The following is a 144,179-nucleotide window of genomic DNA, read 5'->3' on the forward strand; positions in this document are numbered from 1 at the left end:
ATAGCCTTAAATGTCTTCAGACGCCTCTCTCCACCTGCGAATGCAGAATCTTTTGCCGGCAGGAAACACACGCCTTTAAATAGCGCTTTACCCAGCTCCCAGCCGACTGCAAACAGTCCCCCTCTACCTGTCGTTTCTAGCGCCAGGCGCTGAGGCAGGGGACGAGAATTAATTTCCAATCTGGGGCACTACCAGGGTGATGTGCGCTTCGATGATGTCATGATTTCTGAGAGAAGGAGATCATGGCGGTAGTGTTTAGTCCTACCGCAAAATGCCAGGTGAATTTCACGGGCAGCGTTAAAATCGCTGCGCTCGGGCGGTAAGTCGTTAGCATCCCCGGAGGTGTTAACGGGAGGCGCTAACCAACCAAATTTTTACCCCATAGTTTATAGTCTGAGAGATATGGTCTGTCAGTTTCATTTGGTTATAAAAGAGATGCAGAGAGTACAAGATGACTGCTATATTCGGTGAGCTTACCAGCAATATAAGGGGTTTATTAATGCTCCTGTGAAGCGTCTTGGGATGTTTTACTACATTAAAGGCGCTATATAAATGCAAGTTGTTGTTACCACCCTGGCAAGATACCTCCCAGATTATTTCACAATAATATCATGTCTGAGTTCAGAGGAAGCATGGCCTTGTGTGTGGAAGTGGTCCTTTGTACCAGGCAAGGGAAAAATATCTGGGGAGAGCCCAAATCATAACATTTGATTGGTTAAGTCTAAGATTGAAGTACAATTTAAGTTTATTTTCTTGTTGATTTCTTTGTCTTTATCTGATGTATGCAAATCACAAACAGTATTTCCCATTCACTGATTGGCATTACCTTTATTCTTGTGTCAGAAATACATACGCAAATGATTAAATTTGATAGTCAAGTGAGAGGTTATTTTTATTTTTCTTCTATATCACAGTAAAGTGAAGGGGACAATCACAAATACCCTTCACTTTGCCATTAAGAATTTAGAAAACACAAGACCTAGTTGAATGCAAAACACATTCATAAAGCAGTACAATCATGGGAAGCAATGGGCTGCTGAGAAACTAAAGCTAATAGCTCTGCTGTAACAAGATTTAGAAACAAATTGCAGCAAAGGTAACAATGTTGAATCTGTCTGAAACTGGCTTTAAGACTTACAAAGTAGAAAAAATAAAATAGTTGCAATTAATTAAACGAACAGTAAACTTTGCAGTTTGCAATTGAGCTCAAAGGCAATAGTTACAGTATATTAACAAACAAATACTGGCAGGGGTTCAGTTCTGCATATCAAACAGTGTCATCATAAAAAGTCTTTGCCATTGCCTGTGCCACCTTCAAAGTCTTTTTCTCTTTGGCATTCTGGCCCATATTATCCTTGGCCAGTTTAATCCAGTATGACTCTGTGCGTGACATATATTCTGAATAAGGTTCTTCTGGTTGGACCGGAGGATGTTCATCTCCTGACAAAGCAAAACAAACAGTTAACAACTTCAGATCCTCTTAGAACTTCAAAAGCCACAACGACTTCTGCTTTACCGGATCCCCATATATATCCCCATTATTATTATGTTCCAGTATCAGAAATATTTTTGATGGTAATCAAAATGAAAGCTAACCAACACAAAAAGTGGAATTCTTTACATTCAGTAATGATTTTGTGCACTCCTAGGTCAATTATGGCACTTATAAGCAATATAACTCTATTTATTTTTATTTTTTTATTTTTTTTTTAACTTGCCCAGAATTTAAGATTAACCACAAAAGAACACTGACAAAATACCTAAAGCTGAACGACATCACAAGTGTTGTTTCTTTTTCAAATTCAGAAGCTCTCATTAAATAATTACTGACCAAAATTGTTAATTAAATTGAATTGAATTTAACAGTAACTCTTAAGAGTCTTCAAAAAGTAGGCAATGAAAGCAACTGTATAGTGTTAATTTCATCCTTTGGATCATACAAAGAAATTATCCCATTTTTAAGAATTTTTTTGTAGCTTAAATTGATCTAACCTGGCCCAGAAAAAAATTACCATAACAATTCATGTTACCCATGGAAAAATGCAAACTCTATTTTATTGCAGAAAAACAATCAAATATATTATTTCAATTAACAATATTTTAATTGTTGCAGGTGGCGGTATAGAACTTGATAAACCTCTCTCACCTAAATATTAAGATATGGGTAAAATCTCTGATAAAATTACACATGCATTGGTTTGGCTTCTTACTTGGTGAACTGCGAAATGTTATATTGTGCTTATTTGATTTTCAGTATGTTGTGATGGAGAAAACCAATATAGCTTGATGCACAAGTAAATAAATAACACTGGTTACCTAATTATGTCTTGAGACATGCTCATTAGTAACAGTTACCTAGAAGTTCAATTTTAGAAATCAAAATCATCGTCATCAGTTGCCTTGAAACACAGCTGGTCATTTTTATGAGAAGCAGAAGTATGATAAAATGCAATAAAATCATTATTAAAGAGCAGGATGGATTTGCGGAGTCCAAAAACTCAAGTCTTCTGGAGGGATTCATTAATAAGGAATGAAGAGATCCTTTCCCACTGCATCTTAGGACTGTCCCTGAATTAAGGTTCAGTATATGCAAGGATACCTGCCTGACTAGCAATGAACTAAGCCCAAGATGTCATTGATGCAAAAATCTGAAAAACATACACTCAGGGGTTTCCAGCCAGGGAGCTTTAGAAATTCTGTCAGTCTGACACAACTGAAAATATTCCTCGAACGTTATGGCCTAAACTTCTCTTTTATTCCCTGCCATTTAAGTGTATGGACCTAACCAATATTGGGAAAGTGTGAAACCAGAGTACTAGCATCAATGAAGGCTGTCTCTGACAGCGAGTGTCTTTTCAGTGATGAATTCCACACAGCTGAGAGCCCCAGGATCTCAAAGACACTTATGTAATCATTCTTGGCATTAAGGGGTTTGGTGCCTGCAAATATCAGCACGCATTTAATGCGAAACATTTAAAGGCTAACCCAAAATATTAACATTAAACAACATTGAAGGAAATTCCTTGCAAAGAGGACTTCAAATAGTCAAGAATGTTCTGCATCTCTCCCCCACACAGACAAAACTGACAGAAAAATAAGAACGTCCCAATACTTGCTAGGACACCGTTGCTAGGGAGTTAGCTCACACCATATGATCAGTCTTTCGCACGTCACTCAAAGACAACAGTAATTAAAAATGTCTATGGGAAGGATTCAATCTGAATAATAAAGTTCTGGCAATAGAAAAATATTATATTGCAAGTTCAATTTTTCCACAATACAGTAATACATGGTTTGGAACACCTGCCAGCCGATTCTGCTGGTGAGTATACAATAGAAACTGATCAATTTTCAATAGTCTGACTAATCCTTCAACAGAAAAAGAAAAAAGTTGTTAACAAACAAGCAACTGGCATTTATATAGGAAAGAGAAAGAGCTTGAATTTTTATAGTGCCTTCCACGTTCTCAGGATGTTCCAAAGTGCTTCACAGTCAACAAAGAGCAGTCGCTCTTGTTTTTTGGCAAAGTGGCAGTCAATTTACACAAAGCACAGCACCACAAACAACAAAGTAAATTAATGACTGGCTAATCTGTTTTGGTAATGTTGGTTGAGGGATGAATGTTGGTCAGGACACTAGAACTGTTTGCTTTTCCTTGAAAAAGTGCTATCTGCTTGAACAGTCAGACAGGGCACTGGCTTAAAGACAACAATTCCAACAATGTTGTATTCCCTCAGTACTGCATTGAAGTGTCAGCTGTAATTATGTGGTCAACTCTTGGAATGGGGTTTGAACCTACGGCCCTATGATACAAAGGCAACAGTGCTACCACTGAGGCATGCTGGCTCTCATTACAAGAAGCTTGCGCCTGACCTTTCAAAAGAACCCATAGACAACACAGACTAGTTACCCATATACTTAAGAATAAGATTTAGTAATTACCATCTTCTTCACTGCTGTCATCGTCCTCTTCTTCCTCCTCATCTTCTCCTCCTGCAGCTCCTTCACACTCTTCTTCATCCTCTGACTCTTCTTCATCCAGCCACTCTTGGGTCTCTGCAGAAAGGCAAAAGCAAGTGAAACAAACACAACATTTAAAAAAAAAACTTCATAAGCATATCCAAGTCATACTTTAGACCAAAGAAACCTTTGTAATATCATTATACAGAGCAGATATGATTTTCTTCCCCATCCTGAAGTATATTCCACCTGACATGACCTGATCGCGCCTGCATTTCTGAATTCAAGTAATTTAAATAGGCCAGGTATTACCCTGGCACAGGGCCTTGTGCATTAAGTGGAAGAGGAAGTCAGCAGGCCCACAGCAATGGCAATCGGCGTTGCCTGTGGAGTCTTCTGGCTGCTATTTTTGGGCAATGGTCAGAAAAGCTCTCTGCCTATTCCTTCACTTGCTGCACCTGTACATTTTGCCTGGTTCCAAGAGTTGGTTGAACAGGACTGGGCACAAGGACTATGGCCCAGTATCAGTGGGTGCAACTCCCAATGGATGTAATTCTGACATACACAATGGACAATGAGATGAAAGACATAATTTGTATGGGTTTCTAGGTTTGTGCATGCTGTGGGCATAACCACTCCACATCCCCTCGGGGATCCCAGGAAACATCTGGACAATGCAGTGGGGACAGAGATCTGGCGTAACAAATTTCAGCTTCTTTTCCTCTGCTTTGCACCCAGCTACTGAGCATTGCTTAGACATGAAGCAGAAGAAAATTGGTCCCAATATAAAAATATAAATCCACAAAACGCATATTGTATTCTCTCCATAAAGATTGCCTGTTGGAACAGCATTTTTAATTAGGCAAACATCATTTAAGATTTTATTTCTACGGTTACTTCTTCAGGAAAGAATTTCTTTTCCCTGTCTATGTCCTCCTTCACTGGGAGGATGGACAGCCTAGCTTGCAAAAGTTCAATAAAGCCCAAGAGGTGCTCTTGAGTGATGCAAGATGGGGTCCATGTCGTAAAAATCTGCAGACAGTAGCTGGTGGAGGCAGCGTTGATAGTGCCTATGAGGTTGTTAAAACTATTGACATTTCATAAGCTTTTAATACTTCACATTTTATTGAATTACTTATACTAAGAAGCTCTCAGACATATTCCAAGAAGTATTTCCGGTCATGGTTGAAGACACCATGGCTGAGTTGGAATTCAGATGTCTCAAATTAGAAAATGTAAGCATGCTTTTGGAATTGAAAAATGGTGCCACATTTGGCAGCCAGATATAAATGGGAAGGACTTTCTTCTAAGAATCAACTCAGATTAATTTTGGCAATTATTTTGCTCCATGCAGTCACAAACTTAAAACAGAATATCTCTGCCAATTTTCTTGAGGTACCCAACAAATTGTTCGGGATCTGTAATTTTTTACAAATCACTTCTGGAAATAACACAGGTTATATTGCACAGTAAGGCAAACAGATGTGCAGATACCTAATGATGTCTTCTGAGAACAAAAAAAGTATCTAGCACCTAGAGATATCTGAAAGAATTCTGAGCTGGCTCTCTTGCAGAGAATTACTCCACAGAGATTGAAGCATAAAACTCAACAATGAGCATCACGGCTGAATCTGAGGCTATCCTTCCCAACATCCACATTTCAGCATTTCCAGCAGAAATTAAATACTGACCAAAAGCAGATATTCTGGCTGATTTTCCTCTTCTAACCCAAGGATACCCTTAGCTCCACCCCAGCTGAGATCAGCTAAGTCACTGGAGTCATCAGGGAAGTCCCAACATCTCAAGTCAATTGAACTATGTGTTTTTGAAGGTTTTTGTATTTCAGCATTCTCAGATATGCTAGTGTAGGATATAGAATTTTTGGAATTCGCAGCTTGGTCACTTAACTTTGGACATGTTATTAGTGGAAAGGACACTCAGCTTGTCCTGATAACCGCATACCATAGACTTTTGTCTGGTGATAAAAAAAACAGGAAACCAAAATCGATTGCCATCAGCAAATGACAGAAGGAACCTTTTTATTGTAGTCTGGGGCCACAAGGCTCATACAAGAGAATTTCTTTATTTAGTATTGATCCGGCTACCTCAAAACTGTATAAAAAAAACCCAAACTGATCTATTCTCAGGATAGGAGAGGTAACATGAAGAGGTACAAGACAAAGACGAGGAAGAATCACATCAGTGGACATTCCAATGCTCCCACCTCCAGAACAAAATGGTATGGTCAACCTGCATTCTGAACTGTATTTCATTTGTGAGTATTGTCTAAATCTGTTGCTTATTGTCATTTGGCAACTGTATAAAATGCTTAGTAATTTTAGTACCAGTTTCTACACTCAAGGTTAGAACTTGTAATAGGGTTATTTCCCTAAACTTAGTGACAAACAAAAATAATAATCCTACAATAGGTTTAAACATTCACTGAACCCAAGTGCTTTTTGACATTAAAAAAAAAGTAATCATATTCTTTAAAAATGATTTGTGACCCTGTGGCATTCCAACTGTTGCTAGTCCTGGACCAGTAATCCTGAAATGTAATCTGAATCTCATGGTGTCACCTGACTGGTAGAATAAATATTACCACAACACTTAAAACAAGGAACCAGCTGCTCCAAACTTCCATTATGTGCAATGAGCTATCCTGTCACTACCTACATTCTCTTAAACCACTTTGCAGTATTGAACTCAAATAAGGTCCATATCTATGTTCCTGTATCAAGGTAAAATTACATCCTCATGAAGCATAAAGCAATCTTGCATTTAAAAATCATTCAAATGCTTACGAGGATAGAATAAAAATGCTATTTTGTGGAAGTCTGTCAATAATTAATCAGAAGAGATTGATTCTTTATTCTGGGCTTTAAATCCAATTAATTTCATATTACTTCAATGAAAAAACTGCAACAAATATTCCAGTGTGCTTTATAGTCATTTGTTTTAAATGAGGCGTATAACTTTCACTCAGGCTTACCATCTGTTTTATTTCCCTGTAACTTCTGAAAATAAATCAAAAGGAGAAAGAGAGAAAAAATGTTCTGTAAAATCTGACGTATTTGCTGCATCAGTGCAAATGTTGTACCAGTGATGTGAGAAAGACCAATGTTCCAGTGCGTGAATCAACTCCTTACTAATAGATTATAAATAACTACATTCAGTAGTACCTTATGGACCAGAACTTATAGTTTTAAACAGTACTGGGGCATCCTTGTTATTCATTCACCCAGCTTTATTATCTGTGTATCTTGCTATATTGTGACGACAGTTCCTCAGCTCATTATAGTCCAGTGGGATGAACCACCTGGAAAGTCACAATAAATAGCTACACAAGTTATTTTATTCTACTTGTTGCCGACACATGGTGCATCAATGTCAAATTAATTAAGTTTAAATGAAAACATATGGGTTTTGCCTAGTACTAGTAGAAATCACAAACTTACTTGGGTCAGTTTCCACCAGAACCTTCCATTCATCCATCTTGTGCAGGTCAATGCAGTAAAGGTCATTTAAAGTAAATTGTCTGTCTCCCACCTCAAACATTCCACCATAGATGTAAAGCACACCATGTTTAATAGCTGCCATGGCACTGGACCGGGGACATGGCTCAATGATGGGGCCAGTTTCAGAATCCTCCTCCTCCTCCTCTTCACTTTCTGTGTCTGGTTTGGCCTCTGGGCTGGTTATGACCTGCTTTATAGTCATGACAGTGCCATCTTCAGTAACAACTTCTTTCACTATTTCTATTGAACTTTGGGATTCTTGCTGTTCATTTTTCACTTCTGCTCCTTCTCCCTCTTTTTTTCGTCTTCGTTTTTTTTTCTCTCCTTTGTGTCCTTTTAACGTTCCAGCAAACCAGCGATTCTTTACCATATCATATATATAAATGTCATTAAAAAATTCTCCTTGGATGTCTTCCTCCTCTTCTTCATCATACACACCGCCAAAAAGAACAACACGATTGTTGGAGGCAACAGCCAGAGAGAATCCTGATCGTGGTGATGGTTTCACTCCTGTAGGGTTCATGCGAACCCAGGCCCATTTGTCTGAGGAAAAACAAGTGATAAATACATTGAGGTTTTGAGATCAACAAAGGAATTTCATATCAAATGCTATTACATACCTGAATTATAAAGGATAAATATATCATTTATCTAAATCAAACAAAACTTTTATTCAAAGTGACAAATGTTTTAACTGTCTAAAAATCCCAAAGAAGCAATGTTCTGAGTTTCAGTTGTCTGGTTTTAATATCTCCAGTATACTGCCATTACCCTTCTTCTCTTGAAGACAGTGGGTTCTGCTGTTGCCATGAGCAACCGCATCGGAAAATGCACTGATACCTCACCCTTGTTGCTATTCTTTACATGCAAACCTAAACAGAAAGCATCAGCAAGCAAAGTGAACATAGGGCCATCATGACCCTATCTGTCTTCCTGAGGCCCACACAATTCCAACAGAGGTCAGTGGAACCCAATTAGTTTTCCTCCTCCCTGGCCTGGAAAAACTGTTGGGCTGTGGGAATCGATGCCCTCTAAATTGAAGATCACAATTAAAGTAAATCCAACTAGTACCAAGTTAAATCCAGCACATGTCTTCAGCAATATTTTCTTTATTTTTTTGTAATGATGTTCTACTTAAATGTTTTGGTATTTAATATATTAAGTTAATGTAGTGATATCATCACTAGAATACCCATATTGCCCAAGTATTTTAACAATCACAGACACACCAAAGACAGTTTCTCACTCAGTTTAGATGGGGAGGAGCTTGAGAGTTCCAGTGGCAAAATGATCAAGTAGCAACAGGCTTTTTATCCGACCCAATCTTGCTTTCTGAAAAAGCTATCGACACGAGTATCAGATCTACAAATGCACATTAAACTATTGTTTAAGAACATAAGTAGGAACAGGAGTAGGCCATACGGCCCCTCGGGCCTGCTCCGCCATTCAATAGGATCATGGCTGATCCGAACCTAGACTCACGTCCACTTCCCTGCCTGCTCCCCGTAACCCCTAATTCCCTTATCAGCTAGTAAACGTCTATCTCCGTTTTAAATTTATTTAATGTCGCAGCTTCCACAGCTCTCTGAGGTAGCAAATTCCATAGATTTACTACCCTCTGAGTGAAGAAGTTTCTCCTCATCTCAGTTTTGAAAGGGCAGCCCCTTATTCCAAGATTATGCCCCCTAGTTCGAGTCTCACCCATCAGTGGAAACATCCTCACCGCATCCACCCGATCAAGCCCCTTCACAATCTTATATGTTTCGATAAGATCGCCTCTCATTCTTCTGAATTCCAATTAGAGGCCCAACCTATTCAACCTTTCCTCATAAGTCAACCCCCTCATCTCCGGAATCAACCGAGTGAACCTTCTCTGAACTGCCTCGAGAGCAAGTATATCTTTTCTTAAATATGGAAACCAAAACTGTACGCAGTATTCCAGGTGTGGCCTCACCGGTACCCTGTATAACTGAAGCAAGACTTCCCTGCTTTTATACTCCATCCCCCTTGCAATAAAAGCCAAGATTCCATTGGCCTTCCTGATCACCTGCTGTACCTGCATACTAACCTTCTGTGTTGCATGCACCAGGACCCCCAGATCCCTTTGTACTGTAGCACTTTGCAGTTTCTTTCCATTTAGATAATAACTTGCTCTTGGATTTTTTCTGTCAAAGTGCATAACCTCACACTTTCCAACATTATATTCCATCTGCCAAATTTCTGCCCACTCACTTAGCCTGTCTATGTCCTTTTGCAGGTTTTTTATGTCCTCCTCACTCACTGCTTTCCCTTCCATCTTTGTATCGTCGGCAAACTTGGATACGTTGCACTCGGTCCCTTCCTCCAAATCGTTAATATAGATTGTAAAGAGTTGGGGTCCCAGCACTGACCCCTGCGGAACACCACTAGTCACTGATTGCCAACCCGAGAATGAACCATTTATCCCAACTCTCTGTTTTGTTAGATAGCCAATCTTCCACCCATGCTAGTATATTGCCCACAATCCCGTGATTTTTTATCTTGTGCAGTAATCTTTTGTGTGGCACCTTGTCAAATGCCTTTTGGAAGTCTAAATACACCACATCCACTGGTTCCCCTTTATCCACCCTGTTTGTTACGTCCTCAAAGAATTCGAGCAAATTTGTCAAACATGACTTCCCCTTCATAAAACCATGCTGACTCTGTCCGATTAAATTATGCTTATCCAAATGTCCTGTTACTGCTTCCTTAATAATGGACTCCAACATTTTACCAACCACAGATGTTAGGCTAACTGGTCTATAGTTTCCAGCCTTTTGTCTACTTCCCTTTTTAAATAAGGGCGTTACATTAGCAGTTTTCCAATCTGCTGGGACCTTTCCTGAATCCAGGGAGTTTTGGAAAATTACCACTAATGCATCCGCAATCCCTACCGCTACTTCTCTCAAGACCCTAGGATGTAAGTCATCAGGTCCAGGGGATTTATCCGCCTTTAGTCCCATTATCTTACCGAGTACCACCTCCTTAGTGATTTTAATCGTGTTTAACTCCTCCCCTCCCATAGCCCCCTGTTTGTCCAGTGTTGGGATTTTTTAGTGTCCTCTACTGTAAAGACTGATATAAAATATTTGTTCAGCGTTTTTGCCATCTCCATGTTCCCCACCACTAGTTTCCCGGTCTCGTCCTCTAAGGGACCAACATTCACTTTAGCCACCCTTTTTCTTTTTATATAACTGTAGAAACTCTTGCTATCTGTTTTTATATTTTTTGCTAGTTTACTTTCATAATCTATCTTCCCTTTCTTAATTAATCTTTTAGTTATTCTTTGCTGGCTTTTAAATGCTTCCCAATCTTCTATCCTCCCACTAGATTTGGCTACTTTATATGCCCTTGTTTTCAGTCGGATACTATCCTTTATTACTTTACTTAGCCATGGCTGGCTGTCTTTTCTTTTACGCCCCTTTTTCCTCAGTGGAATATATTTTTCTTGAAAGTTGTGAAATATCTCCTTGAATGTACACCGCTGCTCATGTACCGTCTTACACTTTAATCTATTTTCCCAGTCATCTTTAGTCAACTCTGCTCTCATACCTTCATAGTCTCCTTTATTTAAGCTTAGTACGCTGGTTTGAGATCCAACTCTCTCACACTCCAACTGAATTTGGAATTCAACCATGTTATGGTCACTCATTCCAAGGGGATCCTTTACTAGGACATTTTTTATTAACCCTGTCTCATTACACAGGACCAGATCTAAGATTGCCTGCCCCCTGGTTGGTTCAGTAACACACTGCTCAAGGAACCCGTCCCTAATGCACTCTATGAACTCTTTCTCAAAGCTGCCCTGCCCAATTTGATTTGTCCAGTCAATATGAAAGTTAAAATCCCCCATGATTATAGCTGTTCCCTTATTACAAGCCCCAACTATTTCCTGATTTATACTCCGACCAACAGAGTTGCAACTGTTAGGAGGCCTATAGACTACGCCCACTAGTGACTTTTTCCCCTTATTATTCCTTATCTCCACCCAAACTATTTCACTATCCTGATCCTTTGACCCAATATCATTTCTCACTATTGCAGTGATTCCATCCTTTATTAACACAGCCACCCCACCTCCCTTTCCTTTCTGTCTGTCCTTCCTAATTGTCAAATACCCCTGGATGTTTAGTTCCCAGTCATGGTCACCTTGCAGCCATGTTTCTGTACTGGGCACCAGATCATACCCATGTGTAATTATTTGTACCGTCAACTCGTCTATTTTGTTACGAATGCTGCGTGCATTCAGATAAAGAATTTTTAAATATGTTTTGTGACAATTTAGTCCTGCTTTTACCCCCTTTACTACTTTATCTTTATACATTCTGTCCCTTCCTGACACGCTCTGGTTTTTAATTCCCCCACTGCTACCTTGCTCTATTGCCTTCTCCGCTGACATTTTTATTTTTTGCTCTCTTGAAACCTCCCCCCCACTAATTAGTATAAAGCTCTCTCTACAGCCCTAGTTATTCGATTCACCAGGATTCTAGTCCCAGCACTGGCCAAGTGAAGCCCGTCCCAACGGAACAGCTCTCTCCTGTCCCAGGACTGGTGCCAGTGTCCCCAGAAGCAAAACCCATTTCTCCCACACCAGTCTTTGAGCCACGCATTTAACTCTGATTTTATTTACCCTAGCCAAATTTGCTCGTGGCTCAGGTAATAATCCAGAGATTATTACCCTAGTGGTTCTGTTTTTTAATTTGGCCCCAAGCTGCTCATACTCCCTCAGCAGAACCTCTTTCCTTGTCCTATCTATGTCGTTGGTACCAACATGGACCACGACAACTGGATCCTCCCTCTCCCACTCCAAGTTTTCTCCAGCCCAGAGGTGATGTCCTTAACCCTGGCACCGGGCAGGCAACACAGCCTTCGGGACTCTCGCTCTCGGCTGCAAAGAACCCTATCTATCCCCCTAATGATACTATCCCCTGCCACTACAACATTTCTTTTTACTCCCCCCACTTGAATGGCCCCTCGTTCCACGGTGCTGTGGCCAGGTTGCTCATCCTCCCTGCAGTCCCCGTTCCCGTCCCCACAGGGAGTAAGAGCCTCGAACCTGTTGGACAAGAGCAAGGGCTGCGGCTCCTCCAACACTACCTCCTGGATCCCCGTACCTGCCTCACTCATAGTCACACCCTCCTGTCCCTGACCACGGACTACATTTGAATTAGTTAATCTAATTGGTGTGACTACTTCCTGGAACACAGAGTCCAGGTAACTCTCCCCCTCCCTGATGTGTCGCAGTGTTTGAAGCTCGGACTCCAGCTCATCAACACGGAGCCGGAGTTCCTCGAGCAGCCAACACTTACTGCAAATGTAATCACTGTGAACATCAATGGTGTCCACTAGCTCCCACATATTGCAGCAGTAACACATCACCTGCTCTGCCATTCTATGTAATTAATTAAATTTATTATTATTTTTAAATGATATATTTAAGGGCCCTGGTTTACAAACTGTCCTGCTACACCAGAGACCGTAAAAACTATAAACCACAGAGTTAAAGTTTTTAAAAAAGAGAGAAATACTCCCAACCAATCACTTACCTGCTTTGTGGTGACGTCACACCTCGATTACTTTTTACTTCTCTCCCTCTGAGATTGGAGATTGGTAAACCTACCCACGCTCGGGCTCACCTTTTATACTCACCACCGCTCGAGTTCCCGCCGCTGCGAGGCCTACCCACGCTCGGGCTCACCTTTTATACTCACCACCGCGCGAGTTCCCGCCGCTGCCGCTCTGAGGCCTACCCGCGCTCGGGCTCACCTTTTATACTCACCACCGCTCGAGTTCCCGCCGCTGCCGCTCTGAGGCCTACCCGCGCTCGGGCTCACCTTTTATACTCACCACCGCTCGAGTTCTCGCCGCTGCCGCTCTGAGGCCTACCCGCGCTCGGGCTCACCTTTTATACTCACCACCGCTCGAGTTCTCGCCGCTGCCGCTCTGAGGCCTACCCGCGCTCGGGCTCACCTTTTATACTCACCACCACTCGAGTTCCCGCCGCTGCCGCTCTGAGGCCTACCCGCGCTCGGGCTCACCTTTTATACTCACCACCGCTCGAGTTCCCGCCGCTGCCGCTCTGAGGCCTACCCGTGCTCGGGCTCACCTTTTATACTCACTACCGCTCGAGTTCCCGCCGCTGCCGCTCTGAGGCCTACCCGCACTCGGGCTCACCTTTTATACTCACCACCGCTCGAGTTCCCGCTGCTGCCGCTCTGAGGCCTACCCGTGCTCGGGCTCACCTTTTATACTCACCACCGCTCGAGTTCCCGCCGCTGCCGCTCTGAGGCCTACCCGCGCTCGGGCTCACCTTTTATACACACCACCGCTCGAGTTCCCGCCGCTGCCGCTAGTAAGCATGTCTTTTTTTTTAATGGGCAAGACACACAAGCAGTCCACATGGTGAATCTAACTTAATTCAGTTCAGCCAAGACTCACTCTTCCAGAAACAACACTTCAGCCACATTGAATTTTTTGCAGGTGACTGCACAAGCATAAATAACTATATGGAGCCAGCGATCTAATTCAGAATGCTTTGGTAGATTACAATTACGTATCTTTACAGTGCCAATTTTGGCTCTTGCTATGCAATGGTATTTGTCCTTTCAAACCTTGAACTTAAAATTGCACACTAGTTAGAATGGAAATCCTAGTAGACTCATGACTAAGGTCAGAACATGTGGCGTCATGGGACAAGTAGCAAAAAGGACACTAAACTGGCTACAAAACATAAAACAGAGAATAGGGGTTAAAGGTAGCTACTTAAATTGGCAAATGGTGGGAAGTGGTGTTCCACAAGGATCGGTGTTGGGACCACTGTTGTTGACCATTTACATAAACGATTTAGACTCGGGAATCAGAAGTACAATTTCAAAATTTGCGGATGACACCAGATTGGGGGGGGGATGTAGTTAATACAGAGAAGGACAGCGACAAGATACTGGAAGACATTAATAAACTTGCAGAATTGGCATGCAATTGGTAAATGAACTTCAATATAGATAAGTACGAGGTAATACATTTTGGTAGGCAGAACAAGGAGGCCACATACTCCTTGGAAAATAAGTGTCTAAATGGGGTTGAAGAACAGAGGGATCTGGTGATATAGATACACAGATCACTAAAAGTAGCGATGCAGGTTAATAAGGCCATAAAAATAGCAAACAAAGCACTAGGGGGATTAAGTAGATTGGGCCTATACTCTCTGGAGTTTAGAATGATGAGAGGTAATCTCATTGAAACATGTAAGATTCTGAAGGGGATTGACAGGACAGATGCTGAGAGATTGTTTCCCCTGGCTGAAGTGTCTAGAACTAAGTGGCATAGTCTCGGGATAAGGGGTTGGCCTTTTTGAGACTAAGGTAAGGAAGAATTTCTTCACTCAGAGGGTTTTGAATCTTTGGAATTCTTGCCCCAAAGGGCTGTGAATGCTCAGTTATTGAGTATATTCAAGGCCGAGATAGATAGATTTTTGGACTCATGGGGAATCAAGGGATATGGAGATCGGGCGGGAAAGTGGAGTTGCGGTCGAAGATCAGCCATGATCTTATTGAACGGCAGAGCAGGCTCGAGGGGCCATATGGCCTACTCCTGCTCCTAATTCTTCTGGGTTCATTTCTAGAGGGATAGAATTGAAAAGCACAGAAGTTATGTTAAACTTGTATAGAAGCTTGGTTAGACCACACTTGGAGTACTGTGAACAGTTCTGGTCTCCATATTATAAAAATGATATAGAAGCACTGGAGAAGGTGCAAAAAAGATTTACGAGAATGATACCAGAACTGAGAGTTTATACCCATCAGGAAAGATTGAACAGGTTGGGGCTCTTTTCTCAAGAAAAGACAAGACTGAGGGGTGACTGGATAGAGGTCTTTAAGATTATGAAAGGGTTTGATAGGGTAGAGAAGATGCTTCCATTTGCGAGCAAGACCAGAACAAGGGATCATCATAAATATAAGGCAGTCACTAATAAATCCAATCGGGAATTCAGGAGAAATGTCTTTACCCAGGCAGTGGTTAGAATGTGGAACTCGCTACTACAAGGAGTAGTTGAGGCGAATAGCATAGATGCATTTAAGGGGAAGCTAGATAAGCGCATGAGAGAGAAAGGAATAGAAGGATATGTTGATGGGGTTAGATGAAGAAGGGTGGGAGGAGGCTCGTGTGGAGCATAAACACCAGCATGGACCTGTTGGGCCAAATGGCCCGTTTCTGTGCAGCAAACACTTTGTATTTCTGATCCTAGAACTATAGACTATATAGTACAAATCCAGCAGTTAACAGTTGGTATGCTATGGCAACAAACACATACTAGTAGTCCACATGCACATACCTTCACCTTCTTTCCCCTCATTTTTCAGGAGGAACATATCAGTGTATACAATGCCCTTTTCTACATCTTTCTTTACTCGCTGCATGAAGAAAAGGAAAAAAATATACAATACAAATCATTTACAAACAAATATTTTAAAAATGCCAAACTCGATGTAACTTTTTAAACATACGTACAAGTGCTGCTTTGTTAAGGGGCAACATATCCTTGCTCCAAATGGGAAAAACAGATAAGTGTACGAATTAGTCGGCAAGTACTTTGACAGAGATATTTTTAGGTACCTTTTTAACATCTTCACATGTGTAGCTGTGAGCACATGCCCTAAGATTATAAAATGTCTCCTTGTAAAAGTTCTGCATACTTTAAAAGCAAAAGAATGTTTATTAGGCTGAATATGCTCTATTCCCAATCAGTTCACTAGTTCAAGTCCACGGATTACCTGCTATTTCAACTCTACTGCATCAGTTGGTTAAGTAATAGCAGTTCTTAGGCAGTGCGACATGGAAACAAGTAACACCAGCAACGTCTGTTTTGCCCCTGTTGAATTAGGCTTCCAAGCGGAATGACTTCAGCAGCAGATCTGCCAAAGTCTGTAGTAAAGACTGTCCTTCCTTCTTTAATACAGAAGGGCACAGATGTAACAAGCAAGAGGAGAAAGCAGGTAGAATGTGCTGGCTTTATTTTTAACTTCTAATTTATATACTGGTGCTGACTTCTAAAATGTCACAGCCACTATTAGTAATGATCTTTAAATTGCCAATTTCAGGAAAGTTAAATTGTGAGGAAATTGATTAGACTGCCTCAATTTACTGTACTTTCTGCTAGAATCCCCAAGATGAAAAGTGCACCTTATAATAGTATTCTGGAATTGAAGAATACTGAGAATATTCACAATGCTCAAAAATCCTTAAATGATCAGTGAATTTTCCAATAAATTGAACTTGTACAGTGGAATGGTTATAAAGTTATCAGAATTCTATGTAACTGCTGTGGCACTGACAACTATATTATGCTAGAATTTTGAATTACTATCATTCCTTAATGCTATGTACCATTCCATTCCAATTAGATGTTTCTTCATTTGAATGCTTTATCATAAAGCAATTCTTCCTCCTTTTCTTAGGCTCTCACCTCAACTGACAAAGAGCTGACTGTAATCACAGATTCCTGCACAACTCCAATGCTGCTATGACATCAGTAAGCCAATGGAAATTCAGTTCTCCATTTAATTGATACAGGTGTTCTGAATTAATTCTGTCCTTTGATTCTGATGGCTGTTACTTCCTGTACCATCCCCAATTAATTTCCCAGCAACCAAACATGAAATTGAAAATGCTAGTCAGCTAATCATGAGACAGTCAGCATCTTGCATGCCACATGTTGCTCTTTTGTGATTAAAATGTGTTATTTCCAACTATTCGCTGAATGCTTGTATCAGAAATACAGGTTAGCTATAATAAATCAGACACCCTTTCTTAGATTCTGACCTGGCTAAATTATATTATTGAATTTATCACAATATCTCAAAAGGTGCCATCATATTTGTTGACGGGGCTTGTATTGCATATTTAGCTTTTAAAAATTAACTGCAGGGAAACATGGAAGAGCATTCCTACTGCCACAGTGGAAACTTGTAGTGGAAAGGAAGCAGATGTTGTTATCTGCTCTGTAGCTATAGAACGATGGGGATGTTTGCTGATGACTGCACAGTGTTCAGCACCATTCACAACTCCTCAGATAATGAAGCAGTCCATGCCTGCATTCAACAAGACCTGGACGACGTTCAGGATTGGGCTGATAAGTGGCAGGTAACATTCGTGCCACACAAGTGCCGGGCAATGACTATCTCCAAAAAGCAAGAGTCTAACCACCTCCCCTTGATATTCAACGGTATTACCATTGCCGAATCCCCCACCATCAACATCCTGGGGGTCACCATTGACCCGTCTAGGACAAAGCAGCCCGCTTGATTGGCATCCCATCCACCACCGGCGTTACATGGCTGCAGTGTGTACCATCTACAAGATGCACTGCAGCAACTCGCCAAGGCTTCTTCGGCAGCACCTCCCAAACCCGTGACCTCTTCCACCTAGAAGGACAAGGGCAGCAGGCGCATGGGAACACCACCACCTCCAAGTTCCCCCCCAAGTCACACACCATCCTGACTTAGAAGTATATCGCTGATCCTTCATCGTCATTGGGTCAAAATCTTGGAACTCCCTACCTAACAGCACTGTGGGAGTGCCTTCACCACACGGACTGCGGTGGTTCAAGAAGGCGACTCACCACCATCTTCTCAAGGGCACTTACGGATGGGCAATAAATGCTGGCCTTGCCAGCGATGCCTACATCCCATAAACGAATAAAAAAAGCCACGGGCAATAACTGCATGACAGAGTGGGGTGGGGGGGGAATGAGACACGGAATCAGAGAAAGGAGAGTGAGAGGTGGGAATGGGGGTAATTGGAAACAGGGAAAAGGACAAAGAATGAGAATGCCAAACAGCAGGAGATGGGAGTATGAGACACAGTTAAGAAAATAAGGACATGAGAGACAGCAGGGAAAAGAGGGAATGAGAGTCAAGGAGATAGAGGGAATATTAGACGGAAGGAATGCAAGAGAAAGATACACACAGAGGAAGTGAATGATAGAAAGACAAGAGACAGTTGGGGAAAGTGGCAATGGAAAAGGAGAATATTAGAAAGAGGGTAATGAGAGAGAGAGTAGAAGGGAAGGGAAAAGAGACAGGAGAAGGGAATGAGAGAGAAAAAATGTGCAAGAAAAGATCATCAGGGCCATCAAGCTTACAGGAGAACCTTACATGCTGTTCATCAAATCCCAAGCAAAGCTGCCTCCCGGGAACTCGAAAATTCTCTTGCCAAATCAGGAAAAACTCTGGGAAGCTCCAGGAGACTGGTTGCGCACGACTCACCATAACTGTATCTAATTAGCAACTTACCACCTATAACTGTAGATGTCCTTCCCCCCACCACGCCCGCCCTCAGGATTTATCAAGTTCTCTCTTAAAGGACACTGACCATATCTCTGCAGTTTGTTCTAGAGGGTGACGATGCTCCACGAAAATAAATAGTTCCTGGAATCTAACCTAACTCTTCACCTACAGATATTTATACGCATGGCCTCTAGTCCTACCATCCCTATCCATTTCAAATAACATATCCAACGGGGAGGAGATTGGGAGGGGGGCTCGTGGTGGCCGTCAGCGGCCTGTAGTTTTAATGTGGCGCACTCCTGCTCCTCCTGGCTCCACATTCAGACAAGTAGAAAATATTTTACTTACCATTTTGCTGGCAGCTTCCAGCAGTCCCGTTAAAGACTGGTTTGGCTACTTTTCGTCTGAGCAAACTGACCAGGCATGCTGCAGTCAGGTGGGGACCAATTTCATAATGGAGCCTGAAATAGGAGTTCGGTGTCCGATTTGCAAACGCAATGGACCCAACGTCATTTTCAGGCAGATGCCCTGTGCAACTACAGGCTTTTGGCACATACCCAGTTGAAGAATTTTATCCGAGGGAGAGGGGTTGATGGGATGCGCGTTTGATAATTAGCATTGCTGCTCTGGGAGAGCCAGCAGTGGTGCGGTTGTGTGCACAGCTGAGGCTATCTAGTTTGGATCAGAGAGAAGATATGGGCCCATTCAGGAGGGACAAAATATTAGAGTAGATTGGCAGGGGTTCTGCACAAGTGGCTACGAGGAACCAAGAGGGCCATGTTGAGGTAATGGGAACTTAGGGGGAGGGAAATATTACTGACTGAAACGAGGAGAGTCGAAGACAGATCACAAGCTAACAATTTTTAAGCCACAAAGGTGCCATACCAATATTAATAAAGAAAGCTTATGCAGCACGCCCATTTTCAAAAGGAACCTAAGGGAGCGATTTCGCCAATGGGGGTGCGTTGGAGGCGGGACTGCTGCTTGTCGGGTAGATGTCCCGCCTCATCGATTTGTGGCCAACCCACACTATTTTCCCTTGATTGACCTTGTTAAGCCCGCCCAGCGGGCTTAGCAGGCCAATCAAGGGAAAGCCGGTTATAGAGAACGTCAGCGTATGACGTTTCATCTGTCAAAATTTTTTGACAGATGAATTGTCATCGTTTGACAGCTCTGTGAAGCTCTCAAACACTGACATTCGCTGGAGTTTGATGAGTTCTTGAATTCAAGACTCATCAAACCTCTTTCTTTAGCAGAAATTAGATGGTTGTTGCACTGGAGAATGCAACAGCCATCTGTCATCTCTGCCGCGGAGGTGTGTGACTCTCCACATACCCAACTCTTGAAGCCTGCAGGAAGAAACAAAGGTAAGTAAACTTTTTCTAACACTTTCACTTACCTCACATACTCACCTCTCCACACTTGCACCCATCACTTACCTTCACAGTGCACCTTTGCACCCCTCCGACCCACTACTCGCCTCGGTGACCCTGGCGGGGTTCGCAGCCTTCGGGAAGCCCGCACTTGTGTGGGTAAAATGGGGATAATCCTCTTATCTGCCTGTTAACTACCTGTTAACAGGCAGTTAAGTGGCTATAATCCCCTTCCTGCCTCCAAGGAGACGGGACCCGGTGCGGGTCGGCTACCCGCCTCCTGGGAAGATGGCACGGAGGCGGGTTGGGCACCCACCCCCAAATTCTGCCATTTTCCCGGTAGTCCTGCCTCCATACCCACCTCCCCAGGGCTGGCAAGATCGTGCCCATAGTGTCTGATAACAGCTAGTTGCTTATAAGGATAAGTACAAACTAATTAAAGCTATAGAAACACGTCATAGTGAAAATACTTTACACAGTGTCTCTAATATAACAGGAGTTATAAACAGTCTGCATTACTTCAAAGGCTACAGTATCTCCACGAGTATTATAATTAACTAATTTATTAAGCTGACAATTCAAGGTTTGCAACTATACAGATGACATTGAGCAAACTGATCCTCAAAACGAACTTACAGTGCATTAGTTATTGATGCACCAATTTAGTATTTATGGACAGAATGATTATAAATGCACGATAAGGTGCACATCAAGCCCATTTTAAGACCAGAGCAAATCAATGTTCAGATGTTTTAAAATTAATTCGGTAATCAGTTAACTTTACACAAGGGAACAATATCAGATCATAAACTCCAGCTGTGTTTTGCAGCCACAGCAGAAAGGAAAAGCAGTAATAAAGGTAATTTAATTTTTTTTTAAATACATGTCAATGGCTAGAGGTCAACTATACAGATCGAAAGAGTTACTAATCCACAAAAAATAAAAGGTGTGATGATTAAGAGGCTTCTTGCAATAGGCAGTAGGAAACATCTGTTAAGGTACTGCCTTGCTGGTAACTTTTCTTCCCAACCCAAAGAAGTAACAATTGGTTAGAAAGCGTTCTCCATCACGTACAAGCCTGTCAAGCACGGTAGACCTGGTATTGGTGCCACTTACTCCTCCAGGTTCATTCCTATGAAGTAAACCGTTTATGATGGAAATATGTAAATAAAACTCATTCCAGTAAAAAAAAAATTAAATCTTATTACCAAATTAAAATAAAGCAATTCTTTGTACTGCCACATTGCTCCAATGAATAAATCATGTGACTGACAGTTCCCAGTTACGCACCAGTCTTTTGCTAGACTAATGTTGCCCTCAGTTTCACCTGCCATCCTCTATCTTAGCAATCACCTGTCCAGGCCTCCAGTTGCCTAGCAACAGCACTCTCCAATCCACTGGGGTGTCTATGCTTTAATTTCTACAGTTTCCTGCTGTTTCTGATGAATCACAGCACCGAGGAGGAGATCTGCATGAACATTTAGTATATTAACCAGCAGAATTTGACAATCAGTCGCTCCATGGCACACACACAGGATTCTCATTCTTGCTCGATGTTAAATGTGAATATAACAGACAAAATATCTCTGGCCTGGCAGGTTAGCAGTCAAGACATTGTCGCACACAAGTAGAATCTTACTGCAAGAGGGAGGGGTGAGTGGTGAAGGATTATACATCATGTGTCTAATTTAACAGGAAGCCTTTATGTTAGCTTAGCACTGATTATTATGGACAATGGCAATATTAGAAAAGTTTGCAAACAATTTGGTAAACTCCCAATGACAGAGAATTGATGCAAAAAACTATTGAGGTGACCAACATTCCAAAGAATCTATCATAAAAACAATATTAGCAGAACAGGTTGTGGAAATCTTTCAAAAAGTAGAATCACAAAAAGTACACAGATGCTATAAATCTATGCGTTAAAAATACTTTCCTTCTGTGTGATTAATAAAATGCAAACTGAATGCAAAAAGTTGTGGATATATGGTCTTTGCAAGTGTGCAATAACCAAATCAAAAATAATATAAGTTCAACTTATGGTCCACAAATACCATCCCTCGCAGAGATGGTGAATGCCACAAGATCTAACCTAAAGGGGAAGAGTATTCTACAGAATTATCACATGATTTCTAATAATTTGTATGTAGGCTAACTCCAGTTACCAGCGCCTCTCAATCATTTTCTTTACTGGTAGCATTAAAATAATACAAACGGAAAGTCTAGGTTCATGGAAAGCTCTTTCTTACCTCACTAGTGCCAATTACTTTATATTTATATTCCTTGCATCACAAGAACTTTGTGATCAATAAAAGATAATCTACCATTAAACAAAAGCAAAATACTGCGGATGCTGGAAATCTGAAATAAAAACAGAAAATGCTGGAAATACTCAGCAGGTCAGGCAGCATCTGTGGAGAGAGAAACAGAGTTAATGTTTCAGGTCGATGAATCTTCGTCAGAACTGGAAAAAGTTGGAGATGTAACAGGTTTTTAAGCAAGTGTAGGGGCAGGGAGAGGGGGGAGTGGAGGAAAGAACAAAAGGGAAGGTCTGTGATAGGATGGAAGGCAGGAGAGAGTAAGAGACAAAAGGGATGACGGTGCAAGGCAAAAGGAGATGGTAATGGGACAAGTTAAGAAACAAAAAATGACTAGATGAAGTGTAAATGGCAATGGCAGGATGATCAAAAGCTGCCACGTGAGAGAGAGAAAAAAAAGATAGGAGCAGAGGTTATGGTCTGAAATTGTTGAACTCGATGTTGAGTCCAGAAGGCTGTAAAGTGCCTAATCGAAAGATGAGGTGCTGTTCCTCGAGCTTACGTTGAGCTTCATTGGAACAGTGTAAGAGACCGAGGACCAAGAGGTCAGAGTGGGAGTGGAGCGGAGAATTAAAGTGACAGGCGACCGGAAGCTCGGGGTCACCCTTACGGACTGAACAGAGGTGTTCCGCAAAGCGGTCACTCAATCTGCGTTTGGTCTCCCCGGTGTAGAGGAGGCCACATCGTGAGCAGCGAATACAGTACACTAAATTGCAAGAAGTACAAGTAAATCGCTGTTTCACCTGGAAGGAGTGTTTGGGGGTCCTGGACAGTGGGAAGGGAGGAGGTAAAAGGGCAGGTGTTGCATCTCCTGCGCTTGCACGGGAAGGTTCCGGGCGAAGGGGAAGAGGTGTTGGGGGTGATAGAGGAGTGGACCAGGGTGTCGCGGAGGGAATGCTGAAAGGGGAGGTGAGGGGAAGATGTGTTTGGTGGTGGGATCACGCTGGAGGTGGCGGAAATGGCAGAGGATGATCCGTTGAATGTGGAGGCTGGTGGGGTGAAAGGTGAGGACAAGGGGAAACCTATCGTGGTTCCGGGAGGGAGGGGAAGGGGTGAGGGCAGAAGTGTGGGACATAGAACGGACACAGTCAAGGGCCGTGTCAACCACAGTAGAGGGGAATCCTCGGTTGAGGAAAAAGGAAGACATGTCGGAAGCACTGGTATGGAAGGCGGCATCGTAAGAGCAGATGTGGCGGAGACGGAGAAACTGGGAGAATGGAATAGAGTCCTTACAGGAAGCGGGGTGGGAGGAAGTGTAGTCCAGGTAGCTGTGGGAGTCAGTGGGCTTATAGTGAATGTTTGTCAATAGCCTATCCCCAGAGATGGAGACAGAGAAGTCGCGGAAGGGAAGGGAAGAGTCAGAGATGGACCATGTGAAGGTGAGGGAAGGTTGGAAATTGGAAGCAAAGTGAATGAAATTTTCTAGTTCAGGGCAAGAGCATGAAACGGCACCGATACAGTCGTCAATGTACCAGAAAAAGAGGTGAGGGAGGGGACCTGAGTAGGACTGGAACAAAGAATGTTCCACATATCCCACGAAAAGGCAGGTATAGCTAGGACCCATGCGGGTTCCCATAGCAACACCTTTAATTTGGAGGAAGTGAGTGGAGTCAAAGGTGAAGCTGTTCAATGTGAGAACAAGTTCAGCTAGGTGGAAGAGGGTGGTGGTCGAAGGGGACTGGTTGGATCACTGTTCAAGGACGAAGCGGAGCACCCTCAAGCCATCCTGGTGGGGGATGGACGTGTAGATGGATTGGATGTCTGTAGTGAAAAGGAGATGGTTGGGGCCAGGAAACTGGAAAAGTGGCGGAGGGTGTCGGAAGAGTCGCGGATGTAGGTGGGAAGAGACTGGACAATGGGAGAAAAATAAGAGTCGAGATAGGAAGAAATAAGTTCCGTGGGACAAGAACAGGCTGAAACAATGGGTCTACCAGGGCAGTCCTGTTTGTGAATCTTGGGAAGGAGGTAGAAGCGGGCTGTGCGGGGTTGGGGAACTATGAGGTTGGCGGTCGTGGAGGAAAGATCTCCAGAGGAGATGAGGTCAGTGACAGTCTTGGAAATGATGGCTTGGTGTTCGGTAGTGGGGTCATGGTCCAGGGGGAGGTAGGAGGAGGTGTCGGAGAGTTGGCATTCAGCCTCCGCTAGGTAGAGATCGGTTCGCCAAACAACAACAGCACCACCCTTGTCAGCAGGTTTAATGACCATGTTGGGATTGGACCTGAGAGAGTGGAGTGCTGCAAGTTTAGAGGGAGGTAGGTTGGAGTGGGTAAGGGGAACAGAGAAATTGAGACGGCCGAAGCCACGCCGGCAGTTTGCAATAAGATCTAGAGAGGGTAAGAGGCCAAAGGGAAGGGTCCAGGGAGAACAAGAATTCTGAAAACGGGAGAAAGGGTCAGCTGTGCAGGGCGAAGAATCCTGGCCAAGAAGTGGGCACAGAGACGAAGGCAACGGAAAAAGAGCTCGGCGTCGTGCCGAGTTCAAAATTCATTGAGGTGGGGGCGAGGGGATGAAGCTCAGGCCTTTGCTGAGGTCTACCGTCAAGTCTGATCCTCCAATTACTACTACTTGTGAAACAAGCGGCAAAGTATTTCCAAAAAGGCTTTACTGTACAGCGGCAAGCAAAGGCTCAATACTCAAACATCCCTAAACAAATTGATTTATATCGTAGAATCATAGAATAATACAGCACAGGAGGAGGCCATTCGACCCATCATGCCTGTGCCGGCTCTTTGAAAGCTATCCAATTAGTCCCACTCCCCTGCTCTTTCCCGATAGCCCTGCAAGTATTTCCACTTAAGTATTTATCCAACTGCATTTTGAAAGTTATTATTGAATCTGCTTCCACCCAGTTTCTATAGTCTCTCTACATATCTGAAGTCTTTGATTCCTGGTACCATTCTAGTAAATCTCCTCTGCACCTAAGGCCTTGGCATCATTCCTAATGTGTGGTGCCCAGAATTGGACAATACTCCAGCTGAGGCCTAACCAGAGTTTTATAAAGGTTTAGCATAACTGCCTTCCTTTTGTACTCTATGCCTCTATTTATAAAACCAAGGAATCCATATGCCTTTTTAATCGCCTTTTCAACTTGTCCTGCTAAATCAAAGACTTGTGTACGTACACCCCCAGGTCTCTCTGTTCCTGCACCCCCTTTAAAATTTTGTTTGTGTACAGAAATATGACACAATCTATGATATACAACAAATAAGCAATTCTGAAATACTATTAGACTGAATTCAATCTAAATTTAAAAGGCAATAAAAATAATTCAGTTTAAATATGAAAATGCTTGGTGTCGTCATGATACAGTTAAATAATCCATTATATATGAATATATATCTGGACAATAAATATGACGATTTGTTTTATTTAATTCCTCTTCAATTATTAGGCACTAGAGGTGCTAAAGCTTTAAAGCAGGTTTCAAACACAGGATATCCAGCACTATCTATGCACACGTTTTAAACAAAGAAATCTTTGGTTTGTCTTTTTTTTTAAATAAGAAAAAAAAGTGGCTGTCATGCAAGTTAACAGGTGACATAGAAATCTGCCAAACTACAAAGATGTCATGCAGCAGTAATATGTTTCAGTCCTCAAGACTGACATTCCTGTTTTGATATTCACAAAATGTCCCATTTTTTCAAACAGTAAATTAGATTAACTGTCCTACAAGCACAAAACGTACAGAACCACAAGTCGCCAGGCAGGTAGGCATGCACCCATATACATTTATACAATCTATTTTTAAAACAACAGCATTTAAAGCTGCATATGGTCACAACGAATACTTAGAAGTGCTGCAGAGAGTGGGAAATATTCCAAACAGAACGCAACACAAGAGAGAAGATCAATGGTGGTTTGCTTTATGAGACAGACGGAGTGTCATGCATGAGGTTCACTAATGGATGGGTTTGCTCAGGTTATTATATCATCTGCAATTGTTCTGTTAAATTAAAAAACCTGCCTGGTACATATATAAAAACTTGTCTAAATATGTTTATTAAGATGTGATTAAATTCTCACTTCTATCTTCCAGTATTTTCAGTCTTTTTAAAACATCTTAACCCCTCCCCACTCATGTTCACGTTGCATTAAAAATCAGAATAGTTCCCATAATTTTTTACAGAATGGAGAAAAGTGATTAAATTTGTTTCATAGTTATTTTAAATAGACTGGCACTAAATATCATGATTCATGGCAACTCTGAAAATAAACTGTGGTGCACAACAAGTGGTTAAAATATTAAAATAAGTTTTAAGTGGGAATAGGATGCACTACTGAACACTTAAAATATTGTATTTATATTTCTTTAATAACTACATTAAAGGTGCATTTATATAGCACCTTTAATGTAGTAAAACACCCCAAGGCGCTTCACAGAAGGGTTATCAAACAAAATTTAACACCAAGCCACATAAGGAGATATTAGGACAGTTGGCCAAAAAGGTGGGTTTTAAGGAGCGTCTTAGAGGAGAGAGATGCAAAGAGGTTTAGGGAGGGAATTCCAGAGCTTAGGTCCTCAGAAGCTGAAGGCATGGCCGCCAATGGTGGAGTGATTGAAATCGAGGAAACGCACGAGGCCAGAACTGGAGAAGTGCAGAGATATCGGAGGGTTGTAGGGCTGGAGGAGGTTAGAGAGATAAGGAGGGGCGAGCCCATGGAGGGATTTGAAAACAAGGATAACTATTTTAAAACTGAGGCGTTGCCAGGCCGGGAGCCAATGTCGGTCAGCGAGCACAGGGGTGATGGGTGAATGGGACTAGGATACAGGCAAGTAGATTTTTGGATGAGCTCAAGTTTATGTCGGGTGAAAGGCAGGAGGACGGCCAGGAGAACATTGGAAGAGTCAAGTCGAGAGGTAACAACGGCAGGCATCAGGGTTTCAGCAGCCGATGAGCTGAGGCAGGGGCGGAGTGGAAGTAGGTGGTCTTGGTGATGGAGCGGATCTATAGTCGGAAGCTCACCTCGGGGTCAAATGCAACACCAAGGTTGCGAACAATCTGGTTCAGCCTCAGACGGTTGCCAGGGAGAGGGACGAAGTCGATGGCTAGGGAACGATATGTGTGGCGGGGACCAAAGACAATGGCTTTGGTCTTCCCAAAATTTAATTGGAGGAGCTGTCTGCTCATCCCACAAGGGATGTCGGACAAGCAGTGTGACAAATCAGAGACAGTGGCAGGGTCAAGAGAGGTGGTGGTGAGGTAGAGCTGGATGTCATCAGCGTACATGTGGAACCGAGCATGTTTTCGGATGATGTCGCCAAGGGTCAGCATGTAAATGAGAAATAGGAGGGGGCCAAGGATAGATCCTTGGGGGAGTCCAGAGGTTATGGTGCGGGAGTGGGAAGAGAAGCCATTGCAGGTGATTCTCTGGCTACGAATGGATAGTTAAGAATGGAACTAGGCGAGGACAGTCCCACCCAGCTGGGCGACGGAGGAGCGGTGTTGGAAGAGGGTTGTGTGGTCAACCGTGCCAAAGGCTACAAACAGGACGAGAAGAAAGAGGAGGGACAGTTTATCATGGTCACAGTCACATAAGATGTCATTAATGACTTTGATAAGGGTCGTTTTAGTACAATGGCAGGGGCGGAAACCCGATTGGAGGGATTCAAACATGGAGCTGCGGAAAAGATAGGCATGGATTTCAAGAACTTTGGAAAGGGAAGGGAGATTGGAGATGGGGAGGTAGTTTGCAAGGACAATGGGGTCAAGGGTGGCTTTTTTGAGGCGAGTGGTGATGACGGCAAATTTGAAGGGGAGGGTGACAATACCTGAGGAGAGGGAATCATTAATAATATCAGCTAACATGGGGGCCAGAAGGGAAGTTGGGTTTTCAGCAGTTTGGTGGGAATAGGGTCAAGGTAGCAGGAGGTGGGTCTCATGGGCAAGATGAGCTCAGATAGGGCATGAGGGGAGATAGGGGAGAAACTGGAGAAAGATGCAAATTCACAGCTAGGGCGGGGGGAACCTTGGGGGAAGTTTGGCCCGGGGGGCTAGGGAAAGGGAGGGAAGCGGCAGAGGCAGCTGAACGGATGGTTTCAATCTTAGTGACAGAAAAGTCCATGAGCTCCTCATACTTGTTGAATTTAGAAGATTCAGGGGTGATTTGATCAAAGTTTTCAAGGTATTAAGGGGAACTGATAGGGTAGATAGAGAGAAACTATTTCCACTGGTTGGGGATTCTCGGACTAGGGAGCATAGTCTAAAAATTAGAGCCAGACCTTTCAGGAGTGAAATTAGGAAACATTTCTACATGCAAAGGGTGGCAGAAGTTTGGAACTCTCTTTTGAAAATGGCAATTGATGCTGGGTCAACTGTTAATTTTAAATCTGAGATTGATATTTTGTTAACCAAAGGTATTAAGGCATATGGGGCATAGGCAGGTATATCGAGTTAGTTTACAGATCAGCCATGATCTCACTGAATGGCGGAAGTGGCCTACTCCTGTTCCTATGGAGGTGAGGGTGGAGGAGACAGGGGAAAGCAATTTAAGACGACGGATTGTAGTGAAGAGAAGCCGGGGGTTATCTTTGCATTCCAGGTTGATCCTGGAATAGTGAGCAGTTTTGGCCGAGGAGAGCAGGATCCAGCCAGATTTGGCGATGAATGGCTGAACCAGTTTTCCGCTATAAATGTTCCAAGTCCGCGTCCCTTGGACTTAAGAGAGTGGAGATGAGGGCCCTACCGAGGGAATGACCAGGGTGAGTGAGAGTAATGGTTTTAATGAGGACCAGGGCATCAAAGGTGAAGGTGAGGGTCTGATTGAGCAGATCTGTACCTGCAGAAATGTCATGGTGAATGGAGGTCCAAATGCAAGACATTTGGGAATTTGTACGTGCAGCTGTAAGTGACTTGGGGGAGAGTTTTTCCAGGGGCAGACACAGATGGAAGTGAGGTTGGGGGGGAATGGAGTGTGGGTGCAGAGCGATACAAGGAAGTGATCAGAGATAGCCTTATCTGTGATTGACACGGTGGGAGTAGAGGCCATGTGAGATGGCAAGACTGAGGGGGTGGCCATGAATATGGATTGGGGAGGTAATAGGGAGGGATAGATTAAGGGAGGATAGGAGGGCAGTGAACTCAAAGGAGAGAGAGCATGATGAGTTGAGATGGAGGTTGAAATCAACGAAGATGAGAAGTCGCTCGGTGCAGATGGTGAGGAAAGAAAGCAGTGAAGATATCTTGGCGTGGTACTTGGGTGGGCAGTAGAGTACAAGGATTTTAAATGAGAGGCGAGAGGGAGGGAACAAGTTGAGATGCTCAAAGAAGGTGCTAAAGGAGTAGGGGGACAAACCAAGGTGTGATTTGGTGATAAGAGCTACACTGCCACCGCGGCGGTTCAGGAAGGGCAAGTGGTGAAAGGTAATGCCAGGAGGGGAGGCTTCATTAAGGGGGAAGGTGTCATCATCTGTCAGCTAAGTCATGGCGATGATGTCAAAGCAATCATCTACAATAAGCTCATGGATGGCAAGGGCCTTGTTCACAAGTGAACGGACATTCTGGAGGGAGATGTGGAGAGGGGCGCTGATAGCCGATCCGCTGGCAGAGTCCACAGGGTCAGCATTGGGAGGGGTGAGTGGGACGGGAAGGAGATTGGCAAGATTCACCCCCAGCGGGCGCACTGGATGGGAAGGTCGGCTAGTGAGTAGTTGGTGTTGATGCTCGTAAGGAGGCAGGGACGAGTGCCTCGATGGGCTCTTCAGAGGAAGCCAAGAGAGGCAAAGAAAGAAGCTGTAGGCTTATCAAAGAGGGAGTCATGCCTGGGACGGCGGCAGCAATGTAGAAAATCTATGGAGTTTGCTACCCCAGAGAGCTGTGGAAGCTGCAACATTAAATAAATTTAAAATGGAGATAGACATTTCCCTAGCAGATAAGGGAATTAGGGGTTACGGGGAGAGGGCAGGGAAGTGGACATGAGTCTAGATTCAGATCAGCCATGATCCTATTGAATGGCGGAGCAGGCCCGAGGGGCCATATGGCCTACTCCTGCTCCTATTTCTTATGTTCTTATGAGTTGTGAAGGGTTGGGGTAGGTATTTGGGAGGACAGAGTACCCAAGAGGGAAGAAATGGATAGAGGCAGGAGAGAGGAGCCTAGGAGGAGTAAAGAGAAAAGAAGAAAAAAAAGAGATAATAAAAATGATGGGTTCGGGTCCGGAGCGGCAGTCAAAACGCACACCCGAATGGATACGGGGAAACTCAAGTTAGGATAGATATGTCCTGGTAATAAGTGGGGAACAGAGAGGAGACAGTAGAAGGGAGTCCAGAGCTAAAGTCAGAGGTCCTGTGGTGATATAAAGTTGACGTGGGTAGGGTGGAGTCAGTTTGGAGCATCGACAAACTGATGTCCAGGTTCGGAGACAGGTGTGGCGGGTGAGTGAGTCCAGAAGTTATTGATTATATGAGTATGAAGGCCAAGATCAATAATTTAAATTAAGACTCAAGTAACTTCTTTAATGGTAAGTAAAAATCCAGCCTCCAAAATCAAACAATTAAAACTTTGCTTCTGGACCCACATACAGGACCGCAATATTTGCGGAATATGCTGGTTTGTAAAAGCTGCTGTATTTTGCCATACAACCTTGTTTAATTAAAACTTCCTCTCTCCTCCGTGCCTCAGTAAAGGGAAAATATTAAAGTTGATGTTTATTTTGACACCAATAAAAGACTGAAATCAAGAGAAAAAAAATGTCACATCAACTCAGCTAAAAATGGCTAAAATAAATGAAAATCTTCAAAAATGTAGTATCAAAATCTAGAAACCTTAATTCTGAACTCATTAATACTCTTTATGGATTCATGACTCATTAATGTAGTGTCATCTCACACAGACGGCCTTTGTCATAATTCTTTACAGAGCATATGTGAATTTTCACAGCACTAATGGAACTTAAATACTTTGTGCTGGCGACTCGAGTTCATCTCTCTTTCACTTGTGACCTTCAAAATATTCAGTAAGAGGACATATTTCCCACTATGCTAGAGTTGCATTCATGTTCTTCAGCTGCTTCATCAATGACCTTCCCTCCAACATAAGGTCAGAAATGGGGATGTTCACTGATGACTGCACAGTGTTCAGCGCCATTCACAATTCCTCAGATAATGAAGCAGCCCATGCCCGCATGCAACATGACCTGGACGACGTTCAGGCTTGGGCTGATAAGTGGCAGGTAACATTCGTGCCACAGAAGTGCCAGGCAATGACTATCTCCAACAAGCGAGAATCTAATCACCGCCCTTTGACATTCAATGGCATTACCATCGCCAAATCCCCCGCCATCAACATCCTGGGGGGTCACCATTGACTAGAAACTTAACTGGACCAGCCACATAAATACTGTGGCAACAAGAGCAGGCCAGAGGCTGGATATTCTGCGGCGAGTGTCTCACCTCCTGACTCCCCAAAGCCTTTTCACCATCTACAAGGCACAAGTAAGGAGTGTGATGGAATACTCTCCACTTGCCTGGATGAGTACAGCTCCAACAACACTCAAGAAGCTCGACATCATCCAGGACAAAGCAGCCTGCTTGATTGGCACCCCATCCACCACCTTAAACATTCACTCCCTCCACCACTGGCGTACCGTGGCTGCAGTGTGTACCATCTACAAGATGCACTGCAGCAACTCGCCAAGGCTTCTTTGGCCGCACCTCCCAAACCCGCGACCTCTTCCACCTAGAAGGACAAGGGCTGCAGGTGCATGGGAACACCATCACCTCCAAGTTCCACACCATCCTGACTTAGAAGTATATCACCAATCCTTCATCGTCGCTGGGTCAAAATCCTGGAACTCCTACTTAACAGTACTGTGGTAGTACCTTCACCACACGGACTGCAGCGGTTCAAGAAGGCGGCTCACCACCACCTTCTCAAGGGCAATTAGGGATGGGCAATAAATGCTGGCCTTGCCAGCGACACCCACATCCCATAGACGAATATATAAAAAAATGTTCTGCCTTATCCTACTATCATGCTAATTTTGTTCACCAATGTAGAGCAGCTAATTGGAAAACAAAGATATTAAGGCTAAAATACGTAAATATATACAATGTTAAAAGGTTAATGAGCAAGTACTTGAGCCCAATTGGAAATGGCAGGAGGTTCTGCAACTGTGTCATCATTAAGATGTACAATGACTAACACCTGCTGTTACCTTCTGTCAGTTCTATCACATGTAAAGCTGATAACTGTAACTGGGATTTCACCTGTGGTTTCTAAGGTCTTGCGTATGAAACCGCGGCCTACAGAGAGGGACCATCAGTATGACGATCTAAATAAACTAAGCTCTTGGGGATGTTTTTTCATATACTCAGAATTAACCCTTTCCTATCGTGGGCTGATCAAAACAATAAGCTCAAGACGAGCAGACATAGGTTCATTTTGTTTAGATGGCTGGATCAGAGGTTGCTTTTAAAGGTAGAACGACAACGTCTGAGATTTGTGCAAGATTGTGAATAAGGTAGCAAATAATAGTATTATTTCACTCATAATCAAATACTTTTGTTCTAATATTTTGACCAAAGATGGTAAACAAACCCGAAGACATACATTAGTATGTGACAATGTATTTTGCTCTATCATCTTGTACAAATAAAACAATAATGTGTTCACAATTTTCAAAGATATATTGTGCAATAAATTTCAATAATAGTGGGGCCCTTTTAAAATCATTTCTTGACACACGTATGGTCATATAATAGCATAAAATCCTTTGAAATGCATTAAGTCACTTGCAGATTTAATTATGACAAAGATGCCAACTATCTCTCTAGCTATTTTTAGTCCCCAAAGAATGGTTTTCACAAGAACAATTCCCCTTTTAAGTATGACTGGATATCAACATATCTTCCTAGATTTTTTGAGGTTATTTTCCCTAAATATTGTTGACTTGCTCAAAACACACCACTGCAGAGACAGATATGGGCTAAAGCCATCTAGTGGCAGCCAAAACTTATAGTAGATTTTTTTTTTAAATGTAAAATCATTACGAGTGCATCAAATGAGTTTGGTTTTGCTAGGGCCTCTCTTGGTGCCATAATCAGTTGAATTTTGCCTTAAGGTTTCCCCCTCTGGCATTCAGCTCTATGTCCATGTCTGGATCAAGGATGTGATTCTTGCAGAACCAAACTGAGATTTGTAAGCAGGTTATCACAGAATCGGCCCATTGTGCCAGTGCTGGCTCTTTGAAAGAGCTATCCAATTAGTCCGACTCCAATGCTCTTTCCCCATAGCCTTGATTTTTTTTCCTTTCAAGTATATATCCAATTCTCTTTTGAAAGTTTGAAAATCTGCTTCTACCACCCTTTCAGGCAGTGCATTCCAGATCATACTAACTCACTGCGTAAAAAAATTCTCATCTACCCCCTGGTTCTTCTGCCAATTATCTGAAATCTGTGTCCACTGGTTATCGATCCCCCTGTCAGGAGAAACAGTTTCTCCCTAACTACTCTATCAAACTCCTTCATAATCTTGAACACCTCTATTAAATCTTCCCTTAACCTTGTCTGCTCTAAGATCAATCCCAGCTTCTCCAGTCTCTCCACATAACTGTAGTCCCTGGTAACTCTCCTCTGTTCCTTCTACAATGCCTTGACATCCTTGTTATAATGCGGTGCCCAGAATTGGACACTATGGCCGTGATTTCGCCAATCGAGGCGGGTCCGGGGCAGACAGGGTCAGTGTCACGGTCCCAGCCCGCAGTCCACACTCTCCAAGTGGTTTTACATTGATTGGTTTTGTTAAGCCCACCCTGCGAGGTTCCCGGCCAACTAAAAGGAAGCAGGTCTGATGACGTCATTTGGTGACGCATCATCAGCTGGTTTCCTTAAAGGGGCCATGTCTAAATTGATTTTGACAGTTCTGCTTTCAGTGCTCTACAGCATTGAGGTGCTGCAAACACTGACAAGCACTGCTCAAAGGTGCACGGTTGCACCCAGGCTCTCCCATGACTCTCTCCATATGGAGTCACAGTGCACAGGGAGGTTCTCTTTCCTTCCCATGGGCGGAGGAGACCTCCTCAAGAGACCAACGCAGCCTGGTTGCACATTGCACAGGAGGGCACAAGCAGGGATGTCATCAGGAGGACCAGGCTGCAGTGGCGCAAACCTTTCAATGATTCCAGTAGATCATGAAGCGTTACTGCCAAGCCACACTCAACCTCATCCTGCAGTGCCACTCATCACATCCACATCACTCTGCCTTCCCTACCCTACTCCTGCACATCTTTACTCACACCAACTCACCTGGCACCTCCACCCATCCCTCTCTATCTACATTATCACTTCCCCATTTCACTAGCCACCCCTCACACTCACCCTCATCCTACTGCAAGCATACCAACTAACAACACACAAGTGTAGGCACTTGGGTGGTTTAGCCAATGTTCATGTGAAGTTTCTGGTAATGTGCTGTCAAAACATTGAAACCTTTATTATCAGCATTTTGCGTTCTTGGACAGATTTGTGTGCACCTTTGGAAGTGGCTTAGTGAGTTGCAGTGAATGGGGAGACATAAGGGTAGCCCCCCACCCCCGCAATGGCGATGAGTGTGAAAGGAATGGCTTGGCCATTGTAGCGATGCTTAAAGGTGTTGGTGTGGGGTGGTGCCAACCTGGCGCATCATTGGCATCCAGGGTGTGCAGTGTCAAGTGAAGTAAATCTGGCCATGGTGAGGCCATCCCTGGTGTCCTGGGCAGCAATGTGGTCGGGTGCTGATGCCCTGTGCAGCATCAGCTGATTGCGGAGAAGGCTGGTGTTGTTGTTGCTGCTGGTGTGCGCGGTGATGCTAGCGTTGGGGCTGATCTAGGTGGGATTTTGAGGACCAAGGTGAAATATTTTCAAGGGCACCAATGCTGATGGAATAGATGGCAGGTGAGGTTCAGATGACAGAAGCAATCTGTCAATGATGAGAGAGGTTGTTCCAATAGACATAGAAACATAGAAGATAGGAGCAGGAGTAGGCCATTCGGCCCCTCGAGCCTGCTCCGCCATTCGATGAGATCATGGCTGATCATCCAAACTCAGTACCCCGTACCTGCCTTCTCCCCATATCCCTTGATACCTTTAGCTCTAAGAAATATATCTAACTCCTTCTTGAATATATTTAAAGACTTGGCCTCAACCGCCTTCTGTGGTAGAGAATTCCACAGGTTCACCACTCTCTGGGTGAAGAAATTCTTCCTCATCTCTGTCCTAAATGGCTTACCCCTTATCCTTAGACTATGACCCCTGGTTCTGGACTCTCCGACCATCGGGAACATTCTACCTGCATCTAGTTTGTCCAGACCTGTCAGAATTTTATAAGTTTCGATGAGATCCCCTCTCATTCTTCTAAACTCCAGTGAGTATAAGCCCAATCGATCCAATCTCTCCTCATACGTCATTCCTGCCATCCCAGGGATCAGCCTTGTGAATCTTCGCTGAACTCCTTCCATGGCAAGAACATCCTTCCTCAGGTAAGGCGACCAAAACTGCACACAGTACTCAAGGTGTGGTCTCACCAAGGCCCTATACAACTGCAGCAGGACATCCTTACTCCTGTACTCAAACCCTTTCGCTATGAAGGCCAACATACCATTTGCCTTCTTCACCGCCTGCTGCACCTGCATGCTTACCTTCAGCGACTGGTGCACAAGGACACCCAGGTCTCGTTGCACTTCCCCTTCTCCCAATCTACTGCCATTCAGATAATAGTCTGCCTTTCTGTTTTTGGCACCAAAGTGGATAACCTCGCATTTATCCACGTTATATTGCATCTGCCACGCTTCTGCCCAATCACCCAACCTGTCCAAATCATCCTGGAGTTTCTCGGTATCCTCCTCGCAGCACACACGCCCACCCAGCTTTGTGTCGTCTGCAAACTTGGAGATATTACATCTAGTTCCCTTATCTAGATCATTAATGTATATTGTGAATAGCTGGGGTCCAAGGACCGATCCCTGCGGTACCCCACTAGTCACTGCCTGCCACTCGGAAAAAGACCCGTTAATTCCTACTCTCTGCTTTCTGTCCGCCAACCAGTTCTCTATCCAAGTCAATACCTTTCCCCCAATCCCATGTGCCTTAACTTTACACGCTAATCTCTTATGCAGGACCTTATCGAAAGCCTTTTGAAAGTCCAAATACACCACATCTACTGGTTCTCCCTTACCTATTTTCCCAGTTACATCCTCAAAAAATTCCAGTAGATTAGTCAAGCACGATTTACCTTTTGTAAATCCATGTTGACTTTGTCCGATCCTGTCACTGTTTTCCAAGTGCTCAGCTATTACATCCTTTATAATGGACTCTAGCATTTTCCCCACTACCGATGTCAGGCTTACCAGTCTGTAATTCCCCGCTTTCTCTCTACCACCCTTTTTGAATAGTGGGGTAACATTAGCTACCCCCCAATCCATGGGTACCGTTCCAGATTCCAGCGAATTTTGGAAGATGATCAGCAATGCATCTACTATTTCTAGGGCCACCTCCTTAAGTACCTTAGGATGTAGATTATCAGGCCCTGGGGATTTATCGGCCTTCAATCCCGTCAATTTCCCTAACACCATTTCCCGACAAATACTGATTTCTTTCAGTTCCTCCCTCTCATCAGACCCTATGTTCTCCAACGTTCCTCCCTCTCATCAGACCCTATGTTCTCCAACATCTCTGGGAGGTTATTTGTGTGGCACTGGATAGAGAGTTGGCTCCAAACACTTGCAAGCTGTAGAACGTTCAATAAGTCTTCCAAATGCAGTAGCCAACAGTTTCTGAGCTTTGAAAGTGAACAGCTGTAACATGGGATCTTTTATACAACTTTGGCAGCTGTCAGGTCATGAGATAATTCAATTCTGAATCCACTCACGACATGTTGACCTGATGTGTTCCCTGAGCAGCGGGTAATCCGTGGAGGAGCACGTAAAATTGAAATGTAGGCTTAAAATAACAGTTAATTGGATGTTAACAACCCATTTACTGATGTGAATTGCCTATCCCGCTGCTTGGTGTCAGGTCAGTTCAGCGCCGACAGACCTGACAACTGGGAGACTTGCGTGGAGGTGGGTTGACAGCGGGTTCCCTACCCGCTGTCAATCTTTGCTATTTTGACAGCTGACCCGCCTCTGAACCCACCCTCCGAGCACTGGCAAAATTCAGCCCAATACTCCAGCTGAGGTCTAACCAGTGATTTATAAAGGTTGAGCATAATCATAGAATCTTACAGCAGAGGAGGCCGCCACTTGGCCCATCATGCCTGCACTGGCTCTTTGAAAGAGGTATCCAATTAGTCCCACTCCCCTGCTCCTTGCCCATAGCCTTGTAATTTTCTCCCCTTCAAGTATTTATCCAATTCCTTTTGAAAGCTACTACTGTAACTTCTTCCGCCACACTGTTAAGTAGTGCATTCCAGATCATCATAACTCACTGTGTAAAATAATTTCTCCAGTCATTCCATGCAACTGAAGTCCTTCATTCCTGGTATCATTCTAGTAAATCTCCTCTGCACCCTCTCTAAGGCCTTGACATCTTTCCTAAAATGTGGTGCCCAGAATTGGACACAATACTCCAGCTGAGGCCTAACTAGTGATTTATAAAGGTTCAGCATAACTCCCTTACTTTTGTACTCTATTCCTATATTTTTAAAGCCATGGATCCCCTATGCTTTTTTAGCAGGATTATCTACTTCTCCTGCCACCTTCAAAGATTTCTGTACATAAACCCCCAGGTCTCTCGGTTCCTGCACCCCCTTTAAAATTGTGCCATTTAGTTTATATTGCCTCTCCTCATTCTTCCTTCCAATATGCAACACTTCACACTTCTCTGTGTTAAATTTCATCTGCCATGTCTCTGCCCATTTCAACAGTCTATGTCCTCCTGAATTCTGCTATTATTCGCCTCAATGTTTACTACATTTCCGACTTTCATATCATCTGCAAACTTTGAAATTATGCCCTGTATACCCAAGTCCAGATCATTAATATATATCAAAAAGCAGTGGTCCTTTTTAAAATTTGTTTATGGGATGTGGGCGTTGCTGGCAAGGCCAGCATTTATTGCCTATCCCTAATTGCCTTCGAGAAGGTGGTGGAGCTGCCTTCTTGAACCGCTGCAGTCCGTACTCCCACAGTGCTGTTAGGTAGGGAGTTCCAGGATTTTGACCCAGCGACAATGAAGGATCGGCGATATATTTCTAAGTCAGGATGGTGTGTGACTTGGAGGGGAACTTGGAGGTGGTCGTGTTCCCATGCGCCTGCTGCCCATGTCCTTCTAGGTGGAAGAGGTCGCGGGTTTGGCAGGTGCTGCTGAAGAAGCCTTGGCGAGTTGCTGCAGTGCATCTTGTAGATGGTACACACTGCAGCCACAGTACGCCAGTGGTGGAGGAAGTGAATGTTTAAGGTAGTGGATGGGGTGCCAATCAAGCAGGCTGCTTTGTCCTGGATGGTGTCGAGCTTCTTGAGTGTTGTTGGAGCTGCACTCATCCAGGCAAGTGGAGAGTGTTCCATCACACTCCTTACTTGTGTCTTGTAGATGGTGGAAAGGCTTTGGGGAGTCAGGAGGTGAGGCACTTGCTGCAGAATACCTAGCCTCTGACCTGCTCTTGTTGCCACAGTATTTGTGTGGCTGGTCCAGTTACGTTTCTGGTCAATGGTGACCCCCAGGATGTTGATGGTGGGGGATTCAGCGATGGTAATACCGTTGAATGTCAAGGGGAGGTGGTTAGACTCTCGTTTGTTGGGGATAGTCATTGCCTGGCACTTCTGTGGCACGAATGTTACCTGCCACTTATCAGCCCAAGCCTGAACATCATCCAGGTCTTGTTGCATGCGGGCATGGACTGCTTCATTATCTGAGGAGTTGTGAATGGTGCTGAACACTGTGCAGTCATCAGCGAACATCCCCATTTCTGACCTTATGTTGGAGGGAAGGTCATTGATGAAGCAGCTGAAGATGGTTGGGCCTAGGATACAGCCCTGAGGAACTCCTGCCGCGATGTCCCGGGGCTGTGATGAGTGACTTTCAACCACCACAACCATCTTCCTTTGTGCGAGGTATGACTCCAGCCAATGGAGCATTTTCCCCCTCCCCCCCGCCCCGATTCCCATTGACTTCAGTTTTACTAGGGCTCCCTGATGCCACACTCGGTCAAATGCTGCCTTGATGTCAAGGGCAACAGTCTATGTCCTCCTGAAATCTGCTATTATTCGCCTCATTGTTTACTACATTTCCAAGTTTCATATCATCTGCAAACTTTGAAATTATGCCTTGTATACCCAAGTCCAGATCATTAATATATATCAAAAAGCAGTGGTCCTTATACCAACCCCTGGGGAACACCACTATATACTTCCCTCCAGTCTGAAAAACAACAGTTCACTACTACTCTCTGCTTTCTGTCCCTTAGCTAATTTTGTATCCACACTGCCGCTTTCATCCCAAGGGCTTCAATTTTGCTAACAAGTTTATTATGTGGCACTTTATCAAATGTCTTTTTAACGTCCATATATACATCATCAACTGTACTACCCTCATCGACCCTCTCCATTACTTCAAACAACTCAATCAAGTTAGCCAATCCCAATTTGCCTTTAACAAAGCTGTCACTGATTAACCCATGTTTTTCCAAGTGAGAATTAATTTGGTCCCAAGTTATTGTCTCTAAAAGTTTCCCACCACTGACGTTAGGCTGATTGGCTTGTAGCTACCTGGTTTATCCCGCTCCCCTTTTTTGAACAGGGATGTAACATTTGCAATCCTCCAGTCGCCTAGCACCACTCCCATATCTAAGGGGGGATTGGAAGATTGTGATCAGAGCCTTCACTATGTCCACCATTACTTCTCTCAGCAACCTAGGATGCATCCCATCCGGACCGGGTGACCTTTCCATTTTGAGCGCTGCCTCCTCTTTATTTATTTTTATGCTATCTAATTTCTCTACAACCTCCTCCTTTGTCCATATACACTTCAACTGCACTACCTTCATCAACCATCTCCATTATTTCAAATTATTGGTGAGTAGGTATCGCTGAATGGCACAATGGATAACTCCTTCCATCATTTTACTGTTGATGGGGAGGGCAACAACAGGATTACATTTATCTTGTCTTCCGCAATGTCAAGTAGATTGTAGCATCATAGCTGTACCGGAAAGCTTGGTTAGGGGAGCGGCTAGCTCTGGTGCACAGGTCTTCAGTGCTACAGTAGCGATGTTGTCAGGGCCCATATCCTTTGTTGTGTCCTTGCCTAACTCGGGAACACTGAAGCCAAGTGTAGACCTCCTACCACTAACCCAGCTGAGATTTGCTGGGACTTTACATCATGTCTGTATCGCACAAGTGCTCGATGCTTTAATTAAGTTAACTATGGGGTGAGCCTAACAATACTGCTGCACAAAGAATGACTCAAATGCTACCAATAACTAAAATAAACAACTAATTCTAACCAGGAAAGCCTATTATTTTCTGAAAGCATCAATCGATTCCTAACCCAAGGTGACTGCTGCTTTCCCCAAGCTTACTATATTTCCCTTCCCTAATGGCCTTATCAGATTTCCCAAGGCTATTAACTACCTACCAGTACATTCAAAATGTTGGTGAAAATATCAAAAATCATCAGTGACGACTGTGAAATTTGATTCTTTTTGAGATATCTAGAATCCCAACTGTGACACAATAAATATTTATGTCCTAATCAAACATTTCTAAGCAAATCAGTCAAAAGAAAATTACTTTAGATATCTATAAATTCTTCAAGACAGTTGTTACTGTTATATAACCATCTCTTATGTTATTTTATGCTAAACTGAACAAACATAAGAGCCCTTAAAGTGAATAAATTACCTGTTTTGAATAACCTCCATAAATTACTATGTTGCCATCTGGAGTGGAAGCCATTTGACAGCCTGAACGAGGGCATGGACCGGTCCCGGATGGAAATAACTTTGACCATGTGAATGTATCCAGGTTAAAGGAGTAAACGTCACCATAATAAACAAAATCCCTGAAACAAAAAATTGTTATTAAACCTTTTCTGTCTAAATGGTGAGCAGTTAACCCTTTTAATTAGTGTAATATTTTCCATTACTTTTGTATTTATAATTACATTTGTGAATTCTTTGTTGAAAAGAAAAAGTTTTGTAAATTTCAAGATTAAACAATACAAATGTAATGAGAATGAAAATAGAAAATGGCACTGTAAATAGAAAAATACTTAGAAATGACCTGCATAGAGTTTCATAAAAGTCAAAGCTGTCACAAGGTTCACTGAGTATCAATGTCAACATGGCCCCATATACCTTAACAATAGTGTGATATTCCTATTACTACAAAGATTGAAAAACATTCAATCTAATACTACTGGAAGTAGAACGCCTCCATACTTTTGTGAAACTGAAATCATTCTATAACTTAGGGATTTCACGCTTGCTAAGGACCATGAATCAACCATGTCCGCATTACTATCAATGTAGATTATAGAAAAATTTTATTCATGCTGCACAGTATGCATAACCTCCATACCTCTCAATTATCCAGATATAATTGGAATGTCCTAATTTTTGGGGTCATCTTCATTCTTGTCGCATTGTCCGAAAGTTGGAACAGCATTCTCGAATTTTAAAATGTTCCTGGGATAACTGTAAACTTAACCACTTTTTGAACTCACAGGGGCTGGGTGAAAGGGAAGTATGGATTGTGCTTAATTTTTTTTAAATATTCTTCCCAATCAAAGGAATTAACACCTTATATTTTGATGGTATTTTAAGGCTTAATTTATATATCACGAAAATACAATAACGTCTTCAACTATCTGATTGAGAAGTCTTAAAAATCCTAGTGACAACCCTGAGCTTTATTGAGAATCAGTTACAGGCATATGAGAATTAAAACGTGCACAAAAAATGTGATGTAGCAAAATTTCCACCTAAATAAAAAGCACTTCAAATGAAAGCCACATGGCTGATAACAGTCATGACTGCACAATCCCTCAATTGTGCAACGAAAAAGCAACTGATGGTATGCACAATTATCCCTAATCATTCAATGCTACTACTTTAGTGTTGCTATACTGTGTGAAGTAAATACATCAAAATGTACCAATACTTTCTATTAAAAAAATTGTTAATTTTTAACTACACAATACAGAAATTAAGCATGTGTCATATAAGCAGGATACGGCAAAGGAAGTGCTGGATTTGTTTATTCTGAAGGAGGCTTGCACAATTAATGTCAGTTGAGATAAGCTGTCTCTTTCATAAATGCAATTACTTTCTCCCAAGGAAGTAATATCATATCATCTATCCTTATATGAAGAACATTCCCTCAGGATTTTTTAAAAAGCTGTGATAAGATAGATAGTACACAGTCAATGGAAGGCATAAGCATGATCGGCTGAAAGCATTTTCACATTCCAGCTTTTATGAGACCATGTGGGCAGGAATCATGTGACCTTTCTTTCCTCCATTCAAAGTCTGGAGCATTTCCATCAGGAATTATCACATGACAGAATAAACACCCTCAAAGAATGAAGACTATGCTCAAGCTAGGTCATCTAACAGTCTTTTTTTGTTACACTCCACATGCAATGAGTACCCTATATCAGGGATATCCAACTTGTTGGGGTAGTGGGCCAAATCATGTGTAATAACAAGGGAATGGGTCACATATGACTAAATTGATTTTCAGTCAAAATAATGATTAAATGCTCTGTCCAACTCCCAATCTATTTCACACTTAAGAGTCATTGGACGACACTAGTTCCATTTCCTTAATTTCTATCTTTCTCTTGTCCCATTGTTCGGTCTCCTTCTCTCTTGCTCCCTTCGCTTCTGTTTCCATCTCTTTCATTTCCCTGTTCACTCGTCTCTCCCCTGCCCCTAATGTGGCAAGTAGCTCACTTCCTGGCTCCCTAAAGCCTCTCTATCAGCTACAAGGCGCGAGTCAGCAGTGTGATGGAATACTCTCCACTGGCCTAGATGGATGCAGATCCAATAACACTCAAGAAGCTTAACACTATCTAGAACAAAGCAATCCTACTGATCGGTACCACATCCACTGGCTTAAACATCCACTCCCTCCATTGGAGTACCATGGCTTCAGTGCGCACTATCTACAGGATGCACTGCAGCAACTCGCTAAGGCTTCTTCGGTAGCACCTCCCAAACCTAGAAGAAAAAGGGCAGCAGGTGCATGGGAACACCATCACCTCCAAGTTCCCATCCCAAGTGGCACACCATCCTCACTTGACAAATTTTCAGAACCTCTCTGGCCACAGGGGAGGTGCCAGAGGATTGGAGGACAGCTAACGTAGTACCATTATTCAAGAAGGGTAGTAGGGATAAACCAGGGAATTACAGGCCAGTGAGCCTAACATCAGTGGTAGGGAAATTATTGGAAAAAATTCTGAGGGACAGAATTAGTCTCCACTTGAAGAGGCAAGGGTTAATCAAGGATAGTCAGCATGGCTTTGTCAGGGGGAGATCATGTCTAACAATTTGATTGAATTTATTCGAGGGGGTGACTAGGTGTGTGGACGAGGGTAGTGCAGTTGATGTAGACTACATGGACTTCAGTAAGGATTTTGACAACGTCCCACATGGGAGACTGGTCAAGAAGGTAAGAGCCCATGGGATCCAGGGCAATTTGGCACATTGGATCCAAAATTGGCTTAGTGGCAGGAGGCAGAGGGTGATGGTCGAAAGTTGTTTTTGTAACTGGAAGCCTGTGTCCAGTGGTGTACCGCAGGGATCGGTGCTGGGTCCTTTGCTGTTTGTAGTGTACATTAATGATTTAGATATGAATGTAGGAGGTATGATCAGTAAGTTCGCAGATGACACGAAAATTGGTGGAGTGGTAAATAGCGAGGAGGGAAGCCTCAGGCTACAGGACGATATAGACGGGTTGGTCAGATGGGCAGAACAGTGGCAAATGAAATTTAACCCTGAAAAGTGTGAGGTGATGCATTTTGGGAGGACTAACAAGGCAAGGGAATACACAATGAATGGTAGGATCCTAGGAAGAACAGAAGAGCAGAGGGACCTTGGTGTGCATGTACATAGATCCCTGAAGGCAGCAGGACAGGTAGATAAGATGGTTAAAAAGGCATATGGGATACTTGCCTTCATTAGCCAAGGCATAGAATATAAGAGCAGGGAGGTTATGATGGAACTGTACAAAACGCTAGTTAGGCCACAGCTGGGATACTGTGTGCAGTTCTGGTCACCACACTATAGGAAGGATGTGATTGCATTGGAGAGGGTGCAGAGGAGATTCACCAGGATGTTACCTGGGCTGGAGTGCTTCAGCTATGAAGCGAGACTGGACAGGCTGGGGTTGTTTTTCTTAGAGCAGAGAAGGCTGAGGGGGGGCCTGATTGAGGTGTACAAAATTATGAGGGACATAGATAGGGTAGATAGAAAGGAATTTTTCCCCTTAGTAGAGGGGTCAATAACCAGGGGGCATAGTTTCAAGGTAAGGGGCAGGAGGTTTAGAGGGGATTTCAGGAAAAACTTTTTCACCCAGAGGGTGGTTGGAATCTGGAACTCACTGCCTGAAAGGGTGGTAGAGGCAGGAACCCTCACAACATTCAAGAAGCATTTGGATGAGCACTTGAAACGCCATAGCATACAAGGCTATGGACCAAGTGCTGGGAAATGGGATTAGAATAGATTGGGCTTGATGGCCGGCGTGGACACGATGGGCTGAAGGGCCTCTTTCTGTGCTGTGTCAATCTATGACTCTATATCACCCATGACTAGGGATGGCTAATAAATGCTGGCATTGTCAGCAAAGCCCACATTCCAAAAATGAAATTTATAAAAACAAGTGTCTCCAATGATGAAAGAAAAATATATATATTGTGTCTGGGTGTAATGGTCCCTGCTGAGAAAAGTTCTGGTTGTTTACTAGAAGTATTTTCTGTGGTTTATTTTAAGATAAGTATTTAGGTTACAAAAAAACGGGTACTGTAAGATGGTGACTCTCAAGACCCATGCAGATGTGTTCATTATTATGGTGACGTAAGCCTTATCTGTTGAAGGAATTCCTCACATAGATGGATGGTATTGCACTCTATAGGTGATTTGGTGGTTCTACATTCCTTGTATATATTTGTAGTTTATTTCCTGGTTAGTTCTATGCTCATGTTTTACTGTACTTTGCAAGATGTTGTTACACCTGAATAAAATAAATTATGGGCAATTTAATATTCTCAGTGGATAAATGAAACACACCAATTCTTTACATACTAAGACAATTGCCTCACATTACAAATAATTAATACACCATTCTCAAAGCTGTTTAACATTCATGTCAACTCCATATCAGACTCCCAGTTCTCACTTCACTTGTAGCCTCTAATATGTCTTTGTTACAGAACAAAGACTATGAAAATCTAAGTTTGTGGTGGAATGGACCAAAAGAAATGAAGCTTCGACAATGCTGAAACTATGAAGAATCCTTAGTAAATTTCTTCAGTTCATAAATATACATAACGTTGAGTGGTTTTGCTACTGGTGTGTTAAACAGATGTTTTACCTAGAACTGTAGTCACCTTCAAAGTGTAACTTACCTTGTGCTCTCATGGAATCCGCCAAACACTAAGATCTGTCTCTTACAAGCAACCATCCGATGTCCACTTCTACCTGATGGTCCACCTGTTGCCCTATTAATGACAAAAGTACTAAATTGACAGCTGAAGTATCACAAAACACAGTAAAACCAACAAATCCTTAATAGCTTCCAACCCACAAGCTGTGCCTGAGATTCAATAGCAGAAATGCATTAAGTGAGACAGCAGCTGCAAGATTTTCATCATGGAAGGACATTAACTTCACAATGCAGCTTAAATGGAGACCTGTCTTTTATTAATTTATACTGAATTATATAAATGATCATTATCACTCCTTTGCTGAATAGATCTGCTCATTGAATCATTTAAATTTATTACCAGCAACACCATTCTAACTGATGAAAACTACTAAAATGTGTTACTGCTCCAAGGTTATACTACCACTCCTAGCTAGAAATTCGGTATGAATGCCATGTACAATAAAGCTGCTGTATCCTGCTGGAGTTCCCACAGGACATGAAGGTGAATAAACAGCAACAACATTGAAACGAAGTGTTAAATTATTCATATTAAGAGCCAAATGACATGGTTACAATTTAAAACTGTGATGAAATCCTCTCTAAAATGCTACCTGAATGATTTTCCTTGAAGGTATTCACAAACTTCAATGTGTATGCTTTTCTGTCTTTTTCCTATAAAACCATTCATGCATATTCAGTAACTGCTTAGCTACAATACTATCCATAACAGTGCAATTAAGGTGGCTTATCGGAAAAAAAAAATCTACCCCCAGTGACAAGACTTCCTGTTGGAAAGTATGATGCCACCAAGGGGGATCATTTCTGCTGCTTGATATTTATAGCAAGACTGTAAATGTGTTCTTTACATAGATGTTTACAATTTTGCTACAAATAACAAATAGCGCAAATCTTTTTCGCCCACCCAACTATCTTAAACCACTATGGGATCTTTTCTTTGCATATAAAAATCATATGAATTGCAGAAATCTCGTCAGCATCGTTATTATTTACAAGAGTTGCACAACTCCAAAAATATCAGTTTCTCTCCCAGCTCCATCACCTTTCTTTTGCACCCATTGAGCCTTCCTTTTTCCATTGAGAACACTGGGTTACACTTATACATATTTAGATCAAAATAGTCAATCAAATTCTACAAATCTCATCTGTTTTAACAGCAAATTTCAGCTATCTTAGTATGTTAAACAAAAAACATACTCTCAAAACTTTTGCAACAATGCAGACAAGTTTTTCCCCTGGTGCCGTATCATTTTTCCAATTGAAAAAAAAAAGCCCAATGCAGAGCAAAGGAAGGACAAGGTAAATCACAAAGTATTACTCAGGTGATGCTAAACTTGTCTTTTAAAAACCTGAAGGCTGCAAGAAGGAAAGACTGAGAAAGACAAGGAGTTTCAGTCTTTAGGTCCTGCAAAAATATTTGAGTCAGAGAATGTGCAATCAGTCTTGATTTCAACACAGTGATAATGCAGGAAGGAAGAAGTGGGTATAGGAAGGGGTAAGTGCAGCTTAGAAGGGTAAGAGATGAAAATGTAATGGAGTACTGACCATACTAGCTATTGATAAAATAATGTTATTTAATACCATCCAGCAGACTTGGAGAGCTATAAAAAGCAACAAAGGGATACAAAGAAAGTAATGAGGTGCAAAAAGGGAGCATGAAAAAGAACTTGCTTATCAAAGCTAATAGTAAATATTTTTTAAATAAATATAAGAGAGAGAGAGAGTTGTAAGGGATACTGTGGGCCCATTAAAGACAGATGCAAATGATATAATGGGTAATTTAAAAATGGCAGATTTGTTAAATGAATACTTTGTATCTGTTTACACAGTAGAGGAAAGGTCATCGACCTGAAACATTAACTCTGTTTCTCTCTCCACGGATGCTGCCTGGCCTGCTGAGTGTTTCCAGCATTTCTGTTGTTATGACAAAATACCAGCAGAACAAGGGAACCAAAAATACATCAAGCAGAGGAACAGAAGAACTTATTGAATTTAATATAAGTAAGATAATAGTAATGGAGAAAATAATGGGACTTAAGATAGACAAATCTCCAGGACCTGATGGTTTTCACCCTAGGGTATTAAAAGAAACAGGTGGGCAACTTGCAGGTGCGTTAAGTCAAAATTTCCAAAGCTCTCTAAATTCAGGAATTGTGCCGTTGGATTGGAAAATTGCAAATGTCACTCCATTATTTAAGGGGGTGGGGGAAACCAAGAAATTATAAATCTGTCAGTTTAACATGAGTTGTAGGGAAATTACTAGAATCTATCATCAGGGGCAGAGTGACTGAGTACTTGAACAAGTATAAGCTGATCCAAGAGTCAGCATGGATTTGTGATGGGCAGGTCATGACTGGCTAATCGAATTGAATTTTTTGAGGTGGTCATTAACATGGTGTATAGGAGAGTGTCTATTGATGTTTTCTATATGGACTTCCAGAAGGCATTTGATAAGGTTCTGCAGAAGAGATTAGCAGCAAAAATAAAAGTTTGCGGAATTGGAGGTAACCTTGTGACTTGGTAGGAGGGTAGGGAAAAAGGGAATGTACTTTGATTAGTGAGATGTGTCAAGTTCCCCAGGGAACTGTACCACAGCCTCAGCTTTTCACTCAATATAACAATGACTTGAATGAGGGAATAGAGAGTTGTATATCCAAGTTTGCAGAAGACACTAAGTTAGAAAGCACAGCAAGTTGTGTAGATGGGAGCAGGACACTACAAAGGGACATAGACAGCTTAAGTGAGTGGGCAAAACTGTCGCAGGTGGAGTTCAATGTGTGGAAGTGTGAGGTCATCCACTTTGGATCCAAGAAAGTCAAATCGGAATATTTTCTAAATGGCAAGTTTAGGAACTATGGAGGAGCAAAGGGATTTGGGTGTCCAGGCACAAAACTCTAGTGCACATGTACAATAACTAATCAAAAGACTAATGGGCTTGTCCTCATAATTTAACCCTTTAAGCCTGGGTATCATGGTGAATCTGCACTGAATCCTCTCCAAGGCTAAAATATCCTTGTAATGTTGGCCTTTATCTCAGAGGTTCTGGAATACAAAGGAGAGGAAGTTATGCCTCAGTTGTACTGAGCCTTGGTCAAATCAAATCTAGAGTACTGCGTTCAGTTTTGGGCACCTGTAGGGGGTTTTGGCATGTGCCCAGTCAGCTCTGCCCCTGACTGTCTGAGCGGTTTGAATCGCTCCCACACCCCTGGGTTCTAGACACCGGACTTAGGCACAGGCGGCGATACAGAAAAACGAGTAGACAAGTGATTCGGTGCAAGAAAACCATAATTTTTATTAAAGGCAAAACAAGATCACAATACTGAGAATTACTAAGATGATTACAGGCATATAAAAATAATACACTTATTTGGGAATGGGGAACACACGGCACATCGAGGGAACAAACACATTAAAATCCCCTTATCCTTATCCCACCCCCTATACCTAACTAGATTAAGCTATGAGGGGCCAGGGATTTATGCTCACCAATTTGAAACCTGTTAACTTTTAACGGTTGTGAGTTTTGGGGTCCGCTCTTGCTGTCCTTTGGGGTACTTCGTCGCCACGTGGTCACAGGGCGTGGCAATGGAGTTGTTTATGCGAAGCACCCTCCTTTTCCTCAGTTAACGTCTTCGTCGCGATGGGTCTTCTTCTTCCTCGGGCGGTTTAGTCACTGACGGGTTTTATAACAGTTGGGGCTCGGTTGGCGGTTTATATTGTCAATATGCTTTTACTACCTATGCTTTGAACACCAACTTATTCTTCATGGACGCTGCTATCCATGCTTCAAACGCCAACTTATTCATCAAACGCCAGCTTATAACTAGGCCATTTGTCCCCCAACGTGTCTTTCCGCTGCCCTTCCCTGCCTTTACCGGTTTACCGTCTTCTTCGTCTAGTCTCGTCTCATCTGCCCGCTTGTGGCCCCGTATGTCCTGTGTCTTTTCGAATCGGGTCTCGTTCTCCTCCCGCGTTCGGCCCTTGGTGTAGTAATGGGCATCCTTGGTGTTGAGCGGCGCGGGGAGCGAGAAGAGAGCCTGCCATGAGGCCAGGGCACAAAAGTCGAGAAGCAAGCCAGAGAGGCAAGAGAGAGAGAGTCAAGAGACCTTGGCCACCGGTGGGCCTACAATTATACCCGGTTCTTCATCCCTTATCTGCACGCCAAATCAGGTCAGTCCTTTGTCTAACTTTTGGCGGGCTCGTCCAAAATGATTACAGCCATTTACTTTAACGATTTCTGGGGTGGTTGTCTCCGTGTTTAATGGCTTCGATGTCTTGGCGGTTTGTTATTTATGAAATTTAATTGTCCTCATCCTGGCTTGATGGCTACTGTGAGCGGTTACCGATTATGTATGCAGAAACTTAATGGCCTCGGTTAGGCCCATTCTGACATGATCTGTTCCAAGGTGAATGAATGCATATTCTGTGTTTACCTAGCTGTCTGGCTTCACAAAGTCTTTCACAGATTCATGCATTTTAGGTTTCGTTTCAGGTTTTGAAAAGTGCCTGCCTTTTTGCAGGGCCTTGCTTTTAAAATCCTGTACTTTTGGTCACGAAGTTGCAGAAGCCATTTTGGGTACCCTTTTTAATAACTTGTCCATACCTTGTCCATACAGGGTCCCTTTATCCATAACTTTTGGGGAATGTGGGAATTTTGAGAACCCTACACACCGCACCTCAGGAAATATATTCTGGAGGGGGATACAGTGCAGATCTACCAGAATGATACTGGGCTTAAAGGGTTAAATTGTGGGGATAGGTTGCATAAACTTGGCTTATATTCCCTTGAGTTTAGAAGGTTGAGAGGTAATCTAGTTACATAAGAACATAAGAACTAGGAGCAGGAGTAGGCCATTTGGCCCTCGAGCCTGCCCCGCCATTCAATAAGATTATGGCTGATCTTCTACCTCGTCTCCACTTTCCTGCATTATCCCCATATCCCTTGATTCCCTTAATATTCAAAAATCTATCGATCTCTGTCTTGAATATACTCAATGACTGAGCCGCCACAGCCCTCTGGGGTAGAGAATTCCAAAGATTCACCACCTTCCGAGTGAAGAAATTTCTCCTCATCTCAGTCCTAAATGGCCGACCCCTTATTCTGAGACTGTGACCCCTGGTTCTAGACTCCCCAGCCAGGGGAAACATCCTCCCTGTATCTACCCTGTCAAGTCCTGTAAGAATTTTGTATGTTTCAATGAGATCACCTCTCATTCTTCTAAACTCGAGAGAATATAGGCCTAGTCTACTCAATCTGTCCTCATAGGACAATCCCCCCATCCCAAGAACCGGTCTGGTGAACCTTTGTTGCACTCCCTCTATGGCAAGTATAGCCTTCCTTAGGTAAGGAGACCAAAACTGTACACAATACTCCAGGTGTGGTCTCACCAGGGCCCTATATAATTGCAGTAAGACGTCTTTACTCTTATACTCAAATCTTCTTGTAATAAAGGCCAACATACCATTTGCTTTCCAAATTGCTTGCTGTACCTGCATGCTAACTTTCAGTGATTCTTGTACAAGGACTCCCAGGTCCCTCTGAACACCAACATTTTCCAATCTCTCACCATTTAAAAAATACTCTGCTTTTCTATTACTCCTACCAAAGTGGAGAACTTCACATTTCTCCACATTATATTCCATTTGCTATGTTCTTGCCCACTCACTTAGCCTGTCTATATCCCCTTGAAGCCTCCTTGCATTCTCCTCACAACTTACATTCCCACCCAGTTCTGTATCATCAGCAAACTTGGATATATTACATTTGGTTCCTCCAAATCACTGATGCAGATTGTGAATAGCTGAGGCCCAAGCACTGATCCTTGCGGTAGCCCACTAGTTACAGCCTGCCAACCCGAAAATGACTCATTTATTTCTACTCTCTGTTTTCTGTCCGTTAACCAATCCTCAATTCATGCTAGTATATTACCCCCAATCCCATGAGCCCTAATTTTGTTTAATAACCTCTTGTGTGGCAGCTTATCGAATGCCTTCTGAAAATCCAAATACACCACATCCCCCTATCTATTCTGCTAGTTACAACCTCAAAACACTCTAACAGATTTGTCAAACACGATTTCCCTTTCGTAAATAGTTGAAGTGATAAAAGGATTCAATAGGGTAATAGAGAGAGCTATTCTCTCTGCTGGGGGAATCCAGAACAAGGGGGCACAGTATTAAAATTAGAGCTAGGACATTTCGGAAAGAAATCAGGAAGCACTTTTTCCACACAAAGAGTAGTGGAAATTTGGAATTCCCTCCCCAAAAGGCTGTGGATAGTGGGTCAATTGAAATTTTCAAGACAGAGATTGACAGATTTTTATTAGGTATGGGTATCAAGGGATATGGATCAAAGGCGGGTGAATGAATTTGAGGTACAAATCAGCCATAATCGAATTGAATGGCAGAACAGGCTCAAGGGGCTGAATGGCCTATTCCTATGTACCATACAGCATATACAACGCGAGAGAAAAGTAAACTTCAATCTCTTCTCCAAAGCTCAGCAAAGCGGGATGGGGATTTTGCTAATAAGTGGAGGAGGGAGTAGGGGTGAATGACGTGAGGAAGTATGGGCGAGGAGTAGTCGAGTGAGGAGGAGAGGATGGGGAATAGAAAGGGTGAAGAAGTGGAGGATGAAGGGAAGATACAGTGGCTAAATGTGTAGCTCAAAAGGGGAAGTAGATGGGGAAGGGGTCATGTTAATATTCTCCCTCTCATCCTTCCCCCTCCTCTCCATCCACCTTCCCTTCCTATCTCTTCCTCCCAATCTTCTCCTCCCTCCCCCGCACCCCCATCTCTGCTCAAATTAATTCTTTAAACCTGTTTGCCTAAAAACTGCAGACTCCCCATGTTTAACGCCATGGAAGATTGACTAGTATATTATTAAGTATTGCCTGCACTTCCTGTCCAAATTATCCTTAATTCCTGAGTCATAATTTCTCAGTAATGCTTGTGTGTCAACATTTAAACTGTTAAATCGCTATATAAACATTTACAATAGGACAGTGTCAACATTTGGCTGCACTATAATTATCCCTCTCGCTACTAGTTGTTGTTGTAGATCCTTCCCATCCCATCACACCAGCTATTATGCCTCTACTGGCCACAGCTCTCTGTGCCTGTCATCCCACTGCAAGCATCAATTGTAAGTCAAAAAAAAAATCCTTTAAGCCCCAGTCACACTCAATATTTAATGTCTCCTTCTGACCCCACTTCTTCAGCCCCGGTCCCTGTCAACTGTTCCACTCCCTGAAAAAAAAAGTATAAGTCGGCTCCATCCGACCCTACCTCAAAAAATGTAAAACTTCAGGGCCTGTCATGCCACACCCCACTTTAGCACCAAATTTATTTTTAAACACAAGGCCTGTGCCCCATTGGCCTCTGGCCAATTTTTGTTTTGAAACTTGAGGCCCTGTCCTGTTCAGTCCCACTCCCTGCTGCCTGCTCTACCCCTCTCCCTCGCAAAAAAAATGTAAACTTTGGGCCCCAACCATCTCCACTTTTCCCCCCAAAAATCCAAAACTTTGGGTCCCGTCCGCACCCTCTCCCCTGCCAATTCATCACATGCCTCAGGTGTCTGCCTCAAGCCACCCACTACTGTCCAGACTTCTTCTCCCTTAGGGCTGCCCTCCTGCCCCTGATTATCCTGTATGGGCTGCAGTCCTTCCTACCATCATGTCTTAGATGTCTTGTCCCAGGCCACCTAGCTATACCCTCGCCCTTGCTACTTCCACTGTGGGCCTCGCAAGTATACCTTGGATCACTAGGTCCCACTGTTTCTCTCCCCAATCCTGATCACTCAGCTTTGTTCCGCAGACCTCTGCCTTGAGTCACCTGTTCTTGTCCTGGCTTATACTCTCTCCAATTAAATTGCTTTAAGCACTTTTAAAACTAAGAAGTGCTTTAAAAAAAACTAAAAGCCTATTTCCCAGGCGTTTGATGGAAAATAGGCATTCGTTTTTTTTTTAAAGGTTCAGGAAGGGGGAATGGGGACAAACAGAGAGAGAGAAAAGGGGGCAAGGGGAATTTGAGAGGGGAGAGCGCGATGACGAAAGTAAAGTGGACAGAGAAGCAGGGTAAGGGTCAAAGGTGGAAAGATCAAACGCAAGGTGGGAATGGGAACAGAGGGGAAGAGACAGAAAGTCAAGACAGACAAAAAGAGTATAGAAATACAGGAAGAGAGGTGAAGGGGTTCACATGGGCCTAGAAGGCATCACTGCAGAGAGAGAGTGCAAAAGAACCAAGATTACTTGGATAGCATTGCCCTAACAGTGGAGGGAAGGTAAGGGGGATGGAACACGAAGGAATGCGAGAATGCTGCAGGGGGGAGGGCCCAATCATCAGTGTGCAAGGCAAGGGATTAAAACAGGGGTGAAGACCAACAGAAAGGGTGCAGCCGGCATGGTAAGAGGCAAGGCTAAGTCACAGGGAAAGGGGAGGCTGCGAGATGATAAAGTAGGAGTGGTGAAATCACACCAAACTGTGAATTGTCGTGCCCCAACAGTTGGGGCACAAAGCAAAATGAGTGACATGAAGTGCAGGTGCAGGGGGTATTATGACTAAATACATTTTTGAAACCTGAACGCATAAAATGATGATAAACTCAACACAATATTTGCTGTCTCCTTGCAAAACAAGATTTTATTTAATGAGAAGCCACTTGGGTATTCTCAATTTATCAAGTGAGGAATCTTGTCATCTTAACCTGTAGCATTTTGCTTGAAATACAGCAGACACTATTTACAAAGTGGTCAGCATTCTGTTTTAAGATAAAATATTGGGGTAGAGTTTCCGGCATTGCGCCCAAAATGCACTCAAAATTGCAGTGGTTAGGTTGTCAAGTGTCCACTAAAAATCATTGGCATAATCATAAATGTAAAATCTTCCATGAACCTGTGCAATCGGGCAGCGTAATAGAATGTAATCGCTTTTTTCTTTCTATTAAAAAGCATTCCTTGGTATATTAAGAGTGGTAACCTGATGCAGTTTTATTAATACAGCTGAAAATGGGTTGTAAGAAAACACGATTTGCTATAACTTGACCAAACTTAAAAGTTGACCACATTTTATGTACCATCATGCTCTGCGAGGATAAAAGACTGGTTGCTGTGAGAACTTTTCAAAATAAGATGCTGTGGTTGTAAGCTGCCAATTGTCTTTCAACAGATAAGGAAAACAGACTTTGAAAGTTCTGTGGGAACAGGCGATTGAGCTGTGGAATCAGTGCAAAAATAGAAACATCTTCAGACTATGGAATGTAACCGGCCTTGAAGCCCACGGATGCTTAACGGACTATTAAGCATCTAATGCCGTATAGTTAGGGACACGTATGCAGTGGGAGGGTTGCCAAGTTTTGGGATATAAAAGATGCTGTAAATTAACCATTTGCTGCTGCAGCCGGGCGGCCTGGTCCGTTGCCAGAAATCATACGTCTAGTCACTGCTGGACTGACCACTCGCTGGTGTTAGTACGTACTGTATGTGGTGTTTTGCTTGAACTTAAAGTAAAGGGATAGCTCTGTGTATGCTGAGGTATAATTGGGAATTATTATACGCTACAAACTGTCGGATGCTTACTTGTAATCTATTGCTGATTTTTAAGTAAAAGAAGTTTCACAGATTCATTGGGTTTTGTGTTGTCTGTTCGATGGGTCTGAACTTGAAAACTGTTTGACGGGGTGAGGGGCAATTTCCGCACATCTTACAGGGTTTATCACAAAAATAGTAAGTGTCCAGTCCTCTACCTGTGAGTAACCTGATTTAAAATTACTGAAAATGACAAAAAAATCTATACTGAACCATTTGCTACTTTCATTGGTGCACACTAGTTTTTTTTAGTAAATTAACAATTTTTTGATATGAAAAAACTTTTAAAATGTGCTTACTAGTGCCTGTGCGCCTAAGAAAATGAGCGCAATTTGAAGAGCCTTCCTAAGCCAATGCAATCAGCAGAAACTCGCACGTCGACCTGGGGGGCGTTGCCAGTTTTGTGGGCGGGGCCTGATCTGGAGTAATTTGAATCTTGAACCAACGTAAAAGATCGCGGAAACTGGAGCGCAAATGTTTTAGGCTTAACTCACTTACATTTAAAATTCCCCGATCTTTTGCACTGGTTCGGCTGATTCAGCCCAGATTACGCTGATATTACTGCATTAAGGAGCAGAAACTCTACCCCATTATGTATATCTTCCAGTGTTCGGAACCTTAATGAATTATTTTTTTCTGTTCATAGAATAAGATTTTTTTAATCATATTGCTTGTATGATTTTTTTTTAATGTTTATTTTTCCATGGTAGTAATCTAGTATTGCACGAGTTCAGTAGCTCATATTTTGTAGGAACAATGCAATTAGTGCACCATTGTCAAGCAGCTGATGGCAACGCAAACAATTTTCAACAGCCAACGGGAAATAGCTCTGAATCATAGCAAATTACAGGCTATTTTTGTATTATTTCCAACCAAACAAGTCTTTAGGGCTGTTAACCGCCCACACATCTCCTGGAGACCTGAACTTGTTCCAATGCAAGGCTTCTCCCAGCAACTTAAGTGACTGACAAAGTACAGTGATTCAAATATTTAAACAGGCTTACAAGCAATACTGCTGTTGGTACTGCATTGATTTAAGTCTAAATGGAAGTACCTTGCACTACTAGGTTGAACAGGAACTTGAGGAATTTCCAGTGTTGCAAACAAAGAAGCACTTTTTAAGATCTACAGCTTTTATCTCGTCTCCTAGACAGATTTATCTAAAAATGTGTGGCAATGTGACACTTTGGAATTTTTAAAGGACTTTATTCAAATACAGCAGATCTGGTACTGGGCAGAACTGTGACAACTTTTTGGGGCTCACAAAATATCAAGCATAAATTCCCATCCATAGTAGATGACATAGAATCTGCAGCACAGAAACAGACCATTTGGCCGAACTGGTCTATGTCGGTGTTTGTAGTCCACACGAGTCTCCTCCCACTCTAATTACCTCTTCCCACCCTGCCTCCGAATCCCTCTATCTCATTCTCCCTCATGTATGCATTAAGCCTCCCTTAAATGTATCAATGCTATCTGCTTCAACCACTCCATGTGGCAGCAAGCTGCACATTCTCATCACTGTAATAAAAATTTTAGTGCACAAATATTTGCCACTTCAATCTCATCCAATAACCCACAAATAGAAGCTGCACTTCTGCTGCTTGGGAATGGTGCAACCAAATTTAAATTGTTCCTCGTAATTCTCAAATCTAACCAAAGAATAGCCAAAAATCACAAATGAGATTAGCAAGATTTCAATGTCAGAAAACAATGTTAAGCTTGCCAGTAGTTATGCTGTAGAGTGGAGTCACAAGAGAGCAACAACCTCCGCAAACAGAATTTCTCCCATATGAACTCCCTCAATGACCTGAACAGATTGTTTTCCTAATTTTGGGAGAATCTTAGTTTGTCATGCAAAGGGAAACACAGGTGGCTTACTTCTTATCAGTGATGCTTGTCCACTGGTCCACAAGAAATGGCAAGTGATTCACCCCCTTGGATCACTTGAAAGACAGAATCGAGACGGGAAGGGAGGAATCACCATTACATGAGGGCCTTTTACTTGTACTTTGTTGGTTGTTCCTTGGGCCTAGATTCTATCCCTGGTGGGGGTGGTTAGCCTACAGCCATAAAAGGACCAGAAATCAGGTTGAAGACCTTTGATTTGTGGACTGTACATCTTAATCCCATACAGTTGTTTGCCCAATTTTCACCCAAAAAGTTTAATTTTAGACAAGATTACTTGTATTCTCCCCATCCCATCGGATGGCAGAGGAACTGAATTCCATTGATGCTGTAACCAACATTTCAAATTTAGAATGCTGGGCTTTTAATTCAGGTAATTTGTTCAGTTAGGTACAGGATTCATTAAATAGACATCCAACTTTTACAGAGCTGTACTTACCACATTACTCAGGACATAAAACAAGAACTGAATACAGTACATCTCCATTTGTTGGTAAACTATATTTCATGCATATATGCATTAACAAATATATACTTTTGTATGTTAAATGATACCATCTATTCTAAGCAAACTTTTGTTCATGTTTTTGCGTGGTTTCATTATTTTCTATTTTTCTTATGTGTATATTCTAAACAAACGCCAAATTTAAAAAAACTAAACTGGGGATGAAACTGCCAGTGGCAGTTAACTGTCAGTCAGCTGCAAGTGCTCGTCTTGAATCGGTGCTAATCACCAGGAGCAGGAGAGCTGAGTCAACACTTGTGAATTGGGTGAGGCTCCGCGAGTACAAGAGTAAACAGATCTGCAGAGCACAGAGCAGGATTAAAACGCAGTGTACTTAAACGGAGTGGACTTAAACAGTGTTTTATTTGGGAATTTGGAAAGAGTGGGAATTTGGAGAAGAGGGGGAAGGAGTTGCTGCTTTTTGCCTACACTACTTGTAGTGCTTTGTGTTACAGGTAGATATTTAATTTCAGTACCCATTACTTAATCTAGATCAAGTAAGTAGTCAAGAAACTACACTGTAAACTAAGTTACCTAATTACAAATTTAATTAAATAAAACAAGGTCATATAGGGATGGCAGTGCAGGTGGTGTGCCGCAACTACAGCATGTGGGAGTTTGTGGAGAGCATTGTGATCCCGGACAACCACGTTTGCAGTAAGTGCCTGCAGCTTGAGGAACTTCAGCTCAGAGTTTTTGAGCTGGAGTCAGGTGCAGACATTGCGGGGCATCAGGGAAGGGGAGAGTTACCTGGACACTTTGATCCAGGAGGCAGTCACACCCCTTAGGTTAGGCAGTGGTACAGGTCTGGTTAGTGGTCAGGGACAGGAGGGTGTGACTGCAACTCAGGTGGGTAAGTGAACCTCAGGGGCAGTGCTGGAGGAGCCGCAGCCTTTGCCCTTGTCCAACAGGTATGAGGTTCTTGCTGTCTGTGTGGTGGAGGGAAAAGCCTGCAGGATGGATGAGCAAGCAGACCATGGCACCATGGTGCAGGAGGCCATTCAAGTGGGGGGAGTGAAAGCAAAAGTAGTTGTGGTAGGGGACAGTATAGTCAGGGGGATAGATACTGTTCTCTGCAGCCGCGACCGAGGGTTACGAAGGTGGTGTTGCCCGCCTGGTGCCAGGGTTGAAGACATCGCGCGGCTGGAGGAGAACTTGGAGGGGGAGAGGGAGGAGAACTTGGAGGGGGAGAGGGAGGAGAACTTGGAGGGGGAGGGGGGAGGAGAACTTGGAGGGGGAGGGGAACTTGGAGGGGGAGGGGAACTTGGAGGGGAAGGGGAGGAGAACTTGGAGGGGAAGGGGGAGGAGAACTTGGAGGGGAAGGGGGAGGAGAACTTGGAGGGGGATGGGGAGGAGAACTTGGAGTGGGAGGGGGAGGAGAACTTGGAGTGGGAGGGGGAGGAGAACTTGGAGTGGGAGGGGGAGGAGAACTTGGAGTGGGAGGGGGAGGAGAACTTGGAGTGGGAGGGGGAGGAGAACTTGGAGTGGAGAACTTGGAATGGGAGGGGGAGGAGAACTTGGAGTGGGAGGGGGAGGAGAACTTGGAGTGGGAGGGGGAGGAGAACTTGGAGTGGGAGGGGGAGGAGAACTTGGAGTGGGAGGGGGAGGAGAACTTGGAGTGGGAGGGGGAGGAGAACTTGGAGTGGGAGGGGGAGGAGAACTTGGAGTGGGAGGGGGAGGAGAACTTGGAGTGGGAGGGGGAGGAGAACTTGGAGTGGGAGGGGGAGGAGAACTTGGAGTGGAGTGGGGTGGGGGGGTGAGGATCCAGTTGTCGTGGTCCACATAGGAACCAATGACATAGATAGGAATGAGGTACTGCTGAGGGAGTTTGAGGGGCTAGGATCTAAATTAAAAAGCAGAACCTCAAAGGTAATAATCTCTGGCTTGTTACCTGAGCCACGTGCAAATTGGCATAGGGACAAACAGATAAGAGGTTTAATTTTGTGGCTCAAAGAGTGGTGTGGGAGGAAGGGGTTTCAGTTCATGGGGCACTGATACCAGTACTGGGGAAAGAGGGAGCTGTTCCGTTGGGACAGGCTCCACTTAAACAGAGCTGGGAGTATTGTCCTGGTGAACCAAATAACTAGGGCAGTAGACAGGGCTTTAAACTAATGAAGGGGGGGGTGGAAGGATTCAGGAAAGATTAAATTTAATAGCAGTGAGAAAAATGTCAAGGCTCTAGAGCAGAGTAGAGTTTTGGGTAAAAATAAGCAGAGTGGGTCAGTAAGGGAGCGAGAGAGTAACAAAGGTAATAAGGCATCATTGACTACGGAGACATCAGGGAAAAATAGAAATAAGTCAAAGCTAAAGGCACTATATCTGAATGCGCGAAGCATTCGCAACAAAATAGATGAATTAATAGCGCAGATAGAAATTAATAGGTTTGATCTAATGGCCATTACGGTGACGTGGCTGCAATGTGGCTAAGGTTGGGAATTAAATATTCCAGGATACTTAACTCTTAGAAGTGATAGGCAAAATGGAAAAGGAGGAGGGGTAGCCCTGAAAATAAAGGATGGGATAAAGACAGTAGAGAGAAAGGATCTTAGCTCTGAAAATCAAGAAGTAGAATCAGTTTGGGTGGAGCTAAGAAACAGCAAGGGGCAGAAAACATTGGCGGGAGTTGTTTATAGGCCCCCAAACAGTATTTGTAACGTAAGGCAGAATGTAAATCAGGAAATTAGAGGCACATGTAACCAAGGTAATACAGTAATCATGGGGGACTTTAATCTACATATAGACTGGGCAAACCAAATTTGCTGTACAGGTAGACTACCCTTTATCCGAACTTCCGAAAACCGAAACCCTCTAAAAACCGAAGGTTTTTTCGGTCAGCGTAAGTTGTGCGCATGACATGACCAGAGTGGCGCACGACCCCCCGCGCCGACCCCGACCCCCCCGCCGACTTACGCTGAGCAGAGGGTCAGCGTAAGTCGTGCGCATGACCCCCCGCGGACCCCCGCCGACTTACGCTGAGCAGAGGGTCAGCGTAAGTCGTGCGCACGACCCCCCGCGGACCCCCCCTGCCGACCCCGACCGACCCCCCCGCGGACCCCCGCCGACTTACGCTGAGCAGACCTGTTGGTGGAAATGCGGAACTTCATTGCATTCCAGGCTAGCAGCGACGGACAAGCCACGACTGCGGACCACCCCGCGGACCCCCGCCGACGCCGACCCCAACGGACCCCCGCCGACCCACCTTCCGAAATCCGAAATTTTCCGAAAACCGAAACACGGCTGGTCCTGAGGTTTTCGGATAAAGGATAGTCTACCTGTAATAGTGTAGAGGACAAATTCATGGAATCTATGCAAGAGAGTTTTCTAGATCTGTATGTTGAGGAACCAACTAGCGAACAGGCTATTTTAGATCTAGTATTGTGCAACGAGAAAGGGTTAATTAATAACCTTGTAGTAAAGGGGTCTTCAGGGAAGCGTGACCATAATATGATGGAATTTTATATTGAGTTTGAAAGTGATTTAGTTAAATCCGAAACTAGGGTCTTAAATCTAAACAAAGCAAACTACATAGGTATGGGGGGGGGGGGCGAGCTGGCGAAGGTAGATTGGAAAACTACATTAAAAGGTATGACTGTAGAGAAGCAATGGCTAGCATTTAAAGAATTAATACATAATTTACAACAAATATACATTCCTTTAAGGCACAAAAACGGCACAGGAAAAGTGGTCCAACCGTGGCTAACAAGAGAAGTTAAAGACAGTATCAGATCAAAGGAAGAGGCTTATAATGTTGCCAAAAAGAGTAGTAAGCCTGAGGATTGGGAGGATTTTAGAATTCAGCAAAGGAGGACCAAGAAATTGATAAAGAAAGGGGAAAATAGAATGAGAGAGTAAACTAGCGAGAGACATAAAAAGACTGTAAAAGCTTCTAGAGGTATGTAAAAAGGAAAAGATTAGCAAAAGTAAATGTGGGTCCCTTACAGGCTGAGACAGGAGAAATTATAATGGGGAATAAGGAAATGGCTGAGAAATTAAACAAATACTTTGGGGGTGATTTTGCCAATGGGGGTGCGTTGGAGGTGGGACTGCTGCTTGTCGGGTTTTAGTCCCGCCTCCATCGACTTGTGACCAACCCATGCTATTTTCTCTTGATTGACCTTGTTGAGCCTGGGCTTAGCAGGCCAATTAAGGGGAAGCCGGTTACAGAGAACGTCAGCATATGACGTTTTATCTGTCAAATATTTTTGACAGATGAATTGTCATCATTTGACAGCTTTGAGAAGCTGTCAAACACTGACATTCTCTGTTGTTTGGTGAGTTCTTGTACTCAAGGCTCACCAAACCTATTTTCTGAGCAGAAAGCAGATGGCTGTTGCGTCGGAGAATGCAGCAGCCATTATGTCACCTCTGCCATTGAGATGCCGGAGCCTCCGGATCCCCAACAATTGAAGCCTGCAGGAAGAAACAAAGGTAAGTAAACTTTTTCTAACACTTTTCACTCACCTCACATACTTACCTCTCCACACTTGCACCCATCACTCACCTCCACCCCTGGAGACCCACTGCTCGCCTCGCTGACCCTGGCGGGGTTTCCCGACGTTGGGAAGCCCGCACCTCTGATGGAAAAATGGAGATAATCCTCTGAACTACCTGTTAACAGGCAGTTAAGTGGCTGTAATCCCCTTCCCGCCTCCAGGAGACGGGGCCTGGCGCGGGTCAGGTACCCGCCTCCTGGGAGGATGGCACGGAGGCGGGTTGGGGGCGCGATGGGTACCCGCATCCCAGATTCTGCCATTTTCCCGGCTGTACCGCCTCCATACCCACCTCCCCAGGGCTGGCAAAATTGCCCCCTTTGTGTCGGTCTTCATGGAAGAAGATGCAAAAAACTTCCCGGAAATAGTGGAGAACCAAGGGTCTAGCGAGAATAAGGAACTGAAAGAAATTAGTATTAGTAAAAAAAATAGTACTGGAGAAATTAATGGGATGGAAAGCCGATAAATCCCCTGGACCCGACAGCCTACATACTAGGGTTTTGAAAGAGGTGGCTATAGAGATAGTGGGCGCATTGGTTGTCATCTTCCAAAATTCCATAGATTCTAGAACGGTTCCTGTGGATTGGAAGGTAGCAAGTGTAACCCCACTGTTTAAGAAAGGAGAGAGAAAACGGGGAACTACAGACCAGTTAGCCTGACATTAGTAGGGATAATGCTAGAATCTATTATTAAGGACATGTTAACAGGTCACTGAGAAAATAATAATAGGATTGGGCAGAGTCAACACGGATTTAGGAAAGGGGGTTCGTGTTTGACGAATCTTTTAGAGTGTTTTGAGGTTATAACTAGCAGAATAGATAAGGGGGAACCAGTGGATGGATTTTCAGAAGGCATTCAATAAGGTGCCACACAAGAGGTTATTAAACAAAATTAGGGCTCATGGGATTGGAGATAATATACTAGCATGGACTGAGGATTGGTTAATGGACAGAAAACAGAGAGTAGGAATAAACGGGTCATTTTCGGGTTGGCAGGCTGTAACTAGTGGGGTACCGCAACGATCAGTGCTTGGGCCTCAACTATTCACAATCTATATCAATGATTTGGATGAGGGAACCAAATGTAATATATCCAAGTTTGTTGTTGATACAAAGCTGGGTGGGACTGTAAGTTGTGAAGAGGATGCAAAGAGGATTCAAGGATATATAGACAAGCTAAGTGAGTGGGCAACAACATGGCAAATGGAATATAATGTGGAGAAATGTGAAGTTATCCACTTTGGTAAGAAAAATAGAAAAGCAGAGTATTTTTTAAATGGTGAGAGATTGGGAAATGTTGGTGTTCAGAGGGACCTGGGTGTCCTTGTACACGAATCGCTGAAAGTTAACATGCAGGTACAGCAAGCAATTTGGAAAGCAAATGGTATGTTGGCCTTTATTACATGAGGATTTGAGTATAAGAGTAAAGACGTCTTACTGCAATTATATAGGGCCCTGGTGAGACCTCACCTGGAATATTGTGTACAATTTTGGTCTCCTTACCTAAGGAAGGATATACTTGCTATAGAGGGAGTGCAACGAAGGTTCACCAGACTGGTTCCTGGGATGGGAGGATTGTCCTATGAAGAGAGATTAAGTAGACTAGGCCTATATTCTCTAGAGTTTAGAAGAATGAGAGGTGATCTCATTGAAACATACAAAATTCTTACAAGGTTTGACAGGGTAGATGCAGCGAGGATGTTTCCCCTGGCTGGGGAGTCTAGAACCAGGGGTCATAGTCTCAGAATAAGGGGTCGGCCATTTAGGACTGAGATGAGGAGAAATTTCTTCACTCAGAGGGTGGTGAATCTTTGGAATTCTCTACCCCAGAGGGCTGTGGAGGCTCAGTCGTTGAGTATATTCAAGACAGAGATCGATAGATTTTTGAATATTAAGGGAATCAAGGGATATGGGGATAATGCAGGAAAGTGGAGTTGAGGTAGAAGATCAGCCATGATCTCATTGAATGGCGGGGCAGGCTCAAGGGGCCGAATGGCCTACTCCTGCTCCTATTTCTTATGTTCTTATGTAAGACGTGGCATCTTGCCCACAATTCCCCATGTGGTGGGTTATCTTATTTGTCAACGTCATCAGCAAAAATTATTAAACAGAGATTTAACAAAATGATGATGTAGATACTTTCTAAACACAGCTGGTCCATGCTTCTTATGAACTAAATATCACCTTATCCACAAAGTAATCAAAGAGGCAACTTGCCCAGGATGAACAATAAACCCCTTATCCTGTTAATAAGCTCACTCACAGCACAAGATGCTGCATATTTTGTGAATCACCAGCTTAGACAGACAAATAACACTAACATACTGTATCTCTCAGGCTATAAACTATGAATCAGAGACACTGACAAATTAAATTAAACAGAAGAAAAATAGACATCTAGATTGATTAGATTGGAGGACTTTACTATTTTACTGAAAGTTAAACAAAACCTTTGAGGTTATTTGTGACTCACAACTGAATCCAGCACCTGCAATATGAAGTTTATAGAAGTCCAGGAGAAATATATCACACTATAAAAAGCAAGAACAAACTAGTCAGTAATGACACACCATGGATGAATAAAGAAATAAGGGCAAAATTGAAACTAAAGAAAAAGGCATACAACAAAGGAGAGGATGACAAAAGGGAATACGAAAAGTTTAGGAAAGGCGTCAAAGAAACAATTAGGAAGGCAAAGAGAACTATGAAATTAAATTATCAAGGAATATAAAAATTAAAAGTAAAGTATTCCACAGACACATAAATAACAAAAGAAAAATCAGGATAGGAATAGGGTTACTAAGGGATACACACGATAAACTCACAGATAATGACAGCAAAATGGCAGAAATTTTAAATAATTACCGTGCATCAGTATTTACCAGGGAGACTAACAAGGTGGACATGACATTAGAAGAAATCAAAAAAGATATAAAGACATTTAAGATAGAAAGTGGGAAGATAATTGATAAACTCATCAAACTTAGAGAGGATGGATTGCATCTGCGCATATTAAAAGAAGTTAGGGAAGAGATAGCAGAGGCACTATTTCATATGTATTAAAAAATCATTAGAAAAGAGAATAGTGCCAGTAGACGGAATATATTTGGATTTTCAAAAAGTCTACCACATTAAGGTCAGAACATATGGAGTCAGGGGACAAGTAGCAGAATGGATAGCAAGCTGGCTACAAAACAGAAAACAAAGAAATCACAGAAACCCCACAGTGCAGATAGAGGCCATTTCGGCCCATCAAGCCTGCACCGACACATATCCCACCCGATCCCCGTAACTCCTACACCAACACATATCCCACCCTATCCCCGTAACCCCACGTATTTAATCCCCCTAACACTAAGGGTCAATTTATCATAGCCAATCAACCTAACCTGCACATCTTTGGACTGTGGGAGGAAACCGGAGCACCCGGAGGAAACCCACGCAAACACGGGGAGAATGTGCAAACTCCACACAGACAGTCGCCCGAGGCCGGATTCGAACCCGGGTCCCTGGCGCTGTGAGGCAACAGTGCTAACCACTATGCCACCGTGCAAGAGTAGGGGTTAAGGTATTTACTCAGACTGGCAAAAGGTGGGAAGTGGTGTTCCACAAGGATCGGTGCTGGGATCATTGTTGTTCACTATTTACATAAACGATTTGGACTCAGGATTCAGAAGTACAATTTCAGAATTTGTGGACATCAAATTGGGGGGGTTGTAGTTAATGCAGAGGAGGACTGCGATAAAATACAGGAAGATATTAATAAACTTGCAGAATCGGGGTTTAATTGGCAAATTAATTTCAATATAGGTAAGTGAGGTGGTACGTTTTGGTACGAAGAATAAGGAGGCCACATGCTCAGTGCCCCCCCCCCCCCCCCCCAAAACATAATAACAGTTGCCCTAAGTCAACAATGGGAGCCCCGGGAAGGATGCCAAACAAAAGGCTTATGCTGCTTTGAGAGTGGTTGCCATGACAAGAGGACCACTGTGGATTCCTGAAGAAAAAAATGCACAGGTCAGGGAATCCTTAAAAGGTTAGGTTGAGGGAGGAAAGTGAAGAGGGAGAAATCAAAACGTGTCACAGCATTCAAAGGCTTTCTCACAACTTCTGAAGGATTGTTTCTGCTTTGTGAATTGAATGTTTTCCATATATAATGAAAATATACAGTACTATGTGCATTGTGAGTAATTAAGTGTTCCTTGATTGGTTGCTTTTTAATGAATGTGAAATTTGAGTCAATCCGCATATATATGCCAAATACAGGAAACTTTGGTTTATCCGGAGGTTGTAAGTCCGAAATACTCGATCTAACGGCAAAAATCAGGAGCCATTTTCTGTAAGTTTTTTTAGTTCTCGTTTTTTTTTTCCCAGTCAGGCACTGCAAGGTCTGCAGCTATAGCAACAGCTTCAGCTAGAGACGCTTGCAGCTGCAGCCGACTCTTTAGAAGCTGTTGCTAAGCAACAGTGTTTGTTGTCAGATACGGAGATGAAAACCTCCGTATGCTTCAACATTAACTTTGTATGTCCGGCAGTTTTGATAGATCGGCAACACGCCGGTCCCGTCGGTGCCGGATATCACAAAGTTTCCTGTATATCTACACGCACTTGTCAACTTTTTCCACTATAAATTCCTATGTCCATGTTATTAATGGAAACTGACTTTGCACAACTTGTCGGGCTATAATTACACCCTCACCCAATGGAGACATTACAATGCCATTACTGGCAGGAGTGTGTGATTACAGTGCTACAAGTTTCCATTATAAATGAGAAAATAGGAATTTAAATTGGAAATATAAAAATAAGGACAGAATGTACTACTGTAAAATGGGGGCAAAATTACTTATGCATGCTCCTGGTTATCCCGTGCCCTCTAACCCTGCTTTAGCTGAACAGTGCACTTAGTCTTAATTCATAGCGTGAAACACCAGAATCAGTTTTTATAATGTCCTTACTTTGGAGACATCCAACACTGTAATTTTCACAACTGTGCACAGACTACACTGGGGGAAAGATACTACATTATACAACAATGCCAGAAGCATTCCAAAGGTCATGTTTGCAAAAACAATTGATTGCTCAAGCAATCCTTACAAAGTATTCCATTGCTTATATAGGCTTATGCTATCAAGTTGGATTTTTAAGCAGCAACACAGGAACAGGGTAGGCCATTCGGCCTCTCAAGCCTGTTCTACCATTCAATTAGATCATGGCTGAACAATAACTCAAAACGGCTTCCCAGACAAAAATAAACCTCTTCATGCAAAACTTCTCTGTTTTGTTACTAATCCAGTTAGCAAAGTTCGGCGTTGACAGCGCAATGCCAATTTCAGCATATCTGTTCTGAAGTTAAGGTGGTTAGGCTCCACAGTGGTTATTTCTGTAATATATTAGTTGTCACCTATTCGAATTTTTGTGGTAAATGCCATGGAAGTTAATCCTTACTGTTGTAAATAAAAACTGCCCTGCACTCTTAAGTTTCCAACTAAGAGATCTATGTGATTTGTAGAAACATGGCTGGAGCCCACTGAAAATAATATTTCTCCAATGGGAAAATCCATCATCATAAAACATTTGTAACTGCATCACTCATTTGTTCTTTGCCAGGTTTGCTTGTTGGTTAAATAATGGTGTGGAGATGCCGGAGTTGGACTGGGGTGGACAAATGTAAGAAGTCACACAACACCAGGTTATAGTCCAACAGCTTTATTTGAAATCACAAGCTTTCGGAGCGCTGCTCCTTCGTCAGGTGACGAAGGAGCAGCGCTCCGAAAGCTTGTGATTTCAAATAAAGCTGTTGGACTATAACCTGGTGTTGTGTGACTTCTTACATTGGTTAAATATCATCAGTGAGTCACAGACACGTTTTTGTCAGATTACTGCAGCACTAATTATCATCTGGCCAAACATTTATCCTCCATATCAGAGAAGACAGAAAGCTTTATCATCTTTTGTGGCTGCCCGAAAACCTAACTTTTCTGGCATTACATTATATTATAAATATTGTAAAAGTAGATCACTTGAGAAAGCTTGCTGATGGAGTCAATTAATGGTATCCTGGGAATCTCTCCAGTGGGAACACTAAACCAATACTAACCCTTGGTAGATTAATGACCAACAGGTGCTTCCCAGTCTTTGCAGAGCAGATCCTCTTTCCAGAAATGTCTAATGAAATCTTCAATTGAGATTGAAATTCCAGATGTAACTAAAGGCCCCATGATTAGATTTCTTTTGTAAAATATATGGATTTCCTTATGGATGGGCACCCCAACAGGAAAATTGTCCTAAGGAGATTGTCTGTGCCAGATGGATGTGACAAAATACAGGAACTAAATTCCTATTGGCAGGGCTATACATCATGCCAAGGCTCTAATAAGACATAGAAGACCGATCCATGTAGGCATTCAATTTCCAGAGTTGGAGGGTCAAAATTCTTAGAATGATGTGAATGTGGTGCATATGCCGACTAGCAGCTCCAGTGGAGAACTGCACAATACATCAGTTAGCAGTGCAATGGGTTGATGGATACAACTGTGAACACCTGACATGAATAACCTGGTTACAGGAAACTTTGTGATATCCGGCACCGACGGGACCGAGCTGTTGCCGTCCCATCAAAACTGCCGGACAAACCAGCACTGATGTTAAAACATACGGAGCTTTTATCTAGCAACAAACCCAACAGCTTCTAAACAGTTGGCCGTAGCTTGCAAGCGTCTCTGTAGCTAAGCAACAGCTTTAGCTAGACTTTGCAGTGCCTGACTGGTGAAAAAAAAAGCAACGAAAAGAAAAAAAACTTACTGAACCGGCTCCTGAATTTTGCCGGTGGATCGAGCATTCCGGACAGTTAACCAAAGTTTCCTGTAATTAAATGTCTGTCTGATGGGACATGCAATGGGTTCTTTGTGGGTTGAACTGACAACATAAACAGAATTTCTCCTGATGCAAGTATTCTAATGTATCCGAGAAACATTTTTGGCTTGCCTCAGTGATCGCATTTTTGCCTGAAGTAGAAGGTTGTGAGTTCAAGTCCCACCCAGGATTTGAGCACATAATCTAGGCTAACACTTCAGTGCGGCACTGAGTCAGTGCTGCAGTTAGAGATGCTGTCTTTTGGATGAGAAGTTTAGCGAAGGCTTCATTTACCTGCTCAGGTGAATGTTAAAGATCCTACGGCAGTATTCAAATAAGATCAGGAAAGTTCTCCCGGGGCCATGGGCATAAATTTTCCCTCAACCAACACCACCAGAACAGATTAATTGATTATTGATCTTGGTTGTGGGACCTCAGAAATGGGACAAGCTAATTCTTGTAAATAAAATAATTACCTTAAGCATATGCAAGGCAAAGCAGACTTAAGGCCTATTGAAATACCTCTAATACTTTTTGTTTAAAAAAAGTCTATCCTTTTTCCTGGCCTAATTTTTGCACCTCCTGGCACCCATCAACCATTTATGAAGTAGTATCTACATAAGAAAAATTAGACTCTGATTAACTGAAGAGCAATGGCAAAAACCAATTTTCAGTCAAAGTGCCGGAGAACTATTCGTGCAGGCACGTTATCTCGTCCTTAGTGGCAGCAGCCCAATTGTGCCGAGACTAGATGATTCATCCTTGGGAAAGGAATGGTTAAACAATATAGTACCAACACAGTAAACAAAAGAAAAATCAGAATCTCTTTTCTATAATACTGTAACTAGGTACAAAAATAGTTTGTACTTGATTTGTTCCCACGTCTTGCTGGCGAGATGCAGCACCCAAAGGTCCTTATAATGGTAAAATTGTTCACCATTAGGGGATGCAAATTCTCCTCCAAACACCCAGAGTTGTCCACCAGCTTGAGGAACCACCACAACCTGTCATGGTAACAAAATAAATGTTACAGTAACATATATACAACACCCTGTGTTACACTGAACACTTTATGCATTATTGGAAAAAGCATGGCAGTGCAGCATTTTATAGTTACATTGCATGGTGAAAAGGATGCTAATTTTTCTTCTTATATAATATTTTACTATAAAAGTAATCTATCATAGTACCTTTAATTCAAACACCCAGTCTTCTGAGCTCCTGATCTCAGCCTAAGTGGAGAGGTACCAAACTGAGACAAGGAACCTCTCCACTGGCAAGAGCGAAGCTGAATTTCATGCTGCAAGATCTCACTTACTGGAACATATCAACACTGAAATATAGCATCTGATTAAGAGCATTACTTGACACCAACATATTCAGAATGCAAGGCAAAATGTAATTTTTTTTGGTCGAGAAGGGAATGATAAGATCAATTGCATCAGGTAAATGCAACCATTTTCACTTCCCTTTTCCAGGAAAGTAAGGATTCTCCCCAAACATTTTTCAAAATGCTGGTTACGATAAACTTAAAATGGTACTGCCGAACCCACTATTATTTAATATCAAGTCGAAAAGAAAACAAAAACAAAATCCAACTGATGAAGTCGCCACTTTGATAAAATAAAAACTACGAAAGCTTTTTTAGACAGGTAAAATATTACACATGATCAGCAACGTGCTTACATACCACCATAACTGCTTGAAGCTGCAAATCTTTATAAGAACAAAAAAAATACTTTCTACCTCTCTTACTGCTTACATTTCTAAACTCAAGTGTACCTGGTGGGCAGAGCGAGGAGCTGGTGGATTTGGGGTTTCCAGTTTTGTCCATGAGTTCTTCTTGATATTGTACAAATATAGTTCATTGTAGAGAAAAGTCTGCAATAGTAGGAACAGATTAACAAGCCTATTATCACCTATATACTGTATTACAAAATCATTTTGCTCCACTCCTTTTCCATCATACACCATTTCCCAACTAAACAAGAGAAAGACTGCTCTTCGGCTTCTGCCAGTGCACAACAGCTTAACAAATTTACTTGTCCTTTAATTTTCTCTCAATCTAGATAAACACCTTGGGGTAATTTTAACCTAACCACCCGGCAGGAAACTCACAAGATCAGATCGGCCATCAGTTTCACACCCCACCCGACTTCAATGGAAAGTAAAATTGGGCAGGATGAAAAATGGGCAGCCAATCCGGTCCCATCAGTTATCAGTTTCCCGCCAAGCGAATCTTGTGTTTCCAAAGATAGCATGACCGAAACTAGGAAATGGCACTGACCCACATCCTACCCAACTGCTTTTTAATTTTTTTTTAATTTACAGGGTTAAATTAAATTACAACTTCACACTTCAATGTAAAGCACTCACTTAACAAAAGATTTTCAAAAATTAATCATTCAGCATATTCTCTTTCAGGGAGGAGATTTTTTTGTGCGAGACAAAAGGCAACCTCACAAATATTCACAATATCTCACAAAAGGACCTGATCAGATGACATATCTGATGGGTCTATCTCCAATTCCCGGTCATTGAAGTAAACACAGACGGGCATCCAGCAGTGGTAACAGAAATCAAAGGCTGAATACTAATTGTCTGATTTATTAATTGAAATTTAGTGCAGAAGTTTGACAGTTCTGAAGTTCAGGTAAGCAGAGATTTTACTGTCAAAATGTATGAAATGCATGTATGGAATGGTCCATGTAAGTAATGTGTAATTTCTGACATTTCTCTTGATTTCACTTGCTCAACAAGGAATCACTTATAAATCCTACAGACTATGAGACGACAAAAGAGAACTACAGAAAGAGAATGACAGTCGAGGGAAGATTATAGTAATGCCACTTGGCTGCTCCCTGTGGCACATGTGACAAATGCAACTTACCGCTTTTAACTTTCTTTATATTTTTAGAACCTGTTAACATGTCAGGCATTTGCCTCACAGCTGGAAATTTCACACCTAAAAATATTGACAGTTCTGGAAATACAATGTATAAGACACACAAGCATCCGTGCTGCACTGTTGGAGGTTTCGTCTGTCCTCTCAGGTGGAAGTAAAATGTAAAGCACTTTGTCAAAGGTCAGAGGTCATGATTTAAACATTCACTTGCATTTAAAATTAGTTTAGGTAAATTTTATCCCGTTTAAAAATGTTTACATTTATTTTTCAAAAACTTAAATTTTATTTTAAAGGTTTAATTAAAGAGTATTTTAATTAATTTTGAACCTGTGATCATTTATTTTTATTTAAGTGGTGTGAAATACATAAATGGGATCCCCATAAGCATAATAGGAATCCCCCTTTTTGATTGGTTGGCCTGGCCCACATGATCCCAAGGACGCTTGCGAATCGCATGCGTCCCTGGGATCTGTGGGCCTTCACGCAAGCGTATGCCTGCAGGCCCAGGACCGCAAGAGTCCGAAGCTCTGGAGACACAAGGTAAGTACGTAGTTTTCTTTCTGTTCGGAGGCGTACGCAGGCGGCATGCCTCCAAATGACTCAGATCGTAACAAACTTGTAATCAAAATATGGTATCCCTGAAGATGCTTCTATCTTCCAACATCAATCCATCACAAAGATTCTACACTGGGGAAGCTACATGCAATATTTGAGCATGCCCACCATTATCTTCTTCAGAACTGGCTGAAGACTGGCATCTGTGATGGTGGGGACTTCAGAAGGAGGTGGAGAAGGACTTCTGGCTGAAAATGGTTGCAAACACTTCAGCCTTGTCTTTTGCACTCACATGCTGGGCTCCATCAGCGTTAAGGACAGGAAATCTCCTCCTCCCATTAGTTGCTTAATTGTACACCACCATTCACGACTGGGTATGACAGGGCTGCAGAGCTTTGGCCTAATCTGTTGGTTGTGGGAGCGCTTAGCTTTGTCTATAGCATGCTGCTTTTGCTGGCTAGCATGGATGTAGTCCTGCGTTGTAGCTTCACCAGGTTGGCACCTCATTTTCAGGTATGCCTGGCCCTGCTCTTCTGTATGCAGTTCTACAACTCTTATTGAACCAGGATTGGACATCTGGCTTGATGGTGATGGAGGAGTGAGGGATATATGCCTGTTCATGTGGTTAGATTGTGGTGGTATACAATTCTGCTGCCCGCTGATGGTCCTCAATGCCTCACGGATGTCCAGCTTTGATAAAACGTCCCAAGGCACTTCATATGAGCATAATCAGGCAAAAATTGACACCAATCCAAAGAATGAGCCATTAGTAGTGGTGACTAAAAGCTTAGTCAAAGATTTCGGATTTAAGGAGCGTCTTAAAGGGGGAGTGGTGGAGTGGTTTAGGGAGGGAATTCCAGAGTTTAGGGCCTAGACGCTGAAGGCATAGTCACCATTGGTGTGGTGAAGGAAGTAGGGGATGAACACGAGGATAAAAAATCTTAAATCGAGACTTTGGTGGACCAGGAGCCACTGTACTTCAGCAAGCACAGGGATGATGGGTGAATGGGATTTGGCGTGAGTTAAGATACGGGCAGATGAGTTTAAGTTTATGGAGAGCAGACGATGGGAGGCTGGCCAGGAGAGCATTGGAATAGTCTAGTCTGGAGGTAATAAAAGCATGGATGAGGGTTCAGCAGCAGATGGACTGAGGCAGGGGCAGAAATGGGTGATATTACGGAGATGGAAGTAGGCGGTCTTTGTGATGGAGAGTAATGGAGTCGGAAGCTCAACTCAGGATCAAATAGGACACCGAGGTTGCGAACCATCTGTGGCAGCCTGAGACAGTGGGAGTAGGATGGAATCAGTGGCAAGGGAATGGAGTCTGTGTTGGGGGCCGAAGACAAGGCTTCAGTCTTTTCGATGTTTAATTTGAAGAAATTTCAGCTCATCCAGGACTGGATGTCGGACAAGCAGTCTGACAACAGAGGCAGTGGAGGGGCCAAGAGAGGTGGTGGTGAAGTAGAGCTGGGTGCCATCAGCTTACAAGTGAAACCTGCCATTGTGTTTTGGAATGATGCGGGGGAGGGGCAGCATGCAGTTGAGAAATAGGAGGGGCCAAGGATAAATCCTAGAGGGACACGAGAAGTAACGGTGCAGGGACGGGAAGCAAAGCCATTTCAGCAGATTCTCTGGCTATGACTGGATAGGTAAGAATGGAACCAGGCGAGGGCAGTTCCACTCAACTGGATAACGGAAGAGAAGCACTGGCGGAGGATGGTGTGGTCAACAATGTCAAAGGAAGCAAACAGATCAAGAAGGATAAGGAGGGATAAGTTTACCATGGTCACAGTCACATAGGGAGTCAGTTGTGACTGACTGGGGCTGTTTCAGTGCAGTGGCAGGGGCAGAAATCAATTTGGAGAGGTTAAAAAATGGGGTTGTGGGAAAGTTGGGCACGGATTTGGGAGGTGACAATGCGTTCAAAGACTTTGGAGAGAAAGGGAGATTGGAAATGTGGCAGCAGCTTGCAAGGACAGAGGGGTCAAGTGTGGTTTTTTTTTTTTTGAAGAGGTGTGTGTTAACAGCAGATTTGAAAAAAAGGGGCGACAATATCCAGAGAGGAAACCATTTACAATATCAGGTAGCATGGAGGACCAGGAAGGGAAGTTGGCAGGAATAGGGTCGAGAGAGCAGGATGTGGGTCTCATGGACAAGATGAGCTCAAAGAGGGCATGAAGGGAGATAGAGAAAGCCGAGGGCAAGTGGAAACCATTTCTGATATATGTTAGAGGCCTTCAACTATGCTGGGATATGGATAATTTCTATTTATGTACTTTGCAACATGGAATGGGTATAGTAGCTTAATAAGTAACAAGTAGGAAATAATTTAACGCAAGTAGGTCTTAAAACTTCTAGGAGATGAATCTCATTCTTTAATCACTTTTAAATTCTCAAGTCTAAGCACTCAATTGTAACCTTGCCATTTTTGCTCGCTCTGAAATTATAAATAAATATAAGTACATTTTAAATGTCCTTTTGTAAACTTAGCTGTGTATATATAGTTTAGATCCAGGCAAATTAATTATAAAGGTAAGAGGAGGATGACAGGACTCTGCAAAAGTTGATTATTTTCATGGTAGCTGCATAATCCCTTTCCTTCGTTTTCTTTTTAATTTACCTAAACTGGGTTGCCTTAATAGGGACAATGCAATGTAGGTATATCACTGGGACTTAGGAAGGAGAAGTATTCACTATTTTAGTAACCCAATACTTTCAAAGAATATAGCAAAGCATGGATCAAAAAATTTCCATTTGGCCCATTAGACCCACCCTTTCCAAAGAACATGTACAATTAACGCTATCATGGATTTAACCCCTCCCATTTAACCTTGATGAATACTTTCTGATCTCAAAAGGTAATCAAGCAAGGCTGCTCATCTCAAGCCTACAATTATGCCAATAAACTCCACTCCAATTACTAACTAGGTATTCATCCAGCATCTTTATGAAGGTGGTAATAAACAGCCTCAAATGCTTTTGCTCGAGTCTATTCCACATAATCACCTGTTAATTTGAAACATCTGTCCTCTAGTTTTGTGCTCACAGTCAAACCCTCCTTATAACTATATTTACATAGAAACATAGAAGATAGGAGCAGGAGTAGGCCATTCGGCCCTTCGAGCCTGCTCCGCCATTCAACGAGATCATGGCTGATCATCCAAACCCGAGCACCCGGTCCCTACACCGACAGCCATCCCACCCAAGCCCTATCCCCGTAACCCCACGGATTTAATCCCCCCTAACACTAAGGGTCAATTTTTTTATCATGGCCAATCAACCTAACCCGCACATCTTTGGACTGTGGGAGGAAACCGGAGCACCCGGAGGAAACCCACGCAAACACGGGGAGAATGTGCAAACTCCACATAGACAGTCACCCGAGGCCGGATTTGAACCCAGGTCCCTGGCGCTGTGAGGCAACAGTGCTAACCACTATGCCACCGTGCTGCCCTATTTAGCCATATTTATTATGGCTCTCAGCATTAAAGATATACTTTCCATCACCCCTAGATCTTTCCCCCCCCCCCCCCCAAAGAAAACATCCGTTTTGTTCCCAAAATTATCAGTTCAAGCCCCATGCAAGGACTTGAATACATGATCTATCTAGCTTGGCACTCTAATCCAGTGCTGAGGGAGTGCTGCATCGTCAGAGGTGCCATCGTTCAGGTGAGATTTTAAACTGAGGGGCCCCGTCCGCTTGTTGTGCCAGATGTTTAAAGATCCTGTGACACAATTCAAGAAAAGCAGGACATTTCTCCATGTCCTGGTCACTACTGCTCCCTCAAACTGCCACTAACAGATTAATTAGTTGTCCGCTACTGTTTATGAAAGTTTGCTGTCCACAAAATAGCTGTCACATCTGCCTATATGACAACAATCACTGCACTTCAGAATAATTTACTGTACGTAAAGCACTGCAAGAGTTTCTGAGAGAAGCTATATGTGCTACACATATATATAAATTTAAGTCTGTCTTTATTTCCTACCATACACAAAGTCCCAAGCCTTCTTTTCCTAGGTAACATATCTCAAACAATGCACTAGGACTGAACTAGCCATGTACGGCTAAGGAATTTATAGACCGTTTGGAACACATAATATAGAAAGGCCCAGAAAAGATGCATCCCAATTTACAAGTTCGAGAAATCTCTTTCAAAACCTTTAATGAAAAGCTTTAATAAATCCCTATAGTCTGGCATATTACCACTCATTTTGATCAACTATGACCTAACTAATTGATAAACATCAAAAGACAGAAACAAGCAAGCATCTTTTGAGACCATACCACTTAAAATCTTACCATCGTGAATATCTTGTTAGGAATATGTTTTATTCACAAAGACGTTCCACTGACTTATCACACCATATTTTCAATACATCTCATCAGGCTTCAACTAAATTGCGGGGCTATGGTAGATTTCCTGGATGCTGTTAACACCATTATATTTACTATTTTCATTAATGATCTAGCTATAGGTGTTGGGGGAATGATCTGCAAATTTGCAGATGATATTTAGATATGTACGAGTCAGGACTGTAGACCATGCTCGACTGCCACAAGCAGATTGAGATGCGTTGGGGATTGCACCAGGCAAGTGATGTTTAACTTAGAAAAGTGCAGGGCGAATGCTGAACATACATACACCCATTAGGGAAAACAACTAAAGCTGATGTAGAAAGAGATCTCGAACGGTTCATGACCAATGCCTTGAAGCAGTAAGTAGAGCGCCTAAGTGATAGGCAATGTTCCCCATAATTTTTTTTTGGCTGTGCTGCTCCTTTAAGGGGCTGAGCGGCCCATTCACAGGTTCACGCATTTGCAAACTTTAACATAGGAAAAGACGGCAGGACCGGCAGAGAGCAGCACGGCCGCGCAGCTTACAGGGAACGTTGGTGATAGGGCATATGTACAGGACGATTCACGATAAAACAAAGCAGATTATTGTGTATATACAAGATCTTGGTTAGGCCTCAGTTAGAATATTGTGTCCAATTTTGGTCTCCTCACATGATGGGTGATATTGAGGTTTTGAAAGAAAGACTTGCATTTATATAGCGCCTTTCACAACCACCGGACGTCTCAAAGCGCTTTACAGCCAATGAAGTACTTTTGGAGTGTAGTCACCGTTGTAATGAAAAGGGTGCAGAGGAGGGCCACAAGATTAATTCCCAATTTAAAGCATCTTAGTTACCAAGATAGGCTCAAAGAACTGGGTCTCAACACTTTAGAGAAGCATAGACTATGAGTTGATTTGATTGAGGTTTATAAGATGATGAAGGGATTAGATTGGGTTTGTGTAGATAATTTGTTTCAACTAAATAGGTTAGGGAAGACCAGGGGTCACAATCTCAAGTTATGTAAAGGTAGAACTAGGTTAGATGTTACGATGTGGTTCTTTTCCCAGAGAGTAGTGGACCTGTGGAACATGCAGTGAATGCTGATTTGCTGAAATCCTTCAAGTGAGATCTGGACCTGTTTCTGGTTGGAGCGGAGATCACCTCATATATGAGGTAGGTCCATTAATCAGAGCCAAAGTGGTCTTCTGGATTAGTTTCAATCGCCTAAAGGGGTTGGAAAGGAACTTTCCAGATTTTTTCCCCCTGGCCTGGCTTTTTATAAGGTTTTTCACCTCTACCAGGAGATTACATGGCTTCCAGGTGGGGTGGGAGTGTATGTATTGTGATGCCTATATATGGAACCGGCTGGATGAACTAGTAGGTTTTTTCCTGTCCATCATTTTTCAAATGTTCATATGAAAAGGCATTCACCAGGCCAAATGGTCTTCCCGTCTTTCCTCAAAATTCAATTGTCGGATTATCACCTTCCGCTCACTCCTATCCCAGCAAACAATATACTCCAAATTACAGGAAACTTTGTGTTATCCGGAGGCTAAATGTCTGGCAAGCTCGAGCCACCGGCAAAAATCAGGAGCCGTTTTGTTAGGTTTTTTTTCTTCTCGTGGCTTTTTTTTTCCCCAACAGTCAGGCTCTGCAAAGTCTCTCTGAAGCTGTTGCTAAGCGACAGAGACGCTTCCAAGGTACGGCTGACTGTTTAGAAGCTGTTGCTAAGCAACAGTGTTTGTTGCCAGATACGGAGCTGAAAAGCTCCATGTGTGAGCTTCAACATTAACGCTGGTTTGTCCGGCAGTTTTGAGGGAACGGCAACAGCTCGGTCCCGTCGGTGCCGGATAGCACAAAGTTTCCTGTATTCCTAAAACATTACAACAGTGACAACACTTCAAAAGTACTTAATTGATATGAAGCACTTTGGGACGTCTTGAGGTCATGAAAGGTGCTATATAAGTGCTTTATATTGTTTGTTCTTTCTTTAATGTCTAGTTATTTGGGTTACTCTTATTTTCAGCAATTTATGTATTATATAATTGTACACTTTTTGTTACAAAACTTATAATAGTTACTCATCTGGTCTATTTTCATCGCACTAACAGAGATGGTTCAGTGCGGGACTTTCTTTTGAAACTGCCGCCTCAACCTCTATCAATGGAAGTTGAAGCTGGAGTCACTGAGTATAGCATTGACTCATCTTTTCCAGACCCCTTCAGAAGCAAATCTTTTTTGAGACTCCATCACTTATAACACCTTTAGATGTCAGCTGGAGATATGTACATATTTTAACATCCAGATGAATGAATGAATTATTTTTGACGTGCAATGACTTGTCATGTAAGCAGTAAGACAACATTATGACTTATCCAAAACTCTCTCATTTCCCCCCTCAAGAGGATTATATGGATGTGCTGGAAGTTAAGGTACACCTACACTTTGAGTATTTTTAACATGAGTTATTGATTAATTATTCTGTATTGATTAGAAACAGCTAGTCATTTTTGCACTCATTAGGCTGAATTTTGCCAGCGCTCAGAGGGTGTGTTCGGAGGTGGGTCAGCTGTCAAAATAGCAAAGATTGACAGTGGGTAGGGAACCCGCTGGCAACCCGCCTCCACGCGAGTCTCCCAGGTGTCGGGTCTGTCGGTGCTGAACAGACCTGACACCAAGTGGTGGGGGAGGCAATTCACATCATTAAATGGGTTGTTAACATCCAATTAACTGTTATTTAAGCCTAAATTTCAATTTTACGTGCTCCCCCATGGGTTACCCACTGCTCGGGGAACACGTCAGATCAGCATGTCGTGAATGGATTCAGAATTGAATTATCTCATGACCTGACAGCTGCCAAAGTTGTATAAAAGATCCCATGTTACAGCTGTTCACTTTCAAAGCTAAGAAACTGTTGGTTACTGCATTTGGAAGACATACTGAGCTTTCTGCAGCTTGCAAGTGTTTGGAGCTAACTCTCTATCCAGTGCCACCTCATTGGAACGACGTCTCTCACCACTGACAGATCGCTTCTACCATCTCAACCTCACCTGCCATCTATTCCATCAGCATCGGTACCCTTGAAAATATCTCACCTTGGTCCTCAGAATCCCACCAAGATCAGCCCTAAAACCAGCATCACCGGGCACACCAGCAACAACACCAGCCTTCTCCGCACAGGACACAGGGCATCAGCACCCGACCACATTGCTGCTCAGGACGCCAGGGATGGCCTCACCCTGGCCAGATTTACTTCACTTGACACTGTACATCCTGGATGCCACATGATGTGCCAGGTTGGCACCACCCCACACCAACACCATAAAGCATCCCTACAATGCCCAAGCCATTCCTTTCACACTCATCGCCATTGCGGGGGGTACCCTTATGTCTCACCATTCACTGCAACTCACTAAGCCACATCCAAAGGTGCACACAAATCTGTCCAAGAACGCAAAGTGCTGAAAATAAAGGTTTCAATGTTTTGACAGAACATTACCAGCAACTTCACATGAACATTGGCTAAACCACCCAAGTGCCTACCCTTGTGTGTTGCTAGTTGGTATGCTTGCAGTAGGATGAGGGTGGGTGTGAGGGGTGGCTAGTGAAATGGGGAAGTGATAATGTAGATAGAGAGGGATGGGAGGAGGTGCAAGGTAAGTTGGTGTAAGTAAAGATGTGCAGGAGTAGGGTTGGGAAGGCAGCGTGATGTGGATGTGATGAGTGGCTCTGCAGGATGAGGTTGAGTGTGGCTTGGCAGTAATGTTTTGTGATCTGCTGAGATCATTGAAAGGCTTGCACCACTGCAGCCTGGTCTTCCTGACAACATCCCTGCTTGTGCCCTCCTGTGCAATGTGCAACCAGGTTGCATTGATCTCCTGGGGAGGTCTCCTGGAAGTGTCTCTTCGCCCATGGGAAGGAAAGGGAAGAGAAGCCCTCTGCGTGCCGTGACTCCCTCCATAAGCATATGGAGGGAGTCATGGGAGAGCCTGGGTGCAGCCGTGCACCTTTGTGCAGTGCTTGTTCGTGTATGCAGCACTTCAATGCTGTAGAACACTGAAAGCAGAACTGTCAAAATCAATTTAGACATGGCCCCTTTAAGGAAACCAGCTGATGATGCGTCATCAAATGACGTCATCAGACCCGCTTCCTTTTAATTGGCCGGGAACCTCGCAAAGCGGGCTTAACAAGCCCTATTAATGCAAAATCACTTGGAGAGTGCAGGCTGCAGTAGGACCTGCTGTGACTGCAACACTGACCCCAGACCCGCCTCGGTTGGTGAAATCGTGGCCATCAACTCTAGAAAAATTTAGTCTAACATTATAACCTCGTGCCAGTCAGCCTTGGCTCAGTGGTAGCACTCTTGCCGCTGAGGCAGAAGGTTATGGGTTCAAGCTTCACTCTAGAGCCTTAGGTTGACATTTCAATGCAGTGCTGAGGCACTGTTCAGAGGTGCTGTCCTTCGGATCAAACATTAAAGGGTGGACAGAAAAGATCCCATTGAAATATTCGAAGAATGGCACGGATATTCGCCTGGTGTCCTGGCCAACATTTATCCCTTCGGCAACACCAGTAAAACAGATTATCTGGTCATGTATCTCATTGCTGGTTGTGGGACCTCGCTATGTGCAATTTGGCTGCCACATTTGCCTAAATTACAACGCAACTGTACTTTGGGATGTCCTGAAAGATGTTATATAAATACAAATACAAGATTTTTTTTTCTTCCAATTAACCCAACACCACAAATATTAAATGTCAAGGCAAGCCCCAAAACTCTATCATAAAATAGTGAAATACTTTACTTTTTGGCCATTGAAATATTCACCCCCAAAGAGGATTAATTCATCTTTCTCAGGGTAAGATGACAATGATGCATTCAACCTGTCAGAAAAAGAAAAAAAAATTAATGTTAAATTTACAATACTAAAACAAATTGCGTGCTCTTCAAAATGAAGGATGCTAATGCTGAGAAACGGAGTGCTTTCCATTTTGGGCACCCATTAAGGGTAAGCACCCAGTCACAATCTAAAACACAGCTCAAATTATCCAAACTGCTCAGAGGCGAAGAATTAGTCTGGCTCAATGCATGCTCATATAAACAAAGTTAGCTGTAACAGGCATAATGATTGGAAGACAAAAAATTATTTCAGAAAACTCGAGAGCTCAGATACTTGGGCCTCGATTTTAACTGTTCCTACCTGGCGGAAACTGGGCTGGGTGGGGGGGGGGGGGGGGGGGGGGGAGACAATGGGAAGAGAAACGGCGACAGTTAAAATGAGGCCAGTCACTTACCACCTCTGATCTCGCTGCATTCATGTCGTGCCCCAATCTTAAACTGCTCTTTGAGCAGCCAAGCGGGACACCCGCAGGAAGGAAGCAGGGTCCTACTTTAAATATGCAGATTGGGTCCAATTATGTCATTAGGACATGATCTGCAATTTTAGTTGAAGATCTGAGCAGGGGGAGCAGCAACAGCTTCCATGTGTCAGGCCAGAGTGCTCTTCCAGGCCTCACAAGGAAGTCTTGGGCCTCCCATGCCCCCGCCTTCCCCCTCTGATTGCAACCAGAGCCTCCCCCATCCGCCCGATCACAACCAGACCCTCTCCCTGATCACAGCCAGAGCCTCCCTCCAGCCCCTGATGGTGGCCAGAGCCTCCCTCCGCGGGGAGCCCCCCCCACCCCACCCCCACCCCCAATCGCGGCCAGAGCCTTCCTCTGGTAGGTAATGGTTGATGGGTGTTTTTGTGACTGGAAGGCCGTTTCCAGTGAGGTTCCGCAGGGCTCAGTACTAGGTCCATTGCATTTTGTAGTATATATCAATGGTTAAGACTTGAATGTAGGGGGTATGATTAAGAAGTTTGCAGATGATACTAAAATTGGCTGTGTGGTCAATAATGAAGAAGAAAGCTGCAGACTGCAGGAAGATATCAATGAACTGGTCAGGTGGGCAGAACAGTGGCAAATGGAATTCAATCCGGAGAAGTGTGAGGTAATGCATTTGGGGAGGGCTAGGGAATATACATTAAATAGTACGACACTGAGAAGTGCAGAGGAAAAAAAGGTCCACAGATCCCTGAAGGTAGTAGGCCAAGTAGATAAGGTGGTTAAGAAGGCATACAGAATACTTGCCTTTATTAGCCGAGGCATAGAATACAAGAGCAGGGAGGTTATGCTTGAACTGTAAAAAACACTAATTAGGCCACAGCTAGAGTACTGCGTGCAGTTCTGGTCACATTACAGGAAAGATGTGATTGCACTAGAGGGGGTACAGAGGAGATTTATACGAGGATGTTGCCAGGACTGGAGAATTTTAGCTACGAGGAAAGATAGGATACGCTGGGGTTGTTTTCTTTGGAACAGAGGAGGCTGAGAAGAGACCTTATTGAGGTGTATAAAATTATGAGGGGCCTAGATAGAGTGGACAGGAAGGACCTATTTCCATTAGCAGAGGGGTCAACAACTAGGGGGCATAGATTTAACGTAATTGGTAGGAGGTCTGGAGGGGATTTGAGGGGAAATATCTTCACCCAGAGGGTGGTTGGGGTCTGGAAGTCACTGCCTGAAAGGGTGGTAGAGGCAGAAACCCACAGGGCATTTAAAAAGTGCTTGTATATGCATTTGAAGTGTCGTAGCCTACAGGGCCACAGACCAAGAGCTGGAAAGTGGGATTAGGCTGGATAGCTCTTTGTTGGCCGGCACGGACACGATGGGCCAAAATGGCCTCCTTCTGTGCTGTAAATTTCTATGATTCTATTATTCCTCCTCCCTGCAATCGCGGCTAGAGCCCCCCCCGACCCCCCACCTCCCCCCCCCCCGCCGATCATGGCCAGAGCCTCCATCCTCCCCCCTTCCCCCACCACCGATCGTGGCGAGAGCCTTCCTCCCCCCACCCCACACCACTGATCGTGGCCAGAGCCTTCCTCCCCCCACCTCCCACACCACCAGTCGTGGCCAGAGCCTTCCCCCACCCCTCCCACACCACTGATCGTGGCCAGAGCTTTCCCCCCACCCCCCCGCCTCCCACACCACTGATCGTGGCCAGAGCTTTCCACCCCCCCCCCCCCGCCTCCCACACCACCGATCGTGGCCAGAGCTTCCCCCCCCTGCCTCTCACACCACCGATCGTGGCCAGAGCTTCCCCCCCCCGCCCCCCCCTGCCTCCCACACCACCGATCGTGGCCAGAGCTTTCCCCCCCCCACACCACTGATCGTGGCCAGAGCCTCCCTCCCCCCCTCCCACACCACTGATCGTGGCCAGAGCCTCCCCCCCCCCCTCTCCCCCACCCCCCCTCCTCCCCCCCACCCCCTCCCCCCACCCCCTCCTCCCCTCCTCCCCCCACCCCCCTCTCCCCCCCCCTCCCCCCCTCCTCCTCCCCCCTCCCCCTCCTCGCGGCCAGAGTCTCCCTCCCGCCGCCCCCCCTCCCACACCACTGATCGTGGCCAGAGCCCCCCCTCCCTCCCACACCACCGATCGTGGCCAGAGCCTCCCCCCCCCCCGCCCCCCCCCCAAACCCCGATCGTGGCCAGTCTCCCTCCCCCCCACCCCTCCCACACCACTGATCGTGGCCAGAGCCCCCCCCCCCCCCCCACACCACTGATCATGGCCAGAGCTTCCCTTCACCCCCCTCCAATCATGGCCAGAGCCTCCCTTCACCCCCCCCTCCAATCATGGCCAGAGGCCTCCCTTCACCCCCCCTCCAATCATGGCCAGAGGCCTCCCTTCACCCCCCTCCAATCATGGCCAGAGGCCTCCCTTCACCTCCCTCCATCATGGCCAGAGCCTCCCTTCACCCCCCCTCCAAGCATGGCCAGAGGCCTCCCTTCACCCCCCTCCAATCATGGCCAGAGCCTCCCTTCACCCCCCCTCCAATCATGGCCAGAGGCCTCCCTTCACCCCCCCTCCAATCATGGCCAGAGGCCTCCCTTCACCCCCCTCCAATCATGGCCAGAGGCCTCCCTCCATCATGGCCAGAACCTCCCTTCACCCCCCTCCAATCATGGCCAGAGGCCTCCCTTCACCCCCCTCCAATCATGGCCAGAGCCTCCCTTCACCCCCCTCCAATCATGGCCAGAGGCCTCCCTTCACCCCCCTCCAATCATGGCCAGAGGCCTCCCTTCACCTCCCTCCATCATGGCCAGAGCCTCCCTTCACCCCCCTCCAATCATGGCCAGAGACCTCCCTTCACCCCCCTCCAATCATGGCCAGAGCCTCCCTTCCCCCACCCCACCGATCATGACCAGAGTCTCCCTCCTCCCCCTCGATCGCGACTAGAGCCTCCTTCCTTCCTCCCCACCCCCACATTGACTGCCGGGGACCGTTCCCACGGATCCCTGCTGCAGCCTCCTAACGCTAGATTCCCACTCCCAGCTGCCAGCCAGGTAGTCATTCCAGACAGGTAGACAGGTGTCGAATAGGACTCTGGAAAGATTTTGTTTAACTGGGGCCCTGCCCTTCAAATTGGCAGGGCCTCCAAGTCCCCGACCTGTTCAGGTACGTCGCCCGCTACTGTGCACCCTTCCCGCCCCCTGTAAAAATCGAGGCCTTGAAGTCAGATAAGGTGCAAAGCATTTCCTGACAACATTGGATTTTTCTCTGCCTGGAAGTGTGAACTTCATTATTGTTACTTTCAAACATCAAATGCACAATTCTTGGCTTGGCTTCCCTTCACCACCCCCCCCCCCCCAAACCTCTGAAAAACATCACTGTTTTGTTTAAACAAACTAGATGAATATAGATGACACACTGGTCAGAAATAGCTTGCAACAGCTACCAGGCTTGAAAATACAATGGAGCTGAGTTAACACAGTGGAAATGACATGTCTGAAGCTCCCTGGGTTAATGTGTAGCAAGGATTTTCCAGTCAGCAGGTGGTGTGGACTTACCACCAGTGAAAAACAGTAACAGCTGCATTAATTTCCCACTGCCAACAGTAAATCCACTACTTAAACATTAATTTTTCACCAGCACTATTCATACCATTTTTAACAGCTGAAACACCATCAGCAAATAGGGGAGATGAACTAAATACTCCACCACAGAAAACATGCAGGTGGATTCCTGCTTGCTGAGAACGAATTTTTAAAAATAGTAACACGTAATATGATAACAGTTCTAATGCCACTTTATTTCTCCCCCTCCTCTCCCATACTGACTATGCTATTGGAGAAAAGCACGAGTAGCTAGTAATTCCACAAACAAAGCAGTTATACTATTCATACCCATTCTGGAGACTTGAGCAAGTAATCTAGGCTGACACTTCAGTGTAGTACTGAGGGAGTGTTGCACTGTTGAAGGTGACTTGCTTAAGATGAGACGTTAAACTGTGGCCCTGTCCGCCCCTCAGGTGGCCATGGTTCGCACTACTCGAAGGAGAGAAGGGGCGTTGTCCTGGTGTCCTGGCCAACGTTTATCCCTCAACCAACATCACTATAACAGATCATTTGGTCATGTATCCCGTTGCTGTTTGCGGGATCTTGCTGTGTGCAAATTGGCTGCAACGTTTCCCTACATTAGTGAATTCACTTCAAAAATACTTCCAAAGCGCTTAATAGCCAATAAACATCCTGAGGTCGTGAAAGGAGCTATATAAATGCAAGTTCTTTCTTTCATACCACATTTTACCACCAGCTTTGTATTAAGTAGAAACACAGTAATTTCAATATAAAATACTTGTCCATCTTTGTCAAAAATTAAATAAAAATCTCCTACCTTACAGGAGATAACACCATTTTAATGTAACTACTGAATGCTCTCAACCTGAGGCACACTATTTTATCTTGCAACAGGAAAAGCTTGACCAACACAATTAAGGGTAGGTGAGACCAGCTCCATACAGTAACCCAGACACAAGAACAGAATCTCATTCCAGAGGCAGCAAACCAGAAAATATTAGAACATAAGAAATAGGAGGAGTAGGCCATTTGGCCCTTCGAGCCTGCCCCGCCATTCAATAAGATCTACCTCTGCCTTAAAAATATTCAAAGACTCTGCTTCTACCGCCCTCTGAGGAAGAGAGTTCTAAAGACTCACGACCCTCTGTGAGAAAACATTTCTCCTCATCTGTCTTAAATGGGCAACCCCTTATTTTAAACAGTGAACCCTAGTTCTAGATTCTCCCACAAGAGGAAACATCCTCTCCACATCCACCCTGTCAAGGCCCCTCAGGATCTTATGTTTCAATCAAGTCACCTCTTACTCTTCTAAACTCCAGCGGATACAAGCCTAGCCTGTCCAACCTTTCCTCATAAGACAACCCGCCCATTCCAGGTATTTGTCTAGTAAACCTTCTCTGAACTGCTTCCAATGCATTTACATCCTTCCTTAAATAAGGAGACCAATACTGTACACGTTACTCCAGATGTGGTCTCACCAATGCCCCGTATAATTGAAGCATAACCTCCCTACTTTTGTATTCAATTCCCCTCACAATAAACAATAGCATTCTATTAGCTTTCCTAATTACTTGCTGTACCTGCATACTAACCTTTTGTGATTCATGCACTAGGACACCCAGATCTCTCTGCATCTCAGAGCTCTGCAATCTCTCACCATTTAGATAATATGCTCCTTCTTTATTCTTCCTGCCAAAATGGACAACTTCACATTTTCCCACATTATACTGTACTCCATTTGCCAGATCTTTGCCCACTCACTTAACCTATCTATATCCCTTTGTAGCCTCCTTATGTCCTCTTCACAATTTACTTTCCTACCTATCTTTGTGTCATCAGCAAATTTAGCAACCATACCTTCAGTCTCTTCATCCAAGTCATTTATATAAATTGTAAAAAGTTGAATCCCCAGCACTGATCCCTGTGGCACACCACTCGTTACATCTTGCCAATCAGAAAATGACCCATTTCTGCCTACTCTCTGTTTCCTGTTAGCTAGCCAATCTTCTATCCATGCCAATATGTTAACCCCCTACACCATGAGCTTTTATTTTCCGCAATAACCTTTAATGTGGCACCTTATCAAATGCCTTCTGGAAATCTAAGTACAGTACATCCATCTGTTCCTCTTTATCCACAGCACGTTACTTCCTCAAAGAACTCCAATAAATTGGTTAAACATGATTCCCCTTTCACAAATCCATGTTGACTCTGCCTGACCTTGTATCATTTACAACATCTGCAAAGAACTTGCCCTAATTTTTGAATATCCCTAATGTGCTAGCAATTTGAATTGCTACTCTGTTATTCCAGCTGAAGGAGTGATTTATTTCCCCTCAGTTTATCTGTAAGGAAAAGTGGTACTTCTACGGGTATGGTAGTGTTGTGGTTATTTCACTGGACTAGTAATGCAGAGGCCTGGAGCAGCAATCCAGAGAACGTGAGTTCAAATCCCACTATGGCAATTTGAGAATTTGAATTCAGTTTTTTTAAATTCTGGAAATAAAAAGCTGGTACCAGTAAAAGTGATTATGAAGCTGTCAGACTGTCATAAAAACTCAACTGGTTCACTTACATTCTTTAGGGTAGGAAACCTGACGTCCTTACCTGGTCTGGTCTATATGTTTTCCAGTCCCAAACCAAAGTGGTTGACTCTGCCCTCTGAAGAGGTCTAGCAAGCCACTCAGTTGTATCAAACTGCTAAAAAGCAGCGGTTCAAGAAGAAGGCCCACAACCACCTTCTTCGGGGAACTAGGGACAAATGCCGGCCTTGCCAGCGATGCCCACATCCCGAGAATTTTTTTTTTTAATCATAGAAGCGGTTCACAATTTCAAGCCTGGGAAATTGCTCTCCAAACTGTCACAATCACCATCCTCTGCATGAATTGAAATGGAGTCACATTGTCATCATGGGGAAGAGCGATTATAATATGATGGAATTCTTCATTAAGATGAAGAGTGAAGTAGTTGACTCAGAGACTAGGTCCTGAATTTAAATAAAGGAAACTACGATGGTATGAGGCGCGAGTTGGCTAGGATGGATTGGGGAACGTTACTTAAAGGGTTGACGGTGGATAGGCAATGGCAAACATTTAAAGATCGCATGGATGAACTACAGAATTTGTTCATCCCTGTTTGGCATAAAAATAAAACAAAAAAGGTAACTCAACCGTGGCTAACAAGGGAAATTAGGGATAGCATAAGATCCAAGGAGAGGACATATAAATTGGCCAGAAAAAGCAGCAAACCTGAGGATTGGGAGCAGTTTAGGATTCAGCAAAGGAGGACAAAGGGATTAATTAAGAGCGGGAAAATAGAATATGAGAGTAAGCTTGCAGGGATCTTAAAAACTGACTGTGAAAGCTTCTATAGATATGTGAAGAGAAAAAGATTGGTGAAGTCAAGCGTAGGTCCCTTGCAGTCAGAATCAGGGGAATTTATAATGGGAAACAAAGAAATGGCAGACCAAGTAAATACATACTTTGGTTCTGTCTTCACAAAGGAGGACACAAATAACTTTCCAGAGATGTCAGGGAACATAGGGTCTAATGAGAGGGAGGAATTGAATGAAATCAGTATTTGTAGGGAAATGGTGTTAGGGAAATTGATGGCAATGAAGGCCGATAAATCCCCAGGGCCTGATAATCTACATCCTAGGGTACTTAAGGAAGTGGCCCAAGAAATAGTAGATGCATTGCAGGTCATCTTCCAAAATTCTATAGACTCTGAATAGTTCCCATGGATTGGAGGGTAGCTAATGTGACCCCACTATTTAAAAAAAGTGGTAGAGAGAAAATGGGGAATTATAGACCGGTAAGCCTGACATCGGTAGCGGGGAAAATGCTAGAGTCCATTATAAAAGATGTAATAGCAGAACACTTGGAAAACAGTGACAGGATTGCACAAAGTCAACATGGATTTACAAAAGGTAAATCATGCTTGACTAATCTACTGGAATTTTTTGAGGATGTAACTGGTAGAATAGATAAGGGTGAACCAGTGGATGTAGTGTATTTGGACTTTCAGAAGGCTTTTGATAAGGTCCCGCATAAGAGATTGGCGTGCAAAGTTAAAGCACATGGGATTGGGGGTAAGGTACTGACTTGGATAGAGAACTGGTTGGCATACAGGAAGCAAGAGTTGGAATAAACGGGTCGTCTTCCAAGTGGCAGGCAGTGACTAGTGGGGTACCGCAGGGATTGGTGCTAAGACCCCAGCTATTCACAATATATATTAATGATCTAGACGAGGGAACTAGATGTAATATCTCCAAGTTTGCAGACGACACAAAGCTGGGTGGGCGTGTGTGCTGTGAGGAGGATCCAGAGAAACTCCAGTATGATTTGGACAGGTTGGGTGATTGGGCAGATGCAGCATAATGTGGATAAATGCGAGGTTATCCACTTTGGTGGCAAAAACAGGAAGACAAATTATTATCTGAACGGCAATAGATTGGGAAAAGGGGAATTACAACGAGACCTGGGTGTCCTTGTGCACCAGTCGCTGAAGGTAAGCAGGCAGGTGCAGCAGGCGGTTAAGAAGGCAAATGGTATGTTGGCCTTCACAGCGAGAGGATTCGAGTACAGGAGCAAGGATGCCTTGCTGCAGTTGTACAGGCCTTGGTGAGACCACACCTTGAGTATTGTGTGCAGTTTTGGTCGCCTTATCTCAGGAAGGATGTTCTTGCCATGGAGGGAATGCAGCGAAGATTCACCAAACTGATACCTGGGATGGCAAGAATGACGTATGGAGAGAGATTGGGTCGATTAGGCTTATATTCGCTAGAGTTTAGAAGAATGAGAGGGGATCTCATTGAAACTTATAAAATTCTAACAGGACTATACAGACTAGATGCAGGAAGGATGTTCCCGATGGCCGGGGAGTCCAGAACCAGGGGTCACAGTCTAAGGATAAGGGGTAAGCCATTTAGGACTGAGATGAGGAGGAATTTCTTCACCCAGAGAATGGTGAACCTGTGGAATTCTCTACCACAGAAGGCAGTTGAGGCCTACTTATTAAATATATTCAAGAAGGAGTTAGATATATTTCTTAAGGCTAAAGGGATCAAGGGATATGGGGAGAAAGCAGGGACAGGGTACTGAATTTGGATGATCAGCCATGATCTCATTAAATGACGGAACAGGCTCGTGGGGCCGAATGGCCTACTCCTGCTCCTATCTTCGATGTTTCTATAATGAAATCAGTGCAACACAAAATAATGTATTTTAAAAGGCCGTGTGATACCCATCCCCAATACACTGTGCTTGCTGACAGGAAAACAATTTTGATGGTAGAGTGATTTAGATGGCTAACTCCTGAGAAAAATCACTATGACCAGAGCAGTATTTCTGCATTGATGGCCAAGTTCAACATTCCACTTCCACAGCCAATAACAGAATAGCCTGTCATTCAGACATTTTTATTGTTTCTCTAGTTAACAGGTAAGCTCCAAAAGGTTTACCACTGGCTTGGGAATGTCCTTAAAAGTTAGAATGCCATTTTCAGACACTCCCCAAATAGGCTGGTTTCTTCACATTTGTCAAAGGTCAATTTTTTACCAGCAGCTTTGTCAGCACATCACTACATCACTTTTCTGAGCGTCAGAAGCTTCACCATCAGTATCAGCTTTATCACTATGAAGCTTTTTGAAAACAATACTGCTCTTGCTTTTCCACCAAGTAAGCCAAGATTCTGATCTTCCCACTGCAGATGCCAGATCCGTTGCTTTTTGTCTCACCAGTCAGACCACAGAGAAGTACACTACAAGGCCATGCATGTTTTGTCCAGTATAACAAAGCACTTTCCACATCAGGACCTTTCCCATCCCACTTTCTTTTTTGTCTGAGTTTTCATTGCTGAACCATTCAACAATAAATTGTTCTCTTTTATTTCTCAGAATGCTTGCCAGCATTGATTGAGGAAACTTAAAGTACAAGAGCTAAATCCCTCTGACTCATTTTCAGAATTGTTCCGATATACTGCAAAATCTGCACCTTTCTGTGAAAGGATAAAAGTAAATGAGATTCACCTGCCCTGGTGAGTCAGGTATGCAAACGTGAACAGAAGCCTCCTTCTGGTGCCACTTTGACATTTCCAGCTACGCTTAATGTGGAATGAGCAACTGGATTCAAACTTCTGACATTTTTTACATGCAGGAAAGAATGGGGAGCCCAACACAAACTGATCATTGCAATCTGAACAAATGGTACAAAAAGTTAAGACTGCAATGCAATCAGCGTTTGGAAATCACAATTTAAGCAACAGATCCATATGATCACTTCAAATTGTCAACACAAAAGCAGATTCTACCATACAACATTACCTAATCAGTATAAATTTTTCCAGACAGGTGCTGATTTTCACATTATGGATACTTTTCCTGAGTTACTTAAAGCACCAGAGCAGTTCCTGGTGCAGGAGGAGCCTCAAGTTGGCGGGTCTCCATGAGAAAATGGGAATTCAATAATAGAATACAAATCATTGCAGTTAGAATATTGTATTCAACTTTGGACAGCCTACTTTGGAAAAGATGTCAAGCTAATGCAGAGGATACAGAAGAGATTAATTAGGATGATACAAGGGATGAGCGGTTTTGAAAACTGGGGCTAGAGATGTGACAAGGATGTTACCAGAATTGAGGGGATGCAACTATCAGGAAAGATTGAGCAGGCTGGGGTTCTTTTCTCTGGAAAAGAGAAGACTAAGACTAAAATTATGAAAGGGTTTGATAGGGTGGGTATAGAGAAACTGTTTTCACTTGTGGGTTGAGTCCAGTACAGGGGTGCATAAATATAAGATTGTCACCAGCAGATCAAATAAAGAATTTAGGAAAAATGTGTTTACAAATAGAGTGTTGAGGTCGTGGAACTCAAAGCCATATGGAGTGGTTGAAGCATATACCACTGATGCACTTAAGGGGAGGGTTGATGCATACATGAGGGAGAAAGGAACAGAGGGATATGGGTGCAGAGTCAGATGAGACTCGTGGAGTATAAACACCAGCATAGACCAGCTGAGCCGAATAACCTGTTTCTGTGTTGTGGATTCTATGAAATTCTATGTTCAAAATCATTAAAGGTTTTAATAAGTTAGATAAGGAGCTACTATTTCCACTATTCAGTGACTTGATAATTAGAGGGTATAAAGTTAAGATCATCACAAAAAGAAAGGTGGTTAAGAGGAATAATTTGCATAAAGGGCTGTTCGGGCACAGAATGCCCTACCAGAAACACTAGTGGAACATAAAAATCATTATGCCTTTTAAAAGGGAAGTAATTAAATATTTGAAAAAGAAAAAATGTAAAGGGTCTGGGAAAAGGCCAGAGGATTGGGACTAAATGGATAGCTCTTCAGAGAAGCAGCACAGGCCTGATGGGCCAAATAGCCTCCTTCTGTGCTATAAACTTCTATGATTCTACATCCTTCAAGATAGCTGTTCAAAGCATTATTTGATATTATTGTATATGCACTGAAAGTACTTCATTATTCTAGCCTTCTCCTTTAGTAGTCAGATCAGGTTCTGAAACAAGACCAGAAAAATAGTGAGCTGAATAGCCTTTTCTTATTCCTTTGTTACTTTATTTGTAACTGATTTTAAAGAAAGGCATTGATGTAGTACTTTAATAGGGTTGCAATGGGGTGGAAAGTTTCTGGTAAATTTCCGGAAATTTTCCACGGGAAGTTTAGCTTGGGAATTTTGCCCAAAAAAGCATATGCTAGCATAATATTGTTTTTTTTTTGTATTTCTTTCATTTTTTTTCCCCACAGGTCCTCTCTTAAAATTACTAACAGAGATGGAATCTTAATTATTAAGGAATTTCTTAATCAATATATGTTTATCTTCTTACTTGGCTTGTTTTAATAATTACAAGTTTTGTGTGTGGCTGTGAACAAATGTGTCCTGATTGGTTGGATGAGTGATTAGCTCCCTCTATTGGTGATGTAGCGTCGTGCGTGCACAGGTCATGCTTCCATCACATGGAGCATCAGGAAAAATGTACTCACCCTGTTGCAATCGTGCTGATCGACCGCAGTTCGACACCGAGACGAATGCCTTTATTTCTCTGCATAGAACAATGCCACGTTTACCGTCGGATGTGTGGAAGCATTTTACCCTAGGCATTAAAGATGGAAAGACTGTGTACATGTGCAAACACTGTACAAAGCCATATGTAAAGAATGCCACAAAGATGCAGCAGCATTTATCCAAATGTAACAACTTCACTCAAAGCTCACAGCAGTCAGCCCAGAGTTCCTCTGCTTCCATTCAAGATGATGATGGTTCACATTTTTATTTGTATGGAACAGTATGTCTATTTTGATGACAAAGATAATAAGGGTCAGAGACAAAAACCATCAGTGTGCAAAAAAACTCAAAATTCCCATAAATTCCCATGAAAAGTTTCCTCTTTTAAAAATTCCCAGAATTTTGCAACCCTATACTTTAACATAAGTAATTTGTTCAGAAAGAAAAGTGACACGAAGGTTAATCTGAAGCACAAAACTGTCAGTGCAGTCAAAGAACATGACTCGCCACTTTGCATTACTTACCGTGGCAAAGGAAGAGAACACACCACCTCTGTTACTTGGGTATTTTTTGCATCAAGTTGTCTGAATTCAGCTATTAGAGTTTCTAGATCTTCCTGAGTAAAGCAAACAGAATTTCTTTAGCAAACCCAGTTTTCAGGACTTCAACCATAGCTGGCAATATGATTATACATGACCAACAATATACTAGAAAAATGAAAATGCAATAAAGGAATTAAAAAATGCAATAGAATATTAGATTTGTGCATGATTAACTCAACATGGATTTCCTTTTATTATAGTTCCTCCAGCTCGACCTAGCATTCCTTGATCTCAGGCAATTGTCTATAGCAAGAGTTATCAGCCTTGGCTCAGTGGTAGCAGTCTCTACTGAGTCAGAGGGGGATGTGGGTTCAAAACCCACTTCAGGGACTTGCGCACATAATCTAGGCTGCCACTTCAGTGCAGTACTGAGGGAGTGCCTTTCGAATAAGACGTTAAATCAAGGCCCCATCTGCCCTCAAAGTGGACGTAAAAGATCCCTTGGTACTGTTTGAAGAAGAGCAGGGGAGTTCTCCAACATCGCTAAAAAAAGATGATTTGGTCATTATCTCGTTGTTTGTGGGACTTTGCCGTGCACAAATTGGCTGCCGCGTTTCTTACATTACAACAGAGAGTACACTTCAAAAAAAGTACTTAATTGGCTCTAAAACACTTTGGGATGTCCTGAGGTCCTGAAAGGCTGTATATGAATGCAAGTTCTATCTTTCCTTACTGCAATCATCAGTCTGTAGGTATACAAGTGTTGTACCTTTTGCTTTGCTATGCCCTGTGGAAATTTAGCCTCCTCTTCAAATCCCAACTGAGATTGAGAAGTGACAGAATTTCCAAACACAAACCCGTATCTATCATTCATTCTAAAGTGAGACATGTTACATCTGAGAGAGCTAGACACCGCTGAAGTAAAAAAAAATCCAGCTGACGCTGAAGTGGAGGGGGTTGGTGCTGGGAAAGTATAGTGTCATATATTATTCCAGAGTGATAATAAGCAGGGCAACATGCTCTGCTGAATCCTTTAATGTTTATTTAGTATCTAGCTACTTAATGCCTAGTACATTCTGTAAAATTAATAAACATGGGAATCCCAGTCACTCCTCTGTTGCTTACATGGAAAACTAACAAAAGATAACAAGCTCCTTCAAAAATGCTGACAACTCCCAAACAGCCCTGAATATAAGCTTATGACCCGTGAAAACAAGCAAGTATGCTATAAGTGCAGAGAGGACATCACTTGTCATAGAAATTTATGGCACAGAGCGAGGCCAGTCGGCCCACTGTGTCTGTGCCGGCCGACAAAGAGCTATCCAGCCTAGTCCCACTTTCCAGCTCTTGGTCCGTAACCTATCCAAGTACTTTTTAAATGTGATGATGGTTTCTGCCTCTACCACCCTTTCAGGCAGAGAGTTCCAGACCCCCACCACCCTCTGGGTAAAGAAAGTTCTCCTCAATTCCACTCTAATCCTTCTACCAATTACTTTAAATCTATGCCCCCTGGTTATTGACCTCTCTGCTAAGGGAAATAGGTCCTTCCTAACCACTCTATCTAGGCCCTTCTTAATTTTATACACCTCAATTAAATCTCCCCTCAGCTTCCTCGGTTCCAAAGAAAACAACCCCAGCCGATCTAATCTTTCCTCATAGCTAAAATTCTCCAGTCCTGGCAACATCCTCATAAATCTCCTCTGTACCCTCTCCACTGCAATCACATCTTTCCTGTAATGTGGTGACCAGAATTGTGTGCAGTACTCCAGCTGTGGCCTATCCAGTGTTTTATACAGTTCAAGAATAATCTCCCTACCTTGTCACTAAGAATCGTAAGTTGATTTTTTAATCGCCAAATCAAAAATCCTGGGGTTTTTTCAAATTTAATTTTAGCATCAAATTATGGGTGAAAATCAAAGGAAAAAATTGGACCACAAAAATTAAAATTAGGGGTGTTAGAAACTGGGACTTGGGCAAAAATAATAAAAAACAATACAAATTTTCTGTGTTTTCTGGTGCAAAATACTAGATTATTCAGATTGATTTCATTACATTCAGGAGACCATCTGTTTTACCAATCCAACAATTTGAAACAATCTGTAATCTTAAGGGAAAAAAATACTTTAATGATCCTTCTTACTTAAGTTTCAGTATACCGGGCATTAATTCACTTGTACTGGAGAAAAAAAACATAAATACATGAAACTCTGAAGTGTTGAAGGCACTTTTCCCATCAAAGTGTCGCTCCCAGCTTCTCTTTAATCAGTCCCCCAACCAAAGCACTGCTCCAGACATCCCCCTTTCACTCCCTCCTTCGATACTGCTGCTCCCCACTCGCGCGCTGAAAAGTACTGCTCTCAGATTCTCATCTATCCTTCCTCAAAAAGGTGCTGTTCCCAACTCTCCCCCACCCACCAATCGCCAAATCCTCCACCTCCCCCCCCCCCCCCCCTTCATATGCCTACTGCTCGCAAAGTACTGCTCCCGATTTCCATACTTGCTGGAATTCTTACTGTGATTGCCGCTGCTGCACAATGCTTGTAGGAATTCCCAATGTCATGAGAATTTCCCTCAGTGTGCAACAACATCAACCACTTACAGCAAGTGCATCAGTGGGTAGGAACTTGAGGAAGGGGCCTGGTCAGTGCTGATTTTCATTTGCAAAAGTAGACACTCAAACAGTGTCTCCAAAACGCAGGTGGCTGGCATGAGGCAGGGATACTATAACTTCAGTACAATTTCAAATAACCTTGGCTCTGAAGGATAATTTTCTGATTTAAACTTCACCTTGACTTGCCGGAAGTCCAAAATTAGATAGGGGGATAGGACAAGCAAGGATGGAATTATAGCTAGATGGTTGGAGTTCACTTTGGTGCTGATAAAATTCATAAATAAACTTTATCACTAATGCTACCACGCCGTAAGTGGAAAAACTGACTACTATTTTAAAACTGGAATTTTTATATTCTATTTATATCTTAGAAATTTCCACTAAAACTCATTTACTCAAACAGAATTATTTGTAATTAATTTTATCAATCATGGTAATAAAAATTAAAGAAAAGTTTTATTCAAAATACAATTAGATGTCAAGATAATGTACTGGAGAAATGAGCTTTGATGGACCAACTGGGCAGATGTAACCTAACAGGTGCAATTACACTGTCACTCTTGCATTACTGCAGAACAGTTTCCACGATAAAACACTAAAAGTAACAGTATAACTCCAAAATCAGACCATGCTACTGGAGGAGTTTATGCCAAACCTAGTTTAAACTGTTTGCGAGTCCCTTGGAACCCAGGGTACTTCTAAATGTTACACAAAATTGTTCTTTTAAATGTTTTAGAGCTCTCTCCTGGTGTTGAGGTTAATCTGGAGTCAGACAATATAAGCAAGGTACTGTCGGGTTGGAACAGAGCCGATAATTCCAACCAGCACTTACAGCATAAACCAGTGGTTTCAAACTTTAGTGTGTGGAGGTTCCAGGCAAATACTGGCACATTCCTGAGACAGGATCAGCTCCTCAGAAGGAAAACAGCAATTGCCATTGCAGAAAATGTTTTTTTTTATTAGTATATAGACAGCAACAGGAAAAAAATGTGCTGGTAAGACAATATATGTATGTATAAAGTACCGACTTCCCAACACCTTGTGTGTTTGCATGGCACCAGAAATCTGATCACCTGGGGGACCACCAAACTAGGGTGACCAAATGTCCCTGTTTTCCGAAGACAGTCTCCGGATGAGTCCCTGGTTCAGGAAACTTGTTCCAAAATACACGTGGATGCAAGTTAGGAGCTATATAACAATGAGCTGCCCTGCAGTCAGTCAATAAAGTATGCAGGGGCTGTGCAGCAGGGCAGGTTCCAATTGGTGGGAGAGATGTCATAGAAACATAGAAGATAGGAGCAGGAGTAGGCCATTCGGCCCCTCGAGCCTGCTCCGCCATTCAATGAGATCATGGCTGATCATCCAAATTCAGTACCCTGTTCCTGCCTTCTCGCCATATCCCTTGATCCCTTTAGCCTTAAGAAATATATCTAACTCCTTCTTGAATATATTTAATGAATTGGCCTCTACGGCTTTCTGTGGTAGAGAATTCCACAGGTTCACCACTCTCTGGGTGAAGAAATTCCTCCTCATCTCTGTCCTAAATGGCTTACCCCTTATCCTTAGACTATGACCCCTGGTTCTGGACTCCCCGACCATCGGGAACATCCTTCTCGCATCCAGTCTGTCGAGTCAGTTTAGAATTTTATACATTTCAATGAGATCCCGTCTCATTCTTCTAAACTCCAGCGAGTATATGCCCAATTGACCCAATCTCGCCTCATACATCATTCCTGCCATCCCAGGTATCAGCCTGGTGAATCTTCGCTGCACTCCCTCCATGGCAAGAACATCCTTCCTCAGATAAGGCGACCAAAACTGCACACAATATTCAAGGTGTGGTCTCACCAAGGCCCTGTACAACTGCAGCAAGACATCCTTGTTCCTGTACTCAAACCCTCCCGCTATGAAGGCCAACACACCATTTGCCTTCTTAACCGCCTGCTGCACCTGCATGCTTATCCTGTGGCCGCAGTACGCATGCTGCCACCCCACACCAGCCCCACCCACCAACCAACCACTCCAGCCCCCGGATAGTCCTGTGAAATTCGGTTGAACAGAAATCGGCCCCGGACCCAAAATGTTCGAGTAACGGGGGCCGCTGGTAACCGGACTAATGAGCGGCGGCTGGAGCCGGGCCATGTGGATGTCCCGGAAGCCGGATCAGATGATGTGGAATAACAACAGAAAATGCTGGAAAAATTCAGAAGGCCAGGCAACATCCGTGGAGAGAAAATAGAGTCAACGTTTCGGGTGAAAACCCTTTGTCAAGACTAAAGGATGAGTGCCGGGCTCTGAGGAGGGGGAAAGAGTTCCCATGATTGCAGACGGCAGATGCTGCGAATAGCGGCTGCATTATTTAGGCAGAAAGTTCTGACGCGGCTTTTTGTGGATTCAGTTTCCATCAAAATAACAAAAAAAAATTGCCTCGCTACGCTGCGCAGCCTACATTTTCCATCCAGCTCTTTTGCTGTTCTCCCACCTTGTGTGTCCCCGGATTCGGTTTAGTAAATATGGTCACCCTACCCCAAACACACCTTAACTCCATCTACTCTCTCCAACATCCCCTTCAATAGTTTTAAATTATTAATCATTTCTCGAGAAAAAAAATGGACAAATACGGTTTTGTTTTCAAAATTAGTACTGCCAACGACAATAAAAGTTATCTCTCTACAGTCTGAGGCCTCAGTTTCCAGAGGCTGTTTGTGTCCCTGGGTCCATCCCAGCTTCACCGAGCTTCCCTCCTCACCTCCTCTTTCTTCGACCGTTTGGAGACCTTTTTCTCCATTTTGGTCGCGGTTTTCTCAGCTCCCTTTCCCTTCTTGTCCTTTTTACTTTTCTTGCCCATGGTGCCTCCCTCCCAACTGGTCCTTGTCCCTCACTGTTCGCCGGCTCACAACTCACATGCGCTCAGGCTCTCACAACACACACCTACATCCGGGTCAAACACGATCACTACCGGCGGCACACGCACCGCTTCACGTTAACGTTTTCAATACAACCGCCGGCGTCGCGCAGGCTTTCCAACAAATCCGAGAAACAACAGAAATATCGAGCGTGCGCAGAACAAGCCCCGCATGCGGCCTCAGGCTCCGCTCCTTCAAGCACCGCACTCTCCACAGCGCCGCCAACCGGCCAGCCGCTTCGATTGTCGAATTTTCTGCACACAAAGGCACTGAATTGAATTCACTACATACTCTGAAATACCAGATGCTTTATTTTTTTTATAAACTATCATTAATATTATTCAAGATGTCAGCCTTGTCTCAATGGGAGCACTCTCGTCTCTGAGTCGGAAGGTTGTGGGTTCCAGGCCCATTCCAGAGACTTTAGCGCAACAATCTAGGCTGACACTCCAGTGCAGGACTGAGTAAGGGAATGCCTTTCCGATAAGACATTAAACCGAGGCCCGTTCTGCCCTCCAGGTGGATGTAAAAGATCCAGCAGGCCTTCTCAGGGTCACAGACCTGAAACGTTAACTCTGTTTCTCTCTCCACGGATGATGCCTGGCCTGCTGAGTGTTTCCAGCATTTCTGTTGTTATTTCAGATTTCCAGCATCCGCAGTATTTTGCTATTGTAAAAGATCCAGTATTGCCAACTCTCGTGACTCCATCACAGCAGCTGGGGAATTTAAATTAAATTAATAAATTAATCTGGAATTAAAAGCTAGGATCAGTAATGGTGACCATGTAACTGGCGTGACAATTGTCGTAAAAACCCGGCTAGTTCACTAATGTCCTTTAGGGAAGGAAATCTATCATCCTTACCTGGTCTGGCCTATATGTGACTTAAGACCCACAGCAAAGTGGTTGACATTTAACTGCCCTCTGAAATGGCAAGCCACTCAGTTAAGGGCAATTAGGGATGGGCAATGAATGCTGACCTTGCCAGTGACACACACATCCTGTGAATGAATAAATAAAATCACAAGAAATGCGATTTCTGAGCGAAATAAAGCATCAGTTGCGACCTCGGGACTGAACTAAATCTCAGAATTTTTGGGGGATTCGTGCCAAATGCCTTATGACGTCAATTCGCCGATTTGCGCATGCATAAGAAAACGGCGATTTGTACATGCGTGAAAAATTCGCTGATTTGTGTATGTGCATGAAATTCGCTACCGTCATCGAAAGGCAGCACCAGTTCCTTGGAGGCAGCTGAAATAACTGATTTCAACTGCCTATCCTTTCATGCCAGAGCCTCACGATTGCGTAAGGGAGACTGTAGCCTTATCTAGGGTGCTTAGAAGTTGGTTCCTATTAAATCTCAAGAGTTTAATAACCTTGCTTGTATAACAATTAAAAGAGTACGCAGGAAAAAGAGTTCAGTTAACAGCCATGTTTTTTAAGAGGAACTCCCCAACTCAATGCACTCTATTTCCCATAGTGCATTGCACATCACAACTACAGTAAGCTATATGGGACAATTCAAATACAACATTCAAAATACACAACAGTTCCAGATCCCCAAGACTTCACTCTATATTTTCCTCTTTTTTTCAGTCTGCTGAAGAACTTTGCCAAGTTTTTCCAGGATCAGTCCCACAAGTAGTGGGAACATGCGGAGAAACTGATGAAATTCCAGAACCAACACGGGGGGCAGTGTCATTCTTCAGGATGTTTTGGTTAGTGCAAGAAATAGCTTCTCGGCCCCAATACATCTTCCTGACTCTCTCTTTGTTCAGTGTTTGCTTGTGGTCTAAGCTAAGCTCTTCCCTAGAAACCTGACCGGGATGAGTGGAGCAATGGTCTCGAAGCAGTGAGGTGCACCCTTCACCAATCTCTCCTGGAGCTGCATAAACTCATTTCTGACAAGATTGACCCTCATTTAAGTATCGACCTCTCTACTTTCAATGCCCTACCCAAGGCTAATCCTACCATGTTTTAAATGTGCCACTACCCAAGATGTTTGATTATAATGAGGCCATAGCAACTGTAGACCTTTAGTCTAGGAAGTACTATCTTTTGTCATATAGTATTTACAGCACAGAAATAGGCCATTTCGCCCAACGGGTCCATGTCAGTGTTTATGCTCCACACGAGCCTCCTCACCCTTCAGCTCACCCCATCATGTGAACAAAAAGTACAAGCTTTTCTTGTGGCAGATCAGTGAGAATATCCTAGCTGTAGTCTAGGAACTTTTTGAGTTTTATGGGGGAGTAATCTTTTTTATATATTGCAATAACTTGTTCTGATCTTTAACTCTAATTAGTATGCATTGAGTCAGTCAACATAATTGACTACCTAAATTAGCCTCTAAAAGGGCATCTATTGTAATGGTCCCTTGGCTGCATGCTGAGATTTTTTAAGAGGCAATGCATCGCACCAAAATCATCTTCAAGATCAAATACGTTTGTTACCCATTGCTGCCTGCCTGCCATCGGAGTTCCCAGTAAGTTACCAGTTCTACTTACCACGGGTGGGGGTGGGGGCACAGTGTTTAACTCATCCCCCTGTCGGGTTGATGTGCCCCATGTCGGTTTAACGGGGCTGGGTGTGTGCGCCTACGGGCAATTGTCTTTACCGAGAACACTAGTTTTTGAGCACCAAGGCAGCTGGTAACCTGGCAACGAGGGCCAGAAGTCGATAACATCATCAACAACAATGACATCTTGCATTTATATAACCCCTTTAAAGTAGTAAAACATCCCAAGACACTTCACAGGAGTGATTATTAAACGAAACTTGACACTGAACCACATAAGGAGATATTAGGGCAGGTGACCAAAAGCTCAGTCAGAGAGGTAGGTTTTAAGGAGCGTCTTAAAGGAGGAGAGAAAGGTGGAGAGGTTTAGGAAGGAAATTCCAGAGCTTAGGGCCTAGGCAGCTGAAGGCACGGCTGTCAATGGCGGAGCAATTAAGAACATAAGAATTTTGTGCAGGAGTAGGGGAATGCACAAGAGGCCTGAACTGGAGGAGCGCAGAGATCTCGGAGGGTTGTAGGGCTGGAGAAGGTTTCGTTCCGGAAAAAGTCACGGTCAAAAGCAGAGCGAGGCCAGCCTGCGAGTGACGTGACAGTGGGGCAACCGATCCACCTATTCCAGCTACTATGTCAGTAATTAGTTAGTGAAGGCTGAAAGCGCTTCCTGTCCAGGAGCAAAGGTTGCAGAATGCGCTTCCTGTCTGGGAGCAAAGGTCATCGAGGGGTCAGGTCGGGGGGAAAATAACTCATGATTTCTACACCAAATCCCATGATTTCTAAGAGTTTGACTCCTGATTTATGAGGCGGTGGAGTTGGCAATACTGAAGATCCCATGGTACTATTCGAAGAGGAGCAGGGGAGTTCTCCAACATCACTAAAAAAAAAGATGACCTGGTCATTATCTCACTGTTGTTTGTGGGACCATGCTGTGCACAAATTGGCTACCGCATGTTTTACATTACAACAGTGACTACACTTCAAGAAAAGTACTTCATTGACTGTAAAACACTTTAGGACATCCTGAGGTCATGAAAGGTACTGTATAAATGCAAGGTCTTTCTTTACTGCAATCATCAGTCTGTAGCTAGACAAGTGCGGTGGCATCTTTTGTTTTTCTATGCCCTGTGGAAATTTAGTCTCCTCTTCAAATCCCAACTGAGATTGGGAATTGTTAGAATTCTCAGACACAAACTCATATCTATCATCATTCATTCTAAAGCGAGACATGTTACATCTGAGAGAGCTAGACACCGCTAAAGTAAAAAAAAAATCAGTTGATGTTGAAGTGGGGGCGGGGGAAGTATAGGCCTAGAAATTCGGTGGCGCCCCGTCTCGCCTGGGCGCCGGAAGTACCGCCCCGGAAGGAGCCGCGAGCGCCAGCGAGAAATTCAGTTTCAGCGCCCCAAATGGAAGCAGGGCGCTGCTCGAGGCGCCCCGCATCCCTCTTGGGGCGCTGCAACTGAAAATCACAGCGTAACGTGCCGCAGCGCCACACGCTGCGGCACGGCACGCTGCGGTACTGCAGGCCTTCCTCCCCTTCTTAAAGGAGAGGGGCCTGCTGCAGCGTGATCCGAGATCGCGAGTGCCGGCAAAAGAGCCCGGCACCGAGGAGAAGTGCCGGGCTCTTGGGACACAGCCGGCACAACGCGGGGGAGGGGGCGGCTCAGAAGGCCGGGGACGGCAGCGCGGAGAGGTGCTGGCAGGCGGCCAGCAAAAAAAATGGCCGCCCCGCACCTCTCCTTTAAATAGTGCCTCTACCGCCGCATGTAGGCCCCCCTGAACCGGTCGCAGCGGGGGGCGCTACCAAATATCGCGATCGGGGCAGTAGCAGGGCGCTGCGCACACCGATGACGTCATCGGTGGCGGCACAGCGCTACAGGCTAACACCGCCATTAGTGCCCCTCTAAATTTCGTGGGAGGCGTGGCCAGTGGCGCTAAACCCACTAAGTGCCCTCTTTGGGCGCTAACTGGTGGCGCAGCGCACCGAATTTCTAGGCCATAGGGCTAAAAATTCGGTGGCGCTACGTTTGGGGCGCCAAGCTCGCCTGGGCGCCAGAATTTGCGCTCCGGGTAGAGCCGCTTGCACCTCCCGATATTCAGTTGGAGCGCCCCAAGAGGGACTCGGGGCGCTGCTCGAGGCTCCCCGCGCCCCGCTTGGGACGCTCAAACTGAATATCGCAGCGCTATGTGCCGCAGCGCCACATGCTGCGGCATGGCACACTGTGGTACTGCAGGCCTTCTTCCCCTTCTTAAAGGAGAGGGGCCTGCTGCAGCGCGATCCGAGATCGCGAGTGCCGGCAAAAGAGCCCGGCACCGAGGAGAAGTGCCGGGCTCTTGGGACACAGCCAGCACAATGCGGGGGAGGGGGCGGCTCAGAAGGCCGGGGACGGCAGCGCAGAGAGGTGCTGGCAGGCGGCCAGCAAAAAAAATGGCCGCCCCGCACCTCTCCTTTAAATAGCGCCTCTACCGCCACAGGTAGGCCCCCCTGAACCCGTCGCAGATTGCGACTGGCGTTACAGCGGGGGGCGCTACCAAATATCGCGATCGGGGCGGTAGCAGGGCGCTGCGCACACCGATGACGTCATCGGTGGCGGCGCAGCGCTACAGGCTAACACCGCCATTAGTGCCCCTCTAAATTTCGTGGGAGGTGTGGCCAGTGGCGCTAAACCCACTAAGTGCCCTCTTTGGGCGCTAACTGGTGGCGCAGCGCACCGAATTTCTAGGCCATAGGGCTAAAAATTCGGTGGCGCCGCGTTTGGGGCGCCAAGCACGCCTGGGCGCCAGAATTTGCGCTCCGGGCGGAGCCGCTTGCGCCCTCCCGATATTCAGTTGGAGCGCCCCAAGAGGGACTCGGGGCACTGCTCGAGGCTCCCCGCGTCCCGCTTGGGGCGCTCAAACTGAATATCGCAGCGCTACGTGCCGCAGCGCCACATGCTGCGACACGGCGTGCTGCAGTACTGCAGGCCTTCCTCCCCTTCTTAAGGGGGAGGGGCCTGCACCAGCACGATCACTGATCGCGAGTGCCGGCAAAAGAGCACGGCACCGAGGAGAAGTGCCGGGCTATCGGGACACAGCCGGCACTGCCCGGGGGAGATCAGGAGGGCGGCGCGAGGAGGTGCTGGCAGGTGGCCACGGAAAAAAATGGTCGCCCCACACCTCCACCTTAATTTGCGCTGCCACCACCACAGGTAGGCCCCGTGAACCGGTCGCGATTTGCGACCGGCGCTACGGGGGGGCGCGACCCAATATTGCGCTCGGGGCGGTAGCGGGGCGCTGCGCACACCGATGACGTCATCGGTGCCGGCGCAGCGCTACAGGCTAATGCCGCCATTAGTGCCCCGCTAAATATCGCGGGAGGCATGGCCAGTGGCGCTAAAGCCACTGAGTGCCGTCTTTAGGCGCTAACTGGTGGCGCAGCCCACCGAATTTCTAGGCCATAGTGTTTTACAACCTTCCAGAGCAATAATACGCAGGGCACAAGCTCCACTGGATTCCTTGATGTTTTTCAGTATAAATTAGCCATTTAATGTCTTGTACACTTTGTAAAATTAATAAACATGGAAATCCCAGTCACTCCTCTGTTGCATACATGGAAAACTAACAAAATGCGCTCTATACAGTGAATGGAAGTTCTTCTTTCGATGCACAGAATAATGATAGCTGGGAATGAAAACCAAGGTTGTAATTGAGGGCTTTCAATTTTGTGAGTGAAAACTATCTAATCTATATAATTTGATTATATTTTTTAAAATTACGTCTGCGCACACTTCCAATCATAGAAACCTACTGCACAGAAGCAGGCCGTTCGGCCCATCATGCCTGCACTGGCTCTTTGAAAGAGCAGTCGGGCTTAGTCCCACATCCCCGCTTTTTGTCTGTATCCCTATAAGTTCCTCATCCTCAAGTACCTGTCCAACTCCCTTTTAAAATTATTTATGGAATCAGCTTTCACCAACTTTTCACTTAGAGCGTTCCAGATCCCAACAAATCTCTGAGTGAAAAAATTTCTCACCTCCCCTCTCAATCTTTTGCTAATGATTTTGACTACTGGTCAACTTTTTTATTTTTAATTTCTATGTCCGTATATATAATGGCCCGTATTTTCCGATGCCTACGGGTGGGTACGAGCTGTGTAGCATGCGAAGCGCATGCGTTGAAAACCGGCATTTCCGATCTGTCAAGAATCCTTTTGACAGATTGGACGCCTGCCCTGGAGAAGGGCCTCTGTGGGTGGAGAGTTCCGCTTTCTGCAGAACCTCTGCCCGCTGAAAACCCTTAGAAATCTTACACCTGGTAAAAGCAAGTGTAAGGCCTGCTTTTATCAGCATATAAGAGTTGAAAATAGTTTTTTTTTTTATTTCACTCATTTATAATTTTAAAATACTTTTTAAAAAGGTAAGTTTATTTTTAGCCCTGTAGAAAACTTTAATTATTTTTTTCAAAAAATTAACTTGTTTAAAACATTTAATTGAATGTAATTTTAACTCATTTTAAAAATGACTTTAAAAAAAAATTATTTAATGTTTTAGTGTCTTTTTTGAGTGATCCCCATTCATACTTTTGACAGAAGTATGAAGGGGGATTCCCTTCTTTCATTGGCTGGCCTGGCCCACATGATCCCAGGGACGCTTGCGAACTGCCTGCGCCCCTGGGATACGTGGGCCCTGCGCATTTCGACTGTGGAGAGGCCCAGGATCGGAAGTGCCCGGACCTCGGGAGCCCTCAGGTAAGGGCGTAGATTTTTTCCTGATGGGAGGCATCCGCACGCAGGAAGCCTCCTATCGGAAATTACAGGTCATTGTCAACTTAACACACCATAATTATACCTTCCCACCAATGGTGGCACTATTGCACCTCAATTTTTCTCAGCTTGTGCTGCAGAGAAATTCCAACCAACGCCACTTCTCTGTTTTCCAAATTGTCGTATGTTTTCCTATTTCACTATAAATAATAATATAAAATCAAATATTATATAAAAATAGTGACTTTAAAATGGTAGCTGAATTACGTCTGCATGCCCTGGTTCAATTATCCCCTCTTCTCCAATCCTACTTTACCTGAAGACTACACTTGGTCTTGACTCACTGTATACAATGAATGACATGGAAGATGAACTAGCTCTATATTATTAATGATAGATGTGTTGATGTTATTATTCACCAATCTCAATGATTAAAAACAATACCAATTATACTGGGCTTCTGATTAAGTAGCAAAGCTACGAATTTATGGAAGGGGGTAAGGTTGGATTAAAGATACTTTGCTTCTGCAAATATAATAGCATTTTCTTTTAGAAAATGCTGGAAACACTCAACAAGTCATGCAGCATCTGTGGTGAGAACAGATCAGTTAACATTTCAGGTGTGGCCCTCTCCTCAAAGCAGTTCTGAAGAAGAATCTGCACCCGAAACATTAACTGGCCTCTGTCATCTTCACAAATACTGCTTGACCTGCTCAGTGTTTCCAGAATTTTCTGTTTTTCTTTCAGATTTACAGCATCTGAGGCTTTTGACTGTTTAGTATTTAAAAAGATTGCTCTCAGGACTTGACAGCTCTTAACAAATGGCAGAGGTATGGCACCTCTGTAAGCTGCACATTAATTCTTACATTAATTCAGACCTCGTGTGCTTTCTGAAGCAGGTTATAGAAATTCTTGTCATGTCACATTCTTAACATCAGCTCCTTCTCCATAAACCAAAATGTTATCTGTTCCTAAAAGACATTTTGCTCCTAAACAACACTCAAGAGTTTTAAGCATTTGCCTTTGAATCTCCTCCAGAGCTGATGTATTAATAAATGGCATGTGCAGTCACTGATAATTTTCAAATGATGTACAGAAGGCTGTCAATACATTTCATTCATTCATTTGCCAGAATCCACCTTTCACTCCAACAAAATTCTATCGTAACTTAGCAGCTCATAATAACTTAAGAATTAGGAGCAGGAGTAGGCTCCTTCAGTTCACCAAAATAACAAATGTCGGCAATGTTGTGTATGTACCTTTAAGAGAATAACTGGTCTCAGACTGCAGTACCGGCAGTGACCACCCCTGTATAAAAGGTGCTAGGGAGCCTCTGTTTGTTAGTTTCGCTATTGACTTCCACCAGTAAAGACTTGTTTGTTTTCACTCCTGCTGGTCTGTGTCTCAATCATTCACGGACTTAACACTGGCGACGAGTAAGAAACGAACTTACCTGCAACTCGGCAGCACCTCAGACGACGTTGTTGAAGGTCGGAGCCAGAAGAAAAGAAAAAAAAAAATAGAGTCCAAAGAAACTCGGGAAACGGGCATCGACCGTCAATCATCGGTTTGAAAACTTGCAGGAGCGACTGTCCAGAGCCAGGCTGGGTTCCTCGGTCTGTGGTTTCCCAGCTAATCGGGCTGGTGGCAGGTAGTGCTCTGATCCTTCTTGGGCTGCGGCGGGCTGAAGCTCGATCGGGTGGCTTTTCAACGGGGCCGGGCAGCGAGTCGGGAAGCAAAGAGAGAGAGAGAGGGTGGAGCACACAGGGTGCGGCCGGTGCTTCGAAGCCGGGCAGCGTTCGGACCTAAGAAGAGGGAGGGAAGTGTCCCAGAGGGTCCGCTCCACGACGGGAAAATAATAAAAGAAAAAGAATCAATATTTAACGCGCAAGAAACCGTGGAAAGCAGCGCTAACAACAGCGGGGAAGAAGGCAAAGCGCGGGAGGCGCCATTTTGTTAAATCGGGGAAGAAGGCAAAGCGCGGGAGGCGCCATTTTAGATTTGCAAGATGCCGAAGACTGGCTGTATCACTGCTTTTGATAATACATTAGAGGACTGGACCATGTATGTGGAAAGAGTCGAGGTATATTTCGAGGCAAACGAAATAGCGGAGGGGAAAAAGGCATCGATATTGCTAAACTTAATGGGCGCTAGAACGTACGGCCTATTGCGGGACCTGATTACTCCAGCCAAACCGAAGGCGAAGAGTTTTAACGAAATTGTTGCTGTCCTACAGGAACACTTAAACCCTGCATCGCTGTTGATAACAGAAAGATTTAAATTCCACAGGAGAACTCAGCACAAAGATGAGAGCAATGCTGAGTATATTACGGAACTACGCAAGCTATCAAAGCACTGCCAGTTCGGAGCAGGACTGGCAGATACCCTACGGGACAAATTTGTCTGTGGACTCCTGAGTGAAGGAACACAGAAGAAGTTACTCTCAGAAAAAGAGCTGACGCTAGATAAGGCTTTCAGCATGGCAGTATCGTATGAAGCAGCAGCCAGGGGAGCTGCAGAAATTCAACAAAAACCACAGGAATACGGCACCCACGAAATGACACGGGGATTTGCAAAATGTTATCACTGCGGCAGAACTAACCATGACCAGAAGGACTGCTGGTCCAAAGACAAAATATGCAGACAATGCGGGAAGATTGGACACATTGCACGAGTTTGCAGGTCTGGGAAGAAGACCAGCGACAACAAAAAGGCTACTAAGGAACCGTACAAGAAAGTACAAAAGATGACGGACAGTAGTTCCGAAGACCAGATGAGCGATAGTGAATCCGAGAACAGGAGACTAAGCTGTCTCAAACTTCACAATGTAATCGCAAAAGAGGATCACCGAACCATTTGGGTCACCCTCACGATAGCAGGGTCCCAAGTTAAAATGGAATTGGATACAGGATCAGCGCTAACCGTCATGAATCGACGAGACTATGAGCGGCTATTTTCACACATACCCTTGAGAGAGACATCCATCATCTTGACGACGTATACGGGGCAAAAAGTATACCCCAGAGGAAAAATAAGGGTGCCTGTCGAATACAATGGCAAGAAAATACGGAAATTGTATCTCTACATACTGCCAAATGGTGGACCACCGTTATTGGGACGGGAATGGATCAGGAAGATAAACTTAGATTGGCATTCCATTCATGCAATGACGGTGGACGGTAAAAAAGATGAAGACGTCACTCCTGGACGATTGTCAACAATCTTAGCTAACGCCAAAGAGGTATTTCAACAAGAACTGGGCACGCTTAAAGGCGTAACCGCCTCGATAAAAATAGAAGAGAATGCAGTTCCCAAGTTTTTCAAAGCAAGACCGGTACCATATGCAATTCGCCCAGCCGTCGAGGCAGAGCTGGAGAATCTGGAGAAGGCGGGCGTGTTGTCTAAGGTCGACTGGAGCGAGTGGGCGACACCCATCGTTCCTGTCATGAAGAAAACGTTAAGCAATAAGTCCGGAGAGCCAAGGAAGATTCGCATCTGTGGGGATTTCAAGGTGACGGTGAACCCTGTCCTTCACACAGTACAATATCCTCTTCCAAGGATAGAAGACATCTTCGCCTCACTGTCTGGAGGGAAGCGTTTTACAAAAATTGACCTAGCACAAGCATATTTGCAGATGGAGGTTGAAGAGTCCTCTAGGAAGTATCTCACGATAAACACTCACAAAGGTCTTTACCAGTATCATCGATTGGTATTCGGAGTAGCATCGGCTCCGGCGATATGGCAAAGAGCGATGGAACAAGTCCTGCAAGGGATTCCGGGGACTCAGTGTTACTTGGACGACATCCTTGTAACAGGTGAAGATGACAGTGAACACCTTAACAACCTAGAACAGGTGCTCACTAGACTACGGGAACATGGGCTGCGAGCCAACCGCCCCAAATGCGAATTTTTTAAGAAACAGATATCGTATGCAACCCCTCTTCATCAATCACGTGGCCACAATACGATATCTGTTTCTTACAAAGGAACTAAACAGCATGGAAATGCTGATGGATTGTCACGCCTACCGTTGCCGACGGTGGAAGAAGAAGACCTTGCAGTGGATCCAATGGAGTTATTCCACTCGACCATAGTCGAATGTCTCCCTGTGACGAATGCAAACATAGAAAAGGAAACACGGAATGACCCGACACTATCACGGGTCTATGATTTAACGGTGAAGGGATGGCCAGCACATGGCGAACCACTGCTGCCAGCATTCTCGCCGAGAAGAGAACAGCTGTCAGTGTGCAGAGGGACCTTGATGTGTGGATCCAGAGTAGTAATTCCACCTAAGTTGACGGATAGAGTACTCAATGAGCTTCATGAGGGTCATCTGGGTGGGGTAAAAATGAAGAACTTAGCCAGAGCGTTTGTGTGGTGGCCGGGAATCGATAGAGAAATCGAAGAGATGACCAAGAGCTGTGCAGGATGCCAGAAGGTCCAAAACGCCCCACCACAAGCTCCTCTGCATCCACGGGAGTGGCCCTCATCTCCATGGCAATGGGTGCACATTGATTTTGCTGGTCCCTTCATGGACTCGATGTTTTTAATTGCGGTGGATGCACATTCAAAGTGGCCAGAGGTAATAAAAATGTCCTCAACCACCACGGAAAAAACTATCACAGTTTTGCGAACCATATTCGCCAGGAATGGGCTGCCTGAACAGATTTGCTCTGACAATGGACCACAGTTTGTGTCTGAAGAGTTCCGGAGGTTCTTAAAGGACAATGGGGTTAAGCATTACACATCTGCCCCATATCATCCAGCCACTAATGGATTGGCCGAGAGGTTTGTCCAAACATTCAAGAAGGCTATCAAGGCAATGTGTAATGAAGATATACCCCTACAACACAAGGTGGACAACTTCTTGTTTGCCTACCGGAATGCGACACATGCGGTTACCAACCAAACTCCAGCCATGATGTTCTTCAATCGAAGACTACGATGCCACTTGGATTTGGTTAAGCCAAACGTCCGAAGAGATGTGGAGAACAGGCAGTTTCAGAATATGAATGGAAGGCCGACCAGGAGTTTTAAGATAGGTCAACCAGTTTTGGCCCGGGACTACCGCACTGAGAAATGGCAGTCAGGAACGATTTGTACACGACAAGGACCTCTCATGTATACCGTGGACGTTGGGGAGAGCATTGTAAGACGCCATGCTGACCAGATTCTAGAGTCACTGGAAAACGTCAACTCCACACCACGATCTGATACACCTGGTAATGAAATTGACGTTCCAATTGCAGCTACCGCAGAACCGGTAATATTGGATGCAGATGAACCAAACAAAGACATTGATCCCGACGCAACATTGCCAGAAGAACCTGATACCCCAAAGAGGCGTTATCCAGACAGAATCAGGAAGCCTCCTCAAAGACTGAACTTATAATTGCTTAAACTTAACCAATGTATCTAGCAACCGTAATTGTGATTGTAATTCGTTATCATTTAGTTGTTAAATGAATGTTATGTACTGTTTATCTAAAAGGGGAGGAATTGTTGTGTATGTACCTTTAAGAGAATAACTGGTCTCAGACTGCAGTACCGGCAGTGACCACCCCTGTATAAAAGGCGCTAGAGAGCCTCTGTTTGTTAGTTTCGCTATTGACTTCCACCAGTAAAGACTTGTTTGTTTTCACTCCTGCTGGTCTGTGTCTCAATCATTCACGGACTTAACAGGCAAGATTCTTCAACACTTCAAACACTTGGGTGTTTTATGCAATGTTCAAGTAAAGTTTCTGTTAATGTGGTGTCAAACATTGAAACCTTTATTTTGCACACTTTGCGTTCTTGGACAGATTTGTATGCACCTTTCGAAGTGGCTTAGTGAGTTGCAGTGAATGATGAGACATAACGGTTACCACACCCACCACCCCCCCCCCCCACCTCTCCGCAATGCTGGTGAGTGAGAAAAGAATAGTTTGGGTTTTGTAGGGATGCTTTATGGCGTTGGTGTGGGGTGGTGCCAACCTGGCGCATCATGTGGCAGCCAGGATGTACAGTGTCAAGTGAAGTAAATCTGGCCATAGTGAGGCCATCCCTGGTGTCCCGGGCAGCAATGTGGTCGGGTGCTGATGTCTTGTGTCCTATGCAGCATCAGTTGATTGCGAAGAAGGTTGGTGTTGTTGCTGGTGTTCCTGGTGCTGCTGGTGTTGGGGCTGATCGTGGTGGGATTCTGAGGACTAAGGTGAGACAGTTTCAAGGGCACCGATGCTGATGTAATAAATGGCAGGTGAACTTGAGATGACAGAAGCGATCTGTCAATGGTGAGAGAGGTTGTTCCAATGAGGTGACACTGGATAGAGAGTTTACTCCAAACACTTGCAACCTGCATAAAGCTCAATCTGTCTTCCAAATGCAGTAAGCAACAGCTTCTGAGCTTGGAAAGTGAACAGCTGTGAGATGGGAGCTTTTATAGCACATTTGCAGCTGTCAAGTAATGAGATGATTCCATGGTCATACAACTCCTGACCTGCTTACCCGATGTAATCCCTGAGCAGCGTGGACCCTGTGGGCGACCTTGTAAAATGGTAAGGTGAGCTCAAAATACTTCTTAATGGGCTGTTAACAAGGCCATAATAACCTGAATTGCCTCCCCTGCCGCTGCGTGTCGGGCCTGTTCAGTGCTGACAGACCCGACATCTGGGAAAGGCGCGTGACGGTGGGTTGATAGTGGGGTCCCGACCCACTGTCAAAAAATGTTTTTCCCACCAGACCCACCACCGAACACACCCGCTGACCCTCCAAAAAATCCCCCCCCCCATATAATTGTGGGCAACATGAGCAATAAATTTACACGAGTTACAGTCACCACTACGTTATGTTCCACTTAACAAATCAAAATAATATCTTCTGCTGCTTATAAAATTTGTTTTCAACATTTCATTATTATATAAAAATAATTTGAATGCATGTGTTTTTAAAGTAATTTTTATGTCAGGAAATGAATCACTTGAAATTACTTAGGAATAGTGGGCAACATAGAAAGCCCAAAGAGAGATATTTATATGGTTCCAGATATTAACTTGAACTGCATCTTGCTGTAATGAGTATTTTTGCAGCAAATATTTGAAACAAGTGCAGCATTACACATTCTCCTCGGGGAGGTGCTGCTTGCTAGGTTGCAGTATTTAAAGCACATACAATAAATGTGTCTATTACGTTGCATCCACAGATCATGAGTTTAATTTATTTCAAAGATCTTTTCTTGGAGTTTCAATTTTCACTTTTCTTTGCTGGGGAATTTAAAGGAGAGATATGCCTTATTTTTTTTTTAATTAAAGTTTTTGCTCCAAACTTTCTCACAAGATGAGAAGATAGATCTAGATGAAGAAAACCCTTCAGCCCATTTCACAAGATCACAAGGTAATTTCATCTTAGTTGATCCATTCTGATTGACCCTAAAGTCTATTTGCTGCAGTGTCCAATTGGTTGTTAAATGATTCCAGGATTTTCACCTTCACTACTCTAGTCAGAAGTATATTTCATGCATTGACCATTCTTTGTTGAAGATGAACGACTTGATATCAGTCCCAAATTTGCCTTCTACTAGTTTGAACCAGCAATCTCTTGTCCTATTTTCATAATTTAATTTAAAGTAATTTTCCAGATTTACTTTTTCCATACTGTTTGCTATCTTATAACATTAAGGGAATCAAGGGATATGGGGATAGTGCAGGAAAGTGGAGATGAGGTAGAAGATCAGCCATGATCGTATTGAATGGAGGAGCAGGCTCGAAGGGCCAAATGGCCTACTCCTGCTCTTATTTCTTATGTTCTTATATACCGCACACAAGGTAGATTGCAGAGTGCTGTGATGACACCACACAGGCTGGAAATGGACTGCTCCATACTTTCAGCCATGGTGCTGAAACTCTGGCAGGCTTTCCAATACCTGATATAACTGCTTGTGTGAAGCAAGCAGTTTTCTTCTCATTGCTTATGCGTTGTGCCAAGTGGATCAGGATGCTTGGCAAGAGGCGATGATCGATGTAAATGCAAATAAGGTTTCAAATCCCACCATGGCAGTTTGAGAATTTGAATTCAGTTTTTACAAAATCTGGAAATAAGAATCTGGCATCAGTAAAAGTGACCATGAAGGTATTGGATTGTCGTAAAACTCCAACTGGTCCACTAATGCCCTTTAGGGATGAAAATCTGCCATAATTTACCTAGTCTGGTCTATATGTGACTCTGGTCCCACACCAATGTGGTTGACACTTAACTGCCCTCTGAAGTGGCCCCTACAAAGCCTCCATTGGGAGATCTCAGTGCCATTGCTGCCGCTTTCTGCAAGCTATTACTAACTTCCGCATGACAATCTGGGGAAGCAGCGGTGACAGCCAGACACCAAGAAATCAGCTGAGCACCTTGGCTCCACACTCCCGCTGCTGCCATGCTTATGGAGCAGGTAATGAAGCAGCAGCCCACAGTGGTCCTGGCAGGAATGGGGGAGAGAAATAAAGGTTTTGGTGGTGAAGTGGTGGTACGCCCTACCACTCAATTTACTCCCCCCTGTTAAATTCCGACACTGCCCAATTTTATATATATACTAGCTGGGGAGCCCCGCGTTGCGAGGGCAATTTTGGGGCGCTTGGTCTCCCTGCCCCTGTGTGTCCCCCCTCTCCCTGTCATGTCCTCTCCCTGTCCTATCCCTCCCTCCCCTCCCCTCTCTCCCTCCCCTCCTCTCCCTCCCGTCCCCTCCTCTCCCTCCCTCCAGTATCAGTCTATTGTTTCTCCATTATCCTGCAGCTTATCTCTTTCCCATTACCAACCCCATTGCCGCATCCATTACATTGCACCACAACTTACCACATTACCTTGCCCTGTAATTTACCCCGTTACTTTGCCTTGTAACTTCCCGCAATCTCAGAAGCTTTTCTGCTTTGCTTCAGGTTTGTTGCGATTTCAAGAATGGCATTTGCCCATAATCTATCATTAAAACAAATGCATTTTGTGTCCTGATTGAATTTCTTTTCGGAGTGCTTTGAATGTACATGCATGACCTATACTGCTTGGCTGCTTGTTCTGTGTCCGCATGTTCTATCAGTATTGCCATGTCCAACAAAACTAATTTCATTTTTTGAGGAAGTAACTAAAGTAGTAGACAGGGGAATGGCTATGGATGTAGTATATATGGACTTCCAGAAGGCATTCAATAAGGTTCCACACAAGAGACTGTTAGCTAAAATTAAAGTTCATGGAAATGAAGGCAAATTATTGACTTGGTTAGGAGATTGGTTAGGCGGTATGAGTCAGAGAGTAGGGAAACATAGAAACATAGAAGATAGGAGCAGGAGTAGACCATTCGGCCCCTCGAGCCTGCTCCGCCATTCAATGAGATCATGGCTGATCATTCAAGTTCAGTACCCTGTTCCTGCCTTCTCCCCATATCCCTTGATCCCTTTAGCCTGAAGAAATATATCCAACTCCTTCTTGAATATATTTAATGAATTGGCCTCTATTGCCTTCTTTGGTAGAGAATTCCACAGGTTCACCACTCTCTGGGTGAAGAAATTCCTCCTCATCTCTGTCCTAAATGGCTTACCCCTTATCCTTAGACTATGACCCCTGGTTCTGGACTCCCCGACCATCGGGAACATCCTTCCAGCATCTAGTCTGTCTAGTCCTGTTAGAATTTTATACGTTTCGATGAGATCCCCCCTCATTCTTCTAAACTCCAGCGAGTACAAGCCCAATCGACCCAATCTCTCCTCATACATCATTACTGCCATCCCAGGTATCAGCCTGGTGAATCTTCACTGCACTCCTTCCATGGCAAGAACATCCTTCCTCAGATAAGGCGACCAAAACTGCACACAATACTCAAGGTGTGGTCTCACCAAGGCCCTGTACAACTGCAGCAAGTCATCCTTGTTCCTGTACTCAAACCCTCTCGCTACGAAGGCCAACATACCATTTGCCTTCTTAACCGCCTGCTGCACCTGCATGCTTACTTTCAGCGACTGGTGCACAAGGACGCCCAGGTCTCGTTGCACTTCCCCTTCTTCCAATCTATTGCCATTCAGATAATAATCTGCCTTCCTGTTTGTGGTAAACCACTGTTATAGTTATCACTGTATATTGTTCTCACTGTTCTCACTGTCACATCACTACACGAGGTCGCCTCTTGTCGCACTGTTATACCTGGGCTGACCACCTCCGACTCCGCCCACTACCTGCCCAGGTATAAAGGTAGCTGACTGGCTAGTATTCCTCCCTGTTGGATCGGATCACCCACGAGGGTGGGCTCTGTTATTTAGCCAATAAAAACCTTCAGTTACGTTCTTAACTCGTCGCCTTTTATTGGACTAATTGATAGGCATATCAATTTTATTGGCTAAATTTTAAAGATGTCTGATAATGAACAGCAACAGCAAGGAGCTCACCCAGCAGCACAGCAACAGCAGCCTCCAGACAACGGGCCACACCAGCCGGCTTGGCTGCAAGCCTTGAAACCACCATACCTGGATCTAAACCCACAGGCACCAAACTCAGCCAACGACTTCAAACACTGGCTGGACTGCTTCGAATCGTACCTGGAGGAAGCCGTCGTCCCTCAGAGATCCAAACTAAGAGTCCTGAAAGCCCAAGCGAGCCCAAGAGTATATACACTCATCCAGGACATGACTACGTACGACGACGCCATCAACCTACTGAAACAGCAGTACCGGAGCCCGGTAAACTACATGTACACTAGGCATCTCTTAAGATCTCGCCAGCAACAGCCAGGAGAATCGATAGCTGAATTTTCACGAGCGCTGAGACAACTCGGCAGGAACTGTGACTTTAAAGCGGTGACGGCTACTGCGAACATGGAAGACAATGTCCGCGACGCCTTGGTGAGAGGCCTACGTTCCGACTACACACGGCAAAGACTGCTTGAAGCTAAGGACATAGACCTGGACAAGGCCGAAGCCCTCGCCCTCACCCTAGAGGCCACCCAGCAAGACCAGGAAGCGTTTGCCAGGTACTATTCGCGACCCTGGGACTCGGGCCCGACCCCCACCCCACCACCCTTCACAGCGCTGCCCCCGGGACCTACCTCAGCGTCTGCATCACGGATCCGACCGGGCCCGCTAGCCCCGGTACCGGCCCCGACATCAGGCAACCCCGATCGGGCCGCTGGCTGCTTCTTTTGCGGCCAGGAGAAGCATCCGAGGTCGCGCTGCCCAGCCAAAAACTCGACCTGCAAAACCTGCCTCAAGAAAGGCCACTTCTCCAAGGCCTGCAGAAGCAAATCCTCAGAAGCCAGCAGTGCCTCATGCGAACCCTGGGGGCGGCCATCTTTGTGCGGGGCAGCCGAAGCCTGCAGAGCCTCATGGGAAAACCAGGGGCGGCCATCTTTGTGCGGGGCAGCCGAAGCCTGCAGAGCCTCATGGGAAAACCAGGGGCGGCCATCTTTGTGCGGGGCAGCCGAAGCCTGCAGAGCCTCATGGGAACAGCAGGGGCGGCCATCTTTGTGCGGGGCAAACGATTTAAACAGAGCCTCATGTGAACTACGGGGGCCGCCATCTTCGCCGCCATCTTGTCATGACAACGACGCGCTCATCTACACCCTAGCTTCCGTGACCCTGGATCAAGCCCGCCCGCACCACCTGGCCAGCTCAATGATGGACATCAAAGTCAACGGCCACGCCACGACCTGCCTGTTCGACAGCGGAAGCACGGAGAGCTTCATCCACCCAGACACGGTGAGCCACTACTCCCTCCCCGTCCTGCCAACGCGCAGCCGCATCTCGATGGCATCGAGGTCGCACGCCACAGACATCAGCGGCTACTGTGTCGTGACATTGTCGGTTAAAGGGACAGAGTATAAAAAATTTAAACTCCTCGTACTCCCCCAGCTGTGCGCTGCCGTCATACTAGGGCTGGACTTCCAATCCCACCTCCAAAGTGTAACCCTAGCATACGGTGGACCCCTCCCCCCACTCACAGTCGACAACCAGCGAAAGTTAAACCGCCCACCGCGTAACACCTGCAGCCTATCCACCCTCAAGGTACCGCCACCTTCCCTGTTCGCTAACCTCACCCCCGACTGCAAACCTGTCGCTACTAAGAGCAGGCGGTACAGCGCTGGGGACAGAGCCTTCATTAGCTCTGAGGTGCAGCGACTCCTGAAAGAGGGCATTATTGAGGGGAGCAGCAGCCCCGGCGTGCCCAGGTGGTGGTAGTCAAGACCGGCGACAAAAATCGCCTGGTTATCGACTACAGCCAGACCATAAACAGATACACCCAGCTGGACGCATACCCCCTCCCCCGCATATCGGACATGGTCAATGAGATTGCACAATACCGCGTATTCTCGACCATCGACCTCAAGTCGGCCTACCACCAACTCCCCATCAGCCCGGAGGACAGCCAGTACACCGCCTTCGAGGCGAATGGCCGCCTCTACCAATTCCTTAGGGTCCCCTTTGGTGTCACCAACGGGGTCTCGGTTTTCCAACGGGAGATGGACCGGATGGTTGACCAGAACGGACTACAGGCCACTTTCCCCTATCTCGATAACGTCACCATCTGCGGCCGCAACCGGCAGGACCATGACGTGAATCTGGAGAAATTCCTCCGTACGGCCCAACGGCTGAACCTCACCTACAATAAGGAGAAATGCGTGTTTAACACAGCGCGCCTTGCCATCCTTGGCTGTGTAGTAGAGAACGGAGTCATCGGCCCCGACCCCGAAAGAATGCGCCCCCTCATGGAGCTACCCCTCCCCCACTGTCCAAAAGCACTTAGGAGAACCCTGGGGCTTTTCGCCTACTATGCCCAATGGGTACCCAATTATGCGGACAAAGCCAGACCCCTCCTGAAAACCACATCCTTCCCCCTCACGGAAGAGGCGTGCGCGGCCTTCTCCCTCATTAAGGGAGACATAGCCAAGGCCACAATGCACGCAGTGGATGAGTCAATCCCCTTCCAAGTGGAGAGCGATGCATCCGACTTCGCCCTAGCCGCTACCCTTAACCAGGAGGGTAGGCCGGTAGCCTTCTTCTCAAGGACCCTACAGGGCCCCGAGACCCGACACTCGTCGGTCGAGAAGGAAGCCCAGGCAATTGTGGAGGCAGTACGGCGCTGGAGGCACTACTTGGCAGGCAAACGATTTACCCTCCTCACCGACCAACGCTCGGTTGCCTTCATGTTTAATAACAAGCTGAGGGGCAAGATCAAGAACGACAAAATCTTGAGGTGGAGAATCGAGCTTTCCACCTATGATTATGAGATCTTGTACCGGCCCGGTAAACTGAACGACCCCCCTGATGCTCTTTCACGCATTACATGCGCCAGCGCGCAAAGTGATAGACTTCAGACCCTCCACAATGACCTCTGCCACCCCGGAGTCACCAGACTCTACCATTTCATTAAGGCCCGCAACCTGCCATACTCCATCGAGGAGGTCAGGACCATGACCAGGAACTGCCAGATCTGTGCTGAGTGCAAACCGCACTTCTATAAGCCGGACAGAGCAAGCCTGATCAAGGCCACCCGCCCCTTCGAGCGTCTGAGCATCGACTTCAAGGGGCCCCTACCGTCATCCGACCGTAATGTGTACTTCCTCAACATCGTTGATGAGTACTCCCGTTTCCCCTTTGCCTTCCCCTGCCCAGACATGACCAGTAACACGGTCATTAAATGCCTGAACAAACTCTTCGCCTTGTTCGGGTTCCCGAACTATATACATAGTGACCGGGGCGCCTCCTTCATGAGCGAGGAACTCCGTCAGTTCCTATTGGAGAGGGGTATTGCAGCAAGCAGGACCACCAGCTACAACCCCCGAGGGAACGGCCAGGTGGAAAGAGAGAACGCGACGGTATGGAAGGCCACCCTCTTAGCCTTAAAGTCTAAGGGCCTCCCAACCTCCCGCTGGCAAGAGGTCCTCCCGATTGCGCTGCACTCCATCCGGTCACTACTTTGCACTGCCATTAACACCACCCCCCATGCCCGAATGTTTGTCTTCCCCAGGAAGTCGACTACGGGAACCACCCTACCAACCTGGCTGACCTCTCCGGGACCCGTCTTGCTGCGAAAGCACGTGAGGGCCCATAAAACGGACCCCCTGGTCGAGAAGGTGAACCTCCTGCACGCCAACCCCCAGTACGCCTATGTGGCTTACCCAGACGGACGGGAGGACACTGTCTCCTTACGAGACCTCGCACCCTCACCCCCCCCTCCCAACCCCCCGAGTCCAGCCGAGGTAGACGGCATGCCGGAACCCCACGAGCCTTTGCCGACTACGCAGACACCAGCTTTAACACCGGATAATGTAACACCGCCGCTGCGACGATCGGAGAGGCTAACGAAGCCTCCGGACAGACTGACATACCAGAGCTGGTAATACACTTCACCCCGCCGGACTCTAATCTAAACAAGGGGTGAATGTGGTAAACCACTGTTATAGTTATCACTGTATATTGTTCTCACTGTTCTCACTGTCACATCACTACACGAGGTCGCCTCTTGTCGCACTGTTATACCTGGGCTGACCACCTCCGACTCCGCCCACTACCTGCCCAGGTATAAAGGTAGCTGACTGGCTAGTATTCCTCCCTGTTGGATCGGATCACCCACGAGGGTGGGCTCTGTTATTTAGCCAATAAAAACCTTCAGTTACGTTCTTAACTCGTCGCCTTTTATTGGACTAATTGATAGGCATATCACTGTTTTTGACACCAAATTGGATAACCACGCATTTATCCACATTATATTGCATCTGCCATGTTTCTGCCCAATCACCCAACCTGTCCAAATCATACTGGAGTTTCTCGGCATCCTCCTCACAGCACACACACCCACCCAGCTTTGTGTCGTCTGCAAACTTGGAGATATTGGCCTAGAAATTCACTATGGCCCCGCCAGCTGGCTAGCGCCCAGAAGTTAGCGCTGGGCGGGAAGCCTATAGCGATCGTCAGATATTCATTGTTAGCGCCCCAATTCGGAACCGGGCGCTATACCAGGGTGTGCCCGCCTCCGCTTGGGGCGCTGACACTGAATATCAGCGCTCTTGACGCCGCTGCGCCAGCTGCTGCGGAACAGCAGGCTGCGGTACTGCAGGCCTCCTCCTTCTCTTAAGGGGGAGGTGCCTGCAACAGCCGGAGCCCCGATCGCGAGTGCCGGCAAAAGAGCCCGGCACAACGGAGAAGTGCCGGGCTCCCGCAAACCAGCCGGCAATGCCGCGGGTGGGGGGGTGGAGGAGGCCGGGGAAGGAGGTGCGGGCAGGCGGCCGCCGAAAAAGCGGCCGGCCGCACCTTCCCCTTTAAAGCGCCCCACTAAGGATTCAGCACGGCCCCGTTTTCTGGTCGCTGTTTGCGGCCGCTTCGGAGGAGGCGGCCGCAACTAAATATGGGGATCGGGCCGGTTTCGGGGCGGTACCGGGGCACTGCGCACACCGATGACGTCATCGGTGCCAGCGCAGCGCTAACAGCTACCGCCGCCAATACCGCTGCGCTGAATATCTGCGCAAACTCATTTTTGGCGCAAAATCACTCTTTAGGCGTTAACTGGGCGCAAAGCTGGCAGCGCCTTAATGAATTTCTAGGCCTTTACATCTAGTTCCCTCGTCTAGATCATTAACATATATTGTGAATAGCTGGGGTCCAAGGACCGATCCCTGCGGTACCCCACTAGTCACTGCCTGCCACTCGGAAAAAGAGCCGTTTATTCCAACTCTTTGCTTTCTGTCTGCCAACCAGTTCTCTATCCAAGTCAATACCTTGCCCCCAATCCCATGTGCCTTAATTTTACACGCTAATCTCTTATGCGGGACCTTATCGAAAGCCTTTTGAAAGTCCAAATACACCACATCCACTGGTACTCCCTTATCTATTTTACCAGTTACATCCTCAAAAAATTCCAGTAGATTAGTCAAGCATAATTTACCTTTTGTAAATCCATGTTGACTTTGTCCGATCCGGTCACTTTTTTCCAAGTGCTCTGCTATTACATCCTTTATAATGGATTCTAGCATTTTCCCCACTGCCGATGTCAGGCTTACCGGTCTGTAATTCCCCTTTTTCTCTCTACCACCCTTTTTGAACAGTGGGGTAACATTAGCTACCCACCAATCCATGGGAACTGTTCCAGAGTCTATCGAATTTTGGAAGATGACCAGCAATGCATCTACTATTTCTAGGGCCACTTCCTTAAGTACCCCAGGATGTAGATTATCAGGCCCTGGGGATTTATCGGCCTTCAATCCCATCAATTTCCCTAACACCATTTCCCTACAAATACTGATTTCTATTAGTTCCTCCCTTTCATTAGACCCTATGTTCCCCAACATCTTTGGGAGGTTATTTGTGTCCTCCTTTGTGAAGACAGAACCAAAGTATGTATTTAATTGGTCTCCATTTCTTTGTTCCCCATTATAAATTCCCCTGATTCTGACTGCAAGGGACCTACGCTTGACTTCACCAATCTTTTTTTCTTCACATATCTATAAAAGCTTTTACAGTCAGTTTTTATGTTCCCTGAAAGCTTACTCTCATACTCTATTTTCCCCCTCTTAGTTAATCCCTTTGTCCTCCTTTGTTGAATCCTAAACTGCTCCCAATCCTCAGCATTACTGCTTTTTCTGGCCAATTTATATGTCCTCTCCTTGGATCTTATGCTATCCCTAATTTCCCTTGTTCGCCACGGTTGAGTCACCTTTTTAGTTTTATTTTTATGCCAAACTGGGATGAACAAATTCTGTAGTTCATCCATGCGATCTTTGAATGTTTGCCATTGCCTATCAACCGTCAACCCTTTGAGTGACATTCCCCAATCAATCCTACCCAACTCGCACCTCATACCATCGTAGTCTCCTTTATTTAAATTCAGGACCCTAGTCTCTGAGTCAACTATTTCACTCTCCATCTTAATGAAGAATTCTATCATATTATGATCGCTCCGACCCAAGGGGCCTCGCACAACAAGATTGCTAATTAACCTTTCTCATTACATAATACCCAGTTTAAGATGGCCTGATCTCTAGTTGGTTCCTTGACATATTGGTCCAGGAAACCATCCCGTACACACTCCAGGAATTCCTCCTCCACAGTATTGTTACTAATTTGGTTAGCCCAATCTATATGTAGATTGAAGTCACCCATGATAACTGCTGTGCCCTTATTGCACGCTTCTCTAATTTCCCGTTTAATGCCATCCCCGACCTCCGCATTACTGTTTGGAGGTCTATATACCACTCCCACTAACGTTTTCTGCCCCTTGGTATTTCTCAGTTCTACCCATACAGATTCCACATCATCAGAGCTAATATCCTTTCTTTCAATTGTGTTAATCCCCTCTTTAACCAGCAATGCTACCCCTCCTCCTTTTCCTTTTTGCCTATCTTTCCTGAATATTGAATACCCCTGGATGTTGAGTTCCCAGCCTTGGCCACCCTGGAGCCATGTTTCCGTAATCCCAATCATATCATATTCGTTTACCTCTATTTGCGCAGCTAATTCATCCACCTTATTACGAATGCTCCTCACATTAAGACACAAAGCCTTCAGGCTTGTTTTTTTAACGCTCTTAGATCTTTTAGAATTATTATTTACTGTGGCCATGTTTGATTTAAACCCTTGATTTCTCTGCCTGCCACTTTTGTTTTTCTCCTTCCTGTCTTTTGCTTTTATCCTTCTATTTCCTCTGTCTCCCCGCTCAGGTTCCCAACCCCCTGCCATTTTAGTTTAAACCCTCCCCCAGAGCATTAGCAAACACTCCCCCTAGGACATCGGTCCCGGCCCTGCCTAGGTGCAAACCGTCCGTTTTGTACTGGTCCCACCTCCCCCAGAACCGGTTCCAATGTCCCAGGAATTTGAATCCACCCCCCTTGCACCATTCCCCTAGCCACGTATTCATCTGAAATATCCTTCTATTTCTACTCTGACTAGCATGTGGGTATGTACTCGATCATGGGTATGTACTCGAATTGGATGGAAGTGACTAGTGGTGTCCCACAAGGATTTGTGCTGGGGCTTCAACTAGTCACTATGGGGGAGAAATTCGGTGGAGCCGCAAACGGGGCACCCAGCTCACCTGGGCGCCGGAATTACCGCTGCGATTGGAGCAGTTGCGCCCGCCGGAAATTCATCTTGAACGCCCCAAGAGGGACTCGGGGCGCTGCTCGAGGCGCCCCGCGTCCCTCTTAGGGCGCTGAAACTGAATATCGCAGCGCAAAGTGCCGCAGCGCCACATGCCGCGGCACGGTGCGCTGCGGTACTGCAGGCCTTCCTGCCCTTCTTAAGGGAGAGGGGCCTGCACCAGCGCGATGAGCGATCGCGAGTGCCGGCAAAAGAGCCCGGCACCGAGGAGAAGTGCCGGGCTCTCGGGACATAGCCGGCACTGCCTGGGGGGGTGGATCAGGAGGCCGGGGACGGAGCTGTTGGCAGGCAGCCACCGAAAAAAATGGCCGCCCCGCACCGCCACCTTAATTTGCGCCACTGCCGCCACAGGTAGGCCCCGTGAACCGGGCGCGATTTGTGACCGGCGTTACAGAGGCGGGCGCGAACAAATATCGTGATCGGGGCGCTGCGCACACCGATGACGTCATCGGTGGCGGCGCAGCGCAACAGGCTAACGCCGCCATTAGCGCCCCGCTAAATATCGCGGGCGGCGTGGCCAGTGGCGCTAAAGCCACTGAGTGCCTTCTTTAGGTGCTAACTGGTGGCGCAGCCCACCGAAGTTCTAGGCCTATATTTATTAATGACTTAGATAACACAATAGAGAGCCATATATGCCAATGACACAAAGATTGATGACATAGTAAGTAGTATAGATGGGAGCATAAAATTACAAAGAGACATTGATAGATTAAATTAGTGGGCAAAACTGTGGCAGATGGATTTCAATGCAGGTAAATGTGAAGGCATCCATTTTGGACCAAAATAAGGTTAGATCCAAGTATTTTTTAAATGGTGAAAAGCTAAGATCACTGGAGATCCAAGGAGATTTAAAGGTCCATGTACACAGATCACTAAAACGTAGTAGTCAGGTACAAAAATAATCAAAAGGGCTAATGGCATGTCAGCCTTTATAATAAGAGCTTTAGAATATAAAGAAGAGGAAGTTTTGCTACACCTAGCCAAAGCCCTGGTTAGACCACATCTGGAGTACAGTGTACAGTTCTGGGCACCGCTCCTTAGAAAGGACATATTGGCCTTGGAAGGAACGCAGTGCAAATTCAGTGAATGTTCCCAGGACTCCAAAGGTTAGATTATGAGGAGAGATTATCAAAACTAGACTTGTATTCCCTGGAATATAGAAGGTTAAAGGGTGATCTGATTGAGGTTTTTAGGATTTTGAAAGGAATTGATAGGGTAGATAGAGAGAAACTTTTTCCACTGGTGGGGGAGTCTAGGACAAGGGGACAGAACCTTAAAATCAAAGCTCGGCCATTCAGAAGAGAAGTTCGGAAACATTTCTTCACGCAAAGGGTAGTGGAAGTGTGGAGCTCTTTCCCACAAAAGCAATAGATGCTCGCTCAATTAATAATTTTAAATCTGAGATCGGTCGATTTTTGCTAGCCAAGGGTATTAAGGGATATGGAGCCAAGATGGGTGGATACACATCAGACATCAACTGAAATTTGTAAATTTCCATTTCACTCTGGATACAATTTGAAGTCACAGAAGTGCAGAAGTGGTGATTCACAGGGGATTATGGGGCAAGTTCAATGCTTCCCGAATCAGCTGTTTTTCTCACTCCCTGAGCAAACAACATAAACATGGACAGGAAAAGCCAGCATCTGCTCCAAAAATGGACAATTGGCAACGATGATTATTCATTAGCAGGGCAGGCAATGGTCTTGGATGATATTGCCATCTGTCTGGCTGACAACACATCTGCACCCTTCCATTAATCTCATCTAGTGACTGCACAAAACGTGTGTAAAGCCAGAAAGTGTGCAAGGCCAGATTTCCTGCACAGCCACATGGTTCAGCTTGAGGCCGGGCCACAAGGCCACTGCTCACAGAGTTCATGGGCACCACCATATCAAGATACAGCCAGCTGTCCTCTATGCTGCAGCCACTGGGGGAGCACATAGAAGAAGCCCTAAATTAGGTAGCAGAGCATATTAGATACACACCGAGGGGTGGCACACACTAGACACATTTCTGGAAATAAAACTTTGTGGCACTTTAGTGTCCAGAGAGTTTTCTTGTAATGGTATTATAAAATGTTTGATCAAGACAGAAATGGAAATCTTGGCAGTTCAGGAGCAGTTGTCACATCTATGGCTGATGGTGCATTTGCTGAAGGAATGGTGAGGATGTAGGAAGGACAATTCATGAAATGGGGCAATAATGTGAAGAACCCACAATCAGAGCCTGATGAATGGCTCTTACAGCTGCCACATGTGGGTCAACAGCAGTATCCTCAGTCACGAATATGTCCTCACTTTGATGAGGCTCCAGACCTGAGTGTTCAATATTTATTCTTCATTGCACAGCAAAGTTGTTCAGCAAAACGTGAATCACATTAATACATGAAAGCCCCTATATCTGTAACAGCATCTGAATCTTTGCTTCAGTATGGCTATGGTGTGGTCAAAGATTGTTCTTATTGATGCATAGGCCCCTTGTACCTGTGTTTGTTAGGTGTATGTGGGTACCCCCACAGATGTCATAAACCAGGGAAGGAATACCCTCCCTAAACCTCTCTGTCTCTTTACCTCTCTCCTCTTTTAAGATGCTCCTTAAAACCTACCTCTTTGACCAAGCTTTTGGTCATCTGTCCTAATTTTTCCTTATGTGGATTGGTATAACGCTCCTGTGAAGTGCCTTGGGATGTTTTACTATGTTAAAGGTGCTATATAAATACAAGTTGTTGTTGTCATTGATCTCCAAGGATGCTACCTTGCATTCTTTTTCAGGAATAAACAATGGGTGCGCAGTGGATTGGTGCAAAATAAAAGCATCGTGACTGCTGCTAGGAAAGTGAGCAATCGCTCGCATGATCCTGCGCAGATGGTCACAGATTAGCTGTACATTGATCGGGGGTAGTTTTAACTTTGGGCAATGGTGTAAAATGGGTGATATTGAATTAGCTGCCCACTGTACACCACGTCCAATTTTCCTTTCTCTTGAAGTCAATGGAAGGGAAATTCAGTATCGACTGTTTTACACCATTGGCCAAAGTTAAAATTACCCCCATTGAGTGAAAGTCCTTACAGTTCATGAAGACTCTACTATTACGTGAAAAAGCCTACAGGGCTGCATGTATGAAATCAATGACGTCCTCAACTTTGGGAAGTCCTGCAATCTGGAAACAAACCACTGCTTGGCACTCCTGTCTACCTTCTCATTGTTTCCTGTTACGCATTGGGAATGTGATTAACTTGTTTGGTTTGGCAAACAATGCATCAGCTACCTGATTTATACTGGTGTGGACTGCAGATTGGCTCATATTGCTGATGTCCCCTAAAGCCATCTGGAATGAGACCAACCGAAAAAGTTCAGAGTGATTATTTGCAAGATCGTCTGTGTCCTTCTGCGCCTGCGCAGTGTAAGGTGGCGGAGCGGAAACATCGTCCCACCCCCACCGGAACCGCGCATACGTACCCGACATTGCAACTGTACATGCGCATCGAAGGTTCCAAATGCGCATGCGCCGAGCTGCTGCCCCTGACCACGCTTTCCTTCCTGTGGAGAAGGTAACAGGAGCGGACAGGTGATCGGAGGGGGAAAAAAGAGGAGAGAAGCGGAGCTCGGAAGGGGGAGGATGGGGGAAGGGGAGGAGGAGGGGAGGGAGGGAAGAGGGGAGGGAAGAAAGAGGGGAGAGGAAGAGGGAGGGAGGAAGAAGGAGGGAGAGGGAGGAAGAAGGAGGAAGAAGGAGGGGAGGGAGGAAGAAGGAGGGGAGGGGAGGGAGGAAGAAGGAGGGGGAGGGGAGGGAGGAAGAAGGAGGGGGAGGGGAGGGAGGAAGAAGGGGGGGAAGGGAGGGAGGAAGGAGGGGAGGGAGGAAGAAGGAGGGGAGGGAGGAAGAAGGAGGGGAGGAGGGGAGGAAGAAGGAGGGGAGGAAGAAGGAGGGGGAGGAAAGAAGGAGGGGAGGGAAGAAGGAGGAGAGGGGAGGGAAGAAGGAGGGGGAGGAAGGAGAGGAGGGGAGTGGGAGGAAGGAGGGGAGAGAGGGGGAGGAAGAAGGAGGGGAGGGGAGGGAGGGGGAGGAAGGAGGGGAGGGGAGGGAAGAAGGAGGGGGGAGGAAGGAGAGGAGGGGAGTGGGAGGAAGAAGGAGGGGAGGGGAGGAAGGAGGGGAGGGAGGGGGAGGAAGAAGGAGCGGAGGGGGGAAGGAGGGGAGGGAGGGGGAGGAAGAAGGAGGGGAGGGAGGAGGGGAGTGGGAGGCAGAAGGAGGGGAGGGGAAGGACAAAGGGGGGGAGGAGGGGGGGAAGATGGAGGGGAGGAGGGGGAAGAAGGAGGTGAGGGGAGGAAGGAGGGGAGGGGAGGAAGGAGGGGAGGGAGGGGGAGGAAGAAGGAGGGGAGGGAGGAGGGGAGTGGGAGGTAGAAGGAGGGGAGGGGGAGGATGAAGGAGGGGAGGGGAGGAAGGAGGGGAGGGATGGGGAGGAAGAAGCAGGGGAGGGGCAGGGAAGAAGGAGGGGGGAGGAAGAAGAAGGAGGGGAGGAAGGAGATGAGGGGAGGGGGAGGAAGAAGGGGAGGGGAGGAAGAAGGGGAGGGGAGGAAGGGGGAAGAAGGAGGGGAGGGGGAGGAAGGAGGGGAGGGAGGAAGAAGGGGGAGGAAGAAGGGAGGGAGGAAGAAGGAGGGGAGGGGAGGAAGGAGGGGAGGGAGAAAGGAGAGGGAGGGAGAGGAGGTGGGGAGGGAGGAAGAAAGAGCGGGGTGGGAGGAAGAAGGAGGTGGGGAGGGAGGAAGAAGGAGGGGGGAGGGAGGAAGAAGGAGGGGGGAGGGAGGAAGAAGGAGGGGGAGGGTGGGAGGGAGGAAGAAGAAGGGGAGTGGGAGGGAGGGGGAGGGAGGAGGAGGGGGGAGGAGGGGGAAGAAGGAAGATGGGGAGGAGGGAGGGAGAGGGGGAAGGAAGAAGGAGGGGAGGGAAGGAGAAGGAGGGGAGGTGGAAAGGAGGAGGAGAGGGGGGAAGGCTGAGGAGGAAAGGGAGAAGGAGGAGAGGAGGGGAGAAAGAGGGAGGGGGAGAGGGAAAAGTGGGAGGGGGAAAAGAGGATTGTGGAAGAGGGGGGAGGGGGAAAAGAGGGGAGAGGGAAGGGAGTGGGGAAGAAGGGAGGGAGGAGAGGGGGAAAGAAGGGAGGGAGGAGAGGGGGAAAGAAGGGTGGGAGGGGAGGGGGAAAGAAGGGAGGGAGGGGAGGGGGAAAGAAGGGAGGGAGGAGAGGGGGAAAGAAGGGGGCGGGGGAAGGGAGGGAGGGGGAAAGAAGGGAGGGAGGGGGAAAGAAGGAGGGAGTGGAGGGGGAGGGAGGAAGAAGGAGGGGAGGGGAGGAAGAAGGAGGGGAGGGGTAGGGAGGAAGAAGGGGAGGGGGAAGAAGAAGGATGGAGGGGGAGGGAGGAGGAGGGAGGAAGAAGGAGGGGAGGAAGGAAGAAGGAGGGGAGGGAGGGGGAGGAAGAAGGAGGGGAGGGAGGGGGAGGAAGAAGGAGAGGAGGGCAGTGGGAGGAAGAAGGAGGGGAGGGGAGGAAGGAGGGGAGGGAGGGGGAGGAAGAAGGAGGGGAGGGGGAGGGAAGAAGGAGGGGGAGGAAGGAGAGGAGGGCAGTGGGAGGAAGAAGGAGGGGAGGGGAGGAAGGAGGGGAGGGAGGGGGAGGAAGAAGGAGGGGAGGGGAGGGGAGGGAGGGGGAGGAAGGAGGGGAGGGGAGGGAAGAAGGAGGGGGGAGGAAGGAGAGGAGGGGAGTGGGAGGAAGGAGGGGAGGGAGGGGGAGGAAGAAGAAGGGGAGGGAGGAAGGAGGTGAGGGTGGGGGAGGGAAGAAGGAGGGGAGGGAAGAAGGAGGGGGAGGAGGGAGGAAGGAGAGGAGGGGAGTGGGAGGAAGAAGGAGGGGAGGGGGAGGAAGAAGGAGTGGAGGGGGAGGGAAGAAGGAGGGGAGGGAAGAAGGAGGGGAGGGAAGGAGGATGAAGGAGGGGAGGGGGAGAGAAGAAGGAGGGGAGGGGAGGGGCTAGGAAGGAGGGGAGGGAGGAAGAAGAGAGGAAGAAGGGGAGGGAGGAAGGTGGGAGGGGAGGGTGGAAGAAGGAGGGGAGGGGTTGAGGGGGAGTAGGGGGGAAGATGGATGGGAGGGGGAAGGGGAGGAGGAGGGAGGGAGAGATAGGGAGGAGGAGGAGGAGGAGGAGGGGGAAAGGAAGAAGGGGGGAAGAAAGGAAGAAGGAGGGGAGAGGAAGGGGGAGGGAGGAAGAAGGAGGGGGAGGGAGGAAGAAGGCGGGGGAGGGAGGAAGAAGGAGGTGGGGAGGGAGGAAGAAAGAGAGGGAGGGAGGAAGAAAGAGGGGAGGGAGGAAGAAGGAGGGGGAGGGAGAAGGGGGGAGGGAGGAGGGAGGAAGAAGAAGGGGAGGGGGTGGGAGGAAGAAGAAGGGGAGTGGGAGGGAGGGGGAGGGAGGAGGAGGGGGAGGGGAGGTGGGGAAGAAGGAGGGGGAAGATGGAGGCGGGGGGAAGAAGGAGGTGGGGAGGAGGGGGGAAGATGCAGGGGAGGAGGGGGGAAGGAGGAGGGGAGGGAGGGGTAAGCAGGAGGGGGAAGAAGGAGGCGAGGGAGGGGGAAAGAAGGGAGGGAGGGAGGGGGAAAGAAGGGAGGGAGGGGAAAGAAGGGGGGAGGGGAAAGGAGGGGGGAGGGGTGGGGGGAATAAAGGCGAGGGGGGAATGAAGGCGAGGGGGGAGGAGGAGGGGGAATAAGAGGGGAAGGGGGAGAGGAGGGGAGGGGGAAGAAGGGAGGTGAGTGTAATGTATATACCTTTAAGGGGGGAACTACTTTTTACAGCTCATGTATACTGTAGTACCGGCAGTGACCACACCTGTATATAGCACTGAGTAGTAATCTGTACAGTTCAGTACCAGAGTGAGCCACGTTGAGTAAACACCTGTTGTACCGTTCTCCTGCAGTCTTGTGTCTTACTACCGACGGACACAACATTGGCGACGAGGCAAATTCGATCCTACCTGCAACTCTGCATCACCTCCCAGGGATTCGTTCCTGGAGACCAGTAGATTGGAGGTCAAGGCCAGAGACACGGGCGTCGACCACGGGCAACCGCCCAGTCATCCAGCAGAGACTCGAGAATTGCAGGGGAGACTGTTGAGAGCCAGGCTTGGCTTTCCAGTCGCGGTGGTCCAGCGAAACAGGCTGGCAACAAGTAGTGCGCAGACCCTTCCCGGACAGCGGCGGGCTAGAGCCCGACCGAGCGGCGTCGACGGGAGAGAGAGAGAGAGAGAGAGTGCAGAGCGCACAGGACGCAGCCAGTGTTCAGGGGCCGAGCAGCGTCGAGGAGAGGGAGAGAGACGCGCAGAAACCCGCGAGGCGCCGCCATTGCCACGAGGACCGCCGAGAGCGGCGTTGGCAGCAGCGCAGGAGAAGTGCGCGAAACCTACAGGGCGCCGCCATTGCCACGAGGACCGCCGAAAGCGGCGTTGGCAGCAGCGGGGGAGGAAGGAAAGCGCGGGAGACGCCATATTAAACCACACCCAAAATGCCGAAGAGTGGCAGTATCACCACATTTGACAATGAAGTCGAAGATTGGACTACATATGTCGAACGAATAGAGGTATACTGCAAGGCAAATGAGGTGTCAGATGACAAGAAAGCGCCGGTATTGTAAAATTTAATGGGTGCAAAGACGTATGGCTTATTACGAAATCTAGTAACCCCAGCGAAGCCAGTGGAAAAGAGTTTTGGAGACATAGTGACGATACTACAGGAACATTTAAACCCTACACCGCTGCTGATAGCAGAAAGATTCAAGTTTCACAAACGGAACCAGCATAAGGATGAAAGCAATGCTGAATATTTAACAGAACTGCGCAAACTATCGAAACACTGCCAGTTTGGAACGGGACTGGCAGGTACCTTAAGGGACAAGTTTGTGTGTGGGCTTCAAAGTGAAGGAACCCAGAAACGGCTTTTATCTGAAAAGGACCTTACGCTGGACAAGGCTTTCAGCATTGCGGTATCATCTGAAGCAGCAGCACGGGGCGCTGCAGAGATACAACAGAGACCGCAAGAATATGGCACAAACGAAATGTCATACAGAACAGAGAAGTGCTATCGCTGCGGCAGAACAACACACGACCACAATGATTGCTGGTTCAAAGACAAAGTGTGCAGACAGTGTGGAAAAGTAGGACACATAGCACGAGTCTGCAGGTTGGAAAAGAAAACCAGCAATAAGAAATCTCTAAAAGTAAAGTACAAGAAGGTACATAAGGTGACGGAGAACAGTTCAGCCGAACAAAAGAGTGATAACGACTCCGAAAGCAGGGAGCTGAGTTGTCTGAAGCTACATAATGTGATCAAAACGGAGGATCACCGAACCATTTGGGTCACTCTCAAGATAGCAGGAGTCTAGGTAAAAATGGAATTGGACACAGGATCAGCCCTAACAGACTACGAGCGGCTATTCTCACACAAACCCTTGAGAGACACAAAAATTATTTTGAAGACGTACACGGGGCAAAAAGTCTACCCCAAAGGAAAAATAAGGGTGACCGTTATATATAACGGTAATGAAACACCAAAACTAGACCTGTATGTATTGCAAGATGGAGGACCACCATTACGGGGACGTGAATGGATCCGGAAAATACAGCTGGATTGGCATTCCATACAAGCACTGACTGTGGCTGTCAAAAAGGATGACGGCATCACACCTGGGCGACTGTCTAAGATCCTAACCGACGCGCAAGAAGTGTTCCAGCAAGGACTCGGAACACTAAAAGGCATGACAGCAACAATTAAAATCAAAGAAAACGCAAGCCCAAAATTTTTTAGGGCCAGACCGGTACCTTATGCGATCCGTCCAGCCGTCGAAGCAGAGCTGGAGAGTTTGGAACATTCAGGAGTACTGTCTAAGGTAGACTGGAGCGAGTGGGCTACACCCATCGTCCCTGTAATGAAAAAGTCGTTGAGCAGCACGCCTGGGGAACCAAGGAAGGTTCGCATCTATGGGGACTTTAAGGTAACAGTGAACCCAGTCCTTCACACCATGCAATATCCACTTCCGCGGATTGAAGGTATTTTCGCCTCACTATCTGGAGGGAAACGCTTCACTAAGATTGATCTGGCCCAGGCATATCTGCAAATGGAGGTAGAAGAAGCATCAAAAAAATACCTCACAATCAACACCCATAAAGGTCTCTACCAATACAACCGGCTGGTATTCGGGGTAGCATCAGCTCCGGCTATTTGGCAAAGGACAATGGAACAAGTCCTGCAAGGGATCCCAGGGACCCAGTGTTATTTGGACGACATCCTGGTCACGGGCGAAAATGACAGTGATCACCTCGCCAACCTGGAGCAGGTGCTCACTAGATTGAAGGAATATGGGCTCCGAGCTAACCGCCCCAAATGCGAGTTTTTTTTAAAACAGATCTCGTATTGTGGCCACGTTATCGATAAAGAGGGGTTACATAAGTCCCCAGAAAAGATTGAGGCAGTAGTCAAGGCTCCAGCACCGGAAAACGTGTCACAACTGAGGTCGTTCCTCGGGCTGGTAAACTACTACCATAAGTTCTTGCCAAATTTGTCTACAATACTACACCCACTGAACACCCTACTGCAAACTGGAGTGCCATGGAAGTGGAGTGGCGAATGTAAACGAGCTTTCCAGAAGAGCAAAACACTAATCACATCGAAAGAGGTATTGGCCCATTTCAACCCAGCACTACCAATTCGGTTGGCGTGTGATGCGTCACCCTACGGCATTGGAGCGGTGCTGTCGCACAAATTCTCGGACGGCTCAGAGAGGCGAATAACCTTTGCGTCACGATCACTAACCTCAGCCGAGCGTAACTACGCCCAGATTGACAGGGAGGCCCTCAGCCTAGTGTGGGGAGTGAAAAAGTTCAATCACTATCTGCACGGGCAGAAATTCACCTTGCTGACTGACCACCAGCCTGTTGTACTGTTCCGGTGATGACTGCGCAACGACTACAAAGATGGTCACTCTTTCTTGGGGCGCACCACTATGAGATTGAATATAAGGGCACGAAACAGCATGGAAATGCTGATGGGCTATCACGCCTGCCACTGCCTACTGCGGAGGAAGCACCAGCAGTGGATCCTGTCGAAATATTTCATTCGACTATAGTTGAATACCTACCGGTAACTAACGCTCGTATAAAAAAGGAGACCCGAAATGACCCGACACTGTCTCGGGTATATGATTTGACGGTGAAGGGATGGCCAGCACATGGTGACTCACTGTTGCCAGCATTCTCGACAAGAAGAGAACAGCTGTCAGTGTGCCGGGGGACCTTGGTGTGTGGATCCCGAGTGGTAATTCCACCCAAGTTAAGGGATAGAGTGCTCAATGAGCTTCATGAGGGTCATCTGGGAGGGGTAAAAATGAAAAGCCTTGCCAGGGCTTATGTGTGGTAGCCGGGAATCGATAAACAAATCAAGGACCTGACCAAGAGCTGCTCAGGATGCCAGAAAGTCCAAAATGCACCACCACATGCCCCTCTACACCCATGGGAGTGGCCCTCATCTCCATGGCAACAGGTGCATATTGATTTTGCTGGTCCATTCATGGACTCAATGTTTTTAATAGCCGTGGATGTGCACTCGAAATGGCCTGAGGTCATCAAAATGTCCTCCACCACCACGGAGAAAACTATTGCAGTCCTACGGACCATTTTTGCCAGGAACGGCTTGCCAGAACAGATTTGCTCCGATAACGGACCACAGTTTGTGTCCGAAGAGTTCCGGAGGTTTATGAATAAGAATGGGGTAAGGCATTACACATCCGCCCCGTATCATCCAGCCACAAATGGATTGGCTGAGAGGTTTGTACAAACCTTTAAGAAGGCAATAAAGGCTATGTATAATGACAACATTCCGCTGCAGCATAAGGTGGACAATTTCCTGTTCGCCTACCAGAATGCGACACATGCAGTCACCAACCAGGCCCCGGCCATGATGTTCTTTAACCGAAGGTTAAGATCGCGCCTGGATTTGTTCAGACCAAATGTACGAAGAGATGTTGAGAGTAAGCAATTCCAGCACATCCATGAGAAGCCAACAAGGAGCTTCAATGTAGGGCAACCAGTCTTGGCCCGCGACTACCGAACAGAAAAATGGCAGCCAAGAACGATATGCACACGGCAGGGCCCACTAATGTATACAGTGGACGTTGGGGAGAACATCATGAGACGCCATGCTGACCAGAGACGCCATGCTGACCAGATCCTAAAGTCACAGGAACAATTCAACCCCATGCCTCGCCCATACGTACCTGGTGAAGAACCCAACGTACAGGTCGCATCCATCCCAGAAACAGTAGCACCGAAAGCTGATGACCCAACCGACGACAGGGTGCCAGAATCGTCTCCGCACCAAGAGCGAGACACTCGGGAAAGGCGCTATCCAGAAAGGATCAGGAAGCCTCCCCAAAGACTGAATATATAAATGTACTATTTTCAGCTAACGTTGTATGTTAAAAGTGTTAATTGTAATTAGTTTGATATTTAATTGTTAAATGAGTGTTATGGTACTGTTAATCTAAAAGGGGAGGAATTGTAATGTATATACCTTTAAGGGGGGAACTACTTTTTACAGCTCATGTATACTGTAGTACCAGCAGTGACCACACCTGTATATAGCACTGAGTAGTAATCTGTACAGTTCAGTTCCAGAGTGAGCCACGTTGAGTAAACACCTGTTGTACCGTTCTCCTGCAGCCTTGTGTCTTACTACCGACGGACACAACAGTGAGGGGGAAAGAAGATAGTTGAGGGGGGAAGGGAGCTCAGAGGGGGGCCAGGTCAGGACATAATTTCTTCATTGCTTTAAGCTCCTGCCTTATTCTGGTGGGAGCTTCTACTGCCAGGTGCCACACCCACTGGGAACTTGCATGGACACAAAATGGGTGTCTATCTTTACAATCTATTACACTGCATCTGCTTTTTTCTGAGGCATAAACTTAAAATAAAACTTCTTCATGGGTGGACCACTACTTAAGGGAACTTTAAGTTGGCCTTAACATTACTCCAGAACTACATGCAGGAAATCAGGTGTGATCGATGATTAGCCCTTCTGGTGTACAGGGTCAAGGTGAGATACTGCAAGGCATTTATGTGCTGGTGAAGTAACTGCCCACACAATGATTCACCCCTGCATGTCTTGAGCATTTTAATAACATTCTGAATGTCAAAATATTTCATATAAATTTCAGTAACTCTAATGCTATTTACCATGAAAAAATACAGAAAGTCATTCTGCACAGATGCTGCATGAGAAATGTGTATTTTGAAGGATACAGTGGACATTCCATTCACACAATGTTATAACAACATGCTGAATCAGTTTATAAACCTTTCATTGCAGCCAACTTGAAACTAGAAATGTTCTCATGGATCACACACAACATCCTGAGAAATTAATTCCATTTACATTACTCTAGCAAAGAGCCAGCTGAATGGCCTCCTGCTGTGCTATAAACCTCTATGGTTCTAAGTAAATATTTTTGAGGCAAGTAATTTATATTATATGATTTAACTTGATTTTTTAATCATTTAAAAAAAATTAGCCCTAAATTCTAGAGCTATAAATTATGTAACGTCTTTTACTTAAACTTTTTCCATACTTTAAAGTAATTAGTGCAATCACTCAAAAGAAAGTGTTTTGTGTTCCGCACATCCCCCTAACAGCAAGGACCAGTCAGCAGACCTTAATCCCTCCCTCAGGGTGAGACACCAGCCTATTTTACAGGCTTAATCCAAGGCCGTTAACAGTTACTCAGGGGAAAGCTTCTAAAATCCAGATTTTCTGGGTCGCTGGTTCATTTTAGCCCTCACCAATGCCTCAGCGGTCTGGTCTGATAAACTCAGATAAAAGAAATTTAACCAAAAAAAAAGTTTATAGATATGGATACGGAAACAGACAAATTGATGAACAGTATTGGACTGTAAATTGACTGACTTAATTTCCTGGAATGGCGCATTTGACCCCTAATGCCATAAATTAGACCGTTGTGCGCCCTGATCCCCCAGTGGCGAATTTGCGCTGCAATTTGCTGGAGAACTCAATAGAATATGCCATAGCAAGGATAGTGGTGCAGCTAATGGCCAATGACATGTTTGCTATCAATTCTGATTTGAATTACTTGAACAGTATTGCAATATTCCTCCACTTTTTATTCTGGTTTATAAAAGCACGCATTTAACCATGAGTCCTATTTCGCGAAGTTAACACAAATCTGTTAGTCAGGTTATTTATTTTGGTTTCTAAAGTTGTGGACATATAATATTCCTGGGCAACACGTGTGGCTGCAGGTACCTGAGCTAATTGAAAGCTTCTAAATTGTAATCGTTTTCAGACATCAAGTGGCGGGAGAGCCATTTCAGGCAGTTAACAGCTTCTTAACTGCCTAGATAATCCGATTTTAAGAGGCTCTTCCCATTTTGCTACATTTTCAGCGTGTTGCACAGCAACAAACACGCCAGCTGATTGTGTCGGGTTCAGCAACTGGCTGAATGCTTGACAGCTGCACCTGCAGCATAAAAGTGGACCTGTAACATGAGTTCACTTTCAGATGGCAGAACTTTCTGTTTTGATGTTTTGGAACACATTTTGCAGGTCTATTGAGGTTGTAAGTGTTTCAGCTGAGATCCATATGCACTGTGACCTCCTTGGAAAACCCTCTCCCCACATTGACTGAGCGCTTATAACATCTATTCCTCAACTGAGATATAGACCAACGGAATGGGAACCATTTATACCCTCTCATCCTGGTGCTCAGAATCGGAGGAAGAGCAACCGCGGCAGCAGCAGAACCAGGCACAACAGCAGCACCAACAGGAGCGCCAACCTTCTCAGCCGCCTGATGCTGCACAGAGCAGAGGGCGTCAGCGCAGGGCTGCACCGCGCCACAGGAGATACCCACAACACAGGGTTTACAGGCCAACAATGAGCTTCCTCAACATGAGTGAGCAGCAGTGCCAAAGGAGGTTGAGACTTTCGCGAGAGGTAGTCGCTGACGTCTGCACAATGCTGCACCAACACCTGCAGCCCAGAGGAGCTACTTACCAGTAGCTGTCAAAGTCACCACTGCACTCAACTTCTTTGCTTCAGGGTCCTTCCAGGGATCAGCAGCAGACATCGGCATCTCCCAGTTGGACGCCCACACTTGCATCATGCAAGTTACCGATGCCCTCTTTCTAAAGTCGCACAATTGCATCCACTTCTCCACAGATGAAGCAAGTGTAACCATGCGTGCGGTTGGCTTTGCAAATATGGCAGGCTTCCCAAGGGTGTAGGGCATTGTAGACTGCACACATGTGGCCATTAGGACACCCCATTACAACCAAGCTGTATTTGTAAACCGCAAGGGCTTCCACTCCCTTAACGTCTAGCTGGTGTGTAACCACAGGAAGAATGTTATGTATGTTTACGCCAAGTTCCCTGGCAGTTGCCATGACTCGTTCATCCTGCGGCAGGCTACTGTGCTTCAGCTGTTCAATCCGCCAACCCAACTTTCCGGATGGCTACTTGGAGATGAGGGCTATCCCCTGAAGATATGGCTAATGACACCGATGAGGAGGCCATCAAATGAAGCTGAGTAGTGCTATAATGTGAGCCACATTTCCACCAGAAGCATCATAGAGCAAACCATCGGCTTGCTCAAAATGCGATTCAGATGCCTCGACAGATCTGGTGAAGCCCTACAGTACGCACCAGCCAGGGTCTCCAGAATCATCGTGGTCTGCTGTGCCCTGTACAACATCGCACAGCAGCGTGGCTTACCGCTGCCTGAGGAACAAGTGGCTCAGCGCACAGCCTCCTCAGATGAGGAGGAGGAGGAGGAGGCTGCAGATGAGGAAGACCTTGCGGAGGCGGATGTGCCAGTTCCACCAGCACGCGAGCAGATTGCTGGCTGTGAGGCAAGGGATACACTAATGCATGCCAGATTCATGTAAATTTACGCAGCAAACACATGTGGCTGGCACATGGAAATGAGTAAAAATAACAACAGAAAATGCTGGAAAAACTCAGCAGGCCAGGCAGCATCCGTGGAGAGAAAATAGAGTCAACGTTTCGGGTCAAAACCCTTTGTCAAGACTGAAGAAGCACAGGAAATGAAATAGATTAAAAGGCCAGTATGGGGGCTGGGAGAGAACAAAAGAGAAGTGAAGAGACATTAAGAGTTATTCAAAACGAGACGAGATGGTGATAGGACTAGTGGAGACAAAAGACGGCTCTAGATTAGGTGTGAAATGCGCTGGCAGAATGGGAGACAGCTGCCATGTGGGAGAGAAAAAAAAAGGGGGGAAAGTTCGAGTTCAACAATTTCAGATCATAACCTTGGCCCCTATTACATTTTTACTTATATTTTTTATCCACACCTTTGTTTTGGCCCTTCCCCCCCCCCTTTTTTTTTCTTTCCCACATGGCAGCTGTCTCCCATTCTGCCAGCGCATTTCACACCTAATCTAGAGCCGTCTTTTGTCTCCACTAGTCCTATCACCATCTCGTCTCGTTTTGAATACCTCTTAATGTCTCTTCACTTCTCTTTCATTCTCTCCCAGGCCCCATACTGGCCTTTTTCATTTCCTGTGCTTCTTCAGTCTTGACAAAGGGTTTTGACCCGAAACGTTGACTCTATTTTCTCTCCACAGATGTTGCCTGGCCTGCTGAGTTTTTCCAGCATTTTCTGTTATTTCGGATTTCCAACATCTGCAGTATTTTGCTATCGTACATGGAAATGAGTGTCTGGCCGACCTTCTTAACACATCATACAGCATCTGTGCAATAAACTAGTTTCCTATCACTCTCAAAATACATAGGCCCTGGTTTTATAAAAATACATAGGCCCTGACTTTATAAAATTACATAGGCCCTGGTTTTATAAAAATATATAGGCACTGATTTTATATTAAAAAAATACATAGGCCCCGATTTCATAAAAATACATAGGCCCTGGTTTTATAAAAAATACATAGGCCCTGATTTTATGAAAATACATAGGCCCTGATTTTATGAAAATACATGGCCCTGATTTTATGAAAATACATAGGCCCTGACTTTATAAAAATACAAAGTCTCTATTTTTTTTACCAAAGATTCATCTTCTACTACTCCTAATTTTTTCCATATTTTGCTGCTCCCGACTTTTTCAGCTGCTACTCTCCTTGCTCAAAGGAAAGTAGTAGATTAGAGGATTAGTATAAGGGGAGGCTGTCATGTAATGTTAGCTCACAAACAGAACACTTAACATGCGTTTGAGGGGGGCTGCAGGTGTCAATTCTTTGTAGTGTGGGGGGCAGGTCCAATTTCATTTCCCTTGGAAGGGTGAGGGGGGATTTCTTTTTTCCTGTTTGAGGGTGTCTGTGGCCAGATTTTCATTTTAGGTGAGAGTGATGGCATGGACTGGTCATATGTTGCGTATTTTTCTATTACTGGGAGAGATCACACAGTTTTGATTCTGATCGGGAAGATAAGCTTTTCCACTGCTGGCTCCAATGCTGTTCAATAGTTAATTGTTGGGATCTTATGAGAGCTTTGTGATATGATTCAATTTGGTACTGAAGTACTAAATTAAAATAAATATACAGTGAAGGCTGCACTTACTTGATTTTACGGTTTCTGTTGCGATTAGGAAAAGGCATGTTGGCTGTGGTAATATCTGCTGCGGTCAAACATCTGAGGAACAAGTAAGTATTTTAATGTTTTCTTTGTCATTATTCTTTGAATTTGAGCCAGAAGACTATACCAATAGTGCAGCTCAGTGATATTTCACTTTTAAACTCTAGTTTTGCACAATAATTATTTGGTGTAGCTGACTGGGAAGAGATGGTTCTGTACACTGGAGAAGCCACATAACATTAAGTGACACCCACTGGTTTCAGTCTGTCACGTATTGTTATGTTTATAGCACCACCTATAGGTGCAATACCTTTAAAATCTTGGGATCACTCATCGTCTCTAGTATATAATGGATAGATATACAGAATGACTGATTCATGGTTTTGTCATAGATCTCCTGGCAGAACTGCTGGTTCTACAGTTCCATGCAAAGGCTATTTGTTTAAAATGTGATCTCGACTGTTATTTGAACTCAATTGTACTAAAAATCACAAGGGTCCAGCAGCTCTCAGTCAGGTTGCTGAATGAAACCTTTGTTGGTAACAATGCCTGAGGAGGAAATGATGGCAGGACTGCTGCCAACTCCCGCGATCTAATCATAGAGCGGCATTGGTTCAGTGCAGTCAATTCTGTCATTGTGTTGGTAGAAAATAGAAATGCATGTCTTGCCAAATATTCTCATCTTTATAGTAAACTAAAAGGGGTAGAGTTTCAACTTTCCACCCAGACATAAAACTGGTGTTGCAGATCAGCCGCCTATTAAAGAAACCAACGGATTTTCATTTCCATTGTTTATGAGCAGCATGTTGAAAATCTACTCCATGTCTTTAAACAAGAATCAATTCTTCAAGTGAGATACATAGGAACTGATAAGGATAATTAAAGCTGTGTACACTAAATGCCAAAGTAACAAGGAGTATGATTCATCCTTTGAAAGGTTATTACTGTAATTCTGATATCTGATTTAATAAAAACATGGCCATCTATCGCTACGTTCTTATACTTCGTCTTTTTTTTAAATTACAAATCTGACCTGACAGTAGAGAGAAAGGATCTCGGCTTGGAAGATCAGGAAGTAGAATCAGTACGGGTGGAGATAAGGAATAACAAGGGGCTGAAAACACTGGTGCAAGTAATATATAGGCCCCCTAACAGTAGCTATACCGTTGGACAGAATATTAATCACAAAATGTTAGAAGCTTGTAACAAAGGTAATGCAATAATCGTGGGGGACTTTAATCTTCATATAGACTGGACAAATCAAATTGGCAAAGGTAGTCTGGAGGACGAGTTCATGGAATGCATTCGGGACAGTTTCCTAGAACAATATGTCATGGAACCAACTAGGGAACAGGTTATTTTAGATCTTTTATTGTGTATTGAGACAGGGTTAATTAGCAATCTCATAGTAAAGAGTGATCATAATATGATAGAATTTCACATTAAGTTTGAGAGTGATTTGCCTAAGTCCGAAGCTTAAACTTAAATAAAGCCAATTACATGGGTAGAGATGGTAGAGAGGGGCAAGTTGGCTAAGGTAGATTGGAAAAATAGATTAAAAGGTATGGCGGTAGATAAGCAGTGGCTAGCATTTAAAGAAATACTACATAATTCTCAACAAAAATAAATTCCATGGCTCACTAAAGTTAAGGATAGCATTAGATTGAAAGAAGAAGCTCATAATGTTGTGAAGAATAGTAGTAAGCCTGAGGATTGGGAGAGTTTGCATTGGATGCATTGATTTTGATCTTCCAAAATTCCCTAGATTCTAGAACAGTCCCAGCGGATTGGAAGGTAGCAAATGTAACCCCGCTATTCAAGAAAGGAGAGAGAGAAAACCGGGAACCAAAGGCCAATTAGCTTGACATCAGTCATTGGGAAAATGCTGGAATCCATTAGTAAGGAAATGGTAACAGGGTACTTCGAAAATCAGAATATGGTTAGTCAGAGTCAACATGGTTTTATGAAACATGCCATTTGCCTTCTTTATTGCTTGCTGTACCTGCATGCTAGTTTTCTGTGTTTCTTGCACAAGGACACCCAAATCTCTC

General features: G+C 45.0%; 1 protein-coding gene across 3 annotated transcripts; it reads right to left on the reverse strand.

Annotated features, from left to right (window-relative positions):
- Positions 1-808: 808 nt before the first annotated feature.
- On the reverse strand, positions 809-100,160 carry klhdc4 (kelch domain containing 4). 3 transcript variants are annotated; one of them, XM_085991598.1, is made up of 13 exons: positions 100,012-100,160; positions 94,634-94,725; positions 81,994-82,072; positions 71,170-71,268; positions 70,255-70,391; positions 46,009-46,101; positions 41,283-41,442; positions 15,829-15,907; positions 7,419-8,021; positions 5,049-5,074; positions 4,858-4,992; positions 3,943-4,056; positions 809-1,440 (listed from the first exon to the last, which is right to left on the reverse strand). In XM_085991598.1, the coding sequence occupies exons 1-13, from the start codon at positions 100,108-100,110 to the stop codon at positions 1,315-1,317; spliced, it is 1,842 nt and encodes a 613-aa protein (XP_085847724.1). In that variant the 5' UTR covers positions 100,111-100,160; the 3' UTR covers positions 809-1,314. The 3 variants fall into 3 exon arrangements, with proteins under 3 accessions (XP_085847724.1, XP_085847722.1, XP_085847723.1); XM_085991596.1 differs by lacking the exons at positions 4,858-4,992; positions 5,049-5,074 and having other exon boundaries at positions 875-1,440; XM_085991597.1 differs by lacking the exons at positions 4,858-4,992; positions 5,049-5,074; positions 100,012-100,160 and adding an exon at positions 94,088-94,197 and having other exon boundaries at positions 875-1,440; positions 94,634-94,706.
- Between the last annotated feature and the right edge of the window lie 44,019 nt (positions 100,161-144,179).

The sequence above is a fragment of the Somniosus microcephalus genome, chromosome 6 (assembly GCF_052327205.1).
Source record: "Somniosus microcephalus isolate GS21.2 chromosome 6, FLI_Smic_1.0, whole genome shotgun sequence".
Lineage (NCBI taxonomy): Eukaryota > Metazoa > Chordata > Chondrichthyes > Squaliformes > Somniosidae > Somniosus > Somniosus microcephalus.

What these genes read in the sequence shown, in the direction of transcription:
- klhdc4 (XM_085991598.1), bottom strand. Translation starts at nt 100,110, where the DNA reads ATGGGCAAGAAAAGTAAAAAGGACAAGAAGGGAAAGGGAGCTGAGAAA. An exon ending in AATATTTCAATGGCCAAAAA is followed by an intron (nt 71,269 to 81,993) that starts GTAAAGTATTTC and finishes CTACTATTGCAG; the next exon opens with ACTTTTCTCTACAATGAACT. An exon ending in AGAAATTCTTTCCTGAAGAA is followed by an intron (nt 4,057 to 4,857) that starts GTAACCGTAGAA and finishes GCCTTTCTGCAG; the next exon opens with AGACCCAAGAGTGGCTGGAT.